The sequence below is a fragment of the Pezoporus wallicus genome, unplaced genomic scaffold (genome assembly GCF_028554395.1).
Source record: "Pezoporus wallicus isolate ANWC-B61680 ecotype Strahan unplaced genomic scaffold, APGP_CSIRO_Pwel_v1 scaffold_13428, whole genome shotgun sequence".
In the NCBI taxonomy this organism is placed as follows: domain Eukaryota; kingdom Metazoa; phylum Chordata; class Aves; order Psittaciformes; family Psittacidae; genus Pezoporus; species Pezoporus wallicus.
Window position 1 is genome coordinate 2,216,969 of NW_026637482.1, and position 144,179 is coordinate 2,361,147.

Below are 144,179 nucleotides of genomic sequence, written 5' to 3' on the forward strand. Positions count from 1 at the left end.
AAAAAAAAAAAAAAAAAAAAAAAAAAAAAAAAAAAAAAAAAAAAAAAAAAAAAAAGATAGAAAATCGCCCAGAAGCAAAGCTGGGTGGAAAAGGGGATTTTTACTTATTTTGGTTCTTTGTCCATTTCAAAACTTCGGAAGGAGAACCAAAGCCTGTTTTGAGTACTTTGACTGCAGTTGCTTGAAAAGGTGAAGGAAAACTTTCGGAAGGATCAGAAATTTTTTGATTCTGAGCTTTTATTAAAACCTTGCTTTGGGAAAATAAACCATGGGGGAATTTTGAAATGAAAACGTCATTTCAAACCAAAGAGTCAGAATTCACCGCCGCTGACCATTCTGAAAGGTATAGGGTTTTGTCCTTAATTCCCCCTAATTCCTATACAGATTTTGATGATGAAATTCACAAAACACTGGAGTGTCCCTGAATCTGCAATGCCGATGGGAAAAAAATTGGATGTGCAAATATCCCTGCTGTTTGTCTCAAGGGATCTTTGTGGAAAAAAAGTTCCACTAAAGGTGTCTTGCAGATGAGATTGAGATTGTCTACTTGCAAGAAGGAGAAGTACTATTTCTTCACCATTTGTTGGTTCAAAACATGAGGCGGTAACATACAATGGGGTGCTCCAAGCTGAAGCTCACCCATGGTGGCCAACAGGTCAGGAGTCCTCTCCAGCATCCCTGCAGACCCTTGCTTGGCCACCCCTACCTGATATTACTTCTGAGGATGGAAAAGTGGCTGCAATTGCCTCATCAGCCTCCTTCAGCTCTTAAAACCATGAGCTACTTTCAAGCATAAAGGCTTTTGATGGCCATCTGCCTCCAATTGCTCCTCTTAGATGTGGTGGGACCCTAGTTTCACCACTGGCTGAGACAGCTTGAGGTGGGACCCCAGTTTCACCACTGGCTGAGACAGCTTGAGGTGGGTGCCCCAGGAAGCTGGTTTTACATGGAGCCAGCACCTGATAATGTAAATGTTACAAGTTAGGGATTTTTCTTTCTCTTTTTACTGTTACCTTTCACCATCAGCAGAATCAAAGGGGATGAAAGGACCATGGGTTCGTTAACTTCTTGGCCTGCCCATCAATGGTGTCGCTCTGAAGCGGTGGCTGGATGATGGTGTCCCCACCAGAGAATGGGAGGGGGCACAGGGGATCCACAGCCCACCATGAGGGTATGAAGGACTTCTGCTCTGAGACCATCCTTAGCAGGAACGATCCCAAGGAGCTGCCCAATGCTTGCTTCCTCCTCCAATCAGAAATCAGCAAAGACTCAGTCTGCAACAAGTCAATTGAGAGAGTTCAAAAAAAAAAAAGAAGAAAACGTCTTAAAACTGCATCAAACCTTTTTTTTTTAATCCATACCAACTTCTCACACGAGCGACGTTTTGCAAATGGACGGTTACTTCAGGTGTTTTTTTGTCTACGATTTGGAGTCATTGTAAAGTATCCAAAGATGCTGAGTACTGTATAATCTATGAGGACTTGAAGCAAGGTGTTTTTTCTGTCTCGATTTGTTTGTTGGGTTGGTTGGGTTGGTTTTTTTGTTTGTTTTCTCCTTCCTATTTGTCTAGCGGGGAAAAGCCTTTGCAATTTTTCTATTTATAACTATTTTTATGTGACTGCTTTATGTACAAAACAGTAGGGGAAAAAAAATCAAAACAAAAAAAGGAGAGAGGAACACACACACAAACAGATTTGCCTTACTTACTCACGGGACAATCACCCTTAACTTGGATTGATGCTAGAAAGTGGATGGAAAAAAAAGATACCAGATCCTTTTATGTATTTATTAAACTACATTAATTGATGATCTTAAATTATTAGCAGGACTTGGTTCTGTTGCCTGTAGTGCAAAGCCACTGCAGATACAGAGCTGCCTTCCTGCTCGGGTCGGCATGGCCATCCCTATGGCCTCAGGTCTTTGGATGTTCCCTGGTCTCATAAATCTGGTGCTTTCCAAAGGAACTTTTTGGGAAGCCAAAATAAGAACACATTAAGTAACCATCCAGCTGGTAACAGCTCCAACCCAAGGGGCTGTCGGCATTGTGATGAGTGAGTTAAGGTTGATTTTCCCATGTTGTGCTGGGTTGGGTAGGGATGGATGGAGCCAGATTCTGGCAGCCATCATGTTTTGGGGTGGAGAGGGAGAACTAGAGAGAACCCTAATTCTTCCCATTTTTGATGTTGTGTGGTGACTCCAGGCCACAGGTATCCATGTGGGAGCACAATTAAGCAGGGAGGTCCCTTCCCAGGATTCTGCTTCCCTTCCCCATCCAGGATGGGCATGATGAGCACCAAGCCTGGGGATGGAAGCATGTGGGGCTCTTCCCCAGCTCACGATGCCGTGGTTTCTTGTTCTCACCATGGCTCCTGGGGCCAGCTGCGGAAGGTACTGATGAGCACTGGACTGCATTAGCAGCAGCGTGAGCAGCAGCTCAGGGAGGGGATCCTGCCCCTCTGCTGCGCTATGGGGAGACCCCCCTGCAGTCCTGATCCAGCTCTGGGGCAGCAGCACAAGAGGGACGTGGAGCTGTTGGAGCGAGGCCAGAGGAGGCCATGGAGATGCTGCGAGGGCTGGAGCAGCTCTGCTCTGGAGCCAGGCTGAGAGAGCTGGGCTGGGGCAGCCTGGAGAAGAGAAGGCTCCTGAAGGGGAGACCTGAGAGCAGCTCCAGTGCCTGAAGGGGCTGCAGGAAAGCTGGAGAGGGGCTTGGGACAAGGGATGTAGGGACAGGCCAAGGGGAATGGCTTTAACCTGCCCGAGGGGAGACTGAGATGAGCCCTTAGGCAGAAGCTCTTCCCTGTGAGGGTGCTGAGGCGCTGGCACAGGGTGCCCAGAGAAGCTGTGGCTGCCCCATCCCTGGCAGTGTTCAAGGCCAGGTTGGACACAGGGGCTTGGAGCAAGCTGCTCTAGTGGAAGGGGTCCCTGCCCATGGCAGGGGGTTAGCACTGGATGGCCTTTAAAGGTCATTCCAACACAGACCGTTTCCTGATTCCATGATTCTGTGAACACAGCTGACACAAATGTGAGCCTTGTAATTCACGTTGCTGCTCCTTGTTAATTTTTGAAAGTGGTGTGAAACCTTGGAAAACAGGTTCCAGGTGGGAACACTGGGACTCATCCCACGTTCTTCAGCCTTCAAACTTCCAAACTTCACGTTTGGAAGTGAAGTAACAGACGCTGTGAACATTGAGACACCTGCATGTTGACACTTCAGTTCTGGGTGTCCTAACCTGCAATGTGATTTCCTCTGCAGCCATCCTGGCTCTGAGGGAGGCAGGTACTGCGGGAGGGTGATTCACCCCACCTACACTGGACCTCCCAAGGGTGGGATGAATCACCTTCCACGGCACTTGTCATCTCCTACCTACCAGCGTGGTTTGGAAGAGCTAGCTTGGACTAAACTTTCGTTTCCCATAGATGCAGTGAGATAAGCTTAACCATGGGGAGGGATGTTCCCATCACTGCAGCTCCCTACTCTCTGCTCAGCTGATGGGGCAGTACCTGGCAAAACCCTTCCAAGGAGGATGGGATGCTGGCACAGCCCAGTGATCATTCCCAGCTCAGTCGGCTTGATTTCTTCCCAGTCTGTTTTCACTGGGAATACAATGGGAAATAAGGGTCCAAGTCCATCCTCCCAACCTTGGGGGCCAGGGATTTAGGCTAATGGGGTCATACACCCCTCTTCAATCCCAGCAAAGCATCCCAAGCTTTCACAGCAACCACTTATTTTCCTCCCCTCATGCTCACAAGAAGCACTCTGCAGCATTAGGTGCTCAGGATGGGGTCTGGACCTGTGGACACTGTCCAAAAATGTGGCTTGAAAAGATGGAAATACCAATCCCCCTCCCAGGGCAGACAGTCAGTGGCTGAGCATTTCATCTGCGCTCACAGCCTGCAGGACCACAGCGTATAAACAGTGTGTTTCTGAGCAGTAAACATATACAAAAGCAAAATTAAGTGGATTGCTTTTTAGCTATTTAAACTATTTTAATTCTTTTAAAATCTTTGGGTTTATGACCCCATTTTATGCTCATCTTATGGTTTGCTTATAATGCAATAAAAAAAAAGGAAAAAAAAAGAAGAAAAAAAGAATATTGCGAGGGGAGGGTGAAAAATCTGGAAACTGCTCAGGGGAGCTGTGCGCTAATCAGACACATGGGAATCACAGAGCAAAACCAGCTTCAGTAAATGCTTGTTAGCAGCAACATATGGCTGCATTCCTGCTCCTGAGCAGCTGCTGTTATCTGCTGGATCATCCAGACCATGGTGGGGGAAACGGTGCTGGGGTGATGCTGTACACACACCATTTGCTTGCTCCCAGTGTTGCTGCACGAGTAGCATGGAGCTGGATGGGCAACTCTTTGCCCCTGGCTCGAAACCCTTTGGTGAGTGGTGCAAGAGCATCTTCCTCTAGTTGTGTAGGAGAAATGGAACATCCAAAAAGGTATTAAAACCAGGACAGAAAGTACCTGCACTTTGGGAAGCAAAACGGCTCTTCTATTCGGCAGTTACCTGCAGAAAACAAGAAATGAGTAATTTCTTTAAATGGCCCCTAAAATGCTCTACAACTAACTTGTGGTCCTCTGCGGGACTCCCAGTGACACCAGTGGGGCTGTAGACACTGTCCCATCTTGGCCCGTAGCTCCACGGGACCTGCTGTGCCCCCAGTCCTGTGCATTTTCACGCCCATTTTGTAGGGGATTAGTGCTTTATTTACAGTACCCTGAAGCTGGAAGGTTGTGTGGTTGCAGAGGAAAGTTTTAACGTCCAAGAGTAAATGAAGCAAAGACCCCAACCACCTCATTTGAAGAAAGTGTTGTGTTTTGCATCAAGTCTCCTATGGCATTTATTAGGGTCTGCCATTGCTTTTTTGGTACCTCTGACAGCCTGCACTTCCTTGCTCCACGTGTGACTTTCTTTCCAAGCCAAAAAGAAAGGGAAGAAAAGGGAAAACACCCTTCTTGTAGAATACTGTCTCCCTGCATAGCTCAAGAGAAAACAGCCCCATCCCACCTCCCAGCCCCATCCCGATGTCAGGAGACAAAATACCTGTGGCTTGGAAATGCCTTCTTTTTGCCTTGTTTTCCTGTGTGAACTGATGTCTTACATGACTTGCACTAATCTCTGTAGGGCAGAATACTGTTAGGTTTCTTTGTTTCTGTCTCTTGTGTGGTTGCGACTCCTCTTGGCTAAGAAAACAGCAGTCCTGTAGATGTACCTGCTGCACATTTTACACCCCTAGAGAAAATAAACTGTTATCTGAAGCAGTGAGTGGCTCGTGTATCTTTAATGCTGCTGTGGGGCTGGGGGCTGGAGAAGTTATGGCATCAAGTGGTGGCAGTGGTCCTCTAGGGTGACCCTTCATGTGGCATCTGGTCTGTCCCCATAAGGGTGATTAGGCTCCGGAGCAACCCCTGGTGATGTCTGATCCCGCCCAGCATGAAATCTGTACTCAGAAAAAGAAACAGTAAATGAATAAACAAAAGAAAACCCACAAAATATTCTATTATTCTAAAAAACATAAGGAAATTTGGGACTTTTCTGCCCGTTTCTACTCATCTCCTTTCTGCAGCTCCCTGCTGCGTACTCAAACTTGCACTGCCCTCGTGTGGTGGCCCGGTGGCAGCTCTGCCACCAGAACGATGCTGGGGACATCGGCGGTGCAGTAACTGCATCTGCAGGCGTCTGCGGCTCTCGGTTGCATCAGTGTGGGCACGATCTTCCACTGCCTCCCCTCACACCCTGCAGCATCCACCTGCCAAGCACAGGAAATACAAACCTGAGCCACACCGAGATCACAGAATACAGACTGGTTTGTGTTGGAAGGGACCTTAAAGCTCCTCCAGCTCCAACCCCTGCTACAGGCAAGGACCCCTTCCACTAGAGCAGCTTGCTCCAAGCCTCTGTGTCCAACCTGGCCTTGAACACTGCCAGGGATGGGGCAGCCACAGCTTCTCTGGGCACCCTGTGCCAGCGCCTCAGCACCCTCCCAGGGAAGAGCTTCTGCCTAAGAGCTCATCTCAGTCTCCCCTCGGGCAGGTTAAAGCCGTTCCCCTTGGCCTGTCCCTACATCCCTTGTCCCAAGCCCCTCTCCAGCTTTCCTGCAGCCCCTTCAGGCACTGGAGCTGCTCTAAGGTCTCCCAGAGCCTTCTCTAAGATGGAGTATAACAGCTGGACTCTATGAAACTAAGGGTCTTTTCTAACAGAAATGATTCTGTTATTCTAATAGTTTCCTACCCCCATTAACCATAACCAAACAATTAGGCCATGAGGTTGGGAACATCCCACACACAACCATCAGTGACCTCATGGCACTAATTTTGAGACAGTTGCTCCCTGCAGCCCAAGGGTGAGCTACCACAGGACTTTCCAATGCGCAACAAGGCTCTAGCTGATATTTCCCTCTTCCCCTCATGGTCCAACTAATAATATTACCCAGTTCATGTGAGTATAGAGGACACATACAAATCTTATGCAATTGTATAAAGCTAGCTTCTTTATTAACTGAGGCAAAAACCAACCCATGAAAGGAAGAAGCCAAACAGCAGTGCCATCACACAACCCCCCTTCATAATTGGAAGTTTTGTTTTATTTCTTTCTTCCCGTGGAGATGACACTGACCGAGATGTCACAAATCTGATCGGGCTTCCTATTAGCTCATGCAGCGCCTCGAGCCTCAGGGGTCATCTTAAATTCAGGCAGCCAATTTGCAGGCAGGCAATGCAAAGCATACAAGGAGCTGGCTTACTCAGACCAGGCATGGTCTGAGGCTTTAAGGACAGACCCTGGCTTTCAGCTAAAACCATCCTCTGCTCTTGGGTAGCCTCCAGCAAATCCTTACACCAATGGCTGTAAACCTGCCTGCCTTTCAAGTGTAGCTGTTAACTCAGCTTCCATAGTAAACAGGACGGGTTTTTCTCAGTGGGACCAACTTTTGCCACATTAGCTGGAGTTTTGCATCATCTGGGAAATATTTAAGGCTTTGCCCTTGAGTCCTCAGGACCTGGGTTCTCATTTATGCAGCTTTCAGGAGTTATTTCTGGCCCTCGCTGTTGCCAGGAGTTTTTGATAATAATCACTAAAAAATCAGTTCGAAATACAAAGTTCTCCCAGGCACTTTGCCACCCATCAGTACTCACAACCATTCTGAGATGTGGTCCTTGGACCTGAAGTGGAGGTGAGCGGAGATTTGCTCTGAATGTTGCTGCAGGGATGAACAGCTGGACTGTGACCCTCTGAAACTGGAAGGGGAAAGTGAAGAGCGGGCAGAAGCTCCACAGGACGTGGAAGTTCATCTCCCATAGGGAAAAGGCAGAGCTGCTGGAGAAGCAGCCACGTATAGATGTGCTCCTCATGCTTCTGCCTGGCATCCTCCTCTTTTGTGTTTGATAGCTCAGCCCATGACAAAGATCATTGTAGCTCCAAGCACTTGGAGCAGAAATAGCCAAGTTTCAATGACCCTGATGTACGTATAAATATATAAGCACACCCACATATGTATATTTGTTTGGCTGTCATCCTCGCAGATAGAATTCAATCTTTTTGTGGGGAAACTGAGGCACGGGGAGGCAGAGAGACTTATTCATGTCTCTCTTGCAGCACACAGGTATCTCAGTGTGTGCTGCCAGCCTACCCTTTATAAAAGGCCCTTGCATGACTGCAAATCACCACTTGGGAGTGGTGAACCTTGGCAATGGCTTCATCAGGCTGTTTAATTTGACACTAGGAAGGAGCATCCCTATGCAACCCTCTCTCACTGTCTTCAGCATCCCCATCTGATACCAGCCAGTCAGTGAGAAAGAGGGAAAGAGAAAGTAACCAAGAGAGGACTTTTTTTAGCAGGGACCATGCCAAGATGAGCCAGTGAGATCAGCAGGAGCCATCAGAGACCCACTTGGCTGTGGCTGGTTCAGGGTACTGTACTCTGCATTAGCAGACATTTGTGGTAAAGTTTTGTCTCCAAGGAAGGCTGCCACCCTCCACCCCAAAATAACAGAGAGAGCAACACCAGAGATACACCAGAGCAGCTCTGCTATGAAGACACCAGGGCAAGTGGGAGCGCTGATCAGCTGAAGGATAGGAAGGTTCTTCAGAGGGATGTGGACAGGCTGGATCCATGGGCTGTGGACAATGGGATGAGGTTCAACAAGGCAAAATGTCCGGCATCTGGGACACAACAACTCCCTGTAACGTTCCAGGCTTGGGGAAGAGCGGCTGGAAACTGCTCATGGGAAAGGCCCTGGGGGTGCTGATTGATGGAGCTGAACATGAGCAGCTTGTGCTCAGGCAGCCAGGAAGCCACCAGCATCCTGGCCTGGATCAGCACCAGTGCGGCAGCAGGGCCAGGGCAGTGGTGGTGCCCCTGCACTGAGCACTGCTGAGGCCGCACCTCGAATCCTGGGTTCACCTCTGGGCCCCTCACTACAAGAGAGACATTGAGGTGCTGGAGAGGGGACAGAGAAGGGCAACAGAGCTGGTGCAGGGCCTGGAGCACAAGTGTGATGGGGAACGGCTGAGGGACCTGGGGGGTTCAGTGGGGAGAAGAGAAGGCTCAGGGGGGACCTGATGGCTGCCTACAACTGCCTGAGAGGAGGATGGAGCCAGGAGGGGCTGGGCTCTGCTCCCAAGAAACAAGGGATGGGACAAGAGGAAACGGCCTCGAGCTGCACCAGGGCAGGTTTAGATGGAGCTGAGGAACAATTCCTGCCCCAGAGGGTGCTCAGGCATTGGACCAGGCTGCCCAGGGCAGGGCTGCAGTCACCATCCCTGCAAGTGTTCACACAGCGTGGAGACGAGGCCTCAGTGCCATGGGTTAGGGGTGGCCTTGGCAGTGCTGGGTAATGGTTGGACTGGATGAGTTTAAGGGTCTTTTCCAACCTGGTTGATTCTATGATCCAGTGGAATGTGTTCCTGCCTGTGGCAAGGGGTTGGACCTGGGTGAGGTTTAAGGTCCCTTCCAACACAAACCATGTCCCACGCAGTGATGCTCTGAAGCAACCTAATGGGCAGGGATGCCCAAAACACAGAACACAGCCACATCACACACATGTGAGTTTCCTGTTTGCAGCAAACATGTGTGTCCACTGCGGTGAAGCCCACACTGCTCCACATCAACTGCTGCAGTAACACCCCAAAATGCCAGGCCATATGCCCAATCCATGCCGGAGGGATGCTTGCATGGACCTGGAAGGAAGGAAGAGGGACATGTGAGCATGCTGGAGGAGGTATGGTTTGGAGAGGCCTTGGGGACCAGAGAAGGATGCTCGGTGAGTACAAGAGCCCATGCAGGAAGGACCAGGGCAAGCAGCTCCATGGCCAACAGCAGCAATGGGCCCTTGATGCGAAGCAGCTAAAATGGAGCTGGAAGATGCTGAGGGGTTTTGGAGGACACCAGTTACCCTTTGTGATGTTTTTCTCTAACCTAGTTCAGCAAAAATACACCATGAACAGGGATTTTCAAGACATCAACAAGATATGAAAAATACGACCCTGGTAATCTGAAGGTTCTGGATGTTTCTGTACATTGGGAGCATCTCCTACAATGGGCTGGGTGAAGGAAAGGCCATCTTATCTAGGTCAGACACCCACAGCAGAGATGCTGCTGTCTGCACTTTTCCAGTAGTCAAGGAGAGAACAATCTCTCTCAAGGTAAACATCTGAAATGGGTCAGATAAACCTCACTTTTGACATGCAAGTTGCCCTCCAAATGTGGGGAAAGAAGTATGTGCATCTTGAGTGTTCCCTTCTGTGCACTGATCCTTAGGTTACCAGACCATCCACTCTCTCCAGTCAAAGCTTTCACTAGTCAACCCTGAAGAACCAGACACATTTAAATGCTCTGGATGGGATTCAGTGTGGTACTAAAGGCAAAATTCCAGGTGTGCCTCAGCAGAGCAGAGGCAGAAGGCTATGTGTGTGCCCTCAGCTTGTTATGTGCAAGATGAAGGGCTAACGAGGGCCATCACCTGCTGAGGTGATGCCCAAAGCACTGAAAAGGGGCTTTAGGCTGTGCTGGGTTAATCCTAGATCTCCAGGGAAGGGAAGGTGGGATCTGCACCTCCTTCATGCCTTGCTGGGGTGGATGGGCTTTCCTCTCCATCCTCAGCCAGCTGCGGGTGAGAGAGGATACATGCGTTGTGCAAAAGGTTTAAACGCTCAAAAAGCCACTTTTTTACTTGAAAAATCAATTTATCTGGACAAACAGGGGCCTTGGCCTCACACAAAGCAGGGGTCCTAAGACAGGTGGAGAGCCCTCCCATTACATGCAATAAACTAAGTACCTTGTGTCCTCTCCTACCAGCCTGCACCAGGCACACTGTGATTTCTAGCCCAGAGCTGTATCTTGCCCCATCTCGCTGCTTAGAGAGAACCTCATTTCATTTGAGTTCAGGACTGAACTGGGGCTCCTTAGAGGAAGGCAGCACCTTTCTGCCTCAGCTCCTCTATTTGTAAAACAGAAATGATGACTTTATCCATCTTTGTGGGCTGCAGTGAGGATTACTGCTTAATCTGAGACTGCTGTGCTCTGATGAGGGAGCCTGGTGTGACAGTGTGTATTAGCTGTATTGATTGGGATGCTGCTTCCCTGCTATGGCTGTAATCGCCCCAAGGATGAGATGGGATTTGCGAATAGAGAAGGGAAGAGAGGGATTTGGGAGCTAATTTCAGTGTCAGGGTGAACAGGTACATGCTCATCGCTGTTGGCAAACAGAGAGGTGCTTGCTCAGGCAGAGATGGGAAACATTAACTGCAAGGACTGATGAGTCTTGCTGTGCCCTTAACCTCTGTGCAGGTACTGATGCTCTTATGTGTGGGTCCACTCTCAGCCAAGTCACAGGAAGTGTCTCCAAGCATTGAAAAGCATGAAAAGTGCAAAAGCTGAAATAAAGAGGTGACAAAGGAGCCATAAACAAGGAATTGGAGCTTTTGGGGCAGCAGGAGTTATAGGAGCCTGGAAAGGAGAAAATATCTGATCACCAGGTAGAAAAATGCCCCTGATCCCTCTAGAAAGCATAAGCTAAAGTATCTAGAGTCCTTCTCTCTGCCTCTCTGCCAAATGCTGGTCAGCAAGTTTAAGTGGACAGGGATGTGCTTTGGTGTCAGAAGAGGTTTTGAGCTGAGAGTTAACCTGATAGTGTAAGAAACCCCATAAATTCAGCCTTCTTCACCGTACACACCTGAGCTTAATGCTTAAGTCAATATAAAATCTTGTCTCCTGATGTCCTGGAGAAGCTATAAGGGCACCTCCTGGACAGATGTCAGATTCTGAATGAGCAGAAAGCCCTTTCTGGTTTGCTCATTTCTCCCCAGCAGATGCATCCATCTAGCAGATGCAGCACTAGCACAGGAGGACCGAGTGAGCTGGGATGATGAGTGCAGGACAGAAGCTAGCAGGGGATGAGGCCCAGAAGGGGGAGCATAAATACCACTGAACATGCCAGACCGACATCTAATCTTTTCTTTCTATTACTGACAATATTTCCAGCTAAATGATGAAGCTTAAAAAATGATGTCTTTTCCAACACAGTTATCATAGGTAACATGGTTGATAATATCCAGAATGCAACCAGTTTAGATGCACCACATCAGTACCTTGACCAAAGACTTTTCAGTATTTCAGCTGTTCAGCACTCTTCTTCCAACATCTGCCCTTGCTCCTGTTGCTGTTGCATCCAAGGGAAAAAGCCCAGCCTGCTTCAGGATTGTTAATTGCAAAGAGACATTTAAAATCCCAGCAATGCCACTGCGTGCCACTAAGTGAAGCTGTGGCTGTTGACTGTGCTTTGGGACTTGGGCAGTTTGCAGAGAGTGACCCTAGAATGGGTTTCTTTGGGTTTGGAAACGTGATCAGAAAGCAGAAGCTGTTTTTCTGGTAACGTGTTAACCCAAGAGTGTAAAATGTGTGCTCAGTTCTCTGCCCTGCCCAGACTTTCAGTGTGAGCTGAGCTGTGTTGTGTCCACCTACAGCGAACAAGGACAGTGCAGTCTGGCCATGCGGTGTTGGATTGTGTTGACAGTGGGGCTGGACCACCTCAGATCGTTGCTGTGGCATCTCCAGATCGTCACTGCAGATAAACAGGCACTTTAGGGCATGAACCCTCTCATCGTTCTTCAGATGTCACAAATGGATCATGCCTGAACATGCCTGTGGCTCCCCACTGATTCTAACAGGAGCCCAGAGTCTTAACTGCAGGTCTCCTTACTAAGATACTTGAAGCTAAAGGAGATGAACACTGTAGACAACAAAACCAACCCTGATTTCAGGTTGACCATCTGCAATTGCAAAATGCACAGTCCTCAGTAAAAGAACTTTAGTCCAACCTCAACCTTGTCCTCTGCTTCAGCTCAGGACCCCTCTGAAGGTGTAGAAAGTGCCTGGGGGACTGCCATGGGGGCCATGTAGGTCACATTTTGAGCTCGTCTCCTGTAAACTAAAGGATCCAGATGATTGGTTTTGCCTTGCATTTGCAGGTATGGAGGGAAGCAGCATCCCTGTGGCACCATGAACACATAAGCACCAGCCCTGCCCACATGAGAGACACAATCCAGCCATTCAAGACCTGACCTCAGTCAAGGCACCAGGACAGAGCTATGGTTGTCTCTGCTGGTGCAGGACCAAAGCCTAACAGGATCTGTATGTGCACAAGCTCCTGGCAGTGTGTTTTGGTTACTGCCCTTAAAATAGGAAGCAGAAGGAAAGGTTTATGGGAGATAATTAATTTTATTGGCTCTTCTGTACCATAATTAATTGCAGCCATATTTATAGCTTAGGCAAGTAGAGATGAGGTAGATAAGGGAATGTCTTTGTTTACGGCAATGAATAATTTATGTCGTAAATTCACCAGAACCTTGAAATTTGAAGGACTGATTTCGCTTCCTCCCATACCCAGGGAGTGAGATGGAGCTTTAACCCCTGTGTGCAACTGATGTTTTATGACCTTCCTATCACTGTGATCATCTGCTCAACCTTACGTAATACAAAACATAGAATTTGCCCTTGCAGGTTGGCTTGGGCTACCTATAGGTTTGGCATCCAGGCTACTTCTGTGTGCAGTGGTGAGAGGTGCATCCGTGTAATAATTCATCCTGTCCTATGACAGACATCTGAAGCAGAATAAAGCATATATCTGATTACAGAGAGAGTCTTGACAAACGGTTTTGATGGTTAATTTCCCATCTGCCAAGGCAGGGCTATGTATCAAACCTGCAACTTCTAGTTGAGCCGGAGGGGAGGGTTTTGGAGACAGACCCTAAACATCATGAACTAGAAACCTCTCAAATCTTACTAGAAAATGGTGGTTTGTTTCCCAAAGTGACTTTCCTCCAGGCTGAGGCTCCTAATGAATATTAGGATTTGTGTCCCAGGAAATCCACGACATCTCTAATATCTATTTCTTTCCAAAGAGGACAGATCTGTTGCTGAGATCAATAGTGCACCTGGGGTAGGCACCACTCCCTGCTCACCTCCCCAGTATCCCACACCACTGTGTAGATAGCACATGTCCTGCTTCCCAGGCTGGGAATCAGGTGGTTTTGTGAGATTTTGCCTTGAAAACAGTGGAGGAATATTGGTTTATTTGTCTTGCCTGCTTCTGCTCTGGAGCAGAGCTGGAGGGCTCTGGAGCATGTACACGCTGGTGTCCCTTGGATGATCTCTTCCTTCAAAACAAGGAGGGTGGGAAGGAAAGACAGTGGAAACCAGAAACTGTAACTTCAAAGACAAGCTGGGACAGGAGCATGTGCCAGCTTATGAGAGGGAAAAACAAGGATGGTTTTGATTAGCGAGAAGGTAAAACACATGCTTACACTGAACAGTGATGTCCTTTCCAAGCTATCTTCTCATCAAAGAAAGGACAGTTGTGGGGGATACTGTCATTCTCAGTAGAAACTATTAAATCTTGGGAGAAAAAAAACACCTATTTGTTTACTTTAATCAACCAAGAAATAGATCTATAAATTCTGCCATGGAGAGGGCCTGACAGACAAATGCTAGCTGAACCTTTTATGTGTTGCCATCTCTGCAGAGGAGAGGGCTCTGGTATCAAAGTGAGATTACATAGGGGGACTGGGATAAGGACAACATCTGTGCAGCCTAACCCTGTCTCCACAGAAGCTAACATTGCTCTTAAAGTCCCAGTTGCAAGGTTGTTGTCCAGATGTTCCAGTCTGAAGGGAGGCCACCAGCAGATAGCTGGTCACTGTACCATTCAACATAGGCAGAAGTCCTTTAGGAGAATGAAAGATACTTGGACAGTCATTTGCAGGGAATCTTTATGTATTTCAGGGTAGCTGAATGCAAAAAGCACCAGAGGCTCACAGTGTAGAGTGAGCAAGCCACAGGATGGCAGAGAAAACTTAGGCTTGATGAACAGCAAGTGCTGAACATGCTGTGGGGAAATGATGCCACTGCAGTGACTTTCTGGTTTGGATGGAGTCAGACAGAGAATGGCAAACTTTGCCAGTGGCTGAAACCTGATATTCAGGGCTTGGATTATGGATGTGAACACCTAAAATGGGATTTGGCTGCCTGATTTGGCAGTGATTTGTCAAAAGCTACCTGAAGTGTGTCCCCTGCGATCCTGCGATGTTAGTTCAGTAATTCAGGCTTGTGTCTGGTGCATGTTGTCCTTGATGTGGTCAAGCTTGAAATATGTCCTGAAGCCCTCAAAGGCACTTGCTTCTAATACCCATCTTCACACCCAAGATACAGCTAAAGCAAAATGTGAATAATGGGGAGAAAAATAATCTTGTTTTCTATCCTTTTGTTTTAGAGTACAAGCTTGCTGTTCTTGCTTTCCTCCCTTGGAAGATCAAGGAAGGCACATGCGTGTTCTCCCTCCTTGCCATGCACTCCCTCCAATTTGCAGGTCAGCATTCCTGCATCAGTTGAATTTTCAGGTGTCACAGACGCAGAGAGAAGGAAAAAAAAGTCTGATAACTAAAAAGCCACCTGTGGATCAGTCACAAGCAGAAGACAGTGATGGAGGCTGCTGGGTGAGTCATTTTCAGTGTCAGAAGTGACCAAACAGCAGGCAGCTCTTCCCTTGCTCAATGTTGAGTTCTCAGACAGCTGGTGAGATGGTCTCTAGCTTCTGCTGGAAACTTCTGGGACAGGAGAGGTCCTTCATCAGCTGCTGAAATGCTGAAATGCTGAAAAGCTGCTCTTGGCTTCTCTGGCTTCCTTGGAGATGGATGTGGAACACATTTTCAGAGGGTGGGAAGCCTGAAACACCAGGGCACTGGCTCCTCCAGGATTTGATGTTATCCTCAGAAGTGGCTCTGAGGTCAAAGCTTAGCATGTCTCAGGATCTGTGAGGGTGCTGAGGCGCTGGCATCCCTGGCAGTGTTCAAGGACAGGTTGGACACAGGCTTGGAGCAAGCTGCTCTAGTGGAAGGTGTCCCTGACTGTGGCAGAGGGTTATAACTGGATGAGCTTTAAGGTCCCTTCCAACAGAAAACAGTCTGGGATTCTATGACCTGAACACCAAACTCTTTTAACTGTGTTTCTCCCAAATCTGCTAGCCTCATCCATGCTGTTTGCTCTCCCTTCTCCTCCCCTGCCTCAGTTTTTCCATCAGTATTTTTAACCCCCATTTACTCCAGTCTTCAAACCCTATAATTTCTCCCTGCCTTGGCTACTGGAACAGCCAAGAGAGGGTTACATTGGTTAGAAAACGATAGTTCACAGCTTTTTGAGCCAGCTGGAGGGAAGGTTTGACAAAACTGTGCTCCTATAGGCTCCAGGCTAGTGCTGGAGCTGGGCAGCCAGACCTGCACACTGCCTGCAGCAGGGGCAGGATCAGGTTGGAGAGCATGGGCAGGTATAGATCATCACAGGCAAAAGGGTGAAGATCTCTGTCTACCTTGTCTCGGCAGGTTCTGGTTTACACAGAGGCTTCAGGCTAGCAGGAGGGTGAGCGTGCCAGCTTACTGCAGGGTTAGATTTCCATGTTGGGGGCACATTCCCCGGCAGGCATTGGCCATAGGAGGCATCAGACCACAGGCACACCCCTTGAGTCACTGCTCCTCGGGGTTAGGATTTCTTTTTCCTTCCAAAGCCTGAAATCACTTGCAAGGCAAATCAGTGAATTCACTCCATTCTGGTACATGCTGACTCAGGCTCATGTGCTCCTTAGCAAGGCTTAGGCCTGTTTCTGCCCCATCATTGCCTCTCTCTGCCTGCAAAACCATGGAGTAGGTCCACAAAGGATTCCATTTGCTCACATCTATCTGAATCTCTTCAAGGTGATGTAGGGGAGAGGGCTGAGCCCATCTGTGCTGTACGACTGTACTGAGCGAGAGGCAGAGCTGCAGCCCCTGCCACCAATGGCCAACAAGGCAGCCACATCATGCTGCATGATATGTTGTCCGATGGACTGCAACAAACCCCTAAAGTTATTGCAGGCATTGAATAAGAATTGGGAGTTACAGTTATGTTGTAGGGCAACAAGAGCTTCATACTTATTCACAGAGAAGTGTGTAATTTTGGTCCAGCCAAACCACAGCTTGGACTCAGCCAAAAAAGTGATCCAAGCTTAGCTATGACATAAAAACTGTGGGTCTATCTTAAGATATACCCTGATTCCCTTCTTCTGATGACTCCAGAACATGGCCTATGTTTGCACCCAAGCATTAGCAAACTTGGCCTTGTGCTTAACTGCTAGTATAGAATCTCCTACCTTTTACTGTGTTGTACTGGTCCTCACCTGGGTTTGCCATGTGCTGTCTCCCTGGACTAAATGCTAGAAGAGACTTTGGGGTGTCCATCAGAAAGGTGTCTGCCTACAGCTTCTACCACAGCCCATCCATGTCCATCTGCCTCAATACTCAATACTTAGTGCCTACCTAGATCTCTCTGAAGTAGCCAAGATGGCAAATTCACAGATGCAGGTCTAGTAAGGAAGCAGTTGTGGTTATATTAGCACCAAGCTGTGCTGCTGGGGTTTTCAACACTGAAAACTAAAAATGGAGACCAATCTTAGTTTCCATCAGCCAACAGAACAGATATTTAAAATCCAATAGTTAAAATCATTGCAATTTAAAGTAATGGCCCAATGAAAGATAAATTTACTCTGAAAAAAAAAAAAGGGAATAATTACTTAGCTAAGCTACAATTTAATCCACTGTTATTAGGCAGATTTAGGCTGTTTGCTCACTCGAGATTAGATTTGAAGTACATACTGAAATCTTGTTATCTGTCCCAGATTGCTGAGTCCTTAGGTATTTCTTCATTATCATTCTTTTGTTTGTATTTGTACTCAGAACACAATTTCAGTTCTCCAGCAAAAGTTTGCTCCTTTCTGCTCCCCTAAACATAGTCCCAAGTTCTGCTGATACCACACACTGCAGACAAACAAGCAGCTTCAACCCAGACTCCTCAAGGCTACCAACACTTCATAGATCATCAGGGTGCTGTAATTACAAACTGCAAAGAAAATGATGATAGTTAATTTTACTGAAACAAAAGAAGCCAACGACATGAAACCACTCCAAAAAGTGATATTTAAAAAAACTCCAAACCTTTCACAAACATGTAAAGAGACTTGACAAACCTTCCTGTTTCGATTGCTGCTACCAGAAATGAAATCTAACCCCTGTGCTCCATTGCTCAGTCCTTTTGGCTTGGTCTGGCTGTGAGCTGCTGCTGGGTATGTGTTATGTGGCAAAGGAAGGGGGGAGAAAATGGAGCTGATGCCTTGAACACTGCCAGGGATGGGGCAGCCACAGCTTCTCTGGGCACCCTGTGCCAGCGCCTCAACACCCTCACAGCAAAGAGCTTCTGCCTAAGAGCTCATCTCAGTCTCCCCTCTGGCAGGTTAAAGCCATTCCCCTTGCCCTGTCACTACAGGCCCATCTAAATAGTCCCTGTCTTAGAGGGACTGTAGGAGCCTCAGCAGGTCAACTAGGGTAGCCCTGATGGCATCAACAGAGCTATTGTAATTTATGGCAGGGAAGGACTTGGTCCTTCTTACTGAAAGAGGGTTTCTAGACCCTGTTTCTACTGGTTCTCCTATTCACCCACTTTTCTTGGTGATGTAGGCACTTGGGGCACTTGATGTAGGCACCCTGAAGATGTTGCCTGTCTGTCTTCATCACTGTTAGGAGAAGACGTGTAAGAAGTGTATTACCTCCAGGCTCTTGCGTGAAGTGAATGCTAGATAAGATGGAGTAGCTGGTGATTTCAGTTTGCACAGTCAAGAGTAAAAGCATCATGTCCACTAATTCTGTTCAGTGATGTTCAGCTTGTGGACTGCTACTTCGGGGTAGTAAGACATCACCTCTTGTTCATTGCCACATCCTAGCAACTGAATCTTACATCAAGACGGGGAGCATGGAGTTAATGAAGTCTCGTGCAGTGCTCACTAACCTGGCCATTAGTGTTGCCAGAAAAGACATCCACATTTCCAAAGTAAAGTAAAATGAAAACAAGAATTGTACGGAGAAACCTCACACATTTTGTCTGCAAAAAAAAAAAAAAGCTTCAGTCTGGTGGAGATGTACCTCCAGCCCTTTTGGGTTTTCATGTATTTAAATTGTTGGGGTGCAAAGGGAGTGGTTGGGTGCTGCCCAGAGCTGTAACCACACGGGTTAGTGTCTCGGTGCTCAGTCACGTCTGGTTTCTAGCTGTTACCTGCTCTCACTCAACTGATTTTTAACTCACTTGGCATTTTCCATGCGTGCGAGATGTTTGATTAGATCCCTTATGCTGTGTGTGTGGAAATAAAAGGCCAGCTAAGAACAGACAAGCGATTAGGCATTAGGTGAGGTATAATCCTCCCTAATCACATTTCTAAACCTGGTAGTTGGAGGTAGGATTAGAGTTATTAACATGCGGACACTAAAGCATATAATTTATTTAACAATTACTGGCCCTTTGTGAAGGGGGGTATACACAAGGTGCAAACATACACTGGCTCCTCCATATCCAGCAGGATGAAGCTTTTGTTGGGGATAACGCTGGCAGATACAGCTTGCTGTCCACTGGCACAAAGGGCAGCAAAATAGGAGTTACCTTGGATAGAAGCAGAAATAAATCCAAAATCCCCCCACAGGACCCCTGTGCAGTCCTATAGAAGCATACCTAATATCTGGATATTAAGATGTGTTGATATAAACAAAATATCATCATAGGGTGAAAAGATTTACCCAGTGTTTCTTAGTCTTCTATTCCTGAGAAAAACTGTAAAACAAACGCGCAATAGATGGAAGAATTTGAAGGATGAAGAGTGGAAGACAAAGGTGACAACTGGCAAGTAGTCATGTTGTGCAAAAGCAGGGAAGGGAATGCCAGAGCTCCTGGATCAAACCCTGTCCTGAACTTATCATACAGATTTCCCATCTCAGCTGGGCACTACGGTGTTACGTCAGAGATCTACATGCCTCATAGATGTGTCAGTAGTCGGCAGATTCGTATTTTAATTCTTCAGTCTATCATGCTGATATACCTGCCTGCCTTTGGAGAATTGAGGCTTGACCCTGCAATCGTGCTGAGGAAGTCTGGAACAGTAAGGGTTATTTAACCAATTTGTGAAAGAAAGACAATGTTAATATAAAGCTCTGTGCCCCAGCCTGCTGCTGGTATGCATTAACCTACTGACGGATAGCTCTGAGTTCTTCTAAGCAGGATGTCAGGTCTGCTCTGCAGCAGAAGGACAGCATGCCAAAGCCTTGGGGCAGCTCACTCTGATCCCAGCACCATGCAGATGCAGCTGGGAAGTCCCAGGGAAATCCCAGCACACATAGCTCCCCTTGTCCGTGCTCCCTGGTTGCCACGGTTCCTAGCAAAGGCTTGGCCATGGTCCAGTTGCGCTCTTCCAGACAAGTCTCGGGCATGGTTTGGGATTTAGGTCAGGCCAGGGACCATTTGCAATAACAGTTTTCATGTGCCCGCCCTGTTTTGAAAGCCGAAAGTCTTGTACTCTGGGCGTTGCTCATTCCACGCCGGTTGGCGTCTCTGGCTGCGGCCAGTTGGCATGATGTGAGCACCATGCACTGCTCTGCACTGGGACACCAGATGTGCTCAGGATGCTGCATGAAAGAGAACATGATACTGCTGTGGTCAGTCATAAAGAGGTTCCAGGGCTAGATCTCACATGCTCTGTTGTGTGTCTGCGGCCAGGCTGGCAGATCTGAAGCAACTTGAGGTATCTAAAAATGAACGGGCTCCCTTTATAGTCAGTGCAGAGTAACAGGGGTCTTAGGGGGTCTTTCATCCCACCCTAAAGCAAGCTCTAAAATGCACCAGATTATCTTTCTTCTAAACGGGCTTCTTTTCCTTCCGGCTGTGGGAAGTTTAGGGTGACCAACTTAGAATCTGGAATCTAACATCTGGTGAAGTGCATCCAACCATCTGCTTTCAGGGATAAGGTGCTGATGTGGAGGTAGCCTGAAGGCACCCCTCAAAAGACACTACAGATTTAGTCTGTAAAACCCAAAAATGCCCTTTTTTTGTGTGTATATTACAGAGCAAAGCTACGTTCTAAATACTCTTTCCTGGAACCATAAGTACTGTGGCACAAGGAGGCTGGCCCTGTTTCTCTGATCTCCCTTCTGCAGGCTTTGTTCTTAATCCCCAGGCAGTGGCCATGCAATGCATCTCCTGGCTCAGAACACGGAGATCTTTAAAGTAATTCATTTTATGAGCGACCTGACCGTCTCGCCAATGTTTCCAGCTGAAACTGCAGTCAGGCCATGTTACAGATTTGAGTCATATCAGCCACTGTTCAGTCATCAAAAGGTGCTCAAAACAGGGAGAGGGAAATGGCAAAATCCCTTAATGGCAACAATCTTATCTAGAATTATAAACGGTGCTGGGATGATTCTCTTGCTCCTCTCCACTCCTTGTGCTTTTTCTGAGAACAAACCTAAGAAGAGAAACTGATATTCTGTTCCAAAATAGATGTTTTTTTCAAGCCACTAGCCTTCATTTTTAAATGTGTATCAAGTGTAAAATGCCACGGCTTTCCTTCTGGCTTTATCTAGCAGCAGGAGACCATTATGCTGATATTACCTTCTAAATAAGTGCGAACTACCTGTAACTGCAGCATTCCATGTGCCTGGGGAATTCATGTAAGCCTGAGCTGATGCCAGGGATGGACTCTAGAAAAACACCCAGAACAACTTAAGGAGGCAGAGCTGATTAATCAAATCATGTCTTCATCTGAAAATGTTGTACCTGCCACTAACACAAATAGCCTCCGAGATGATGATTGAAAGAGGATTCACCGGGAAAACATTCTCCCCTATCATACTCTTAACTTCGTGCTTTTGACAGCACATCACTGTGTCTAGACAGTTTCACGGGTAGCCTGACAATCAGCTGTCTGGCGCTGACACGTGGTAGGTGAGACGCTATATGTGCTTTTCCTCCGGATCAAGCGGAGGAGAAGTAACAGGAACATCAGCAGAAGGATGAGAAGGGAGCAGCCAGGAATGGATAATCAGAAAGAAGCCCAAGCATGCTGGCTGTCGCTTCCCTTAGCATTGCCAGGAGAGGGCAATTCACACACAGAGCATCGTAGCTGGCAGTGCCCATCAGCAGTCATAAGGGTTTATGCTGGGTGCTTTTCTTGGGCAGAATGACTCCTGGACTCAAAGCCCACCTGATGCATGTCCTCACCATGTTTCTGAAGAGTGACAGAGTTCAGACTGACATTCGCCAACTGTCTGCCTCCCCACACAGCATCGTCACCTGTAACACCGATTTTGGTGCAGTGCAAAATCCACCCAGGACCCACGTAAGCAGCCAGCCCTGAGCTCCGTGTTGCTCTGGTTACAGTGCTCACAAACCCTGAGCTATTGAGTTCAATCAAGATGACTTCAAGTCTGATTAAATTATAGGTACATCCTGGAAAGGGCTTTCCAGATGATTCTTCTCTTTCATTTGACTTCAGCAGGACTTTTTTCTCACTGATGGACCAGAGGCAAGCTGAGCTTCATAGGCAAAATTTAACAGCAATAACTGCACCCAGTTCAAGGTCCTTCAAGGCTTTGTATTGTGACAGTCATCCATCAGGACCACTCAGGGCTTCACAGAGCCATAATTGCCAGCCTCTGCCCTGCAAAAGCACAAACATCTATCACCTGTGTTAGCTAAGGAGAAGCCTGTGATTAAACTCCATGCAGGAGTGGAGTTAAGGTCAAAACTACACACAGAGTAGTTTTGTAGTAGCTGGGTCCTCAAGTCCAAAAATAACTGCCCAAAGTTGCCTTAAATCCTTACCATAAGACCTGGTTCTTGATTTTGTGCAAGACACTTGCATCTATTCTGCAAAGTCCAAAGTTTAAACAATATTCTTGAGCATCTCTAATGTCACATCTTGCCGTTGCTTCAGGTAGAAACTACATTAGCCTCTTTCATTTGCCTCTTGTTCTTTGCAGCTGCTCCTTCTGTTTATTTGTGCATAGCATTTTCTGTGTTTTCTGGGGCTCTCATCATTTGTAACTCTCTCCTGCCCTGCTCCTTTCTGTGGCATGTAGCAACAGGCTAATTAAGTTCTGAATTTGGCTTTTGCAGCCTATGTGCTGTGTTTTCCTTACCTTCGGTGCTTAAATCTGTATGATCTACTGTATGTTTGCCTGCAGTTGTGTCAAACTTGCATGAAGAAGCTAACCCAGCCAGGCTGCAGTTTTGAATTCTGTTTGGTCACATTGGTCAGGAGACATACCTCTCATTTCCATTTTCACTAGTGATGCTGCTCTAAATCATTTAAGATCTTGTTATTGCCTGACCTTCCTTCACCTGTAAATTCTAAGGTCTAAGAAATCAGCTGTCCCTGCCTGTGGCTGTAAACTGCGAGTCTTTCCTACTGCCATGTTCCATACGTATTGACAAGTTACTTTTGTAGACAGATCTGCACAGTGCAGTAAATGTAGTCACTCACATTGGAGATCTCAAGACAGCTGTCTCAAGGAATCAAGGATGCACATCTCAACTTTAAAGAGTGGGGACTGCAGTGAAAAGTTGGAAAGCAGTGACTTTAGAAAGGATTTAGAGGTCACTGTTGAAAACACTGTATCTACTCCCAGTTTTACATAGAAGCCAAGAGAGGAAATGGGGCTTCTGAACAGATAAACGGAAAACAACTCTATAAAAGCAGAGAAAAGTTCTAACACTGTAAATGTATTAAAGGGTTGTTCATGGTTTTAGTGTCTAAACTTCAAAAAGCAAGTTGTAGAGGTAAAGAGGGATAAACCTGGAAGTTTGGTAGCCCTCCTTGTGACAAAAGACCAAAGAAATTCAGTTTAGTTTGTTTATTTAAGAAAAACACTGAGGTGCGACTTGCTCTCAGTTGCCAAATACTTGTATGCCATAAAGATGTCTATGTAAAGACATCAGTCTAGCAAAACAAAACCAACGAAGAAGTATAATGAGATCTAACAGCATTAAGTTGAAGCTAAACAGAGCCCTTACAGATAAAAGAGAAAGGCTCTCTCATTTTCACCACACTGTCTTACCAGGCTGTTGATGGATCCCTCCCAACACAGGTTTGTAATCGGAGTTGAGCTTTTTCCATGGCAGATATTCAATAGCTCAGAGCTGCAAAGGTTACAGGCTCAAAAAGGATTGTGTGGGGGAAATTATTTGGCTTTTGATGAGACTAACATAAGAATAGATGGTAATAATTGTCCCTCTTAATCATAAATTTTAAGATTCTGGTAAAATGTGGATTTTTGCATTAAATCCTACAGTCAGAACATGGCATCAGGACACTATCTTCCCACATACTGGTAAGAAACTGGTCTGTATTGCCAGAAGGGCACTTCCAAAGTACAACAGGACAAAACCTGCTTTTGCAGAGTGGAGATTCTGCTGTGCTGACAGAGAACATGTGCCCAGCACCAGCTCCTCGCACCCACTCGATTCTGAACTGGGAGAGGACAAAACCAGCTGAGCCTTACACGGAAGAGCAGAGGCAGAGATAACTCCGTGAGTTCTGCCCAGTCTCCTCTGTAAACACGAGGCTGCCACAGTGCCACACCAGGGCTGTCCAGAGCCATGAAATCAGCCTGCCTCCCTGGTAATGCGGAGTGCCAGGGATGGAGGCTCTAACACAGGCTTCCCTGTGGATTACACAGAAAAAGCCATCAGTTGCTTACAAGTGCCATTAGAAGGACAGAGATTTTTTGCATCAGTTATTCTTCATGATAAATGCCAAGAGCTGAAATAAACAACATGATGGTTTTTATATGTTTCTATGTATCAGTTTTTAATGATAAAGTCCCAGTATATTTTTAAAGGCTAATTTTTCGTTATGGCAACATTTTTACTTGGTGATATCTTCACCTGCATAAACAGGAATGTATGTTTTATATCTCTAAATAAGACTAAGCAAGAAAGGACTTCTCAGGTTCTTTGAATTCTTGCTTGATCTATTCTGTCCATCAGAGTAACAATAACTTTTAAAGTGACATTGCCTTAAACTGCCAGTTTTTGAAAGCACAAAAAGAATGACCAAAATCTATAGCTAAAGCTTTACAAGACCAATAGTAACATAAATAGAACTTTTACCTCAAAGGATTCTAAACACTTCTTCAACTAATACAGACAATATACACAGAGATCACTTCCAACTCGGCTACCAATCTTGCACAGATGGTGTAGAAAACTGGGGTAAATCTCATTGAGACTAATCTATACAAACATATGCTTAATTAGCATAGTGCGCCTTACACAGTGTAAAACAGAAACAGACTGTATTGCAATAACTGATCACATCATAAATTGGTTTATTTTGATCCTTCCTAGGGAGGCACAAGCTATTTTTATTATTATTATTATTTTGCAGGTTCGCTGTAATGGATTAATGTCTGCTTGATGGAAAAAGCAAACAGAAAAAAAACGGAATAAGGATGATAAAAAATTAATCATACCAAGGTTTGCATTTATGCTGAATTTTGTTCCTAGGACTGATCCTGCTGCCTTCAGCTGGCTTATTCACTGCACAGATTTAAACATGTACACAAATCCTTGCTGGACCAGGGCCTGCCGTTAATTCAGAAACAAAGCTATTGTCCCCCAGGCCTACTTACAAATTACACTTGTTTGTTTAAGTCAATAAAGATAAACTTGCGTAAATCTCTTTGTAAACAAGGCTATTTCACATTAATGATGGCTTATTTGGGGTTAGCATAAATGTGTTTCTAATCAACTAATTCAAAATAAAGGATGTACGCAGATGAATGGTGCAGTATTTGGAATAACAAGAAAGGACAGAGAGAAAAGAAACAGAAATGCTGACAAGAAGAAATGTTTCTAATCTATAAAAATCAGGAAAACAGAGGGAAATAAGACAGTGACAACTGACAGCGGAGAGCGGACATCCCTTAGCTAGGAGTGGAGGGTATCTGTCCAAATGGACCCTTGGGAGCCCCTGCCTCTCTTCATCTGGTGGTGCTGGTCCTGATGCAGGTCCTGCAGAATCATCTCAGAGGCTCTGCAGCCTGCTGAACTGCAGCATCCTGTGCCAGCCAAGCCTAATTAAAATGCATTTTGAGTTCAAGCATGGTAAAACATCACCGTTTCTTTGTGTCGCTGACCACACCTAAAGTCAGGTGTAAAACCAAGGCTTTGAAGCCAGGAGACTAGCATGAAATTGAGTTCACTGAGCTTGTGTATAACATCCATGACTGCATCTGAGCCGTGAAGCTCCCTAGATGGATCCAGGCCTTCAGGATTTTCCTGTGGCAAGACCTTACTGCCCAGCTGTATGAAAGCTCTTGTTCCGTTTCAGTGCAAAGTGAAGCATGTTAATGCACCAAGAGTTCAAAATTCAAGTGTTTGCTTGATTATGCCAAAGTTGTCTCTCCCTGCTTGCTCTGCTTTTGGTTACTCAGGGCAACTAGGTTTATGTGCAAAGAGGCACTAGGAGTTAAGATAAGTTAAGGTAGTTAAATCATTTACTCATCAGAATTATGCAGTGTAAATGAGGAACTTGAGCAGATATATAGATCAGGAGAATCACAGAATCCCAGGCTGGAAGGGACCTCAAGGATCATCTGGTCCAATCTGTCTAGGCACAGCATGACCTACACTAGATAACCCAGCACCCTGTCCAGCCAAATCTTAACAGTGTTCAATGTTGGGGAACACACCACTTCCCTGGGGAGATTATTCCCATGGTTGGTTGTTCTCATTAGGAAAAATTTTCCACTTGTGTCCAACCAGGATCTCCCCAGGACTAACTTGTGCCCATTGCCTCATCTTTCCCATGGAACTCCATGTAAAAAGGGAAATGTCTTTGTAGCCACACTTTAAATACTGGAACATGTGACAGGGGCTCCCCTGAGCCTTCTTTTCTCTAGGCTGAACAAACATAGTTCTTTCACCCTTTCCACACATGCTGCCCCATCCTCTCATCATCCTCATGGCTGTTCTCTGGATGCTCTCCAGCCTGTCCATCTTCTCAGTGCACTATGAACTTCTTAGATGAGATATCACTTACAAGGATTACTGTCTAACTCCATTCCAGCTGATAAATATAACTACCTTATAAGACAAACAAGTGTGTACCATGATGGGCCAGAAAGACGTATCTTCATTTTTATCCCATTATTTTGAATACCAGTTATATCTTCAGTTCACTTTGACAAAGGTACAGGACAGACACTGCAGACTCCAAGGGCTGGCAATCTGGTTTTTGCACTGTGGTCTATTTCCCTTATATTTTTTCACTTTGCCTAGAACTCTCCTAACAGCCTAGTCTGAAACTACATATTGGAAACACACTTCTGCATTTCAGAAGAGGTAGTGAACAGATTTGAGTTTCAACATTTCAGTGCAATTTTATGACTGAAAAGATACATAGAAGAGCAGAAATATAAAACACCTTTTTATGCATTTTGCAATTAATCCCAGCCTGAAGTCGCAGTGTTTTTTAAAGTTCAAGGAGTACATGGCCCTTTGCGCATATTTCATCTACTATACGCCAGTATGACTGAGTAGTTCCCATTCATTTTGGAGACTTCTATGCCTCACGCAATGGCTTTCTTTTAATTTGTGATGTTAAAGCTCTTCTCTACTCACTTCAATGTAAATGCCTGTTTGGACAGTAGGCCAGCAGTTAGCTGTCTTGAAAACCAACTGCTGTGCCTCTCATTGTGTGATGGGAAAAGCATAGTGTGGTTTCCTCTTTAACCCTCTTCATGCTGCCACAAGAAGGGACATAATGTGAAGCTGCTTACAGACTTCATGGGATGTAAAGAGAAGTGGTTTTAGCTGGTATTTAACCCTCTGAGCCTGGGGGAGACACAGTCTCAATCCTAGAGGAGTTTTTTCATGCTGGGATGATTTTGCAACCATTGGACTTTTCGTCACTGTGGCTGGCAATCCTGCAATGACAAGGAAAGGCTTCTTTCATGCCATTTGGCCATGAAGTAATGTGGCATGAAAGGGAATCTGTCCCTTTCAGTTTCCAGACCCAGCTTCTCTGTGTGCCGTTCCCCCTTTCATAATCTTTCGCAGATTTGCGGAAGATGAAAGCTACCTTCATGTAAGTTCAGAGAGAAAATAACATGCTGAAATGGCATTTACAGTAAGCAGGGAAGCAGCACTGCAGTCGCTGATGCAAGAGACAAAGCACTTACTAAACTGTATGGTACTGCTTCAATGGAACGAGCTAAGAAATCTGGGAGCATTTAGTAGCGGTTCTCCATGGATTTATAGTCACTTTTGTCATACATTACTTCCTGCCTCCAATGTGCTGGCTGATCTATTTGTATCACTGCTCCGTTCAAAGCTCTTCTTTTTTTCTTTTTTTTTCAGTTTAACAGATAATTTTGACATATTGGCAATAATGCCCTTAACACAAAACCTATCTCTTCTGCCTCCAAGCCCTGCCTTCCTGGCCTTGTGTTTTACACTTGTCTCCAGCTTCACGCAGCAATATCTGATAGCCTCGGGTCATTTAGAAATCATAGGTGTCTTTTGAAGTTATCTGATATCAGCATTGTGTTTCTTTTACCTCTTTGGGGATTTGGTCACAGCCTTTGGGAAGTCAACGTGTACTCTCTATAGCACAGTGCAGCCAGCTGCTCTTTCAACATGTTTCCTTCAGATTTCAGATGATTTCCCTTGTTCTTTCCTGCAGACAGGTGACTGTGAAAGACCACTGTGTTGCTCGTGTGAGGATGCCGATTCCCCTGACACATTAGCAAACCTTGCAAGAGATGCTGATGCTTTTCCACTCAGGTTTGAATACTAATGGACCTGCCACCCACCAATACCTAACCAGTTGTGCTCAAAACATGCCCAGCTATGTGGTTCAGTTATCATGACCTGTCATTATCCTGCTTTGGTAAGAGGGAGTGAGTTTCACTGCTTTGTTTTCACCAAATTAAGTGCTATTTCTGCAGTTGCATGGCTGGGAGCCCTTTCTCTAGTGGTGTTCATGTTGTACGAGCACATCTCTGCCTGGCTTCTCCACGGCAACCATGCTTCTCAGGTAGCTTCTGGGCTCTGTGATTTGCAGCCCTGACACCACCTTCTTCCTTTTGCTTTACTTCTCCTACTGCTTGCAATTTCCTTCCCTAAAGAAAGGATTTTTACACAAATTTGATGGGTTTCTTTTGTCTGCATCCCCCAATATAAGCTAGTCAACCTTTTGTTCTATTTCAACCAAACCTAACATCGGCACAGGGCTTTTGGAAACGCAATGTTGGCCAAGATTCATTGGCATTAGAAGAGAAAAACCTTGTTAGTGCTCTGCCCTGGAGGAAAGCAGAGAAAGCTCAGCCCTTATCAGCACTGTTTGGCTTCCTTGGCAGCAGAGAATCGAAGGGCGTCTGGCCAGCCAGAGAACACATAGCCCTGAACCAGCACGTGCTAGTCCATGGCCAAGTTACAAACCAGTAAAATTAGTTTTGGGACATGGAAGTCAGCCTTGGATATATCAGAAGCCAGCCTTTGGGATACTAGAGTGGGGCTGTGGATTTAATGGAGTGGAAAGGTGAAGGGAATGGGAGACGTAAATCCATAGGAAAACTGAGCTTAATTAACTTGGTGTTCATAGAAAAATAAAATATCTCTGCACACAGTGAACCCTTCACAAAAGCGAGCGCTGCGCTAGCTGGGCAGCCGGTCTCTGTTTTCAGGTACAGTATGACTGGAACGCGTCCTTATCTTTCAAAACCACAATGATAATCTGTTAGCAGCTCCTCATTGTCTGCAGTGGGTATCTTAGAATGATAGAATCACAAAATGGTTTGGGTTGGAAGAGACCTTAAAGCATACCAGTCCTAACCCCCTGCTGCGGGCAGGGATGCCTCAGACTAAACCATGTCTCTCAAAGCGCATTCAAACTGGCCTTGGAAAATGCCATTTGCATTCGGGCAAAATCTCCTCCATTTTACTTTTATATTAATTTTATGACAAGTTTGAAACTCAAGCTTTGAAACTCAAACTGGTGAAAAAAATGCAACAAAAACATGGAATAAAGCTGCATGCGTGCTTCAGGCTGTGAAATTCCAAGCATAGAAAAGGAAAAAGGGAGATTTATGCGAGTTGACATCTATCATTCTGTCAGCAGGGATAGATGATGGGAGAGGTGCCTCACCTGGCACCTGACAGCACCAAACCCGTTGAGATGGGACATGTGCCCAGGACACTGAATCACAGCACCTACACAGAGTCATAGAATAGTTAAGGTTGGAAAGGACTTTCAGATCATCCAGTTCCAACCCAGAAAGTTTTTCAGGCTGGGAGACGAGCACGGCTGCGAAAGCAACCTCTTGTGTTGTGAGATGGGACCTAAGAGGCTTAGATGGGATTTTAGGCAGAAGCTCTTCCCTGTGAGGGTGCTGAGGCGCTGGCACAGGGTGCCCAGAGAAGCTGTGGCTGCCCCATCCCTGGCAGTGCTCAAGACCGGGCTTGGAGCAAGCTGCTCTAGTGGAAGGGGTCCCTGCCCGTGGCTGGAACTGGATGAGCTTTAAGGTCCCTTCCAACACAAAACCCTCTGTGACTCTGTGTAAGACAAATGGTCTGCGGCTGGCACGTATGGAAGGTGGTGGGATAAGGACAAGCAACGGCTTTTCGGTGCTGATGGGTGCTGGTCACGTTGTTGTGGGGCAACAGGCTGTTAATTTACCTGCGGTGAGCCTGGCCCCTCAGGGTTAGGAATTCGATTGCGTTACACCGTGACCGCACCACGGGTGGTCGGCACTGTGAGCTCCACTGAAGGCAGTGGCTGGAATCAAGGCAAGACAATGACATGAGGGGAAAACCACACTGAGGAGCCACTTAGGACGAGGGGCAGCCTTTCCTCAGCGTTGTGTCAGCATCACAGTGCCCGTTCCAGCCTGTGCTGTGCGCGGATGAAGCCTCGGGCAGTTTAAATCCATTTGGAGATGAGATGAGGGAAGCAGGGAAGGGTGGGGAGCGGGTCCGTGCCTGAGGGAAGAGATTTTGCCCTCCCCTGTGCAAGGTGCATTTAAACTTCGATTTAATTACGGTTTTGAGGGCAGCAGGGTGACCGTTCCCTCCGGCGTGGCGCGCACTACTTTTTCTCAGCTCCCACCCCCGCCCTATCGCGGCAGGTTACGGGACGCATACAGAAGTACGCGTGGTATCACTCCGCCAGCGCGGCTGCGCGCCCGCGCGGAGGAACCAGTGCTCCGCCTCCCCGCCCAGCGCCGGGGCGGGGCGCCGAGAGAGGTAAAGGGAAGCGGCGAGGCGGCGAACGGGGCAGTCGGCGCTGAGGCACCGGGCGAGCCCAAGCCTCTTCAGGGAAGAGGTCGGTCCCCGGGGTGCTCCCGCAGCCCGACTCGACCTCGCCGCGGGACGGGGAGCACCGCTCTGCCGCGGCTCGGGAAGCGGGGTCCCGCCGCCTGCCTGCGGATTTGGGTGAGAGCCGGGCCGGGCCTGGTGGCGGCGGGGGCCGGGGGCGCCTCTCCACGCCCTCCTCCCCCTTTGTTGTGGTGGGACGAGGCGGGCGGCTGCGGAGGGCAACGGCGGGGGCGGGACGGGGCTGGGGGAGCTGCCGGTACCGCGGGGAGCTGCTCACTGGTGGTGTGCGAGGGGGAGCGGGGCGGGGGGCGCGGGGGTCGCTGTCACCGCAGCAGCGGCCGCACGCCGAGGTGTGCCCACGGTGAGGGGTGGGAAGGAGCGGTCCATGCCCCTCTCGCTGTGTGTACGGGGGTCGAGGGGAGGAGGGGGATATCAGTGCTTCTCCTTCCTCTCCTTCTCTGTCCGGTGTTTTTTCTCTTGCAGAGATTAGGTGTGCAGTACTCCGCGCCGGGGTGGTGGAGAAAGTTAAGCGCAAGTTGCAAAAGAAGTGTTCAGGCTCCGCTTCAGCCAATGCCCTTTTGTCTGTTCCCCTCCTAGGTGCAGAGCCACGGACGTGAAATAAGCGCTACCTACACGAGACGTGTACACGAGCGAGTTAAGATTAGTGGTTTTCTTCATGGCACTAGTTTTAATGCTGTAGTTATCTGTGTGCTGCGAGATGTAAACAAACGTAGTCTGTTGAGTGCTTCATCTAGCTAGATAAGCGCATGGGAGAGGCTGTGCATGAAAAATGCAAGTAGCTGGGGGTACTGCAGAGCTGTAGAGCTCCTGTGTGTAGTTTGCTCATGTGGAGTGGAAGGGAAGAGAAAAAGTGTGACTTTAGTTTTTATTCTTTACTCTGGGGAAGTAAAAAAGGACGGGAAGAAACCCCCCCCACACGTGGGTGAGTGAAGAGCTAGTGTGATAGTCCTGGAGAGCTGTTAATTGAACAGCTGGGATTCAGACTGCCCCCTTGTCCCGTGGTTTGCTTGTCTGTCACAGTTTTTGACCAGACAGCCCCAAGATTCCAACACATGTGTGCTGTAGTCTTTACAAACGCAAAGCTGTAAGAAAAAGTGAATTTACCAAAGGAGTATTGCTGAAAGCGCTGTTAGTAAATGCTGCAACCTGTGAATGTTGTGTGCAGAGCTCATGTTATCACAGTTATAAAAGAGCCAGATTCCATCTGTAGCATGGAGCTTATAATGACAGCTTATTAGGAGATCTGCACATAACAGTAGGTTAGTCTGTTCTTAAGTGTTCCTCTCCTAGCCTGGAGAACTGTACTTTCAAGACTGATTCATGACATTATTTCTGTGGGGGTTGAACTCTGTAGTGAGAGACTGATCAGTCTTTGCTCTGTTCTTCAGGCTGAAAAAAAAACAGCTTTTCACCTCTTGTTAAGGTGAGAAGCTTCTTTTAGCAGAACCAGGTTGCTATTTAAGACTTTTGCAGTGTTGTTGCAGGTTATTTGTCTAAGTTGTAGCTTTAAAATGCTAGTGTTTACAATCTCTAGTGAATTAGAGGGGAGTGGGAATGTAGGTAAAGGGGAGGTTTTTGAAGTCCCTTCCCCCGTTTGCTTAGCACTATCATGATGAAAGATAACGTTGGTTACAAATGCCGTTAGAAAGAGGAAGGGGAGGATCCTGTGTAAGGTGGTTTAAACTTATCTCAAAGCGGAGTCTAAGTGCATATTTAACAATATGTTGGGATGTTTAACAGAGTAACCTGGTAGTTGATTTTGTTCTGCAGTTGTGTGGGTCAGACCCTGACTACACTGGCTGTCACCAAAGAGAACAAGTGTTTGAAGATCCAGTTTTCTTTCTGGAAGAAGCTGGGTGTGAGTAATACATCTTGAAGAATATGTCAACTTCCCTGAGGTTCTGTTTGATGGTAAAAAGAACGACACAATTGTAAAAAAATGAGGTTAAAATTTGTCTTGTAACTAATCTCCTGTTTCACCTAGAGGGTAGATTCACAAACAAAATCAAATAGGCTTGAATTGCTCAGTAAATCTCCAAATGAAAGGCCCTCCTGGGTCCTCCTCCATCTTCCTGTTCCACTTGATCTCTCAGAAGTGTTGAGCACCAGTTGATATAATTGAGTTTATTGGAGCTCAGCAAAATCTGTGCTACTAAAAGCAACTTTAAAAAACAAAACTTGTTTCCACCTCTCTAATCCCTTTCCCACAAAAGCACTGGGAGAACAGGCTTTGTAGTAGGTTCTGTATAACAATGAATCTGAGCTCTGCTTGAGACTGAAGAGAATTCCTAAGTTTTGTTTATATAAAGAATAGTACGCAAAGTTTTAATTATTATAAAAAGTATTCTACAGTTTCCAAATGTACTCAGCACTGCCATAATGATTGTGCACGTAAATGCCCTGTAATTGAAAGCATCCATTTATGGGCCTGACTTGCTAAGTGAGCTGTAAATTCTGCTTTTCAGATTGGATTTAATGACTTTTATCATAAAGCCATAAACTGGTTGTGAACTGTGCTGAGAGGCAAACAATACCTAAGCTTACTTTGCCAAAATATTTGTAATTGTTGATTTGTTAAACTGAATTGCTGCAGGTCATGCGATGGGATTAGTTTTTTTTGTAATAGAATAGTACAGGCAGCCCTGTGTTCAATACTCTCTGGGCTAGAAGAAATTGGCTACTGCAGAAAACTTTCCTAAAATGTTGCTCTCCACTCTCAGCAGAGAATCTGTTCTACAAACAGTAAGGCTTCATTCCAGATGACATTTTATAATGATTATGTGTGTTTGACAGCCATTGTGTGAAGTAAGGCTGAGAGGAGACTGTGAGAGAGCAGTTCCTGAGTCTCCTGTCAGGTTAGTCTAGCTCAGGCTAGATTTACCTACACTGGAGGTATAGAGGTTAACCTTAGACATTGCAGAGAGAGCTCTTGCATATCAGGGGCCTGTGTGGGACTGGCCTGTTGAACATTTAGGTTAGGCCTATCTTGAAAGTGAATTTGCATTAACTAATTGTTAAATGCAATTGTTTATGGTTTAAGGAAGTGGAGAAGCTGCTAAGCTATGCAGATCAAAACTAGGTACCTGATAATCAGTTCTATGAATGTTCCTGTCAAATTTAGCCCAGGAGTATTTATTTTCTAAAATAATGAAACTGATACTTGCCTTCTACACATGGGAATTTTAGTCAAAGCAAAGGAGGTAAAAGGGGCTTAAACTGCTGTGGTTTGGAGTGTTTATTCTGTGCTTTTGTAGGCCTAAAAAAGGTCTTTCAGTTTTAAGGATCAATGCTGCAAAGTTCATAATGCTAAGTGGAAGAATTCTGCTGCTTTGCAGAGGCAGGTGGATTGGCTGACTGCAGTTGTGGTTATTTTCCTCTTTTGCAGTTCTAGAAAAGTTGCTAAAATAGTCCCATTAGTAGCTTAATCCAATGTCAGTAAAATGAACGTTTCTTCTTTCTCTTCAGTTGCATGCAATTTTAGTGTACCAGGAATGAATGTGTTACATACAGTGTGCAAATTTTGTAGTAGCAATATAGCTTTTCATTACTACATTTGTCTGTAATTTGTAGTAATTGGAGAAAACCCCAGCTTATGAAGCTTTCATAACATTATGATCCTCCTTAGTTTAGCTCCTTGTAGAGAAATTAGTTTTCTCATTTGACTCATAATCAAACTTCATGAAGTGAGCAAGAGCAAAAAAAAAAAAGGAAGACTACTTTCGGAGTGGGTAATTCTGTTTTCACTGAGCCATGTAAAGTTAGTACAGTTATTCAGAGTTTCAAAATGCATGGCAATACTCAAGAGTAATAAAAATTAATGTGTACATTGAGTCTCTATATAGGCATGTCTCAAATTCCTATTCCAGAGCTGACCCAGAGGAGGAATTTTCTTTGCTCTTGTCCCCTCAGATCACAAGCAGCCTGCCTTGAACTTCATTGGCTGGTGTCAAAGCTGAACCAGGACCTTGGCTTCATATCTTTGAGCTTTGGCCTGTGAGCTGGCCAGATGGAACTGTGGGACAGATGGAGCCCCTTGGGAGGGAGCTCTTCAGAGCCTCTCCCCACTACTGGCCTAATTGGCTAAAAAGCTGAACTGAGGTGGATCTGAGGGCATTGCTCAGTAGGGCAGAATTCCCCTTCCCCCAGCTCTAAACCCCATCTTCCCCAAACAAAAACCTGCTAACACCTCAAATCCAGTAAGGGAATACCTAAAGCTGACCTACCTTGACCTGAATATGAGTGGAGAAGAATGGGCACCATCTTTAAATCTCATGGTGGTGCGTTCTTCAGAAAAGTCTTGTACATTGCAGTAGGTTTGAGCTCCTGCAATGTGGCAGAACCAGGTGTCTCTAAGATGCATTTGTAGGGGAAGGAGTTAGCCTTTCTGAAATCTCCAAAGGCAGTTTTTTGGAGTGGTTGTGGGTGCAATAGAAGTGAAGTGTCTTCTCTTGTCTGTTTCACCAAGTGCTTTAGAGTGTATTCTGCCTGAAAGGGGAAAGACTGGCTCAATGCAACATGAAATACTTGTTTTATTGTTTCTTAAAGTATTAATGATTTTGGCTTAATATAGGAGACATGCAGTACTGCACAAGCTATGCCTTTTAAAACTTCAAATCCCACTACTGTCTAGACTAATGTAAGGTCTTCTAAAATAATTTATTATGCTGCCTTAAATAGATTAGGCTTCAATTAATGTTACCTTATCTTGAAGCCAGTAATGTCACAGGGCTGCATCTGAAGGGAAAGGGTGGATATTCCCCCATCTTCTAAAATATCCTGAAACATTGTGCGCTTGGTGAAATTGATAAAGAATGTTGTCAGAATTCCAGGATTAATGAAAAAAACATTGCCTTTAAAAAAAAATAAGTATGAAAACAGGGCTAAAATAGGGAGGAAATGAACTCGTAGACTCTCTCAAATACCACAAATTATTTTCCTCGATCTTCTTTCCTCAGAAGCTTAACTTCTGTCCTCTTTATTCGAGAAGAGCTCTCGCAAATGAAATTCCTCTAAGCCAGAATACTTGTAGTAAAACCAGGAAAGATCAGATTTCTTTATTTCAAGTTTAAGATGAATAGTCAGACTGATATAAAATATGCTGCATAAGGCTTTAGAATAAATTAGCCAGAAATCACTTGATATTTTTGGTAGCACCAATGTGTTTATAGCATGTTCCAGACACTCTGGAAAGAAAAATTTCCCTTGAAGATTTTACTCTGCTAGCATGCTGCCCTTAAGGTTTTCTTCATCTTTTATGCTTAGTTATTGCTGGGATCATGGGCTTAATATTTAATACTTGTTCCAGAGAACCACAGTAGAATTGAATAATAGCAGACATGACTCAAACTGTGACTTTAGAAGTTGCCAACTATGACACTGTTTGACCAACTATAGAAACATGTGTGCATCAGGAAGCAGAGAGATACTACGGGGGCAGAGATGAAACAAATACTACCAAAGTTAGGCAATTTGTTAGTCTTCCAGTATTAATCTGTTGGGAGTAACAGCACGTGCTCCATGTGTTCCAGCTATCTAAAGAAGCAGTCGTATTTCTCTGAGCAGCAGTAAGTACTCCTTGAGCATTCAGAGCTCCAGTTTTAAGGCACAATACAGAGAACATGGAAGGGGATAAAAAAGAGTGGAAGCTTTCTGCTTTGTATTGCACTGCTGCCTTGATACTAACAGTTCAGCTATAGTTGAGCTCAGAAGGGGGTTCTCCCTGCAATTACTCAAGAGTCCCAGTGTGTTGGAGTGTTAGAGTGGAAACTGGGATTTGCTGGTCAAAAATGAGCTGCAGCAGTGACTCCTAAACCCACTAGTGTAAAACATTATATCTGAGTCTGTCTAGGTGGATATAGTCGGGATCCAATGCAGGTGTAGGACTCCTCATTTTTGTTTGAGCTCCAGCCAGGTGTTCAAACGTGGTGTCTGCCTCCCATCTCCAAATACCTTGTGAGGTGTAGGTTTCCGTTTTTATTTTAATTACAATGTGGAGAATGTTTTGGTACTGTGACCAAAAAGAAAAATGGAAAGATGACCATAGGCTGATAAGAGTTTTCCTGTAGTCTTTGGGTCAGTCCTTATGCAGTACTCGGAGTATTTGTAATTTAACTGAAATAGTAAAGCTTTCAGGCATGGCATCTGCCCAGAAGACCTTCTCAAACTGTATGAGCTATGTTCATTCAGATACTTCTTTGTGATAAAAGGCCGATGGCCCTCTTTTTGAGGGGGGGATGCGATTCAAATGTACAGAATTATGAAGCTTGCAGACAAGATGAGTAGAAACAGTTCTTCAGCAAAACTTGCAGTGCTAGATTAAGAGGCACTTTCTGAAACTAGGAAGAGAATAAAATAGCTGAAAGTACTTTCTTACAACATTGGGCAGTTAAATTGTGGTGCTGTCTGCCACAAGAGATTGTGGGAGGCAGGTTCAGAAAGTGATTAGATGAATTTGTGAACAACAGGTCCATAAATAGCTGTTGAAGGGAATAGGTAGGAATGTGGCCTTCAGTTTCATGCTGTAACAGTTTAAGATGCTGAATAATTATGGGGAGAGTGGGCCACATAAATTAGCCAGGTTTGTGATGGCCTTGAGTAGCATGTCCATTTGCCACCTGAGGTGATGGAGCACCAGGCTATATGCAGTACTCTTCTGACCTAGTAGGGTATTTCAAGGCTTTCTCCTTGCATACTTTGCATTTATCCAAATTGCTCATAATTCAACCTAACCATGCCTTGCTTTTTGTAGATGCCTCCTCTAGGCTTGGAGCAGAGTGCTGTTTCTCCATAAATCAGGGTACTCCAATGAGTACTCGCCACAATTGGCTGAAGTATTAAGCTGAATGAATTTCTGTCCTACTTGTGTCACAATCTCTGCTCTTTTGTTAAAAGATATGGGGCCACTACAGAAATAACTGGTGAAATTCTTATTGATACTTCTGGCAAATCCCTGATGTGGCAAAACAGTAGCTAGAAGGAAGAGGGTAGTTTAAGCCTCCCAGACTCTTAAACTGCAGCTGTGGTGTGTGTTGTATTTTTCCTTTAAATAGCTCCCAAGCTGCAATAATTGTCATAAAGGCCTCTTTAAATGTGTGCCTTTAAGTTTTGGTTTGTGCTTTGGAAAAAGCTAATCTTCATGGGGATAGGGGATCAAACTGTGATTTTTACAGGTACAGATGAGCACGTGTCTGTAAAGGAACTGGTCAAAACTAAGGATAATACCTGGAAATTTCTGATTAACTAGGTCTGAGCTCATAATATTTTGGAAATGAGAAAAAGATTATTTTTGTTGTTGTAGTTTTTGCCTCTGTCAGAATTGTATGAGAGTTCAAATGTAAATGAAACTGAAATGTATGGGGTTTCTTTCCTGCTGCCAGACTTAAATCACTCAGCGTGCATGTGAAACAGAAAAGCAAATCATAGTTAAAAATAAGGAAAAAAAGCACCAAAGAATACAGAAAATGATACATAGATCAGTGTTATGTCTTAAGGGAGAGAATACTGCAAAATTGGACACCTCATCACGAGGAGTATTGTAAAGCTGAAGAATTAGATAAAAGCATTGCGGGCCTGGAAGAATAAGCAATTTACCTTTGTGGTAAATGAAACCCTGCTGAAGTGTGTGTTTTATAAGGCTGACAATCAAAGGAGAATTCTGGGGCATTGAAAGTTAATCAAATTTGAAGCTGAAGAACAGTTAATACGTGCTGGTGAGCTCTGTAAATGGGAGAATAGGTGTAGATAAGCAATGATGGTGGTAGCTGGTTGCCTCCATCTGTTAGCATTGAATTTAATGTTTAGATACTACATCGTCAACTGCTAGCATTTGAAATGTGGTCTTCGAATCAAAAGAGGCTGTACATTTTTGGTTTAGTATTTTTTAATTTCTTTTGTATGCCTCTAAAACATCTTAACGACCTTGCTCAAAAGTTGAAGTCTTTTTTTTTTTTTTTTTGAGCTCAGAGTGGCTGTCCCCATTTTGGACACCTTAAAACAGCAGAGGGAGTGCAAGCCTCCTGTTTTATCCCTGGAGCCACTCAGTGGACTGTAGTGGAGGTCTAATGTGTTTCACTCCTAGGCCTGCACAGTTCAGAACATGTCCAGAACAGTTCAGTCCCTGTTTATTGGAACCCCTGACTCCTTGACCCCCAAACCTACCATTCTTGCTTCAGTCCTGTTTTTAGGTGCTTTCAGAAGCTGGTGTATGGAGGTATAATTTAGTTGAAATTGAAATGTCATTCCTACTGAATATTTTGTTCTGTCGAAGTTGAAAACTTATGATCTAAAGTTACCCATAGAATATAGTGTTTATTGACTTGTTGGTCCTCTCTGAGACTGCAGAGACATGACAAAGCATAAATTAGCCGTGATTACTGTAGCCTGAAGTATCCCAACTGTGTTGTTTTGCAGATTGGAAATTTCAGTAAGATGAAGTTGGTGTATTTTGGGTAGAAGCAAGGGATGTGCTTCTGCAGCATGGGGAGGCAGACAGGCTGCCTTGAAAGCTAAAACTGAGTAGCCTCATGATAGTCTTAGCTAAAACAAGGTATTTTCAGCCGACTGAACTAACTTGAACAGCTTGGAAATAAGGTAATTTCCTGGAGTTCAAATACCTATTTGCTGCTTGGAAATATGGCACTGTAGTGGAAAAAAAGAAAAAAGAAAAACAAAAAAAAAAACAAAACAACAAAAAACACCCGAAAAAAGAACCAAGAAAAGCCCCCCCCAAAACCAAAGCCGCAACCTTATTTCTATCTGTAGGAGTATTATGTTCTCAGGCTATTTCTAACAGCTGTCTGCCTGAAATGATATGGTTGATTTGTGTCTTATGTTTTAATACTTAAAACTAGCCTCATAGAACCTGCAAAACCAAAACTTTTTTTTTAAATGGCTATCATTTCCTCTTTAAACTGATTTTTAAGTGCAAATTACAGTGAATGCTAAACATAGCCCAAATTTCAGCATCCATTCTAATCTTTCATTTTGTATAAACATCCTCATTCAGGTAATTGATACTGAATGAAAGCTATTAAGATTGAAAACAGACAGTTCTACTACTTAGGTAACTGCAAACTAAGGCTTTAAATATCCTTTAATGAATTTTGAAAGATTTAATGATTTTAAGTACTGTCAGTTGATAAGATTCATTATCTGTAGGACACTGAAAGATGGGAATAACCTTATTACCAGACTTTAGTGAATTTCAAATCACTGTCCTCCATGGAACAAAAATTGGTAGCTGTTGAAAACATGACAAACAAAATGAGAAAAAGCTTGTGAAATGGCTGGCTGCTGGAAGACTTCTGTCAAACTGTAATGACATTCCAAACACAATTTTGCCTGCTAAATTAATTTGGAGATAGGCAGAATGTGTACATATGTGTATGTGATTTGTCAGTCACTTGTGGAAAATTTTAGTGATGAAAACCAGCCAGCCTAGATGCCAAATTAGATTCTAGTTAACTTTGTATTTTCTGGAGTTGACTTTAGCCAGGGAAGTCTTGAGGACAAATTCAGTGTTTAATTCAACCTTAGTTTCTTCTAACTATTGAAGAGTCTGCAGCAAACTTGTGTTTGAACCTTCTAGAAGGAGTACCTAGCCATGATTCAGACTACTTCTGAACTGTTATCTGACTTGTGCTCAGTCCTATCCAATTAAAGGTCCTAAGCAAGGTATTTGTTTCTTATGAAACCTCAGTGCTAATGTCTGTTTTGGTTTGTGTTTTTAGGGATCATACAGGAGTATCTTGCTTGCTGAGTGTCCTGTCTGGTGAAAGTCATGTCCATTTTGCCGTTCACTCCACCAGTTGTGAAGAGACTTCTGGGATGGAAAAAATCTGGTAGCTCTGGAGGGGCTGGTGGTGGTGAGCAGAATGGTCAGGAGGAAAAGTGGTGTGAAAAAGCAGTGAAAAGCTTGGTCAAGAAGCTCAAGAAAACAGGACAGCTGGATGAGCTGGAGAAGGCCATTACCACCCAGAATTGCAATACAAAATGTGTGACAATACCAAGGTAAGTGCTGTTGTGTTCAAAATTGTTGCAACCCCTTCAGAGATGATAAAATGGATGTTTAGGCTTTCCTTTAAACAAATGGCTAAAAAAAAATCAATTCCATGTGTTTGATTTGTTAGATTCTTTTGGTTTTATATAATGCTTGCTTACAACTGACTCAATGCTTTGTGAAGTCACAATTTCTAATAACATCTTTACATTTAAATTTTCATTACTAAGTAGATTGCAGATTGTATGTGCTCTGGTGGTGCCTAGCACTGCCTTATGCTCTACTTAATAACCCTGTCTATGATCGGAGGGGCATAATGGAACCTACGCTTCCATGGAAAAAAACACAAAAGACTTGTTTTTCCTTGGTCAACACTTCAGTCATCTAATTATTTTCAGTTATGTCTGGTAGTTTCATTTAAGTTGTACGAGCTGCATCCGTTCTCCCTTTTGAAGGGGAATTTTATCTTTGGAGGCAGGTTTGCTGAAGACCAGTTTATTTACTGTAATATGTTATTGGTTAATGAAAGTGCTTTTTATTTAATAACTTGGAAAATTTCTAGTGCTGCGATTCTACTCCTGATACATATTTACATGGAGGTGAATGACTTGCATTCTACCCCTTTGACTTTCTCAGCTTAATTCATAGCAACTGCTGTGCGAGAGGCAAGGGTTACGTTTGTAAGTATAATGAAGACTGCTCTCAATTCATGTACGGAAGTCCCACAGAGGTGCCTGTATAAGCACGTTACATGACATACAAGTATCAAATCACTTCACAGGTGTGCTTTTCTTTGCAAAAGTAGAAGATCTGGTGGCACAGGAGTATTCTGGGCATTTTGCCCCTGGAAACTTAATCTCTAGGGAAGTGGACCTACATCTGGTTTACAACCTTAATATCTGAATTAGCACATTGATCCAGCTACTTTTAGACTTTGTATTAATCATAGCACAAACTAGATTGGACTGGTGTTGGTAATGATTTCCATATATTAAATGTGTTATGGCTGTTATCTGGTAATGGTTTTAGCATTCTCTTTCAGATTTGACACTGCTTTCTGGGAAAATTATGAGTATGCTGTGAATGAATGACTACCTTAATTCTGTTCCTTATCATTTCTGTTCGCCTTTTGTTTCTAATGCTGCCCTCTGCTTATATTTTCTTCCCTAGAGCAGTCCCCAAATTCTGAGTTTTCCTTCTGCTTTCTTCCTTTGCCAGCTGGAATACAATCAGAAATAAAACATTAGAGCATTCTTGTCTTAATGTGTATCAGTAGACTGAAGATTAGGGATAATATTTGACTTGACATGAGATGACTCTACATATTTAGCAAGGCTTTACCATGACAAAGACCAAATGCTTAACTGGAAAGTACTTTGTAAAGCAGAAGCTGAATATGCCATATGGAGATTCACTTTGTGCATCGAACTTTTAGAGCTCAAGCTCTTAAAAGAATTCCAAGAGCTCCCTTTTAGGGCTACTGGGACAGTAAATACTGCTAGTTCAGAAAAATAGTTTTCTAATTGCAATGATGTTAGAAGATAGAAACAGTATTATAATATTCCAGTGTCTGAAGGGGGCCTATAAGGATTCTGGGGAGGGACTCTTCATTAGGGACTGTAGTGGTAGGACAAGGGGTAACAGGTTAAAACTTAAACATGGGAAATTTAGATTGGATATAAGGAAGAAGGTCTTTACTGTGAAGGTGGTGAGGCACTGGAATGGGTTGCCCAAGGAAGCTGTGAAAGCTCCATCTCTGGGAGTATTCAGGGCCAGGTTGGATGCAGTCTTGGGTGCCATGGTTTAGTGCAACGTGACCCTGCCCATGGCATGGGGGTTGGAACTGGATGATCTTGAGGTCCTTTCCAACCTTAACTATTTTATGATTATCTTTGTTTTCCTGGTCTGTTTTGTCCTTCTGTTTGCATGACCTCTTGTCATGTAGAAAATGTCATGTCAAGTAGAAAATAATTCTTTAAACAATACGAAGTTAAATATACAAATACTTTGTTATGCTCTGTGTAGCCTTTGTTACACTCTGTAGAACTCTTGTGACCTGCAGTTCTTGATATACTGTTCTCATTTGTTTGAATTCAGTTCTTGACCTGTCATTACAAGAGAGGTATTTTATTACCGGAGGGCTCCAGAGAAGGAGCTGGTGCAGGGCCTGGAGCACAAGTGTGATGAGAAATGGCTGAGGGACCTGGGGAGTTCAGTCTGGAGATGAGAGATCTTGGGGGGACCTGATGGCTCCCTACAACTGCCTGACAGGAGGATGGAGTCAGGAGGGTCTGGGCTCTGCTCCCAAGGAACAAGGGATGGGACAAGAGGAAACGGCCTCGAGCTGCACCAGGGCAGGTTTAGATGGAGCTGAGGAACAATTCCTTCCCCAGAGGGTGCTCGGGCATTGGAACAGGCTGCCCAGGGCAGGGCTGCAGTCACCGTCCCTGCAAGTGTTCACACCCCGTGGAGACGAGGCCTCAGTGCCATGGGTTAGGGGTGGCCTTGGCAGTGTTGGGTAATGGTTGGACTGGATGTTCAGAGTCTTTTCCAACCTGGTTGATTCTATGATTCTGTCTTCCTGTCAGCTATAAAAAGGACTGGACCTTGGTTTTACGTTTCTTGACTACCTTAGGAGTAAGTAGGTAGCTAGATAGCTCTTTGAGTAATGCTGGCTGTTATACAAAGTTTAATTTTAAAATAAGTGGCTTTAAGGGATGAGATGATATCAGGATTGCCAGCAGCACTGTACAGAATTCTTGAGCTTCCTAGTTGGCTCTTGGACTGTTGATATTATTTCACTTTGACAGCAGTAGTCTGGATTCCCAAGAAAGAACAAATGTCAGCTCAGTACTGTAATGACTTTTGGAGATTCTTGTTCTTGGATTTAGTAAGTTAGTGAAACTGCTGCTTGAGACCCACTTGAATGAATGTCATGAAGATCTGCTGATCAGCAGGGATAAATAATAAAATGCTGAATTTGACTCTCCTAGTCAGCAGGAAGTTTGAGGTGCTAAGCTGCAGACTGAGATGCAGTTCTGATGTGGCAGCTGGGCTTTTTGTTTGGTTGTGTTTGGTTTTATTTAACTAGCTTTAGATTTACTTACTAATACTGTTTAACTCGGCACAGATACTGACAAGTGTTATTGGATGCTTCTGTTTGCCACTGTTGCCTCAACAGAAGTTTCAGTTATGGTTCCACAAGTTTCTAGTCCCCTTGGAGATTTCCAGAGAGCGTGCTACAGTACTTAACTCTAGTGTACTCTTTCATCATTGAAATGCAAAGCAGCTAGACACCTACAAGCTTTTCTCAAAACTGAGAGCAGCTTGGACAAAAGTTAAGTTACAATGCCCCTTCAGAAATATGCATATATTTACTGTATGTCCTTGACAACTGGGCTGAGATTAGCATTGCTGTGTTTCTGTGCTGTCTGTCAAGGTGACTTACATATGAAGTGAGGCTGATGCTGTGTAGTATGCAAAAGCTGCTCATGCGGTAATTAACATGACTTCTTACACAGACTAACAGAGGTTCTGAGAAAGCAGAAGCAAACAGATGGAGTGGGTTGGTGTTGGCATTGCACAGCAGGGGTGCTTAGCTCTTCATAAGTGGGTCAGTAATCTAGAGCAGGGGCTAAATAAGTACAGAGGTCCTTTTGACACTAGCCCTCTGAGTAATTTGTAGTTATCTTGCTGAATCCTCCCGGCCAGCCAGTAGGATTCTAATCACATAATCCCTGTGTATCCTGAAACGTAATGTTGGCACGTGAGTTCACTTTTCTAAAATACATAATGAACTGGGTAGAATTTAAGATCCTGTCTTTATGCTCTCCCTTGCAGTTTTGACACAACTGGGGGACAAGAAGCAGTCAGCGACGAAATAAAGCATAAGCATCCATTTACACAATTTATGTTCCACTGGAGCAGTTTATTCCTTATGAGTATGAATTGCTCTGTTGAAACAAATACTTTACAACTAGTGATAGCTAAAATCCAAGCAAACTTTAACAAAACCATGCCACATAGTGAGTAGTCAAATGGCATGTTCACAGTCTTTGTCATTTAAAAAGTCATTTCAGTGGTGGCAGTGAGGTGTTGGAATTGGAAGCAGGGAAACAAAAATCAGTAGTTTCAGTGTCCCAGTATTTTGGTGTGATCAGTTGGGTAGTGTTTCTGGCTTAAAAAGAGTATAGCTATACTTCATGGTTTCGTCTTGCTTCTTAAGCAAGACATAGCAAAATGGAGTTGCTTTTGTAAAACGCCTGATAATGAACAATTAATAAGAGTTACATGGGGGCAGGTTTGGGATAATGTTGACCTAGGTTGTTGTAGCTCCTATTTTATTTTATTTTTTCTTAAAGTTTTTGGGGAAAAAAAAGCTGTCAAGGGCTGGAGCAGCTCTGCTCTGGAGCCAGGCTGAGAGAGCTGGGCTGGGTCAGCCTGGAGAAGAGAAGGCTCCAGAAGAGGAGACCTTACAGCAGCTCCAGTGCCTAAAGGGGCTGCAGGAAAGCTGGAGAGGGGCTCTTCGTCAGGGACTGTAGTGGCAGGACAAGGGGTGATGGGTTCAGACTGGAACAGGTGAAGTTCAGGTTGCACGTAAGGAAGAAGCTCTTCCCTGTGAAGGTGCTGAGGCGCTGGCACAGGGTGCCCAGAGAAACTGTGGCTGCCTCATCCCTGGCAGTGTTCAAGGCCAGGTTGGACAGAGGGGCTTGGAGCAAGCTGCTCTAGTGGAAGGGGGTCCCTGCCTGTGGCAGGGGGTTGGAACTGGATGAGCTGTAAGCTCTCTCCAACCCAAACCAGTCTGACATTCTGTGATAGCTGAAAGCTAATGCAAAGCTGTTCTTCCTGAACTGTAACTGTGTGCATCCATTTCTCATGCTGAATTCAGATTATATGCTGACATTTGAGTAGTGTGACTACTGTATTAGGGCTTTATCTTATCCAAAGGATGAGTACTAATGGATATAATCTGCCTATATGGGAGTAATCCCCAGGTACAACTGTAGTCCTCATTTGTTGCATGTGGTAATCCATTCTCTCTTCCCCAGAAGATTCCGTCTTGCACTGTGCTTTCGCTTAGCTGTTGCTGAAGCCATAGAGCACTGCTGTACTTCATTTCCTTGCTGGCAGTTTCCTTGTTCTGCTGCCGACGTGGTCGGCATGATGCAGTGCTGAACTGAGCCATATGAGACCACTGTTTTGTTTTCTTTCCCTTTTAGTATATACAAGAGGATTAAGGAGATACAGGTGCCTCCCATCAGTCTCAGCATCTCTAGCTTTTTTTCATTTTAGCATTTTTTTCCAAGATGTTCATGTGCTCATTTCAGTGCTGTAGAAGGGTTTAATACAGCATCAGCTAACTTCCTGATTATACCTAGCGAACTTTCTTCTTTAACAGATGTTCTTTTTCATTGATGTTAATAGTAGCATGTTACAGTTATCATGTAAACTGGCTTTTGATACCATATGTGGAACTCTATGAAATCATTAAATCTTAGCTTTAATGGGAAGTCCTGAGTTTCTGCAGAGGAGTTAAATTTTATCACTACTCAAGTATTAGAGGAAACAACAGTGCAAAAGCAAAGCGATGTTAAATGCTGATAAAAAGTGACCTAGGAGATTACTGGCTGGAGTAAGGTTTTAGTACCAACTTCCTTAAATGCCAATTCAGAGATGCTTTGCTGTGGTGCTAGTACCATGCAAGTGCTTTAGAGTCTTAGGTGAAATGCAGCATCTGCTTCCCGTGCGGAGAGAAGACTAATACTCCTGTCAAACCCTTGCTTCCTAGCTTGCTGTACCATTGGAGTTTTAGAAGGTATTATCTGAAAAAGGTTTTTCCTTGCTTAACAGTTCAGTATGTATGCAAAAAATGTGCCCTCTGTCCTTCTTGCTTAACATGAGAATAGCATACTTGTGCTATATCCCCTGGTTTTTAGAAGCTTATTTTTGCTTTTTTTTTTTTTTCCTGCAGCCTCCCAGTTCTGGCTTAAGTGAGATAGAGAGGTTTTTGCAGAATGTAGCTGATTTGCAGTCAGCAATTAGACTGCTTAAGCACCTTGCTTCTGCTTCAGATAACGAGGTTCATTCTGAATTTCTGTAACATCCAGAGGCAAAGAAGAAACCCTGCAATGGGTTCTGTGGTTTTGGGTATATGGAAGGCTGCCATTTCTGAGCTTAAAAGGCTTCTCTGGGTGTTAAAGTGACTAATGATATTGACACTTTTCTTGCATTTGCTCATAGTGTCCAGGAAGTCCAGTACACCATAATTTTGTCTTATGTATTCTGCGAGGATTCAGATACTTAAAAACTGCAGAATCTGGTGAAAGTTCATCGAGCATGTGAAGGGTTAGGGTTATTTGATGGGGTCAGAATTCTCTAAACTCTGCAGTGACTTAGCACTATGGATAGCTAAGTAGCATAGCTTACAGCAGATGATCAAATTATTTTCTGATAACTGAAGTTTATTTTCTTGAGCCTTGGTTCTCTTTCAAGGCTGTGTGGAGACTTCATAGCATCCTTCCGGTATCTGAAGGGGACCTAAAGGATGCTGGAGAGTGACTCTTAGGTGTAAAGGACACAGCTTTTCTTGACTATAACGTATGCCTCCAGTTATCTTTGTTTGTTTGTTTTTTCATTCCTTGGGAATCTTTGTCAGGTAAGTGATTGCATAGCTGTATGCAGTAACCTAGTTTTAAGGATGCTTTTGATCACAAGTAAAGATGTCAAGTTAATGTGGCTTCTGGAATAGACTGTTTTCAAGCTTTAAGAACTTTCCTTAAAATAAGTGATTTCAGAGGATAACAATACAGAAATTCCTTTGTTCCTTCTCAGGTTAAAGCTCTAGGATATGTGTGATTTCAACAGTCACCCACTGAGGTGCACATTGAGGGCAGGGAGGTTCCTCTGGAAACTGGTGTAGGAGAGTTCCCAATATCTGCTGCTAAGCTATGAGTTGGTTAGCAAAGAGGACAACAGCAGACAGTTGGGTTCGCATAGTAGATCCTAAAATAACTTTGCAATCCAGACAAAGGTGAAGCCTGTTTTCCCAGAAACAGGACTTGGCACTGTTAGTTTGTAGCATAGCTGCAATAATTGAGTATTCAAGTTAGGGATGAACATTGATTCTTAATCATACCTCGCAAGTTGAGAACTATTATGTACAAAGAATGTTTTCAAACCATACACTGTATTTCAGTCTTGATGCATTCATTTAGATCTAAATTGGTTCTGTAAATGTTTGAAGACAACAGTGGAACACTGTAAGGTTTCTAAAATAAGTATAGATATTTAAGACAGTACATCTGAATACACTAAAGCACCATTTTTATTGCTGAGGTTACAGGAAGAGCATGCTTGTAAATTGTTTGTTGATAAGCTGACTCCTTTTTCTCAATATAGGATTACTGAGGATAAAGTAGAGCCCCCTCTGCTTCCCTCTTGCTGTAATTTCACAAAAAATACTGCTTTAGAACAAATCTAAAGAGTTTTCTTCCTGAAAGTATGGCAAGATTGCTGAGATTTCAGAGACTGTTGGCCAAGATTAGCTTTGAAATCCTCTGCTGCTCCTTGTGATAGCTGGTGCTCTGAAGGCTTTGGATGTGTTAACTGGAGAGGTTTAGTAGAACGATCGAATTTCCCTTGCTCTTTGCAGTCCCCTAATTGTGGTGGGACCGGAATGTTGTCTCTGCATTCTCTCAAAGACTAGAGGAAGTTCTTGGTCCTTTCTGCATGTGAGAGGCTACATACCACAGGGTGGTATGGGCAAAGCAATGGTGTGTTTTGCAGTAACTTCCTGTTGTGTATGGCATCTCTTTACCTCAGTGCTGTGTGTACATAATCCTCTGGCAGCTTTGCAGTGTAGCTTCCTCTTCATAAATGGTGTTTTGCAGCCTGATTATTAACAGCCAACAGCTGCTTGCTAGGTGAATAGAAGTCTACCTGCACTGCCTGAACATCAGCAGCCAGGCAGCTGCTTACCTGGTGAATAAAGTCTACTGCATTGCTTGAACATTAACAGCCAAACAGCTGCTTGCCAGGTGAATAGACTCAACCTGCATTGCCTGAATATAAATTATGAAAAGGTGATCCTACAAGAGAAACTGTTGTTGCTGAAAGTGGCAAGTGCAAAACAGTTGGCTTTAGGGGTGTTTTTCTGACCTTTTGCAGTGTTTTTAACCTGTATTCAGAGTTACTCAACTGTTACAATGACAGCTTTCACCTGGTATGTGTTCTGTAGTGCTGTATTGCGCAATCAGAATTAGCGTGTGCAGGGAGAACAAGAGAGCTCTGAGAGACTGCACTAATTTCCTTAGAGCCTTTATTACAGCTGATGTGGCAGAAGCTGGCACCTGGTTTTCCAAGACCATATCCTGCCCCAAGACAAATGGGTCCAGCTCTTCTTTGTTTCTGAAAGTTTAGGATAATGTGGTTATAGACAAAAGGATACTGGCCCTAGTTCTCTGTGTGTAAAGTACAGTGTTCAGACTCTAGGTTGCAAAGTTTGATGCTCTTGAGGCTTACACAGCCTTTAGGTGCTGCATGGACATATAATGGGAGATAAAAATTCATGCCAAATTTGACTTCAGGTCTCAAACTTAAAATTCTGAACTTGAGGTTAGCAATCAGTAAGACAGTGCTAGTGACATTACCGACATCTGAAAACTACTGTTAGGTATTTTCTTTAACTACAAAGCTCTCATAAAAATAGTTCTAACTGGTGTTTTATCGCAAAACTAAAGGTAGTGATGAGGTAACTGGTGGTCTCAACCTTCTCAATTTCTTTTAAGCTGATTAAAGAAAAATAAGTCTGTTTAGGCAAACTAACCATGTGGAGATACCAGCCTGTCTGGTGTTAATATTACTGAATTACATATAAGGAAGGAGCTGGACAGCTGTGCAGCTTCTGTTGTACTTGTCTTAGGAAACTGACTTTAAACAAATGCCTTTTGACCTTTGGTTGTGAAAACAGTATTTGAAGCATTTCTTACTAAAGTTTTGTGAACTGGTCAATACTGTTGTGAGGTCCTGTTCACTGGGATGAACTGTTGTGGATGGGGGTGTGACAGAGTATGGTGAATGGTCAAAGCAGAGTAAGCCAAAAAGTTAAATGCTGTCATTCCCTCTTTCCTTACCCTTCCTACATAATTTCCACAGTAAAGCCTAAGAGTAGATTTATTTTGTTTTGCTTTCTCCTATTTGATTCATAGCATTAGTGTATGTTGTAGGTAGAGTAGGATGAAGGATTAGTATGAGTGTAAGATAATGCCTCCCCCCGCAGTAGCATATTTTACTTCTACCAACGCTTCCTACTTGAATGGCCACTAAGCAGCAAGACCCTATTCCTGATATTTACAGAACAATACATGTGCATCAATGAGAAGGCATTGCCCAGATGCTGCATATAACAGCAGCTGAGGCCTTTCTTTAGTTGGATTTAAAAATTAATTTGAAGACTAGCCTTCTAATGCAGTGCCAACTGAAATTAAGAGTAGTGATTGTGTTCAAGTGTAATTGAGTGGAGTTTTATTAAAAGTACTAAATCATAACTGTTAGCTTGGTTTGTTGCATAGCTGTGGCTGATGTGGAGGGCTGCATTGCTGTTACTAAGGTTAAGCTTTAGTGTAGACATAGTTCAGGTTATAGCATCTTATAATATTGATGTCATCCTGAAAAAGGAAGTCTTAGAATATTAAACAAAGGGCTGCCAGATTTAAGCTCGTGCAATTCAGGAAGCCATGTGACTTATCCACATAATTTGTTACAGAAACGGTGTGCCAAGCAGAGCGTATTGGCATGTCATTTCAGGCAGGCCAGCATGTGAAAACAGAAATTGAGCAAGATACTTAGCCAATACCAAAATGCTGCATAGTTCAAAGGAGCTTTCCTCTCGAGTCACAAGGCAAACCTGTTGAATTCTGGGGACTGTATCGTATACTAACTGGAGCACTGGGTAGAGGCTTGGGGGATATGGATTCTGGCTTTGCCTCTGCTGCTTTCTCACAGGTAACCTTACAAGTTTTTAATTTGCTGTCATTTTTCAGTCTATAAACTGAGATTAATTTTTGTAAAGTGTATGTGATGCTGCTTCTTCACCTCACTGGTATAAGCTGTATTATTTGGTTAGGGAATGTAAGTTTAAGGCATCATTCCCATTGGAGTGATGTGGAAGGCAAATTTGGGGGTGATGAGTTGTTGGAATTTATGAAAGTTCTTTATCTTCAAGTTGCTGTTACTCCTCATTAGGATTGCCTTAGGTAAGAAGCAGGAAGAGTCAGAACAAGAAGTCTTAAAGCTTGCTTCTTACGTGCCATTAATTGTTTGTCAGGTTACAACTGATGCGGGGGCTGTTGAATTTTAAGCAAATTAAAAAACAGCTACTTGTGATTGCTGTAGTGACTTAACGTGCTTGGTGAATCCTGGTAAAAAGCTGTAACCAGGAAGAATAATGCCTGTATCTGGCACATTAAGAAGTCATGTTGGTCACTCAAGAAAAACACTGACTGTGCTTTATTGTTAATATTGAGCCCCAAATTACCTTGTAAATACTTACTTTTCTTCTAATAAAGAATTGGAGCTTTAGTCCGCCCGTGTCAATGCTAAACTGTTCCCTGGCTTACTGTTGTAATTAGCATCTTTGTATCAGGCCAGCTATTCAGTGTGATGAAGATTTCTCTCCTTATTATATTCTTTTTGTAGAAGTCAGCTAATTTAGTTTTCTTGGTTCTATAATAAAACACCTGAGAGCTCTTCTTACTAGGGTGAATGTTTTATGACAACTCGGAGCAATTTTACAGGAGAAACTTCCCAGTTGTGTAGCTCAGGCTGTTAGTCTAAGAAGAATTTATAGGATAAACAACATGCTGCAGTTCTTTTACAGCTGCAGCTTTGAACACAAATAGCTAGTTAATGGGCTCCCTACTGATTTAATCCTGCTTGTAATCTACACCTGCTAATTTAATAAAAGCAATTTCCCGTGTCTTGTTTACTACTTGTTTCTGTTCATTTACTCTGACTTGGTTGCAGTGCTGATTGGTGGAAAACTTCTAAAATTTACAGTATACAATGCTGTAGTCATCATGAACAGCTTTCGTTGGCTTCTGTCATGCTGCATTGTTTGAAGCAGACCAGCAGGATACAAGAGAACAATCGGCAGCTGGAGTGAGTTCACATCTCACTGCATATGCTTCAAAATTGGCAAAAGAACAATGAGATTGGGAAAATCCCCTTGAACAAGTGCTACCCAGTGATCTGACTTCAGCGTTTGTTCAGAAGAGATTCCCCAAATTGTACATTCTGAAATGTACAAGCAGGTTTCAGTAGGTCAAGAATTTAAAGCTTACTTTCAGAGTTTTTGCCTGAAATTGTAGGTAAACTGACTACTTCTTTGGGTGCTTGAGTTGTCTTTTCTTGGGTACTGGATAGAGAAAAGCCTGATGCCAAGGCAGCAAACTGATTTTTGCTTTAATGCAGAATTTTAAAGTTGCTGTTAGATGAATTGGTGACTTAAATTCTAGAACTGGTCTCCACTTCCTCTTTCATGGGAGGCTTCAAGTCAAGTTCCTCTAATATTTAAAATTAGTTCATGATGTAGCTTTGGTATTTTGAACATGAAGAAAGGCTGATACCAACTGATGTGGACTGTTGCAGCTTTGTAGCATGGAAAGATGTAGACAGATAGGAATAGCCTCATGTTCGCAGGTCCTTGTCCTCATGGGGGACTTCAGCCACACTCTCGTGAGACCTCACATGGCATATTGTGTACAGTTCTGGTGTCTTCAACATAAGGACATGGAACTGTTGGAAGAAGTCCAGAGGAGGACCATGAGGATAATCTGAGGGCTGGAGCACCTCCTGTATAGAGGCAGGCTGAGAAAACTGGGGCTGTTCAGCCTGAAAAAGAGAAGGCTGCGGGGAGACCTCAGAGCAGCCTTCCAGTATCTGAAGGGGGCCTATGGGGATGCTGGGGAGGGACTCTTCATTAGGGACTGTAGTGATAGGACAAGGGGTAACGGGTTCAGACTTAAACAGGGGAAGTTTAGATTGGATATAAGGAGGAAATCCTTTCCTGTAAGGGTGGTGAGGCACTGGAATGGGTTGCCCAAGGAAGTTGTGAGTGTGCCATCCCTGGTGATGTTCAGGGCCAGGCTGGACAGAACCTTGAGTGCTATGGTTTAGTGTGAGGTGTCCCTGCCCATGGCACAGGGGTTGGAACTGGATGATCTTAAGGTCCTTTCCAACCCTAACTATTCTATGATTCTACAAAGACTGATGCCTTTTCTAAGCACAGTTAGTAACCAAAAAAATCAATGTTTTGCTGTCGCCTTTGTCTCTCAATTAGATGTAATATAGTAGGACAAAAAGCTCACTTAAGTGGCTGTGTGTGTTGCAAGCTGCATTGCTGGCAGCCATGTTAAACTTAATTTTTTTAATCTTTTTTTAATTTTAAATGGCTGTAATAGTCTGTTCTCTGATAGGAAGATGTTTTTACAAGAACACAGTGTCAGTGTGTTTGTCCATTACATGGGAACACTTCAACATCTTGGCCAGTAACGACAGACATTCAAAGAAGGATTTAAGCAGCTCTCTTTGCAGCAAGAAGCCATGTAGCTCTTTACTTGAATGGTAATGTTCCTCAAGCCTTTGAAACTCTCATCTTTCTGGCTACAGTGGAATCACAGACTGGTTTGTGTTGGAAGGGACCTTACAGCTCATCCAGTTTCAACCCCTTGTCATGGGCAGGGACACCTTCCACTAGAGCAAGTTGCTCCAAGGCCCATCCAACCTTGCCTTGACAAAGGATGAAGGATATCCATGAATAGGACAGAGAGCAGAGCAGCTGCCACCTTAGCAGCAGGCAGATGGTAGTAGATCAGGGTTGACTTGTGTTAGGTGGAGTGAGGAAAAGGAACTATTGGATGTCCTGGGAAGGTGCTTTAACTGTTAAGCAACTGCATGTGAGGCAAGAGCATTTATGGGCATTGTCTTCAGATGTGTGTTCTGGGTGTGGATCATGAGCAAGATGCTGAAGACTTTAGGACTTGCATGTGATGTTAACACATCCTTTCTGTCTCCCTCTAGGCAGCAAGGAATAGATTTTAATTCTTGTTCAGTTGTCCCCTGCATACACATTTTCTGGCAACAGTGTCTAATATGGGGTCCTGTATTTTGTTCTGAGCCTGAGGAGAGCAGAGGCACAGCAGGACACACCTTATTATTAAGTTGCTTTCTTGATTGTTGCCTTTTTAAAGCACATAAGGCAGTATATCTCAGCAAACCCAATAAGTTAATTCTGAAAATAAGATACTGTGTTCTTGTGTCAGAACAATTAAACTATTCATGCCTCTATGGCTGCCTTTCTAATTGTGAACTTGCTTTAATAGTTCTCATAAAATATGGACATTGCTGTGAATGATGATAATGTCATTGTCTTATTTAATTTTTGTATTTGAATGTTGGAGAGGGACTCTTCATCGGGGACCTCAGTGATAGGACAGGGGGTTTAAACTGGAACAGGGGAAGTTCAGGTTGGATATAAGGAAGAAGCAGCTCTTTACAGTGAAGGTGGTGAGGCCCTGGAACAGGTTGCCCAGAGAAGTGATAAATGCTTCATCCCTGGCAGTGTTAGTGCCAGGTTGGAGAGAGCCTTGGGTGGCATGGTCTACTGTAAAGTGTCCCTGCCTGTGATCTTAAGATCCTTTCCCACGCAAACCATTCTGTGATTCTGTTATTTAGAAAAATAATACAACAGTCATGGCACAAGGTACCATCCAGTTCTCTTCTCTAGTGTGTTGTTTGGGAAGCTTCCTCTATGGCTCAACCTTAACTTCATTTGAAATGCCTTACAAGAAACACTGCACATCTTTGTAATATAATACCTGCTGTTTCTTTGAATTTTTGTATCTGTCCTCTTTAGAGATAGTCTGTTTTTTGGGCTGTGGATCAAGTTTAATGTATTCTAATTCACCAATTTTCTGCTGGGTATGAATGGCTTAGGCTGCAGTAGGGGTCATTCTGGGTGTAGAGGATTCCATACATTGAGTACTTTGTATATCCTGTGTTCGTCTTCCTGGGATTCCTGGGATGGGTGTATAGGGGAAGCTGTCCGCAGCCAGCTTCAGTTTGAAATGAGGTGTTAAAAGATCCTGTAACTGTTGTTCTTTTGCCATGTCAGTGTATTTTGGAGGAACATGGATAAGATGAATGTCTTGCAGTGCTAATCCTTTACCCTCACTAAATCGAATACCCAGTAGCTTGAGAAGGTTAATCAAAAAAATCACAAGTTTTCTCAGCTGTCCATCAGTTGCAAAACAGCCCACTCATGCATTAGCATCAGCCACTCACCCACTTGGAGAATGACGGACTGCTTAAAACAAATTATTTGACTTAGCCCTTGGTAGCTGTACATGTGAGCTTGTGGGAAGAGCTTTCACCGCACCTACTATGACTAATAGTGGTCAGAGAACTTGAGGTAGTTTTTTTTTCTCATGTCTGTCTTGTGCTCATCCTGAAATGTGTGTGCTGAGCCGTGTTTATGTCTTTTTGAAAGTATGATCTTCTAGGAGATTGCTATCTCCTCTTAACAAACAAATTTGTAGTGGATAGATCAGTCAGCATTTTGATAGGTATGCCTTCCTATAAACATAGGATACTTCTGATTCTGTTGAGGTGCATTAAGGATGATACAGAGCATTAATCTGTGAAATTGCATTGGGTGTCATCTGAACCCATCACATAGTATTGCTTACTAATGCAAAACAAAAATAGAAAAAGTAACCACATATGGTGTGAAATGAAATTGAGATGAATCTGAGTTCTTCATTTCTTATATAATTTGTAAGTAAAAGAAAGGTATTTAACAGCTTGACATTGCTCCCAGTCTGAAAGACCATGCTTGTCATCTGTCTCTTTAGTGGGAGCATTTCAGTGGTAATTTAAGCATTAGAAAGGAATTGCTTGATCTACTGTTTTCATAGGCTCTCATACAATGAGAGCAGAGGACAGATGGCGATTTCTCAGCTCGAGTGAGTTACCGAACATCGTTGCTTCATAGCTGCCTTGTACCTGAAGTGGTGCAACATCTCACTAGCTATGTGGAGCTCTGATTCTTTTCCTACATGGATGCTTTTTGGAGCATGTGTTCTGATTATGCTTCCTTTACTCTGATAATAAGCTTTGATCCTTTTATCTCTAATAAGAGGTATTGGTTTTGTCTTCTCTGGAAAGCTTTTGTCAGAAAGTACAAAGACATTTTCCAGTGTGGTGCTCTCAGGTGAAATAGAGATAACATGTCTGAGCTAACTAATGTTGAAGATAGGTAATGAACATGGTACTTCCAGCTATGGGAGTTTCAAATTGGCAAACTTGAATGCCATTTGAAGTGTTTACATTTCTAAAGGTACTAGGAGAAACTAAAATACATCAATCAGACAACCTTTATTGAATATAATAGCATAACCAATGAAAGCAGTTTAGGGATTCCAAGTTATCATTTCAAGAGTGTCATCTTAAATATGAGAATCCATGTCCTCAGAGCTTGTGGGTCCACATGATCATATTTTGTTTTCTCCGTATTTTTTTGTTTGGGGTTTCCCTTACCACCACCTGGTTTGTGTCTGGGGAGCTGCCATTGTGAATCCTATTGTACACTTGTCATCCTCACTAGATGCAGGGTATATAGAAGCCACTGGTTTTGATGGCTTTGTTTTTGAACATGCGATTGGGGAGAGTAAATCTGTATTGTGGTTCATCTTGTCTCCAGTAAGGCTGCTTCAGAGATTGAGATGTACAGGTTGTAGCTGCTGAAGGCTGTGGTGTTACCTTGAGAGTAGGGAATTGTAGGGCACATTTCCCAGGGAAGCTGTTAGCTCATCATTTCCATAGGCTTTTTTTGCATGCTCCCTGCCTTCCGTCTCTGAGCATGAGACTCGTGGCCAGCTCCCTGCCAACTCCTGAGTGAGGTTGAGCTGTACTGCATACCTGTTATTTCTCAGTCGCCATCTCTGTGCTGCTTGACCCTTGCAATTTAGAAACCTACAAGTTTGCAGGCTCTCCACCTGACTTTGAACAGGGAGTAAAGGCTCTTTGATAGAATCTACATCTGAACAGACCATACGGACAACAAGAAAAGAAATATTTTACTTCTGCTTGGTTTCTGTGGCATCCTGGAAAAATTGCTCTTGAACTTTGAAGTGCTATCCTTCCAGCACCTCCTAGCATCGAGAGAAGAGTAAAGGTAACACACTGTTGTTGTCTGTTTTATTTTGTCTGACAGCATGGGGCTAGCACATCAGGATATATAGGGGAAAAGAGGAGGATAAAGTGCTTTGAAGGGGCCTGCCTTGTATCTGTATTTCTGCTTTTGCAGGCAGCTTGTCGCACGTGCAGCCAGGAAGAAGTGTGTCTTTAGAAAGGGCAACAGAAGCTTATAATGTTCATTAGGATGACTTGTTGGCCTGGCACTCTTCAAAACTGGAAGAAACTAGCTACTGTCCCTGAAATGAGCTATGGGCAGCTAAGATGTTAGGCTGTGACAGAGTGTCTTTTGTACCTCAGGTTCCACTTTTGCATCCCCTGTGGACATTCTTAAAGTTTAAGCTGAAGTAAATGGGAGTTGTTCAATGACTTTTTTTCTTTCCCACAGTGTTAGAGAGGTTAATTGTATCCTGTGCCTCCTGCTTTTCTGGCTATTTTGATGTGTTAATTTTTTAGCATACCTTCATTTATAAGGAAGGTTATTAAGTCATTTTCCTTGGTTCAGATGCTATATTTTGTGTTTGATGTAATGATACTGAATATACTGTACAAAATTCTATGTAAACTTTATTCCTGAAAGGGTTCTAATGATAAGTTGTGACATGGCTCCTGATTTATACTCCACTAAATACACACATACATAAACATTTCTTTCTTGGATGTAGTGTGTTCTGAGTATCTGTGTGGGGAAGAGGCGGGGAGATAAGGTACGATTACTGTTTTCAGCAGTAATCTTTGTATTGCATATGCTCAAAGAAGAAAAGGTCTGCTTTTGGATTTGGGGAAAGAGGGAAAACCAAGCTTTTGCTTAGATAAGCCTAAATCTAGGGTTGGAGACAACTGGGGGAGCACTCAACTGTGGGATCCAAATGCCCTGGCTGCCAGGTTTACTATTGTTCTTGTTCTGAAAGAGAAACCTGTGCTTTCAGTTCTGTAAGATTCTTGGAGTTTAGAGCTCTTTCAGATGTTACTTATTTTCCTAGACTTAATAGGATCTGTTTCTCCTTTGAAGAAACAAAGAATCTGTTAACAGGCTAACTGCCCGCCTGTACTTTCAACATGTGTAAATACCCATTTACTCTGGTTGCTAATACTACCTTTTAGCAGAAATTCCCCAAGGAGGAATCTTGTCCAACTCCTCTTAAGGGTGAGTGACCCAGCAGATCTTTGTAAGTCATTCTTAAGAAGAATTCACACTTGTGCTTTTATATTTGGCATTGGGTAAGATATTAGCTCATTCCTCTAGCAGTACTCAGGAAAAGAACAATTATTTCTTATTGAATTACAGAATGTTTACGTTTTTCTAATGCAAGGAAACAAGATCAGGACCTTTGTGTTACTTCCCATCATTCACAAGCAGGGATGAACTGCTGTAGCTTTGAGTCACAGCATGTGATAAAATGTGTATTCCTGGTTACGGGTATAAGTGACTAGGCAACATTTTGCCACTGTAATATAATACCAGATGTAAGTAAAAAGGTTGGTCAATTCTGCAGGGGTACAAAGTGATTTAAGAGTCAAAAAGTAGTATGGCAGATATGGGAGTAATTTAACATTTGCATTGTTATTGCAGATCTCTTTAATGTTTTCTAAGTAAGCTCAGTGCAAATGACCTTTCCCCTGCCACCCCCAGCACAGGGAAAAGAAACCACGAACAACGTACATTTCAGTAACTGAGCCAAACTACATTTTACAGTAAGATTTTGTTCAGACAACCTGCTGTACAGCTAGATGAGGTACTGTTTGCAAAGGCAGGTAATATAATTAGCATTGCTGCTAGCTGGTATATAGACATTTTAGGCTGTATTAGGGAGAAATGTTAACTGCTGGCATATAGAAAGAACTGTCAAATTAGAATAGAAAAGCAGCCAACATATTTTCATTTGAAACCCAGACTTGAGGAAACCATGGTCAGGCAGATTAGGTAGGAGCTGTTGTCTGTACTGAATACAATACTGTGTAAAAAAAGTTAGTATGCAAGGTTCAGATCTTCAATGTGTAGACTTTAACCTGTTTTCTCAGGCAAATGTAACAGAAGCAGCTATGAGCAATGTTAAAGCAATGGCATTTGCCCAAAATAGAAAATCAGATTGCAGAAATGTAGTGGCCATTTCTTACTACTCTTAACTGCATTTTGGACAGCATGGTGTAGCTCTTGAAGCGAATTCTGCACCTTTTTTCCACCCTCTTGACAGAATGTCAGTCAAGGTAGTAAATCCTGTAAATGTTAGGCTGCTATAAAGGTGTTTGTGTGCCTGTGATAAATAATTTCTCCAGTTCAAGTGAAAACCCAATCATTTCTTCTGTTGTTTTTTTTTTCTTGTTTAATCTTTTGAGTGAAATGTGAGTGAAAACAAATAGCAAAGGGAGGGCTTTGCATGAGAATTCTAGATTTTGAAAATTCCATTTGCATCTCCCACTTTAAAACAGATAAATGGGGTACTGTCAGTTTACTGAAATTACTTTCCGTTTCAGTCCCAGCTCCAGCACTGTAAATGTAGGGGCAGACAAACTAGATTTGGTGGATGAAAGGCTCATGATTTTAAGATGCAGGAGAAAGACAAATGGAGAAGATTGCCTTGAACATGGACTTGCAAATGTGTTAGTGGCTGTAGATTCTCAAAGATGTGAAAGGTTCGGGAAAGACGGTAGGAGTTCAGTGTAATACTTCACAAATAAGGAAGTTAAATGTCCAGGACCATTCCATAATGATTCCTGTATAATAGAGGCTTTGAATAGCATGATGCTATTTGCATTTCAGGTTTTGTTACCTTTCTAGTGCTACCACTTCAGTTGAGGAGGCTGTCAACTAAACCCTGTGCCTTTTAGCTCCTTTAAAAGCTGTTCCACTTTGCAAGACTTTGAAGAAGAAAGTGGAATTGCAGATATGCATGAATTGTGACAATATTAACACCTTCTGTATAGAGTTTCTGGCACTTCATATGTAAATATCTTTGAAGTGGTTCTGCCTACTTTCATCTGATGTTGTACTTGTTGCAAGCACTTCATTTAGTACAAAAAGTACCTAGAACAATGAGCGCTGCCAGTACTGTAAATAGTGTTAGTGGTAGGATAGTTGCTTTGTTCATTCTGTGTCTCAGTAAAAACTGGTAATATATTAATAGTAACAACAACCAGTAATATACCAGGCCAACAGATACCAGCCGAAGTGTGTGTGTGACAGTTCTAGTGCGCATAGGGTGCAGTTTTAAACTCTGCTGGCTTCAGATTCTTTCAACTGTTGGGGCAATCCCAGGCACAGGTTAGGCAGAGAAGGGATTCAGAACAGCCCTGCGGAGAAGGACTTGGGGGTGCTGGTCAATGAGAAAATGAACATGAGCTGGCTTCAGTGTGCGCTCACAGCCCAGAAAGCAACCGTATCCTGGGCCGCATCAAAAGGAGCGTGACCAGCAGGTCGAAGGAGGTGATCCTGCCCCTCTACTCTGCTCTTGTGAGACCTCACTCGGAGCACTGTGTGCAGTTCTGGTGTCCTCAACATAAAAAGGACATGGAACTGTTGTTGGAACAAGTCCAGAGGAGGCCACGAGGATGATCAGGGGACTGGAGCACCTCCTGTATGAAGATAGGCTGAGAAAGTTGGGGCTGTTCAGCCTGGAGAAGAGAAGGCTGCATGGAGACCTCAGAGCAGCCTTCCAGTATCTGAAGGGGGCCTATAGGGATGCTGGGGAGGGACCCTTAATTAGGGACTGTAGTGATAGGACAAGAGATAATGGGTTCAAACTTAAACAGGGGAAGTTTAGATTGGACATAAGGAGGAAATTCTTTCCTGTTAGGGTGGTGAGGCACTGGAATAGGTTGCCCAGGGAAGTTGTGAATGCTCCATCCCTGGCAGTGTTCAAGGCCAGGTTGGACGAAGCCTTGGGTGAGATGGTTTAGTGTGAGGTGTCCCTGCCCATGGTTTAGTGTGAAGTGTCTGTCCCCCCCCCCCCCAACCCATGGCAGGGGGTTGGAACTAGGTGATCTTAAGGTCCTTTCCAACCCTAACTATTCTATGATTCTATAACTATAGTCCCAAATAAAAAACTATAAAACTGGGCATTACTGATGAGACCTACCACTTTTATCTCTGGTTATATCTTCTGTTTTGCAAATACACTTGAAGAAATTGCAGGGATATCTTGGATGTCTTGGAATATGTGCAAGTAGGTACCATCTTATTTGATACTGTGGTTATGACTATTTGGACGGTACTTGCACATGCTTGCTTGATCTGCAGATTGTACATTTATTTGGCTTTTAACCATGCTGAGAAACTGAACCTGATTAAGCACTCTAGGTTGAGTACCACCCTGAGCTGGCTTTATTAGTTGGCATCTGGACATCAGTGTGGGGATTATGGTTTGTTCTGTGTAGCTGCATCTCCAACTACTGAAGTTTCTAATTCAGAATTGCTACCACTGCAAGCCAGGATGCAAGTGGCTTTCTATATTCAGTAAGATGAGGTCATGCTGTCACAGACTAACATTAATTAATATGCTGGTTAGCAATGGTCATCTTACCCTGTTCCTTTTTTCATCTAGCTGGTCAGTCAGTCTCCTTTACCACCTAATCATATTGCAAATACAGGAATCTATTTTTGGGCAGTGTGTTCCAGTTGAAATGATGTCCATCTGTATTTTTTGACTCTTGAACGTGACTATAGCGTGTTACTTGAGACTCTATCATCCCATGTAGTTTATATCTGGTTATTACAGATTTTGATACAGACTTTGATTCCTTCAAGAGGGATATGATACATTAAAGCAAATGAAATTGTTCACTTAGGAGTGTGGCGCAAACCATGTTTATCCATGTTTATTCTTCATGTGCAGATCAAGAATTCATCTGTATTTGAATAGGGACTTGATAGTCCGGTTTTATCATAGAATGGTTTCTGCTGGAAAGGACCTCAAGATCATGTACTTCCAACCCCCCACCTGCCATGGGCAGGGACACCTTATACTAGACCATGTTGCCCAAGGCCCTGTCCAACCTTGCCCTGAATGCTGCCATTCAAGGGGTTTTTTAGGAGCTCAGGTTTTCCTGTTAAAGGAAATGATGGAATGGAAGAAGTGAAGGCATACTGTGTGCTGCTGCATAATGGTAGCCACATTAGAGATTATTCTTGCCAGAACTGTACAGCATCATCTGAGATGCTGCTCCTTAGAAGAAGATGAAAATTCAGGTTGATACACTAGCCTTTGTAACCCTCTCCACTTAGAGAAGGGCTCCAACAGAAGCATCTTTGGTTCGACCGAGTAATAACTTGTATGACTCTTTCTAGGAGATTCTCAGATGGGAAAAGCAGGACTGAGTTGCCCCAGGTTTAGTGTGTGTAGCAGGTTAACCAGATATCTGCTAGACTTCAACTTCTCCCTGGGTCTCAAAGAGCAGCTGTTATTCCTTGCAAGTATCCTTTGAGCATCTCTTCTTTCTTCAGGAAATAGTTTTCCCTTGTTAGAACTTCAGAACACCTGGGAAGCTGAGCCAGTGTGATGCTTTGTGTCCCTGGTGCCTGGTAATAAACTTACTAATTTTGTGGGGTCTGCAAAAGCAGCAATCTGATACTCAAGAAGGCTTGCTCTCGGCCTGCTAGAGGCCACAGAACATGGTGATTTGCTAATCTGAGCTAGTGTTGAAAGGTTGAAAATATTAGCTTTTGTATAATTAACTTTGTTTCTGTCAACAGACAAATTGTTTTGAGAACAACACTGATAATGCTCCTTGGAATGAAAGTGTCTGGTGAGAGGGAAGTATATTTGCTTTAAACTTGTATTTTGGAGTACATTTAAATGCTGTCTACACAGGAAAGATTTAAGTACAGCTTGGATGCAGGAGGCAAATTGTATTCTGGAAACAATGGTGGCTTACCACTGCTGTGATATACTGAGAGTTCAAAACCAATCACCCCTGTTTAGTAAAATAAGCAGCCTGAAAGGTACTTCTGGACTTCAGTTTGAGGGCAGTCTGCTTAGTAAAGGTGAAATGGTGATGTGTCTTGGGTGCCTCCCTCCTAATAAATTAAACGTGCCTGGAAATGTTCCCAGGCACTGTAGCCAACTGGCTCAGGACTGCCATGTCCATATCTTTAAACTCTTAGGTGCCAGGGCAGGGTAGCTTCATCTGAGCTGCCCTGTGTGAATCCCGATGGAGTGCGACTCACAAACCTGGGAATTGTGTGGGAGAACAGGACTTGGCACAGCCCAGTGTTGGGGGAATGTCCTAGCTGCTTTCTAGCATACATGATCACATTCCCAGGGCCTGGGAACGTTTCCAGGCAAGACTTAAGTTATGAGTGCAGATGTTAGTCCTTGAATCTTCTGAATTCTTTATGGACTAAGGCATAGAAGGACTCTTCATATCACAAGGGGTTTAGTGTGCTTCAGAAAGGGACATTTAGGAGAGAATGCCTCCTAGTTATTTTGGGGCAGTAATTCCATGCTACTGAAAAGTGTGTACCTCCCTTTTAGATGGTTTGAACATCATTCAGAATGCAGTCACCTTTGTAGCTGCCAGGGATGAGTAGGGAGTTTGCCCTCTATCAGCCTTTTGCTTGTGTATGAATAAGCATACTGTGGCCTTTCATGGGAGTGCTGTGTATGAAATACGCTTTTCACAGTTGTGAGGCATTTTGTTTTGATTTGGTGTGCGTGTGAATATTCAGAGCCCTACTTTACGGTCTGGGTGACGTGGGGGGAATGGTCTTGCATCTTTTAGGCAGTGAGTCTTTTATGTGAGCAGGGAAGTGGGGAGCCCGCTTTATTTCCTTCAGTGTTTTTTCCAGTGAACAGTAAAAGCTGTGTTCAGCTGACTTTATTGATCATGTTGGATGATTTTGTGCACACTTTTCAGTATTTGATTGCAGATTATTGGAGGTTTGAGTGTAGTCCTGGAGTAGATGAGCTAGTAAAACACTGGTATTTATCCGAGCTCAGAGGAGACAGACATCCCGGAAGACAGCGTGTCATATAAGCTGCTGATTGTAAGAGCAGTTTTGCTCTAACTGGTATCTTTTTCTGTACCTCCTGGCCTGCCCTCCCTCCATGATGTCCTAGTTCAGTTGCAAGCTGCAGCTTCATCACACAGCCACTTCAGTATGGTTTTCTTTCCATAGGATGTAGAATCTGCTGTCAGCGTTGGTACTTTGAATATTTATAGAGAGAAGAAGTTAGCAATATAAAATACTGTTCCTGTTCATTATGCTTTCTCAGGGGCTGTGAAATTTTACTTTTGCACGTGCTGTCTTAAAAGTCTTGTGAAGCAAATGTATGGCATGTCATGCTTGCACCAGTGATGCACCCCACAATTTGGGGAACGTGTAATCTGAGTGACAGCATCAGCTTCGGAGTGTTGCTTTGTATAAAGGATCTGTTGCTCAAAGGTAGTATGCTGCCAGAGCTGACTGTATCAATTAATATGCAGCAGGCTTTGTGTCTCCTGATTGTTCTTCTTATTTAATGTACATGATGATCTGACTTACCAGCAGTAGTGGTGCATATATAAAGACACAATACAGTGCAGGGATGCTTCCCTGTGTCCCACAGGCTGTCTGCATGCCTTCAGGGCAACTATTCCAGCCCTTCATGCAACCCACTGTCATGGAAGCATTTTGGGAATATAAAAAAGAGGTTACAGGCTTCGGTAGTACAGTGATGGTCAGTATCCTTCTTTATCCCACTCTTTCTGGAGAGCTGTGGTGGTGCCTGTGTCTGAGATAAGATGTAGCTTGTTTGGGAGAGTTGGCTTTTTGAAGAGCTGAATGTATGTTAGCGAATGGGCCTGCTTGTGGCTCTCTACAGCTCTCTAGGCAAAAATCCATCTAGTATGAAATTTTGCTTGTGTACATAATCAGTAAAATGTCAAAGGCCATTATTATATGAAATACTTGTGTTTGTGATAAATGCAAGCTGCTGCTCAGAATTACACTCTCGCTCCACCTTTGTAGTGCTTATGTAGTTCCACTGTTCACAGAAGACCTGATGAACAGAGGAACTGATGTGGCTGAAAACTAGCTCTCAAAATGTAAATTTTCCTCAGGTATATTCTGTGGTCAGCTAGCCAATTTACTGATTTGGGTTGCTGCTCGATTGTATGGACACTTCATCCTCCCTGGGATGGTATTAGAAATGAGGTCTGTCATGGACAGGTGAGAAGGGAACGAGAACCATTGATTCTCTTCATCAATAGCCTACACTTCTGTTTTGTTAAAGTCACTGTGGAATTGAGATGTGTGTCAGCCCTGAATGTAGTTTTAAGTACAGTGCTGTGCTTTCTGGTCTTTTCTTTCATAACACTAATAAATCCTCCCTGTGTGGGGAGGAGAAATAAGAAGACCTACCTCACCCCTCGTCTCTTAAGGACTCAACCCAAACTTGTAAGTGTATCTGCCAAGCTTAGGAGTATAAATTTAAATCACAATGCCTATATTTAAAACTAGGAGTTTGGTGAACTTGGAGTCTTTTCTTTCTGTTGCCTCCTCTTTAAAGAGGTTATTTATTTTGAAGGCAGCGTAGCATCCAGTCAAACTTCAGGCTTTGTAACAACAAAGTGGAGATGGAAATCGCTTGCGAGCCAGCTTCTCTTTGAGATGCAAAGTCTAGTTGTGTATTACTTATATAAACTGTCAGTTTTCAATAGTTGCAGAGCTAGTATACTTTAGAGCTGAGCTTGATTTATGCTTCTGAAAGTCTGCTGCCCATTTATAAGCCCCTGCTGTTTTCCTGCTTTGCTTAAATCTGCTGTTGCTTTTATTTTGTGCCTGTGACTGAAGGCTCCTTTTTTTGTTTCCTGTTGTGATCTTGTCATTGAATCAGTTCGGGAAAGAATTAGTCTTCTTTCCTTTCCTCCTGTTTGATTTAGCAATTAAAGCTTTATTATTCTTCAGTTGAGTCTTAAAATACTATGCTGTAAACTTGTGTTAAACACTGTGGTTTTTATACTGTGGAAGAGACTATGTAGTTATTCAACTAAGCAGAGTACAGAAAATGGTGAGAAGTATCAGCTATAATGTGCTTTTCTTCAGAGTCCCAAGTTTTCCTGTTTTGGGAAAAGCAGCAAATTTGAGTATGTGCATGGAGAAGGAGAGTAATTCTTAAGTTGGTGGTACCTGAGAGTTAGATTGTGACACTCGGTTTTGAATGGCCTTTCTTTGAAGTCTTAGGGAGACTTATGTTTAAAACCAAACAAAAACAAAAAAAAAACCCACACACAAAAAAAAAGCCCAGAAACTACCCTTTAAAATTTAATTTTGTTAAGACCTGGGCTGAGGAAGTTTTGCCTGTTTTAAGGAACATTACAACTGTATTAACTACTTAAAAACAGAGAACTTGTTCACCTCTTAAAAACATTATCATTTACCTTGAATCACGTGTTCCATTTTGATAGCCTCCTTCATATAGAAAATATAGCATGAGATGTCAGTTTAAATGCAAGCCTAACAATGCTCTATCTTCTATGTGAAAGGAAGTGTTCTGTACATTTTTCCATGTTTGACATCATGGTGTTTTGAATAACCATGTTCCATATTCATATCAATTTTTTGTTTTTGTTTTCAATTTATGCACAGCACTTGCTCTGAAATTTGGGGACTGAGTACACCAAACACGATAGATCAGTGGGATACAGCAGGCCTTTACAGCTTCTGTGAACAAACCAGGTGAATATTCTGCCCTCTCTCGCATCATAGAAATCTTGTGGGAGGGATTCGCTTTGGAGGGTCTGTAATGGGATGATTTAGTTGTAAAATAAGACAAAAATGCTTCCTAGGGCCTCTCATGGTACAGCATTTTAAAATACTTGCTTGCCAGTATAGAAATCCAAGTGTTCTCAGCTGATGTTTTGACCAATGAAACTCTAATTCTGCATTATTCCTGTTTCACACCAGTGCTATTGAAAGAATGGGAAGACTTGTTAAAATGCAAGCCCTAATGTGATCTGGTATTTATATTAACAAAATTGGGAAACTTAATTCTTTAGGTCTAATCTTACAAAGTGTTTAAACTGCTTTGTATGCCACAAGCTTTCAGTTAAATCTTGCTAATTGGCTCAGATACAAGCTACTAAAACATTGTTTGTAAGTTCTTCAGTAGTTAATGGTGGGCAAATTCTAAACAGGGTCTTTATTTTTTCATGTCACATTACTTGATTTGTGTATTGAGGTTTGTCTCCCATCCCATAACAATCATAAACATCTGCATTTGTGTAAGCATATGCAGTCTGTCTTAAAACTAGCAAAACATTTTCAGCTGGTAGCAAGGCAGATGAAGTCAAGAAGATAAACTGTACAGCCCTTACAAGATGTGCATTCATGCTTTTTGTGTTATACTGTCATGTGGATCACTTGGACAGCTGACTGCTTATAGGCTTATTTGCAATACTGTGGGAATTCTTATGCTTAAAGACGTAAAACATCCATGCCACAGCAAAGCCTTGAGGTTTAGCAGCGGAAGGGACTGTTAAAGTGTGTGATTATTCTTTTTAACAACTGTCTTCTGAATTAAAAAAAAAAGTATATGAAGTAATCATCCTAAATACTTGGTTGGAGGTAGAGTGGCTTTTAATGAAGTCTAAATTCACTGGCAGTAATTTGAGCAGCTCAAAAATAAGTTAAAACACTGCTTGATACCATCATTTCTATCCCATTTGAAGCCTTTTAATACAAGTATAAATGTCACTAGCAGTGTCAACCCGCTGAATTCTCTGAATAACTAAACAACCTATGCCATGTGTGTACACTGTTGCTTAAGCAATCAAGAGACAGCATGCAGTCTGTAAATACTTCTCAACATTTTTGCCCTATAGATCCCTCGATGGCCGTCTGCAGGTATCTCATCGTAAAGGATTACCGCATGTTATTTACTGTCGTTTGTGGCGCTGGCCAGATCTTCACAGCCACCATGAACTTAAAGCAATTGAAAACTGTGAATATGCTTTTAATCTTAAAAAGGATGAAGTATGTGTAAACCCTTATCACTACCAGAGAGTGGAGACACCAGGTAGGAACACTCCTTCTGACTTGCTATAGCAGCACCTATACTCGTTCAGCATGATGTTTTAAATGAAAAATAAAGGAAGATGATGCTTTCTCTTGCCAAAGGTACAAGATTCTTAAAGATGCAACTTTTGAGAATATTATCCACCTGAAAGTTTTTAATAGCAAGGTTACTGAAAAATCTCTACAAATATGTTGTATACTCCAGATAAACCCTTCCAATACTGCTAGCAGTTTCCAGCTGGCTAAGTATTAAAAAGGAGAATAGAGGCAACTTTGTGGAATTGGTCTTACTCAAGATGCACCTCAGAAACTTGTTTCTTCCAGTCACCAGTAACAGCAGAACTGAGATTTAGAAAATCTAAAAATATTTGAAGAAATTTTTAGAAGTTTTAGTTGGTTGTTGGGATTTTTTTCCCTTTTAGCTCACAGAAGTGTGTATTTTGAGGGTCTCATGCATGCTTTGAAATTTGCTTTTCCAGTTTTGCCTCCCGTGCTAGTGCCACGGCACACTGAGATTCTGACGGAGCTTCCACCTCTTGACGACTATACCCATTCCATTCCTGAAAACACTAACTTTCCAGCTGGAATTGAGCCACAGAGCAATTACATACCAGGTATGTTTTTTAGCTCCCACTGTACACAGTATGTTTAACATTGTATCACTGGTACAAAGATAATTTCATCCTTCTAAGTGATCAAATAACTTGAAAGATGCACCAGTAAATTAAATCAACTAGATTGTATGTATTAATTCCAATGGAAATACCTGAACAGTGTTGCTTGCAGAACACAGTCCTGTGTGAAACCATATTGCTGTGGTTTCACAATAGCTTAATTGGTTTCAATAGGTTAATTAAGATTCAGAATTCTAATGAGTGCAAAGTAGACTTTCACATTATTCTGTAAGCCTGTTTTACAACCATATAGGGGTTGCCAAATGCTGTCTATTGGAGATTGAGTGGCAAAGTGCTGCTCGATGTTGTCACAGTATGTGGAGAAAACCTTAAGTTGCAAAACAGTGACTTAGAAGTGTTTTTATCTGTAATTCACAATCAATCAAGGTCTGCTTTGTGTATTTGTTTCTATTGTGTGGAGTCTTGTCCTTTCAGTATGAAAGGACAACCAAGAATTCCCTGTTTTCCACCCCAAAACAAATAGCCAGGCTAATCTGTTACAGTGCACTCGAAAGTCTGTACCCTTATTGAAACATAAAAACAGTGACCTTTGTTTCCTGCCCAGCTTCCTGTTTCCTGTCTCTACAGGAAGTTGTCTGAAGTGTAAAACCAAGCAAATGTGAAGTTTACTCATAAATGTTTATTGCTGCTGTGTTATGAACAAGCTCAGAATTCAAATCTCTAAGGATAGGATGGCTGCCTTGAAATTCAGATACATGCAGTGTGCACGTTTGGGATGTGTCTAAACATCTTGGGATGTTGCTTATGTTTTCTTTAAATGTATCCAAGAATTGAAATGGCACCAAAACAAATCAGTTAATTTGATCTTATCTGTTTAGTTTGTGCCACGTTTGTTGCCACCCGGGGACACCAAATCTTCAACGAACAGGTTAAGGTGCTAGAAGCTGGTGTTACTTTCTTAACTTACATACACTTTTTTGAATCAGTGTGAGAGCTTTTGCTGGCATTTGCAAACAACCTGTGGGAAAGCCACCATTTGAAAATCAATTGCAGTGGAAATGAGCTAAAGCAACTGGGTATTTATTTGCAGGAAGTCTGTTCAAGGTGATTGCAGGTATTCGTGTGATCTTGCAATGTTTATGCAGCTAACCACACCTTGCCTCCTCTTTGTCACCGACACCCTCCTGTTGTATGGCATCTTTATTTGACCTCCCTAACTTAATCTTGAGTACTTAGCTGAGTATTGGTAACTCTTGTGTGTCTCGACAGCCTGCTTCAGAGAACTGTTTTCTGTAGCTGTAGGTTGCCACAACTGTGGTAGTTTCTCACCCCAGCACTCTCTCAGAACTTGGTCTACAGTGAGGCTGATTTTACCTACAGCTGGTAAGATGGTGGTCATGAAGATGCAGGATGGCCTTTGGGGCTGTATGTTCCCTTTCAGGTTATGGATGCCCTGAGTAGTCCCCAGTTCTGGCAGCATTCAAGCTGTGCTAAGAGTTGCTAATGTTGCACTTGAGCATTTATTTGCAGCTGTGGTGGTGCTCAACCCCTGACCCTGAAACAGTATTAATAATACTAGGTGGAGGAAATTTTCTCTGTTCAGACAGAAACTACATGTGGAAAATAATCTGTGCCAGAGTGCCTATATTAGCAACTGGAAACAGGAGGCATGGGTTGGATTGGAAATGGTTATTAACCTTTTACCATGGCTGTGAGCTTAATTATAACAAATGATTTGGAGATGTGTGGAGTCCACTTTATCACAACAAATTCTATAAGAGTAATTCAAAACAAATATGATTTTTGTCAAACTTTTTTGTAGCAAAAATTCCCCTTAATCATCCTTTTAAATGCTCACTTGAATTTTGTCACATCTATACTTAGCACACTAGTTTTACAGAATGAGTCAAAGATATTGTCCTTCTGGTTCATTTTTATTTAACTGACTTAATCTGGCTTCCTCTCGCTGACTTCCTTCTGATCTTACTATATTTCTGTAAATCTCAGGCACAGTATTTGATATAATTTGATTTTAATTCTTAAGCAAAAGGCTTCATCTTTAAAGTTCTGCTGTTTGGTAATAGTATAATTAGATGTGTTTACTCCCTCAGATGTCTTGGAGACAATTTTGAGGTGATAGTAGAGATAGCTCAAACACTTTCACTAAAGAAATGCAGATTTTGCGTTTAATGTATAGGAAAAGATACTGCTCAGTTCAAAGAAAATTATTTCCTGGAAGGCAGTTGGTTAATGCATTATCTGGATTACAAAGTACATTTCGAATAAAGAGGAACATCCATTCTCTCCTGGATTTTGAAGGCATTTCTGTGGAATTAGACGCAGTTTCTAGTATCAGAATGCTTCAAACTTATTACTGAGCTTACTTTGGTCTATGAAACTCCATCTTAAATCTAGTTAAGACTAGGCTGTAGTTTTCATAGAGCTTGGAGGTAATAATAATGATGATAGAGCCTTTGTAGTGTGACCAGTTAGATAACACAGTGGAATCAGCTGTGCTGTAGTGAAGGTAAAATGGATTGGGCACTGAACTAAGAAATAACACTTAAATCTAGAAACTTATATAAGGTGTGGGAGGGCATCTGATCTGATGGTTATACTACAAAAAGACAGCTCAGGTAGTTGTTTGGATTTTTTTTCTAGAAGTCACCAGGTAGGTGTTTATTTCATTTGTAATTCTACTAAATCTGAAATCTGATTGTTACCATTGCAAAATTGTTACTAGCTGTAGTGAAAGTAATGGAACAAGCAAGGATTATCTGCTAATGATATAACACATTTGAACAGTTGACTGGCAACACAAGAGATGGTACATTTTAGATAGGCAAGTAATACATTTAACCCAGTGGGAGAGAGACAACAAAATGAAATTCTAGTTCAGTATTCAGGTATGATATGGAACTCCTGAAGGCTTGAGGACTGCAGTGCTGAATTCTACATCTCTCAGATTTCCCCAGTCATTCACCAAATAGGTAGATTTGTGTTTGGTTGTTCTTTGTTTTTTTTGGTCCGTTTGTTTTTTTTTTCCAACAGAAACACCACCTCCAGGGTATATTAGTGAAGATGGAGAAACAAGTGACCAGCAGTTGAACCAAAGCATGGATACAGGTAATATTTAATTTTTTGCTACTTTCAAGACATAGTATTAATAGTTGTGAACCCTGTGCAGGGCAGACTGAATGCAGCCTGAATGCTGATGGCAATAGCCCTCTGTATAACCAGGTGTTTTCTGTTTAAAATACCACTTCCAGTCTTTTGTGAACAAAGTAATTTTTGCAAAGAGAATGCTTTTAAAATATTCTGTGCCATATTAAGTGCATTTCATTTGTTTTGTAAAAACATACAGGTCTAATTAGGTCTTCATCAGAAAGGCTTAAAATAGATTTTAATACCTAATTGGTTTCAACCTACCCCTAATTTTACTGTCTGGACAGAGGCTCATTGAAGCAAAAGGTCTGTTGGCCTAAACAAGTTACCAAAATGCTGCATTTTGAGAACCTGTCTCCTGACAACCTTACCACTTCTGCCATATTTTAAATAAGTTCTTGTATGGAAGGCTCCATTGGAAGAGGAGTAGAAACATTAAGTGTTTCTGTCTTTGTATGGAAGGATTTCTGTGTAATTTGGTTGGCCTTAGACTTGGATAAAGCACAGTTAATGTGCTGGGTAAGAATGTCCTGCTGTGTTCTGGCAGACTTGTGTGTGTTTGGTTAGCTGATGCTATCAACCTTTTTCAGTTAATTGAAATCAACTGCACTAGTTTCTGGAAGAGCTACAGTGTTTTCTTACTATTTGACAATAGGTACCTTAATTAACAAAGCCTCACATCAGCAGCTGTTGTAGGTATGTTTCTGTGCAAAGCTTCTCTTTATTTTACCCGCTAGTGTGGAAGCTGCATTTGAGAGTGCATGGTTTTCTGTTTGTTTTCATTCCTCATCCCAAGAAAGAATAATTTCCTCAAAAGAGAAAATCCAGCTTGTTGTTTTGCAGAGATAAACCCTCTCCTTTGAGAACGGAGAGGCAGTATCCCACTTGCTTTACCCACTTAATCTTACCTTTTTTTTTTTTTCCACTGAATTTTGGAAGAAATCACTGCATTCTCACTGGAGAAGTGCATCAATAAAGCCGTGGTCACAGAGTGCACATGAAGTGAGACCTCTGCCAAATACAACAAATACTAAGATGTTAATTAAATCTTTATGAGGAGGTATAGGTTCCCAAGAGCCTGGAAAATAAAATGTGATCTTAATTCAGACATGCCAGAAAATTGGTTGTAGGATTTCTGAGGCTTCTAATTCCAAAGAATTTCAGTACAAAACTGTATCTAGATAATGGTTATACCTACCCATCTGAAATAACAAGAATCATTTGCACTGAAATCATGTGCTCTGTATTGCTTCAACAGGATCTCCAGCGGAGCTGTCTCCTAGTACTCTTTCTCCAGTTAATCATAGCCTGGGTAAGCTGGAAATGCATCTAATTGTTTCTCCGTGTGTGGTAACGCTTTATATGTGTGTGTATATATATATACACATATATATAATTACATTAAAAATGAGAATGTACTTTAAAAATTAGAGCTGTATAGTGAGGAGACTGGGTTGGCTTCCTGATGATAAACATGGTAGGGCTGGGTTAACAACTTGTTAACAAATACTCTCTTTCTGTAACTGTTGAGATTCTAACAAAGAGAAAGAATAATAATTGTGTGTGGAATAGCATTTATAAAAGAAATAAGTTTGAAGGACGTTAGCCTATCCATAGTGCTGCCTAGACTTGCTGTCTTCCTTGTATCTGTGTTCTGCTCCTCTTATATACTGTTTCACCTGTAACAGCAACACAGTTGTTTTCCCCACATTAGTTGCCCACCTGCTTTGATCAGGTGTCATTGCTGTGTGTCTGTATAAATGCATCAGGAAGATCAGATTCCCTTGAGTTTGTTTGAGGAATAGTGATGGGATATATGATAGGAAAATGCTGTTTGGAGAGTTGTGTATGTAATTAGGGTTGGTGAAAAGAAGCAGCACAGGAAAAGCTGAGGATGCCCAGGGAAGGTACTGAGCTCTAGTAGGGGAGAGTAAAAGGAGATTAGAACTGCCTTTAGATAAAGAGACAATACAAGATCTAGTGTAATAAAAGGGAACATCATTTTAATATTAATATTTTTTCCTTTGTGTTGTTCAGTGTCTGATAGTTTGATCTTTTAACATTGCCAAAATGTTTGCAAGTTATAGAAAGCCAACAGAAATGTCTCAATGTCTGGCACTCACAGCAACATTAGCTTAATAATTTTGCCGAGCAAGATGCAAGTACTAAACTAAATGAGCTGTGGTCAGATTAGATCATCTGTTCTTCCTCCTTTCCTTCATGGAATATTGAATTTCATTCTGTTTACTAGGGTAGGTGAAAATGACAGCAAGCAGAACATAATATGAGTAGTTTGAGGAGACTACTGCTGTCATTTCTAGAAGAGACTAACAGCAGATTGGATAAACTTTTCAGCCTCAAATTCTATGTTAAGCTTGTCTCTTAATTTTCTTTTGTTTTTTCTTTTTTAGACTTGCAGCCAGTTACTTACTCGGAGCCTGCGTTTTGGTGTTCAATAGCATATTACGAATTGAATCAAAGAGTGGGAGAAACTTTCCATGCATCACAGCCTTCCCTGACTGTAGATGGCTTTACAGATCCATCAAATTCAGAGCGATTTTGTCTAGGTCTGCTTTCCAATGTGAACCGAAACGCTACGGTGGAAATGACAAGGCGACATATAGGTAAAAATCTCTGATCTTTTAACTGTTTAGTTTCATTTTAGCGTCGAGTTATCAGGAATGATCCACATAGGGTGGGCAGACCTTTGCGGTGGGATCCTTTCACCCTTGTGCAGCCAGCCATTGAACTTCTCTCTCAGGGCTTTCCAAGGAGAACTTGGTCTCTCTTGCTAAGGACAGTAGTGGAAAGACACAGAGGTCACAGTTTCTGAAACTGGGGGGAAACGTAGCATCCTCTGCTACCATATAGCCAGTCATAAATGGGAAGAGTTACAGCGATGGCTGAAGCTGAAAGGAGTTGCCTTTCCTCAGTCAGTAGCCAGTTAAGGCAGCACCAGTCACACACCTCTCAGGCTGAGAGCAGCACCAGATGAAGCCACTCAGCTCTATGGGATTTCTGTTGCTCATGCTGCTGTTCTGCAAAAAGGTGCACCAAAGCATCCTGAGGGGTAGGTTTTTGGATTTCAGGCTCCTTGTTAGACCACTGCCCTAGGTATTATTTATATTCAGAGCTGCTTATAATTGAAATTTAAGCTTTAATTACAAAAGTTAACATGTTGTTTATTCTAATTTATGAAATGTAGAATGGGCATTTTACTTTTTGAATTCTTTCCTGAAATGGGAAAAGCTGCCATTGAGATGATGTGCTGTTTTAACATCACAAAGGTTTTCTTTGTAGTGGCTAGTAAAGAATATTGTTTTCCACAATGCAGCAATTTAGCTTTAAGCTCTTCAATGAACTACGTTATATTTTCATGGGTTCTTTTATTTAACATCATTCATGAGATCTTTTTTGATTTTGCTTTTAGTAAAAAAGTTTAACCACTGAAGTAGAACCACAAACTGGTTTGTGTTGGAGGGGACCTCAAAGTTCATCCAGGTCCAAGCCCCAGCCACGGGCAGGGTCACCTTCCACTAGAGCAGGTTGCTCCAAGCCCCTCTGTCCAACCTGGTCTTGAACACTGCCAGGGATGGGGCAGCCACAGCTTCTCTGGGCACCCTGTGCCAGCACCTCAGCACCCTCGCAAGGAAGAGCTGCCTGAGATCTAACCTAAATCATCTGCTGTCAGCTTAATGACAGCCACATTCACAAGATTTTTGTTTTTTGCTTTGTTTTTATTTTTACTAAAAAAATTAAAAATCTTTTCAGTAGAATCTTCTGACTCCCTTGATACCAAATGTAAATGCTTGTCTGGTAAAATCTTAGATGTGCAGAAGTTCAAGCTATGACTGCGCTGACTGAGCAAAGAGGTCAACGATGAGGAAAAGCAAAAATGAAAGGAGAGCTCTCTCTTTATAGAGCAGCTAATACTTTGTTTTGAAAATAGAGAAATAGAGAAAAAGGGGAAGAGAAACTGTGGCCTTCAAAAGACCTGATAATTATAAACAGTGTGCCTTATCAAAAGATCAGTTGTACATTGCTTATTTATGCTAGAAATGACCCATATGTTTTTTTTCCACTCAGAGATAACAAGATCACAATTTAAATGTGAGCAATAGGGTATCTTAGGTATATTTTTTTTGTAGTAGGGTTAAATAAAGTCATGTTGGTTTTGTCAAAGTAGCACAGAGAAAAGGGGTATGCAGTGGGTTGTGAAATAGTGTGGGTGCATGTAAGCTGAGACTGTTGAAGTGGTATACTTATTTTCCTTTTTTTTCTATAGTGGCCTGTGGCACTTCACATATAACACTTCTTAATATTAGCGCAGGTTTTAATTCTGAATCTAACCTTTTAACTTCAATTCTGGCACTTCTTTAAATGAAAAGGTTGTTTAGGAACAAATGCTTCCTAACTTGGATTTGGTTACAAGCCATTATGTGGCTAGGAAATTCTGTCTCACTGTTGACCAAAAATAATTCTGCTTCTCCTTCAAACTTTGTGTTGGAGGAAAGTGCCAGTTAATTGTGCTTTGGTCCTGCTGCAGCTGTGATGCTACAGCAGTGTGGTCCTGTAGATAATACATTTCTGCTTCTGCTGTAAAGAAAAGTTTTGGCCTTCTCTGAAAAAAAACACTCCCTTGTTTGTTAATCTGCTTGGGTCATATCATAACTAGAGTTCCTTTAAATTCTTCTCCAGGCCGGGGAGTGCGTCTCTATTACATCGGTGGAGAAGTTTTTGCTGAGTGCCTAAGTGATAGCGCGATTTTTGTTCAGAGCCCCAACTGTAATCAAAGATATGGCTGGCATCCTGCAACTGTGTGCAAAATTCCTCCAGGTCAGTAGCCTACCACAGGTCTCATGTAAAAGTATCGAGTGAATACATTCAACTGGATGACTTTTGATTTCCTGTTGATAGCTTCTTCACAGTTTTGGGGTTCTCTGTAGCAAACACAAATATTCATTGATTGTACTCTGACTTTTTTCTTTATAGGATGCAATCTGAAGATCTTCAATAACCAGGAATTTGCTGCTCTTCTGGCTCAATCTGTGAATCAGGGTTTTGAAGCAGTTTATCAGCTTACTAGAATGTGTACTATTAGAATGAGTTTTGTTAAAGGATGGGGAGCTGAATACCGGTAAGAGGAAAAAAACACAGAAAAAAACCTTTTCTTTTAGAGTTGTTAATTTTTCTTTTTTTCACTAATACACTATTTCTTTCTGGCTTGAAACCTATACATACAGAGTGCTCACTGCTACTGTAGGTATGCTTACTGTAAGTTGAACCTGTTGCTCCTAAGTCATAAAGAGCGGTAAACTGATTTAAGTATTGCATCGAAGTGGGCTGTTGATCAAGGAATGTCATCAAAGTTCTGTTTCCTCACTTGGTTGTGCTTGCTTGCTTATTGTGGGGAAATTCCTGACAACATCTGGGAGTTTCACAGTTTGTGCTATGAGATTATTTGCTGTCTGTTGGTTGTGCAGTCTTTTTGGCCGCTGTCCTGTTATGTGTATATATATATATATATGGACTATAAAAAAGTTCATTAGGTTTTGGTGTGGGAAGTAGTTGATAGAACCCAATAGAAATGGAGTCACTTGGAGTGCATTCTGCAGAATAAAACAGCTGGAGAACATAAATTTAAGAGATGGGAAATATTTTGAGACTCGTAGTGGAAAAAAGACTTTGCAGGAGTAAAATGACTGTTTGTGCAATAAAACTGCTAAAAACAGGTTTTTGAGTGGAAAAATTAGGTCTTTTATCTGCTTTGGAATACATTCAAATTTCATTCTCTATTAGTGCAAACTTAAGAGCTGTAGTTGAGGACAGGGCCTGTTTTTAATCTAGTTTGGGAATTTGAGAAGGGAAGGAATTGACTTCTGACTGAGTGGTATTAAAGATCTCTTTATTTTGGAGAGCTGGCAATGTGGTTTTCAGCAGATCCCTTAAACCTCCCTAGAAACTGTCCACTGAAAGAATGAAGTCTGATATATCAATACCCTATTGCAATATATAATTTTTTTTTTAATCTGTAGCATTTCTGAGGTTGAATAATGGCATGTAGGCTCCATTGTGAATCCTGGGGGTTTGATTCTTGTATCTGCTCTTGAAATAAAACATGTAAATAGCAGTGTCAGTATGTGGGGAGGCTTCTTGGCTACATGAAGCCAATTTTGTAAAAGCCTAATTAGATGAAATCAGAAATTTGAGTAATGGAATAAATTGGTACTTCTCTGTTAGCAAGAGGTACACAAGAAAGAATCTGGCTCAAGTTTAAAGAACTATTAGATTTGGCTTAAAAGAGTGTGTATGCACTTAGGCATAATTAAATACAACATTCAAATCAAACAGAAGAAAGGCTTAATCAGTTAGATTATATGGAGACAACTTGAAGTGAATGGAGTGTAAGTGCTGGGTTAAAACAGTGAGGAGGCTTTTGGTAAAGTTATTTTTAAGGAGAGAGAATGGTGGTTCTTAGTAGTCTCTAAACCATTCAGAGGTCATAAGATTGGAAAAGCTGCAGTGGCAACACTGCTGGAACAGCACAGAAACTGATTACTGACATAATGCTGAACTAGTTTCTTTGCATCTCTGTTTAAGATGATGCTAATAAATTATTGATGCAGTATATTTGTGAGTTATGCTGCAGTTGGATTAAAACAAGAAGAGGTTGCTCCTGCAAACACAACCTTGAATTGTAATGAATGTAGTCTGAGTTGTCAAAAAGACCAGAAAGCACTGTAGTAATCCATCATTCTTATTACAGCTTCCATGCCTCATGTTTCTTATTGAGCAGGCCTTGGCAAAGTCAAAGCATTACTGGCATTTTAGTCATATGGTGTATGTGCATAAACGAGCAGGTATGGCAAGATGTTGCATCGTATAAGCTTGTAGACAAAATAGCTTGTGTTGCTTGATACATGTTTACTTGAATTGAGGATGGTGGTAGAAGTTCAGTTTAGCTGCCAAGTGTTCACATTGGCACAGGAGCTATCCAGGTCTAGGATCATCTTCTGAAGAAAGTTAGGTAGAAGGTGATTACAGCAAAGAGACTTGCTGGTAGATGAACTGGAAGTCTGTGGGGTAGAAGAGGCTTAGTTTTACCTTTGAGTTGACTGCTAAGTGACTGTCATTATTCTATCAGCCTTTGTCAGCATAGTGCAAAGCCAGGGTTGTTGAACAGAACCAGTAATAAAATTTGGAGGAAGTGTGTTATGGAACACATTGTATGGGAGTTGACAGCAGTGGAATAATGAACTTCCTTCTTTGGGAGAGGATTCGAGACTAAATGGAATTATATTTCCTGTGGTTTAGATTGTTCTTCTGTTGGATCACTTTTCTTTTTGTCATAGGCATTTGGGGCTGAGATAACAATGTTTTTTAGAGTGCTGAGAGCACAGACCCCAGCTCTTCTCCTAGAAAATGTGAAACCACAACTTTTGAAACCCATCCTTTTGCTGCCTTAATCTTTCTGCCTTTTCAGTTTCTCTGTTTATACAAACAGATTTCCTTAAAGCAAAGGGTTACAGTGCCAACAGTAAAAATGTAGGGGCTGGGTTTGTGTCTGACTAATCTGCTGCCTTTGAATCTTAATGCCTTGCTTTGACTTTGGGGTGGCTAGAATTACTAGGAAAAACTGGCCTAGCAACAGTAGTCTTGCCAGTCTACGTTGGGAAAACTCCCATGCCTGGAGTGGGTACAGTGAAATAACAGGATTTTTCAGCAGAGTATGTCCAATACAGATTTCTTTACTTTGGAGATGAGAAGGAAGATTTTTGAATAACAGATCCCTGAAACAAGTTTATATGGCAGAGTGAGTGAAGTTTTTATGGTTGTCAGCTCTTCATCTTTGCTAAGGCTTGATATATGGTGTTTAATTAGGGGAAAATTATGGGCAAGTTTATATAGGAGAAGAAGGGAGCAGTTTTCACTGAAGTTTTTTGTGTTATGATGTTGCCCAGAACACATGTAGAAGTGTGAGATCACAGGAAATCAGAGATAAAGTTTAGTGTTCCTTTGAGATAGCATCAGCTAGCACAGTATAACCACAGAGTCTGTTTTGACATAGGGTTTCTGACAACATCTAGCACTACGTTTATCTTGTTGATTGCTCCAGAAAGCCAGACCTTTATGATCAGCATGGAGTTGTGGCAGCCAACACTTCCTGACTTCCCTATTCTTTATTTTGTAGGCGGCAGACAGTAACAAGCACTCCCTGCTGGATTGAACTTCATCTGAATGGACCTCTGCAATGGTTGGACAAAGTGTTGACTCAGATGGGCTCCCCTTCAGTACGCTGCTCCAGCATGTCATAAAACTCCTTCCTCCTTTATCAGTGGGCTAAATACTGAGTCCAATCAACAGACTTAATATAACTGCTCTTCTGTCATAGTAGTTGTGTGTGGTCCCTATGAACTCTTTACTATCCATAAAAAAAGGTTTCTAAAAAAAAAAGAAAAAAAAAAAACAAAAACCAAAAAAAAAAAGGAAAAAAACCCTACAAACAAAAAAAAAGCCAAAAAAAAAAACCAAACAAAAACAGCACTTGAGGTCTCATCAGTTAAAGCACCTTGTGGATTCTGTTTCCTATACTCTGATACTAGATGAAAACTTAGTGTATAGAAATGCCTTCAGAAAGAAGGGACAGTTATAAAGACTCTTAATGGTGTTTTTATTGGGTATATAATTGAGTGTCCTAATGGTTTATCAATAACATGAATAGCTAAGTATACGTACATGATCTCAAATATCACACTATTGTGCTGTTCTACATTTTAGTTCTCATAAATAGTAGTTTGGGTTTTTTGTCTGGGGGGGGCAAATCTCTCATGAAATTCCAAGACTCTATTCCTTTATTCTTTTGTATTTTTTATATAAGCAAGTTTTCAAGTTGTCCTAAGCTTAAAAATCAGACTTTCCTTGTAGAAAAGCTTAACTTTTTGCTGCCTTCTTAAAAAAAAAAAAAAATAAAAAAAATAAAATCCCTCTATTGGAAGGGAAAGAGAAATGTCTTGAGATCCATCTGCAAAATCTTAAGACACTTTATATACTTAATGGGGCCTAAAATGAATTCATACTATAAATTCTGACTGTCCATCTCAGTAAGTCTACTTCTCTCTACTCATCTGCATTGATGCATCTATTGCCAACAGTATTGTTGTACTGATGTAATTTGGAACTTTTTTTCTACTTTGAATCATAGAGTCATAGAATCATAGAATCAATAGAATCATAGAATGGTTTGGGTTGGAAAGGACCTTAAGATCATGTTGTTCAGATCCCCTGCTGTGGGCAGGGACGCCTCACACTAGACCATGTTGCCCAAGGCTCTGCCTAACCTGGCCTTGAGCACTGCCAGGGATGGTGCATTTACCACCTCTTTGGGCAAACTGTGCCAGTGCCTCACCACCCTCACAGTAAAGTTTCATTATAATCAGTGTGTGTTTTCCTCATAGAATAAGAATTTTACTATAGCGTTGGACACTGGATTAAGTACACAAGGTGGTTGGCTTACTCCTTATATCTGTATTTTTTTCATTAAACATTTTTAGTTTTTGAAGCCAAATACCTTTTAAAAATCCTTTCCCAGAGTAAACTAAACTCTTTCGTATAAGTTTTAAATAGATGCAGCTTCTTAACATATTTCAGTAATAGAATTTAAATTTTTGAACCGTGTGGCTTTGTTTAGCTTACTTGCATACCAGATCATACGCATTCATTATGTCATAATGGGCCTTGTTATTAAAAGTAGTTGCTTCTGCAAAACCTCTAGGATAGTGGTTGCTGAGGTATGAGCAGCGAAGGAGGACTTCCAGGTTCCTCATGACAGTGCATGTTATTGTCAACCCTTGGACACTACAGCTGCACCATACTAAAAATGTTCTGAAATATATTCTACAAATAAGTCTTTTGGGGAAGGGTTGGGAAACTGTATAGAAGGGTTATTCTGACTTGAAAAATACACATTTTACTAACAATCTTGTGATCTAGCTGTCTGTCATTCTTTTGTTATTGTGGCAGTAGCGGGATTGCCTTTGTCTGTTTTTCCCATTGTTTCATCCATTGCACTAGCACTGTACTCTGCAAGTACATCTAGTCATAACTTCAGCTTTGAGAACAAAATGTGGCCAGTGTTACAGCTTTTAATCAGTTGACCGAATTGATGATAGCGGTGGATATGTTTATGCCATAAAGATGAGGACATTGAAGCAATACCAAAAATCAGACCTTGAAAATATGGGCCAGATACCTTTAAAAGAAAAATAACGGCAAAGCAGTTACCAGTTTGTGCTAGTTTTACCAGTAGACTAATGTATTGGTAGAACTTGTGAACCTAAGAAATAAGCTTCATGCGTGTTGCGTTTGCCTAATATGTGAACACACTAATAAAAGTTTTAATTCTCACAATGATAGTTGTGGGGTTTTATTAGCTTTTATATTATTGCTGTATATATTTTCTGTTGAAGGATAGGAATCACCCTAATCCACCTAAATAAATGGCACGAGTGTCCTGCATGTTGTGGCTGGAAAAGTGTAGTTTAGATGTTAAAACCACTTCTTTGTAAAGCTGTAGTGGAGGTTCTGGATCTTTGTGTGTTTAGTGATGCAAACTTCTACTCCAGTCATAGAATCGCAGATTGGTTTGTGTTGGAAGGGACCTTTAAAGCTCGTCCAGCTCCAGCCTCTGCCATGGGCAGGGACACCTTCCACTAGAGCAGCTTGCTCCAAGCCCCATCCAACTTAGTTGTGAACATGGCCATTTACCACTTTTTTGGGCAGCCTGTTCCAGTGCCTTATGACCCTCACAGTAAAAAACTTGTGTATCTAACCTGAACTTCCCCTGTTTCAATTTGACCTCATCACCCCATGTCCCATCTCTACAGTCCCTAATGATGAGTCCCTCTCCAGCATCCTTGTAGGCCCCCTTCAGATACTGGAAGGCTGCTCTGAGGTCTCCAGCAGCTTCTCTTTTCCAGGCTGAATAGCCCCAGTGTTCTCAGCCTGTCTTCAGGCTTGGTCCAGCACCTCCTTGTCCTCCTTATGTTAAGGCTGCCTGAACTGTATGTAGTGCTGCAAGTGGGGTCCCACAAGAGTGCAGCAGAGGGGCAGGATCCCCTACCTGAGCTGCTGCTCATGCTTTGGAGGCGCAGCCCAGTGCACAGGGGGGTTCTGGGCTCAAGTGCTCACTGAAGCTGGGTCATGGGGAGCTTCTCACTCAACACCACTCAGGGCTGCTCTTAATCTTTGCCCAGCGTGTATCTGTGCCTGGAATCCTGGAATTGCCCTGACATATGTGCAGGACCTTCCCCTTATCGGGGTTGAACTTCATGACGTTGACATTGGCCACTTCTCAAGCATGTCAAGGTCCCTGTGAATCCCATCCTTTCCCTCCAGCATAGCAAATGAACCATGCAGCTTAGTATCAGTGGCAGACTTGCTAAGGTTCGCTAAAGCAGTTACTTTTTTCTACCACAATCAAAATTGCATCCTGCTACCTCAAGTGTTTACTTTCACCTGTGGAACAGATTAAGAACCCCTTGTCTCTTAGGAGCCATGGTGAAAGACTCAATTGCATTTATTATTCATTTGTGTGTTCTTTAATCAGTTGGGTGACCAAATTCTATAGCCTCCTTGTACGAATTTCTGTGTGGGTTCTTTCAGTTACAGCAGTATTACTTGCTTTGCCTTGAACATGGTGATAACCTTGACTGTACCCCTCTTTTTGATGCATGCTTCCAGATAGCATACAAGGATGCTGCAGACGTTATCTGTGGCCCTGTGGTGCTTCCTGCCTGCAAGGCCATCTCAGTCTGTGAAAGTCACCTTGGTTTGGCTCCTGTTGGAACCACTGAATTATCCTCTCCTGTTGTTACTGTTTGTTATGGTTTAAGCCTAGCCAGTAACTCAGAACCACGCAGCTGCTCCTCTTCCTCCCTCCACTCCTGTAGGGATGGGGAGGAGAATCGAAAGAAAGTAACTCCCACAGGTTGAGATAAGAACAGTCCAGGAGTTAAGGTATAACACAAACCACTGCTGCTACCACCAATAATAGTAATGATAAGGGAAATAACGAGGGAAGAGAATATAACTGCTCACCACTCTCTGACTGATACTCAGCCAGACCTGAGCAGTGATCTAGCCCTTCTGGGTGACTCCCCCCAGTTTATATATTGGGCATGATGTGCTGTGGTATGGAATACCTCTTTGGCTAGTTTGGGTCAGGTGTCCTATCTCTGCTTCCTCCCAGCTTTTCCTCCTCCCTGGCTAAGCATGAGGCTGAGAAAGTCCTTGGTCAGAGTAAACATTACTGAGCAACAACTAAAAACATCGATGTTATCAGCGCTGTTCCCAGGCTGCAAATCAAAAACACAGCGCTGCACCAGCTACTGAGAAGGAGAAAAATGTCTGCTACTGCTGAACCCAGGACACTGTTTCAGCCACAGCTTAGTGGAACAAGGAGCTTACCTGCATTCAGAATATTTGCTTGCCTGTATTTTATATAGATGCCTTTTGGCAGCTTTTGAGTAATTTTAACCTACTTCTGTTTCTTCAAGTTCCTTTCTGACTTAACCTCATTGCTGTTCTCCCTCAAAATCTGACCCCTGCCTGCTCAAACATCTTAATGTGTAATGCCTGTGGTACATAAGGAGAATGACTTCATCCTTCTTCTCTGCCAGTCAAAGTACTGATGTCTGAAGTACAAATGAAAAGTGGATTATTTTGGGGGTTTTATGAGGTGATTTTTTTAAATAAAGCACCAGACAGGGAGTGTTCAACTGGAAACACTTTAAGTATGGGTAGCCAGTTGCTTGCCTGTATTGTGAAGCTGGAAGAGCTCTGTATGTAACTGTTGCCTTGAGTTTGGCCTGAGATTCCATGCACTTGGGTTCTCATCTCTCTCTTGTCACCACCAGCCCTGTCTGAGCTTGATTTTCCTAGTCAAGTAGTCAAAAATTAGTAAACAGCTGAGCCCCAAAATTACTTTTGAGTTGCCTTTTAGCAGCTTGGATAAACTGAGCTAACATTTCGGAATCCTTCCCCCTCCACAGAAGAAGTCAGCTTAATGTGGACGTTGTTTTAGGGCTGAGGCTTTGAGAGCAACATCATACGTCTGGACTGTTTCACCTTTACTGTGAGAATTGATAGTTAAGCATCATCTCTGTGTATTTCCCCCTTCCTTTTCATGTATGTTTCCTACCTGGGTGATAAGCTCTGTGCAATGAGAACTCTCTGCTGTTACTTCAGCATCTTGCATGGAGTCCTTTGGCTTCCAGATGCTGTTACACAAATCTAGAACATGGGGAGAGCTGTGGTGTTTTCTGGTTCTTCCTAAGGACATTGTGCTTCATCAGAACTGAACCACCTTGCAGACAAGCAGTGCTAGCTAGCTTTGATTCCCTGTAGAATCAACAGGGAGAGGTTAAGTCTGAATATGGGGCTCCGCATTGCTCTCTGCTAGAGAGGCTGTTGTCTTAAACTGGTTTACACAAAATCACAACTACCGTATTTCACCAAGGTTTTTATTTTCATCTGTCCAGCTTGGCTTTTCCTGTTGAAGTGGGAGAGTGTGAAATTTTGGGGGTTTGATAATCATCTGCAGCTCTAAATTGTTGGCACAGAGAACTGTGTTTTGTTTCAACCTTCAAACTTGTCATACTGCGTTGTGGTTACGGCTTTTTTTAGCATTGCAAACTGAAATTTTACTGCAGCTGGGTTTTGACTTTAAATATTGTGAAATACAGGATTTCACTATACTCCACCCACACAGTGTTTTACTTGAGTACAAAGCAGTGCTGCTCTTACCAAAACAAGTTTGACTATAACCTGATTTTGGGGACACTGAAGCATCAATGCTCGCTCTGAAGAGTCAATGGGGTGCTGTCGTCATTAGAAGAATAACACGTGTAGCAAGTAACGTGACAGCTGTCTTAGAAAGTGTTTCTAAAAGGGTCTGCTAATGGAATTCTATTGCAACTGGTCTGGAAGTTGGTTGCTGTTACAAAGCTATTAATGAAATGTCTTTTTTCCCAACCGCTTAAGCTTGGCTAGTAGAGGACCATAATAAACCTTATTAAAAGAAGCAACTTAAAAATAACCCTCAGTCACCTTGGCCCCTTTTCCATCCTCTCTTGGGTATAAATTTTTCTAAGTAAGGTTGTTGTTCCTTCTCTTGGGAAAGCAGAGTTTGTGGAGTAAGTTCCTAGTACTAGATTGTCACAGCTACGAATACGGGAATCCAGGCTTCAAAGCTGAGAGCAGTCTTTGATGTTACATTAGCTGTTGTTTCATTAACTGTAATCAGGATTAAATCTAGTTAGTTGGCAAAAGAAAAATGAATGACAAGTAGTGGATATGTAAAGATGTCAGACCTCAGTGCTCTTGATTCTTTTCCCCCATGTAGAAGATCTAGTTGGGATGGATTCAGTGAAACCAAGTTGCTTGTCCTGTTCCTTTTGGAATAGGATCCTCAGTGGCAATGGACATAGGTGCTCCAGCTCTGCTGTTGTTCTGTTAATTTGCAACAGGAAAGGTTGAAGCAAAGCTGCTGTCACTTGATTTTTCTGTTAACAGCATCTAGCCATTTGCTCATCCAAACCTGTAGTAAGGTATTGTAAAACAATTACGTATGCCTCATGAATTAATTGAGCTCATGAGCAATGTGCACCTGAGGCTGCAAATTCCATTTGATTTTTAAAATGTACCTTTACTTTAAAGTCTGGCCTACCTGGCTTTTCATTTTGAACTAAGATTCCAAGAACAGTTGTCGTGTAAGCAAGTGTAAAAGGTGATTAAACTTGGGTTGTCAGCAGTTGGAGTTTGTCTTTGGATAAAGAAGTGGGTGCTGTCCCTCAGCTCTTAACCTTTGAGAGGGGATGTTTAGGCAGTTGGTCACCTTTGATCAAAGACTAGCTACTAAGGGAGGCTACTTAGGAGTGTGCCGCCAACCCCCTGCCATGGGCAGGGACACCTCACACTAGACCATGTCAGCTAAGGCTCTGTCCAACCTGGCACTGAACATTGCCAGGGATGGAGCATTTACCACTCCTTTGGGCAGCCTGTTCCATGCCTCACCTCAGTCGATAGAGGCAGGCTTTTCAGGAGAGGAGCCAGATTTGATCCTGCTGAAGCTCTGAGAAGAGCAGAATTTATCTTGCCCCAAAACAGTGTCAGGTATTTGTGAGCTGGGGGAAATCCGAGTGACACCACACAGAGAAGGAGTGTGCACTGTCAGAGGGGATGTTAGCTCAGGTATAGGTCCTACTGAAATGTCTTACGGACCTGAGCCAAGGTGCGTACAGGTGGAGGTAGTTGTGCTTTGCATCTGTGCTGTGCTTCCTCACATGCTTGCTTCCAAAGCTTGCCAAGGAATGCAGAGCTTGGTTTTGGCTTTTGGCAACTGGGCTTGTGTCTACTCCAAGCGTAGATGGGTAAAAGCTCAACAAGGCCCACCTGAGGGTAGGATGGATGCTCACTACCCAGACTGCGGTCCAGTAGTGGAGGAAAGAGTTCAGAATTAGCTGCCGTGTGTTTTTGTAAGTGCTGAATAGCGAAGAGCATTGACTTCGGTAGAGAAGGATTCGGAATAACCTAGATCTGTTATGGGGAGCAAATGAAATCCTCTTTCGGGTGAAGGACTGTCAAGCATCCGAGGAGCAAAGTTGTCGTGGAAGTATGGGAAGACTGTTGAGCAGTGAGGAATGTGGTGGGGTGCGAAAGAGTGTGGTTGCTCTGGAGAGCATCTACCTCCAGATGGGACATACCAATAGGATCCTGCTTTGCAGAAGACTCACAGAGACAGCACTGTGGTGGGCATTCATATGCTGACATGAACCACTCCTTTTTCTGTAGTTAAGCCTTGGAAATGATAACGTTAATTTAGGAACAATAATCCCCTTTAGACAAGTACATTATCTTTTACATCTTCAGAAGTCTGAGTCCAACAGGAAGAAAAACCACAGCTATTAGCAACCGTGATGTTAGTACTGATGTGAGGCAAAATATCTTCATAATGTACTCAGACTTTGATGCTTGTGCAGCATATGAAATTAAAATGGGCAAAGAGCCAGGGCTGAGAAATGCTGAGGTTTAATAGAACGGGAAAAGTGGTGGAGCTAAAAAAGAATGAGTGAGTTGCTGATGCTTGGCTTCAGCGGCAATATACATTCACAAAAGCAACCTTACTAGTTACCCGAACACTCTTGATATGTATCTGCTAGTTCAAGATCATCAAACTTAATTTTCCTTTGTTAGAGCACCAAAAGAGTTGTTGGAGCACAGGAGGAAGCTTAATGGAAATTGGGCTGAGGGGAGCACGAATCTAGTTTTGCATCTCTTATTGTCAAAGCTCAGGCTCAATCTAGTCCCTTCAGAAGCAACTTGAGTTCAAGGCTGAAGAACTGATGCAACGTGTCCTGCAGCCTGGCACTGGGTGAAAAAGACTGCAACCTGACTATGAGAAGAAGTACTCTTACAAGTAAATAGTGATAAACCCCACAAAACCTCTGTGGAAGGAGGTTTGCAGTAGCATTTCCATTGATTTTGATTTTGAAGAAGGCAATTTTGCTTTTTCTTTAATCAGAATGCTTGGACAATCCTTGGCGTGTTCCAAGTGCTGCCCAGCAGGTGTGCTGTGCATCATCCTGTGGAGTGAAGATGTTCTGTTGTGGGGTTTGATTCTGGGCTTTTTTCCCCTGAAGAGAAGGCTCCTGAAGGGGAGACCTGAGAGCAGCTCCAGTGCCTGAAGGGGCTGCAGGAAAGCTGGAGAGGGGCTTGGGACAAGGGCCTGTAGGGACAGGCCAAGGGGAATGGCTTTAACCTGCCCGAGGGGAGACTGAGATGAGCTCTTAGGCAGAAGCTCTTCCCTGTGAGGGTGCTGAGGCGCTGGCACAGGGTGCCCAGAGAAGCTGTGGCTGCTCCATCCCTGGCAGTGTTCGAGGCCAGGTTGGACACAGGGGCTTGGAGCAAGCTGCTCTAGTGGAAGGGGTCCCTGCCTGTGGCAGGGGTTGGAGCTGGAGGAGCTTTAAGGTCCCTTCTGACACAAACCAGTCTGGGATTCTGGGATTTGTGAGGGGAGAGAGATTTACTTTTTTTCTAGAGACTCAGCACAGTCTGGTCTGCTGAAACTCTTCAAGACTAATTTGTCTCCTGATTGCATTAGAAAAACACTGAAATTCCAAGTTAGTGGAGTTTTGCATCACAATCAGCAGCCATGCCTATCAAACATGGAGAAAACACTCTGCTCTTTTTGGCCTGGAGGAAGAATATGAAAGAGGATTTTTCCCCCAAAATGCTCATTTGCCAATAACAGAAGTCATGTTAGAAAAGGGGAGGAAGAAACAGTGTCAAAGTTATCTACTGAAAGAAAGGGGGGAAGGTAGGAAGTGAATTAGTGTGCAGGTAACAGTCTAAATATTTTAGCTCTGTTTGGACTGAGAGCACTGGGTTGAAACTTGCCTGGCTGATGGACCAAAGCCTAGTTGAACTTGAGCTCAATGAGGCTTCATTTCAAGTGTAAGACACTTGGTCACAAATGCCTACTATATTTTTAGTTTGCTGTGTCAGCAGACACCGTTATGTGTAGTTTCACTCAGCAGACAAACAGTATGGCAATGCTGTCCTGTCTCAGTGAAGACCCTGGGAAACAAGTCAGCCACCAGTTGAACTGATTATGTGTGGTATAAGACATGAACTTGGTGCACTGGGAAGGCAGTTCTGATCTTGGTACCATCCTAAGGGTACAAATTACAACTCAGAATTCCTATTTCGTGTGTGTGTGTTCAAATGTACTCTCTTGGACCTCATTTCTGATCAAGGTGGACTAACGAGTCTTACCTGCAGCTGTAGTAATACCGTAATGACATGGTAATGACCATAATTTGTGTGTTCTTCCTGAGCTGTGGCCTTTTTTTTTGTGGCCTAAAGTTTACACATGGGTGTACACTTGGGTCAAACCTCTTGAGCATCATCATTATTAGGGAACCAAAAGGTGACTTTAAAGCTGTGGGACCTGTCTGTAGCCAGGAGTGCTCTGAGAGCTGATACACTTAAGTGAACAGAAAGAAACATAGAACCACAGAATGGTTTGAGTTGGAAGGGACCTTACAGCTCATCCAGTTCCAACCCCGTGCCATAGGCACGGACACCTTCCACGGGAGCAGGTTGCTCAAATGAATGATTTATCGTAACACTGGGAGGTTGAGCATAATTTTGGGAAGCAAAAGATGCTTCTCCCCCTGCCTTCAACCAATCCCCTGTGTCTGGTACTGTCAAAAGATAGGGGTATGTTTAGAAGAACTTGTGTGCTGTTAATTAGTGCTGCAGCAGGTAGCACTGGCCACACTAATTGCTATCAATGGGACTGTTGCATCCAACTGGATGGCTAACAAAATAAAGACAGATGGCAATGGATTAACTGACTTTTTTTTTGACACTGATTCAGATGCTGGCTTGAGGAGCTCCAGTCTGCTTGCAGAGGCTGCTGGTAGGCTAAATTTGCTAGGACCCTGCCAAAACCCATCTTAATGAGTTAGCCAAGTGTCGAAATACATTTGTATTCCTAATCATTAGGCCAAAAAATTGAAAGACATCCAGTTAAGAAAAATGTGTCAGTGGATTAGAACAACATGGGAGCAATGAGGAATTCATAGAACCACAGACTGGTTTGTGCTGGAAGGGACCTTAAAGCTTCTCCAACTCCAACCCCTGCCACAGGCAGGGACCCCTTCCACTAGAGCAGCTTGCTCCAAGCCCCTGTGTCCAACCTGGCCTTGAACACTGCCAGGGATGGGGCAGCCACAACTTCTCTGGGCACCCTGTGCCAGCGCCTCAGCACCCTCACAGGGAAGAACCTCTGCCCAAGGTCTAACTAAATGGATGAACTTCTTCCCATGGTGTGGAATGTTTAAGTGTTGGTTGCAGTTCAACCCCAAGTTCACCTATCAGATGCTAATACTCCTGTGTCTGCAGCCATGGAGCTCTGGCTGTGAGATTTTTCCCCAGCCATGACTGAGCTAATTCTAAAGCTAGTGATATCTAAGATGTGCCTTTGGAGGTGTACAGGAGCTATTCCTTCTCTTTTGATATTCTTAAACGCCCTGTGCTCTAGCTGGCACTGATGAAACCTGGCCTTTCATTGAGCAGTGTGGGATTGTACTTTGTGTTCTTGTTATCCATGTGGTCAAGGCAATGCCAACTATATCACAAGCCAAGTCCCTTAGAGTCTCTTTCCCACCGAAAAGAGCTAATTAAGTGCGAAGATTAAAAGGGGTTGAAATGCTGATATTGAATGTGATGGAGGTAACATGATCATAAATTGAGAAGTTAAAATAAAATCTCTTTTCTCAGCCTCGCTCCCTTAAAAGGTTCTTGCACGGGTTGTTTTATTCAGCAGAGGCATCAGATTCTCTCACTGCGGGCGTCAAACCTCCACAGCTGTGGAGGAGTAGAGGGAAAATGATCTGTTAGAAGTCTGTGTGGAGGAGTGCCAAGGGTTAGAGTATGATGAACGGTATCTATGTACAGATGGAAAGCAGATAAGCGCAGTCAGTGGGTAGTGTTTTATGGCCCTGTTTTGCTGGAGTCCTCAGGTACTTCTCGTTTGTGTCAACCCTATGTACTTTCAAATGAGTTTAAGATCCCGGGGAATTTCGTGGTTGCTGTTACCCGAAGGTGCGTCTGCAGAACCAGCACTAAACCCACTTCTTCCTGCCTCCCAGCCTCAGGCTTGTTTCACTAAGCCACAGTATTTGTTTTGACAGGGTACCACCATTGGCAGCCCATATGTCTGAGTCATGGAAACTTTGAAGTGGCACGTATATGGCTACAAAGATGTGTTTTGCTTTGTGTCCTCCTTCCTTTGGCTTGTGGAGTTGGTCTGGTTTCAGCCCAATGAGGTTCATCACGGTGGATCTCTTGTCCTTACTTAATGAGATGGTGGTGGAGGTACTGTGACCAGCCTGTAACTCAAGATGGGGTGGCCTTCTGAGCAGCTGAAATAGGAAAGTATCTTCTTCAAAGAGGCAAAATAATGAGAAACAGGTGTTGATATTTATGAAACTAGTTGTACATCAGTCGACCGACTATTTTTGTTCTCAGTAGTCTTGGAATTTGCAGATGTGACACTACTACCAGCCACGCTTGCTTGCTATAAGGGTAAAGCTGCTTTGCACAAGGCCTAAGGACCCCCACTGACCTTGATTCCTTATGTAAGTCAGGCTTGTTTGACCTTAGGCACCAACCCGGTGCATATTTCTAAAGCAATGTGATAAACCATCTGTGCAGTTCTCACCTCACAGAGAAGGTGGGTGAGAATGACCAGTGACACATGCTGTTTCACTGATAGCAGGGTTTTAAATATGACCTGGTGCTTGAGTGAAGAAGTTTGAACAAAACCCCCAAAAACAGATTAACACCTTGGCTTTAGTGTTGTATTGAGAATAATTCAATCCTATGAAAATTACTGCTTTAAAAAAAGAGAGGTTTCTCCAGTTACGGTGATTTAAGGAACTTAAAGTATCAAGAAAGCCTTTGTTAAACAGTGCTGGGTGATAGTTTTCAATCTATACAAGAGAAACAACTAAATTTTGTTAGCTTTGCGTTAAAGGAAAAGCCAGGCACTTCTGAGAGAGAGTTTCTGACAGGTAAGACCTTAGGCAGGAGCTCTTCCCTGTGAGGGTGCTGAGGCGCTGGCACAGGGTGCCCAGAGAAGCTGTGGCTGCCCCATCCCTGGCAGTGTTCAAGGCCAGGTTGGACACAGGGGCTTGGAGCAAGCTGCTCCGGTGGAAGGGGTCCCTGCCCGTGGCAGGGGTTGGAACTGGATGAGCTTTAAGGTCCCTCACAACATGAATCGTTCTATGGTTCTCTGGAAATGATCTGACTCTCTCCACATAGGACGGACATCCAGTTCTAATGTTCCTCCTGCTTTTGTTACAGAGAGCATAATAACTTCTCTTTCCATGTGAGCATTTCTCAAAGTTTTTGTATGAATTCAGGCCACTCCTAACCGCCTTCATGGTTTTTGTTTCCCTCCCTGACTCTTAGCAACAGGAATATCTTGCCTTCCAACAACTGTCTGTGCTATGCTATTGTTTAATTCTCCAGCCTCATTATCTTACAACCTGGGGAAGCAATCTCTTGATCTGTGTCATTGAAAGGAGTCATTTTCCCCTCTCAAGACAGTTTGTGCTGAACTGTATGTCTCACAAAGCCTAGGACAGCTAGAATCTGGGGAAAAAAAAGCCACAAATCTTGTTTCAAAGGCATTCTACAGTGGTTGCAGGTAAGATTTTGTGGTCTGGGGTAGGTGTGAATCTTGATTGAAGTCATGTATTATTGTGAGAATGGAGTTTGTTAGAGCATCTCGTGGCTCCCCAGAAAGAAACCTCGGCTTCCTGTGGGCAAGGTTTCCACTATGTTAAACCTCATTCTATTCTATGAAACTTGATTCTGCAGTTGGCATCCCAGCCAACCACCATGGTCAGACCGTGTCTATTGCTCTTGGGCACATGGTCTTTGTTCTTCACATGACGTTTCATATATAAGCTTTGCTTCAGGTGTTCCCAGATGGAGCTGCCTCCCTTTACTCGACTGCCAAACTTTCCCACAACAACCTGGTCACCATTCATGCTGTGGGAAGACTTGTTCCGTGGTTGGGAACAAAGGCCTGTCTCTCCCCAGGTTAGTGTTAGCAAACGCCATCATTTTCTGGTTGGAGTAGCTCATACAGGCAACTTCAGTAGCCTTGGTTTAGTGCTGGTAGACACAGAAATTTCACATTCATGCCCTAAAGCTCTGGGCTGTTCTAAAGGCATTCATGCAAAGCTTTCTGCTCTGTCAACCACGTTTTGCTATATCAAAAAGATTACCTTTTCCTCTGTCTGGCGGTCCCAATTTCCCTGTGGGTTTGGTGTAAAGACAACAGGATTTGCTTGTCTCAGCAGCTCCCCTCCTGCTTGCCCTTGAACGCTCCAGAGATGAATTCAGTTTTACATCTCCCCACCCCCAGGTAGGAGATCTATTCTGAAATGGTTTCAAAGGCGTATGATGGGGGCTAGCCCAATGTACATAAATTCCTATGTGAGTGGGAAACATTGATGCGTCTGCTTTTGAGCAGGTTTGTGCCCAGGGTCTTTCAGAGATGTTCCAGATTGCATGGCTTGAACTCTCCTAGAGCTTCGCTATTTCTTTGTGATGAAGACAGGATGGTGAAGACCACTTTGATGTCTGTGGTCAGAGAAGCAGTTTGGAGGTGGTCTTTATATCACAGTCCAGCAAAGAGGTTGAGGTACCTGAAATCCATATGGGACAATCTATAACCTGAGACAGAGATTTGTCCACTTGATTCATCCCAAATCTAAAACGCTGTTCCTCACAGCTGACATGTCCTCAAGGTCTTTCTTGCTAACTCCAATTCCCCTGAAGAGAGGTCTTGTAGGAGCAGCTTTGCCCCTCTTTCTGTTACAGCTTCTGACTATTTTGGGACACCTGGGCTTCCCCTTTGGCTCTTCTAAGATCCATTTTGTCCCCATGCCTCGTTGCTGGTTGGACATCTGTTTCCTTCCTCTGATTCCTTAGCCTGTGGTGGGAGGATGGAGGAAGCCTGACTCTTCATGGCTGACACAGCTGAGCTCTCTTCCTTCACAGCTTACACACATTTTTCTCTACGGCTGTGTCTGATTCAGCCAAGAGACTAATCTTGTTCCCTTCCCCAAGCCTCAACACCTCTAAGGCGCTCTCTTTCACACCTTCCATGCCAGGGAAGTTCTCCCATTTTAAGGTCTTTCTGGTTGATCATTGCCAACTGTTGCTGCAAGGTGAGAACTCAGCAATTCCAAGCAAAGACGAGGGGGATGCGTTGAGTCTTGCTGCCATACTGCTGTGATGCCTGCTCCCCTAGGCTCTCGTTCAAGTTGAAAGAGCCAAGGTGCTTCCTTCTCTGGCACACATCATGGGTCCTTTTCCAAATCTCCTCTAAGCAGCATCCTGTCTCTCAAGTCCTGAGGGCAGCCTCAACATTGAGCTGAGCAGCTTCACAGTTGCTTTTGGCACAGAGGACAGCCCCTCTGCCCTTTGCATTAATGATATAGGGGAATTACTGGGATGACATGAGGGTTATCACTTGAAGGTAAGACCCAGCATGGGTAGAAAGCAACTGTACACAAAGAGCAAGCTGGTTATTCCATTCCCACCAGCTTGTGTGGAGTCTGCTGGAGCTGTGTTTCTGTATCTGAGAGGAAAAGGATCTGATGGACCTTCACCCACCCGTGCTCTGAGCTGTGGGTAGCCCTGGTGCTGGCTCATGCTCTGCAGAGGTCACTGTACCATTTCCATGCCTCCAGAGCCGCTGCAGGGAGGCACAGAACTTGTGGTGCAAACCCTCTGCGCAGCCCATGAATAAATGTGTAGTGATTTACAAGGAGCATCATTTTTCTTGTGCAATGACACAAGGTCCTTCTGATAAGCAGTAACAGAGTGGGGAAAAAAAAAACCAACAGGAAATAGTTTGTGAAAACACTTTCAAATCACAAAGTACTAAAGGCCACCACACACACCCCAGGAATTTATGGAAATGGTGCACACCAAAAAACCCTCTATCAAAGGGATCTGAGTCATGTTTGGTTATTTTACTATGATTATGGCCAACTGGTATTTAAATCATATTTAATGGGGGAGAAAGATTTGTGGTAACCCCAAGGCATGAAAATTCAAATTTTATTATATTCATTTTTTTTGTTAAAAAAAAAAAAAAAAGAAAGCAGGCATCAACATGTCAACTAAAATGCTACAAAACACATATCCTGCAGAGCACTTGCACTGAAACTTTATAAATGTGAAAGAAAATATTCCTAAACTCATTGAATGTGAAGGATCTCCCATCTTCCGCACGGGCAGTGTTTTGAACCACACTGTATTTCAGGCAGTCTGGAAGATAAGGAGATTTTTATGTAAAATTGTATTTTTCATATGTATTACTTAAAGCAGTTAATTCCAGACATCGAAAGACCAGCTTCTTAGTTGCTGTATCAATTCATACTATGCATCGGGTTTATACTATGTGTAATGATCTGATCTCCAAAATTTTTAGGGGTTTGGGGTGGTTCTTTTTTTGTGCAGACGAGTGTTAATTTAAGAGACAAGGCTTTCATTTCAAGTGGAAGGGTAAATATGTGAGGGTTTCCCATGGAATTTACTACACTGCAAGGAAAAAAATCTGAAACCTTGAGATGCACGAGCATTATCATCATAATGTTACAGATAGCAGAAAATACCAAACCTTGGCTAAATGCTACTTAGGAGAAGTAATGTTTAAAGTTTTCAGCTGGACCAAAGTTATGTCCAAGCTCCCTGTGGCCTTGACAAGCTATAACATCCCAAAGAGACATGTACGTGTGGCAGAGTGCATTGAAGCACTCTGGCTCCAATGGCAGGGAAGTAAATTAAAGGAACAGGTTTGATCATAAACCTCCTGGAAAAGATGAGGGTATTAAAGCAGGCTGGATAATTAGCATAATTACATCATAGCGCATGCAAAGGAGATCATCTTAAGGGATGTTGTATTGTGGGAGTTCGGCTTCGACTGGTATTGTATGTTGAATGACAGACTAATAGACTGCTGCAGGGAACAGAGCAGTAAAATCTTGTTACGAATTTGTTTATCAAGAATGCAGAGATAGGAAGAACAGCGATGGCAGTTAACTGGCTGAATTATTGCGTTTTTAACCTTGCTTTTTGCTGATGGTCTTTTGTCAATGCCCAAGAATCCCATTTTCTTTAGGACAGAGGTAAAACAGGAGCTGACAGAGGACTTCCAGGCCACAGGTGCTTTGTATACCTGGAAAAAGGAGCCAGTTTCAGTGGCTGCTTCTCTCTCTCTTGTATTGCCTTTGCCATGCTTTGCTTGTGGTTCAGCAGAGGTGCTGCTGGTGTTCCAAGAAGTGGTTTTGCACTGTGGTTGCTTTGTTTCCCAGCCCCTTTTCCCTACAACATGGGAAGAAAAGAGCTTGATGACTCACACAGATGACAAAAATCTGTTGGGAAAAATGAAGACGCCTTCTTCAGCATCCTGATTGTCTCGATTTGCATCTTTGTGCTTTTTCTGCCTAACTTGAAAATACCTCCTGTAGTTTTTCAGTTTGTGAAACTGTTCTTGTGACGTTGTCAGTCTGGGGTCTCCCCTCCCATGACCTTTTTGAACCTGCTCATCACTGTAGGTCGTGTTTACCAGAAAATACTCAGTCTTGTTGGATCTCCTAAGGCCATCTAGAAGGAAGATCGCAGAATCCTATGGTTTGTGTTGGAAGGGACCTTAAAGCTCATCCAGTCCCAACCCCTGCCATGGGCAGGGACACCTTCCATAGAGCAGCTTGCTCCAAGCCCCTGTGTCCAACCTGGCCTTGAACACTGCCAGGGATGGGGCAGCCACAGCTTCTCTGGGCACCCTGTGCCAGCGCCTCAGCACCCTCACAGCAAAGAGCTTCTGCCTAAGAGCTCATCTCAGTCTCCCCTCTGGCAGGTTAAAGCCATTCCCCTTGGCCTGTCCCTGCAGACCCTTGTCACAAACATGTGAAGGAGACCTCCTGGCCCTGGGGTCATGCCAAGGCTAGCGCTAAATTCCTGCCACTGCTTAAAGGTCTTTCCTCTCATGTGGTGGAATTTGCAAGGGAGATGCTGGCTAAGGGGAGCAATGAATAGTTCTGGTCTCCCAGGTGAGGCTGCATTCAGAGCACTGACCTAGAGACGACACCAAAACCCAACAGTGCTGCCTGTTGAGTCTATGCCAGCTCTCTGTGGCATCCCAAATCAGTTTGTTCTTGGGAAGGCAGCAAAAATACCAGGGCTCTTTTCATGTTTTCAGGCTGCGAGGACTTTGCCTGCGTGACCAAAGGCCAGGGAATCTACTGCTCGCGGCCAAGAGGGTTAAACCCAGGGAAAACACGCTGGGATTTTCAGGTTTAACCCGAATAAAACCAAACATCCACCTGATGGCAGCAGAGAACAGGGAATGGACAATTAATTCCACTTCGGAGGGGAGGCTGAGGGAGCAGGGCCAGTTTAGCCTGAAGATGAGACGACTGAGTGGGGATCTTATCAATGCATATAAATATCTTGAGGGTGGGAGTCCAGAGGATGAAGCCAGACTCTTTCCAGTGGTGCCCAACAGCAGGATAAGGGGCAACGGGTACAATCTGGGGCACAAGGAAGTTCCATTGGAAAATGAAGAAAAACTTCTTTACTTTTGGGGTGACAGAGCACTGGAACAGGCTGCCCAGAGAGGTTGTGGAGCCTCCTTCTTTGGAGACATTACGAACTCACCTGCATGTGATCTGGTCCAACCTGCTGTAGGTGACCCTGCTTTAGCAGGGGGTTTGAACTAGATGGTCTCCAGAGGTCCCTTCCACCCATAAGCATGCTGTGAGGGCCCAAGCTGGGTGAGCAGTAGCCAAGCTGGCTGCCCAGTGCTCAACACGCACTGGGTACTTCTGAAATGTGGAACGTAGTTTGGTGATGTGGCTTTACCATGGCAAAAGCTGACACCCCCTCTCTTGGGGTGAGCGCACCACCAGCATCTCTGTGCCCTCCTGCAGAGGAAGGGGCCATGCAGTGTTTGGGTACCACAATGAGATAAGCAGCATGAAGTGCCCAGTGTGCTGGAATGATGACTTCTGCCAAGCATCAGCGTCTCCAAACCCACATGTTGAGGGCTGTGATGGTGTGGCTGCAGAGTGGATGTCCATGGTTACCCTTGTGAATGGTGCTGGGTAGAACTGCAGTCCAGCCACTGCTTCTGGTGGTGGCTGTCAGGAGAAGAAGGAGAATGGGACATGGATGGATGCAATGGAGAATCTGAGAGCTTACCAAGGGGTGTTCAAGTGTGAGAACTCCATAAGCAAAACTGGGGGCCTGTTTTGCAAGAGACAGAAGTACTCAGCAGCAGGAGGAGTCTTGGTGCCAAAGGGAATGGAGTGGGACCTACCAGTGACCACGATTTGGAGCAAGCACCTTTTTGCATAGCACAAATGGCATTTTGTCACCATCAGCATCATTCCTGGGCTGGCTGGAACAGGCAAGGACATGGGTCTTCCCGTGTGCCGTAGTGTCATGGCTATCCATAGCATGTTGCATTGAAGGAAACCAGAGGTAACCCCAATTATATGATTTTTAGCATCTGTTCTGCCAGACTGCTTGGGTCACAGGAGGGGGTTTAAGAAGGGCTTTAAGGAATATTTCAAAGGGACACTCCTGAAGCAAAATAACTTTCTATTAAAAAAAATTAAGAAATTAAATTTAAAAAATTCTATTATAAAGTGCACCAGGTAGAAAAAGACTTACCCTCATATTATGTCTTAAACTTATACTTTTTGCTATTATATCCCAACTTATGTTATGTCTCTTTATTGCTAGAGAATGGAAAAATCTGCTGTAAATCTGCAGTGATCAGTGTTGTCTGTAGGACCTTGTGGCATACCCGGCACTACACAAACAGATATTGTGGCAAGAAGGGAGGTGAATTTATGTGAAAAAAAAGACAACGGTTGGAGCACAGAAAAAGTTTTTTTAAATTTTTTTCTTTTTTTTTTTTTTAGAACAATTTTTCTCTCCTACCCTGTGCAGGTCCCACGTGCAGAAATGGCATCAAGGCAGCAATGAGGATGTCAGAGCTTTTTCTAGCATAGGAAAGGGCTCTGGGGCAGGGGCTGCCCTACAAGCAGCCCCCCAGTCCCTTCCCACACTACTTCTCACACAACATACTGTAGCTGTGGCAGGAGGACTCACATAGGAATCAGCATCATCTCCACCAACCCATTATATACAACACTCATCTATAAGTGCCTTAAACTCTTAAATGACTGTGCAGAGAAATAAGGAAGGTAAAAGCACCCAAGTGGGTGCTGCACTGCTCAGTGCAAAGCCCATCCTGCCCTTGCCCTCCTTAAGTCCATTTAGGATATCCCCAGTGTTGCTGTCAGATCAGATCACCAAGCAGGAGAGAGGATGCCCTGAACTCTGTGAAGAGGGTGCTCCTGTGAGCCAAAGCCCCTTCTCATCTCAAAGGCAGATGCTATGTCCACACCCTGATGACTTGGGCTCTCCTTTTGGTGTCTTTCAAAACACCAAAATTAAAAACCAATTGGGAAAAGATCCCCAACATAGCATTTTGAAAACTGCTGCACAGTGACAGAGTAGCAGAGTTGTTGAAGGAACTTGAAAGACTAAATTTGGATGGTAATCGTTGCTGCTGTTAGCTTTAAAGAGGTGGCTGGTCTTTGCATTATTTCTGGCCCATTTATGGCAATAATTGGAAAATAGTATTTATATCCATATGACCCTTCAGTGACCAAGTGATCAGAACAGCAGGACGTCAATGATTTGGTGTCAGGTGAAAAGCTGCTGGCCCCAGTAGTGCTGCCCAGGGAGCCAGCAGCAAAGGGCAGCCTTGTTTGAAGAGCAAGGAGATCCAAACAAGTAGATTTCAAAGATAACCTCATTCTGCATTCAAAGCAAACCTTTAGCTAATAATTCTAAATGCTAACAAAAGAGAGTATGGTCAGTTAACGGGTAATAAACAATTAATTAGAGCTTTGTCATAAATGACTCTCGACCTTTGGGCCAAGACAATAAGCAATTTGGGATCCTTTGTTTCCTTGCCCTTGACTCCAGCAGTGTCAAATGTTGGATACAGGTGAGTTGTGTTCTCCCCCTTCGGGAAAGGTGATGCCCGGTAATCTGAGGATATTCAGCATCTTAGAAACTAATTAGTTTAAAATTAAATTTTCCATTCTGCCAGACCAAGCACAATAACACAGGTCTTAATGCACAAGAGACCGCTTCAGAAGGGAGTGAATGGTGAATGGGCACATGAAAGAGCTGGCACACATTTCGGGCACATCCAGCCACCTTAATTAGGTGGAACACAAAACTGTGTACCTGCTCCTGCTGTACTGTGTACCTGAGCTGCTGCCAGGACCATGGTGTCTTACAGGCCTGAATGCTGCCAGCATCAGGGAAGGCCCCTGTGGTCCCCCTGATGTCCCCAGATCCCCTCTGTCCACCTCCTTGCATCTTCTTTGTCCTCCCTTCTGCCTCCTTTTCACCCTCCTCCCTTGTGCTGGGGCTCACCTAATGTGTGCAGCAAACTGGAAGGGTAAAATAAGCTCAACTGCACAACAGAAGAATACTTAAAAAATTTTAAGAATTAGTTAAATTAATAATGGGCTGAAGCAATGGTTTTGCAAAGCATCACCATGCCTGTTACTTCATTGCTGATCCAGCTGAAATCTGCCTTTGCAAGGTGGTGGCCCAAACCCCACCTTTTCTCTTGCACTGGGATTTCCTTCACTGTGCCTCTTGCGTGTCAAGACTGTCTTTGGGTAAACCTGCTGGCCTACATTCCCAAGGTCCCAGTTCGGCTCCACTTTTCTGGGAGGGCATCTGTAGGCTCCTTTCCACCCCATGGACAAACCAGGGCTGAGGACAGCTGAGAACCAGGCTGCTCACCGCAGGGGCCAGGGCCATACCTTGCCTTCTTGACCAAACACATCTTCACAATGGGATGTGCTTCCATGGGCATGGCTGGATGTGCAGCGTCTGCAATGGGGAAGGTGAGGTCAGCTCATGGAATGTGCTTCTGTGCCTGGACCCTACCCACAGCACCAGACTCTGGAAGTATTTGCAGTATTGGGCTCCAGTTGAGTAAATCCTTATCAGGTAGGAACCTGCTCAAGTGCAATCAGGTTGCAATTGGGTTGCTGCAAAAAGTTCTTTTTAAAATAAACAAAGAAAAAAACCTTCAAGATGTCCTCAAAATACTTTTTTAAATACACTAAACCAGAAAATGCTACCTTAATTTTGCTAAAAGCCCTTCCCCACATCCCTGAAAACCCCAAACCCCTAGTCCGAGCCAGCTCTTCACCATAATCCTCTTCCTTGTGCTTAGCACCACTGAACCCTGGAGGAACTGTAATTGTTCATAAGCAAAGTAGCACTTTCCAAAGTACAGTATTTGTTTAATGGATCATTTAACCAATATAAATAACACTAAAGCACGCATGGAAGCAACAAGGATTTGAATGTAATTGCACAGGGAAAATTGGAGTGTGACTGTCTACTTCTAAGGCTGCTGTGATGAGGAACTTCACCAAAGTAAGGGGATGAAACTGAGCCCAGGAGGGGTTTGACTTTCCAAGGCACTGCTTTAGGTTTCTGCATTTCTTTTATGCTTAAATGAAATATCTGATTACAGGCTCTGACCATTTTACTTTGTTCCTAGAATCATTTCCTCTGTAAGGATTCCATCAAGACAGGCTATCCTTTCTACATCTGTGGGAGCTGCTGGAAGTGAAGTGAATCAAGATATCATGCCATTTTGGGCCAGTTTTGGGAAACATTTCACACTTGCCCTTGTGCTGCAGATTCAAGAATTTGGCATTGGACTGGTTTTGGCTAACATTACCTAGAAGCTGTGCCATTGCCACCAGGGGACAGGGTATCCTGATCTTACAGTCACCAACCCAGTACTGAGAAAGACAAACCTCCCAGGTGAAGGTCACAGAAGGCTCAAAGAGATGAATATTTCTGTTTTATGAGATAATAGTTGCATGTCACAACACTAAGTATTGCTGAATTAAGTTAACCTGTGATACTAAAGCAGATGAGACCAGGGAGGGGGCACCATAGGATGCTGATGGGATTATTTGTCTTCAAAGCAGCAAGTCAAGGATGGTTTTGACTTGTACAAGTTTGTAGATCGGTTGCTGACTGCAGGGCTTCTCCACCTGCGACTCATTTAGGAGTTTTTGCAGGAGTTATAGCTCAGCATTGCAGCTGAAGGAAGGCAGTGAGGCTCGTCTAAGGCCCCCACTGTACGCTGGATGTCTCCAGTCGTGCTAAGCTTAACTTCCAACTTCTCTTCACTGCACGGGGAGGTAATTTACTGCTCTGAAGAGGCCAGTTATCAACCGTAGTGCAACCTCACTGACTGGTACAGGCACACAATCAATGAAGTTTATTTTGATCATTATTACTTAAGTTAACATAGACAAATTTGCCAATAATAAAAAATACTGCACAAGAGAGCATCATTGTGCCATAATTTCAATGCTCTGCAGAGTGGGGCAGCGTTTGGAGGATCTTAATGTCGAAAATATAACCAGAACTGTGAAAAACAGAGCACCTTCAGTGTCCTCAACTTCCTAACCATGAGTGTTTAAATAAACACTGAGAATCCCTTGCACATGATGGGAAAATTCAAAGTGGACTGACAAGAACCATATGAAGCTCAACAAGGACAAGTATCAGGTCTTGCATGTGGATAAATTCAATCCAGGAGCGCAGAACATGGTGGGATGGGCCCAGCTGTGGAGCAGCTCCGTAGGAAGGGATTTGGGGGTGTTGGTGGACACAAGCTCAATGAGAGTAAACAGTGGGTGGCTGCAGCAAAGAAAGCCAACAGGATGCTGGGGAACATCAACAAGGGCAACGCCAGCAAAGATAGAGATGTCATTGTCCCTCTCTATTCAGTGCATCTGGAATACTGTGCTCAGTTTTGGTCCCCTCTGCACAAAAAAGATGTGGATGGGCTGGAGAGGGTCAATACAAAGGCCACAAAGATGACCCGAGGGCTTGGAAGCCATGTGAGGAAAGGCTGAGAGAGCTGGGACTGTTCAGCTGAAGAAAAGAAGGCTGACGGGAGACCTTGTCACCATGTTCTAGTATTTAAAGGGTGGCTACAACGAAGCCTTTTGACAAGGGGTCCCATGGAAAAGATGAGGGGTGATGGGCACAAGTTACTCCTGGGGAGATTTGATGGGACACAAGAGGATTGAGGACAATCAGCCACTGGAATAATATCCCCAGGAGGTGGTGGATTTCCCAACACAGGACACTGTTATATTCAGGTGGATAGGGTGCAGGGACATCTAGTTTAGATCATACTTTGCTAAGAAACACTGGACCAGATGATCCTTGAGGTCCCTTCCAACCTGGTTTTCAATGATTCTGTGACTTGCCACTTGCCTGGAACACACCATGGGGACATGAATTGTTCATGCGCTTCTCCTCCAGGCACCACGTGCATTGGAGAAGAGTTAATATTCCTGTTTTCACATCGATATCTCTGGGCTTTCCTCTGTGTTTTCCTATCTGAGCTGTGAGTTCCACCCCTTCTTTACTTCTGCATGTCCGTGGCTCCCCTTGTTGAGGTGACACAGGGAGGCGGTGACCCCAAGGAGCAATGCTGCTCTCCAGCTCCTGCTCCAAGCCCCTGGCCACATTTCAGCATGTAGCCCTACAACACTATAAGCAGTATCTATGAAGCCCTGACCTGTCCAATGTGTGTAAACCACTGATCTCTGTTATTTCTCCTCGAGCAGATAAAAAAGCAGCTGGATGTCCAGAGGGACCTCAGCCACCCCAATCTCAGCTCCGGAGCCCAGCGCTGTGTTTTGGGGAGTTAGTGACATCCAGTGATGCTACCAGGGATCCCAGGCCAGCTGGGACACCCAAGGGTGCCCAGGGTGTTCCCCATCATTCCCTGGGATGTGAGCAGTAACAGCTCTTCCATCTTACTGGACCTGGAGAGGGCAGCAGAGAAAAAGCGGAGCGTCCTTGGCTGCCAATGCGTGGATGGAGCAGGAGCAGCTGCGTTTCAGTACCCAAACACACTTCTCTGTGAGGAGGGTAATTTAGAGCAATTACACCGATTATTATTGCTTTTCTAATTAGTGCTTTTCCTACAGAATTAGCTGAGTGTTTATTAGGAGCCGCTTGTTGCCAATAGCTTAACTGCTTCAGTACCAGTTTTTATCAAACATTAGAGTGGCTTAATTTTATTTCTTTTTCCCTGTGTGTAACCGGTTTCGTTATCTGGTTTCACATAAAAGCCCCAATTAAATATTCATTTTGCTTTGTTACATATGGCATTAAATTTTCATGAGCTGTATGTTCTCCTTGAAATTTGGGGTGGGGGGAAGGAGAGGGGTGAAGTAACCAGCACTCTCTTAGGGGCAGGGGCGTATGTATGTGTGTTTGCTTTAGTGATGGGGGGGGGGGAGAAAAACGGAATAAAACAGAAGAAAAAGCCTTTTCTCATATACTATAGAGATGCAACCTTAAACCAACCAGCTTAAGGAAGAAAATAGTGAGGCAGGTCAAGTTTTGGTCCCTGCCCTCTTGTGCTGCGGCACAAGGCTGACCCCTGAGAAAAAGGGTTTTCCTGGGGGCTGAGGTGGTGATTTTCACTCTCAGCCCCTTTTTCACCTTCCTAAGTGCCTTTCAGCAAGTTTCCTAGGCCCGTAGCCCATGCAACACTTCCTCTGCGCAGCCGTGGGGCAAACTTGCGCTCTGGAAAGGGGTTACCTTTTAGTGATGCTGATGGAAAGCTTTGGGGTCAACGGCGGCTTAATCAGGAGATTAAATAAAAATAGCAACAAATAAAGTAAAACAAATACTGACAAAATTAGCAGCAAGGAAAGGATTTAAAGAGCTTGCATTTACCTTCCCGGGTGCATGGAGCTTTACCTGGGGTTGATCCCTGGCTCACCTGCTGCTGCCCCTGAGTGCGAGGGGTTTTATCTGGGGTTAGCTGACCTGCAGTGAGAGCATAGCTTTGGGGTTTGTACCCAAAACAAGACCCAGCAAAGCAGTGGTTGTTTCTCCTTGGGGTTCCACGGCATCCCAGGGGCAGGCAGCTGACAGACAGGCTCAAGGTGATAGCCCATTCTTTCCACTCATCTTCAGCCTGGGGACACTTGGGACATATTTCATGGAGCAGTCACAAAAAAAGTTTACATTGAATGCACAAGTTGATAGAAATTACATTGTACTGCAAAGTGAAAACGGGGGAAAAATGCAAAGTTCTGACCTCTTTTATTATCTAAGCCAGGAAATTTAAATGGTAACAGCAAAGACAAAACTGCATTTGAAACGAATGTCTTTCAATATATACCATAAAAACCCAATTAAATACTTTCTCTGAAAATACGGCGTGTTCTTAAGACACCTCAGAGGTTCAGGGTTGTTTTTTGTTGGTTTGTTTGATTTTTAATTTTTGTCAAAGGGAAATTTGATTTTTTTCATCAATTATTTTGGGTCAGTTCTCAAGTAGTGTCATGACTTTGACAGAAATCAAGCGCCCTCCTCTTTACCCATAGAAAACAGCAACACTTCCCACCTCTACTTGGAATTAAAATGGGAAAGATAAAATGAAAAATGGGAGAAAAGTTATGATTTTCAGTTTTTCTTCCCCTTCTCTTGCTTTCAGAGGGCAGATACAGGTGGTGGGAACATGCAAAGCCAGGAAAGAGCTGACACCTTTTTCCTTCTCCTACCCTCAAAATCAGAGAAAACAATTTAGTTGTTTTCAAAATCTTGTAGTAAGAATATTCCTGAAGACTTTTAAGAGTATTATCTTAGATTTTAACACAGGATACAGAGGAATCTGCATGTCCCATCAGCTGCCGCAGGAACAGGATGCACATGTAGACTCTAGCTCTCCAATAGAGGGATGTAAATTATTATCCATAATCAAAAAGTTTTTAGCTGCAGCATTTCTGCCAGCTCTGGATGGCAAAGTGCTGCCTGGTTGCCTGTCGTGAGCTGGAAGAGCTGCCTTGAATAAGAGAACACTTTTATGCCTTTTTTAGGGTAAAAAAAAGGCTCAAAATGCTTGTCTGGCATAGATAGACAAGCCAAATGTCCTGTGTGTTACTGGGTGTTTGTATTTTGTACGACTTTGGTTTTATATATATATATATATATATATATATATGAGTTAAATTATACATATGTTTTTAAGGACATTTTTCTCCACAATATCAGGGCTTGCAGAATAAATACTTGACAAAACATTGACCAGAACACCAGATCCTCTGAATTATGTCCTACTTATGGGTTTCCAAAAGCGAGCTTTAGAATAAATTCCCGGGGATAAGTAGGATGGGAAATACACGGGCTAATAAGTGTACACACATCGCGAGCGACACAGTTGCAGCTGCTCAGACCGAGGAAGGTGGTAAGATAAATGAAATTCATAGTCAATAGATCATTTCTTATCCCCCTCCTGGGGCAAGGGGTTCAGGTTTTGTTTGGTTTGGATTTTTTTATTGTTTTGCCTGTATTCAGCAGTGACTTCTCTGTAGCTCCCCCTGAATATGAGAGAAGGAGCAAGGAAACCTCCAGTGGGAGCATCCCGACCTTCCTGAGATCTCCCAGCACATCCATACCACTTGGGGATGGGCCCCTCTGGGGCACAAGAAGTCCTAATTTTGGATAATAGTAATAAATATCTTTTTGTTGTTGTTGTTAGTTTCTTTGGTTTTTTTTTTTGTTGCTAATTCCTCTCCTTGTTTTAAATAGCAAATTTTAAAGCAAGCATAACTGTAAAGAAGTTTGGTGCATATTAGGGGTGAATGAAAGGTAGAGGAGGGAGAAGGCAAATCATTCCCATGTCAAAAGGTGGACTTGTGGATGAACAAAACCGTTCACTAAATAACATCAAATGAAACACGTTTTGTTTAGAAAAAGGATGTCTTGCAAATTTAGAGGTAAAGCATCATTTTAAGTTAATCTAAAAGGGAAATTTAGATTTCTAAATAGTGTTTTGAGACTATTCAGCATTAATTTTAAATGTGAAGCCCCTGCCTCCACTACTGCCTTAGAAAAAAAAAAAAAGAAGTAAACCAATTAGGATCAAATTAAATACTCCTTTAGTATAAAATAAAATTCATACCTTTAGGAGAAAGCAAAAAATTCTTTGCTTATATGTTGAACAATTAGTGTTCTCCAAAATTTTGCAAGGGCTAGCAGGTAAGGGAGGACTTCAACTTGATCCATGGGGCAGTGGATGGTCAGTGGGGAGGGCTTTGGGTGCTCTGGATGGGATGGTTTGAGTCAGCATCTGTAGAAAAGGGGTTTTGCTGCCCCAATTTTCTCTCCTTGTTGGTTTAAATAGTTTAAATATTTTGGGTTTACCGTATGTTGGTTTAAAAAGTTTAAATAAAAATTTTTCTAGGGTACAAGCACACGTGTCACACTCAAGAGGGTTCGTTGAGGTTTGCCATTTGAATTTGTCTCTCACATCATACGCATCCACTTTGAGATTAATTCTTGCTACTGTCATCCTCACCCTTCCAAGCCCATTTCCATTAAAAGATAAGAGGTCTTTTCTGGATGAGCCATTTTCCAGGGCCATATGTGCAGCCCTGCCAGGTTTATCATGGGAAGGTGAGACAAATGGGACCATAGCACCACAAAAAGGCTTGGGTTCCCTGAAACAAAGGGGTTTTCATTGGTAACTGGCTACCTGCTGATTTTCTGCCTTTTTTAAACATTTCAGAGGTCTCTTCAGAGTTTTGTTTCGGATGGGGAAAACACAAACTCTGTGTAGGGATGAGTTCATTACTCTGCAAAAAAGCTGTTCATAGCCATTTACTGTAATGGTTTGGGTTCAATTGTGTGAGTAACAGTTTAAAAAGTAATTCTGGATGCTTTGTCATGTCCACTCTGTTGCAATGGGAGGACTGGGGGCAGCTCTGCCCAAAGGTGCTGCTCAGCCTGCTTCACCCCTGGCAGCTTTTGGAGCTGCCCACAGAGTAAAGGATTTGAATTTAGTGTTTTCCCCATTTTTTGTTCCCCTGAAATCCTTTATCTCACATTTTATGTTCCTGAGAGTCTAAAGGTGGTTGTGTGGAGAAAAGAGGTGAAAATTACATTTAGCTTGGGAAAATCAAATAACCCACAGCTCCATTTCATTTCATTAGAAAGAGTCCAGGGTTAAACTTAAAAATTGAAAATCTAATTTATTAAATGGGAAAAATCACTTGGAATCCACCGAATTTTGCATATCTAACCCAATTTTCTTAAAAATTCAAGGAAAGGCTTCTGGTTTAGACCAAGGCCTCCTTTATCATCATGTTTCTGAAGTAGTACCGTGAGCAGGCACTTACTGCTCCACAGTACCGTGCAGGAGCCGGTACCACCGAAGCTGCAGAGCTGCATCGTACGTAGGGGTCTCCAGAAGCCAGCTTTTAGAGTAAATTCCCAGGGATAAGTGGGAAAATAAAAGGAAAATAATACACAGTCTGATATGTGTGCACACATGGTGAGCAAAGCTGTTCTCCCAACAGTTTAAATAGTGCAAGGCAGCCAGGGATGAATTTTGATCTTTGCAGTTTATCTTCATCCGTGATGCTCTGCCGCCACCATGGCTCGGTGCTGCCAGGAGGACCTGGTCCATAGTGCTTTTGGTAGCCAAACAACTGACTGAGGAGGGGTTTGGTGCTTGCTTGGTGGGGTAAATCAGCCAGCAAGGCAGTGTAGGGGCAGGAGAGGGAACTGTTAACGACGATTGGGCCTCGTTTGGAAAATGAACTTGTGAGAACTGTGGCTTTTTGGAGTAAGTGGCTGATTTGGGATGGATGTCACAGATTTCACAGCCACAAGCCAGGTTATGGTAGTGAAATAACAACTAGTAAATAGTAACTTGCATGTAAGACTCTAAACTTCCCAGTCCAAATTTATCTGGGGGGCAGTTAACTATAAGTCCAGGCCAACCCTATCTTTACCCCAGAGCCCATGAGAGCTGTCTGCTAAACCTCCTTTTCTTGCTTTCCCCAACATGGCTTTCCCACATGGAAATGCATCCCCCACTTGGGAGCCATGACATCTTCTTTCCCTCTGCTTCCAGCCACCCTACAGGGCTGCCAAGTGTGAGAAGCGCCTTGTCCCCTGGAAAACCCCACTTTCAGAGGCTGGTGTGCAATTACCCAAGCTAGAAAGCAGCCAGGGATGGTGAGGGATCCATAAAAACCATCATGGGCCACCTCTTAACCATATCGGCCCTGCTGCAGAGAGACAACCCCAGCAAGACAAGGGCACAGGACCCTGATCCTCTGGCATGAAGATCAGACTGGGTCCCCATAGGGTTTGGGTTGGAGGTTGGAAATGGAGCCGAGTTTCCTCACCCAAGACTTGATAGCATGGAAACAGAAAGGCCCCAGCAGGTTAAGAGCAGGCTCTTCCACCTAAAGGATGAAAAGAAGGAAGGAAAAAAAAAAGACAGAGAAAGAGAAAGAGCTGCTGCCATTGAATAATTGATGAGTTTCAGACCAATCAATGCGACAGCAGAGCAGGGCTAATTAAAGGTTTCTAAGGAATCCCTGTAGTAATTTACTTGAATGTAAGAAGTTCATTCTCTCTCTCCTTTTTTTTCCCCTCCCTGTTCCCAGGAATTCCAGTTTTAGGCTTCGGCGGTCTCTAACCACCGCTCACTTTTCCCCTCCAGGGGGGTGTTTGCTATGGAAATATGCAATTAATATTGCAGCGATCATAATTGCTAATTATTAAAACAATGCTACCCCCTTTTTCATGGCCTACTTTCTTGCTCAAAATCATTTAAATAACAGGGAAGAGAAAAAAAAAAAGAAGAAGAAAGAAAAAAAAATGAAAGCAGAGACGAGGTGGCTGGGGCTCAGCTGAGCCAGGGTTAAACACTGAGCACGGATGGGCTTGGCTGTAATTCGGTGCATTCCCACTATGTCTGCCTGAAGACATAAGGGGAAGGGGCTGCTGCCAGGAGGTGCCCCTTGCTGTAACCTTGAACCATGCCAAAGAAATGCCCTGCAATGCCTGAGTAATCATAACCCATTTAGTGACACGGTGATCTGGATGGTCTGCCTGTGTTTCTGAAGCAGCCGTCGTAGTGGCGTCCTGGTGCTGACTGCTGCTATGAAATATTAATAGTCGGTGATGAGGAATTAACTGTCAGAGGTGTAGGCTGTCAAGGAAAAGGTGATTCAGGCAGGGAGAGGTGTTCAGTGCCAGGGACCTGATCTGTGGATGGGGTGCAATTCCCTTCCATGCCTGACCAAGAACAGCCATTACACCAAGGAAGTGTGAGGCTTTTGGATAGTCCAGATGTTGGTATCCTGGGGCAGTGGAGGAGAGCACAGATATTTCATGGTGCTTCCCACAGGACTTAAAGCCCCAAGGTCATACTCCTATGGGCAAAAGGTGAAATGTTGTGGGGCTGATCTGGGAGAGGAATGCTCTAGCTGCTTTCCATGCATCCCAGCCCTTTCCTGAGCCATCATTGAGTTTCATAGCAGGGGAACTGGATGAGGTTGGGGGTAGTGAGGGATGGAGGTAGTGAACACATGGTGTCGTATGAGGTTACATGGATTTGGGCTTGGATTTGGGCATGAGCAAGAGGCCATGGAAAGAGCTGCTGGTGCAGGGATCTCCTGTGGAGATCCTTGAAAGATCTCCTCCATGCATTAGTAGCTGCTGCAATCACAAAGTTAGTTAGGGGACTTAAATAATAGACCATACTTAACCAGCACAACCAACACGTGAAGAGCACTGGTGTGGTTTCGTTGCCCATGTGAATGTGGAGCAAGAAAAGGTGGATAACCTGCTCCCGAGGATGCTGGTGTGTGTCTCATGCGGCCATTTGTGCACTGAGCATCAGACTGCAGGAATCCGGAGGGGATCTGCTGGGGGTATCTGGAAGCAATGTATGTGGAAATAAGGTTTAAAAAAGTCCCCTTGTGTGAGGAGGCTAGCAAAAGCAAAGCAGCCATTTTCTCCTGCACATAAATGAAAGCAAAAATCAGCAGGGTTATAATAAAACATGAAAGGCTTATGTGTAAGCTAAGAAGCAAGGCTTTGAATGGGTTCCTGGTGGTCTCAGGTGGTTGAAGGTGTAGCTATAATACAGCAAGCAATTAGAAACAGGTTTGCTATTAACTGGCTTACTATGCTGGCTGCTTTGGTGGAGCTGACCTTTCCCTGCCAGCCAGTCCTGGAGCAGGCGACAGGTTGGAGATTGCCTAGCCCTCACCCCTCCCTGTTAAGCACAGGTTTTAGTCCCACATATCGTATCTTTTCCTGCCAGAGGGGAAAGATTTGGTGTCTGTAGAGCTGACGGTGTGATGGCTGAGTCCCGGCTCTATTCACAGCATGTAGGCAGCTCCAACCTGTGATTGGAAAGGCAGGCGGAATGGGCTGAGCTTCCCTTCATTCCTACAACAGGAAATCTTCCTCGTGGGTCTGGGGCGCTTTTAGGAACTGTTTTTTTTTTATTTCCCTCTCTACAGTGGATGCTTCACCTCTTTTATTTCATTTTGCTGTCACAGGTTCATTACAGATGTTGATTTGCCTGGAATTTCTCCCATTTGTTTTAGGAATGAATGGGGGATCCTATTTAAGAGACAGAAATTTTCCTGATTTGCTGAGTTTTTACTTTTAAGGGACTTGAACTGAGCAATCTTTTCCTGCAGCTCACTGAGCTGCCAGGAACACACCTGATCTAGTTTCAAATCCACCACTGATCCTGCTGGGATTTGAACCAGTAATTTGAAGAAAAGCTCTCTGCTGCTTTTCTTAGGTGTGCTCTGCTTTGCCCTACCAGCTGCCTTGTTGGGTCACCCAGGATGAACCAGCAGTGGTTGACTTCTGCAGGGGGAGAAAGGGAGTTGCTGCAGGCTCCGGTTTGTAGGGACAAATTGGTTTTGGACGGGGCATGGCAGAGGTGGAAGAGCTGCCTCTGTTACGGCTCCAGGCAGAGCCTCCTGCCTCTGTGCTGGTGCTCACCACACATGAAGCTTCACCTTTTTGGTCTGAATAAAAGCAAAATACAGATGCAGAAGCAGCTGCCACTAGTCAGTCATGACTGCTGAACAGCCAGATAACCAACTCTGCTTCAGGTCTTTTCTTAACCTCATGCCGGTCAGAGTTTTGACCAACACATCTTCCAGATCTGTTCCACTTACTTAGAATCCTTCTTGTCCTCATTACACCAACACCACCACAGCTGCAGCTCTATTTGCAGCTTTGGAGAAGCTCCATAGTCAATTATTTAAAATAATTCCCACTGTTAGTGTTTGCAGGCTGGAGCATCCTTCTGAAATGCTGTCAGGAAGATCCACAGCAGGCTCCCAGTGCTGTGTCTAACTTACCTCCTTCCCAAGCCAAACCATTACGTCTTCCCTCACAGTGAAGTCCAGAGGATGAGTTTCCATAACTACTGGGAGTCTTGGAGCCCACTGCTGGGTTTTGGAAGGAAATCAAAGCCCGGACAAGGCCATCCCCACCTCAGTGTGGCCAGTGGCCTGACAGAGCCATGTGTGACAGGAACCAACTCTGCTGTTGGAGAGCAGCAGATGGTTGAACAAACTAGACTGCTAGTCCAGCCAAATTATGGCAACAAGATGTCTGATAGAGGGGAGACTGAGATGAGCTCTTAGGCAGAAGCTCTTCCCTGGGAGGGTGCTGAGGCGCTGGCACAGGGTGCCCAGAGAAGCTGTGGCTGCCCCATCCCTGGCAGTGTTCAAGGCCAGGTTGGACACAGGGGCTTGGAGCAAGCTGCTCTAGTGGAAGGGGTCCCTGCCCGTGGCAGGGGTTGGAGTTGGATGAGCTTTAAGGTCCCTTCCAACCCAAATCAGTCTGGGATTCTGCGATGTCGGGGTTCACATTCGATCTGTCCACCCTCTTGAATGAACTGGAAGAGATGAGGGTCTTTCTTAATTAAAGGGTGGGGGAAAGGAAAAACAAAACAAAACTAAAAATAAGTGGTCGTGCCAAAATGCTGGAAGGTTTTTCACCACCTGTAATCAGGTGTAGAGGGCTGGAGAGATGGACCTTACATGATAAAAGAGCAGCTCCTGTGCTCTTCCTGCAACCCTTCTGAGGTGGAAGGAGCATCCCCGAAGGAGAGGAACTGGTTAAAACCACGGCTCCTGTGTAGCAGCAGGATCCGCTGCGCGAGTGGTGAAAGATTGGTGGGCTGTAATGATGCGCGCGGGCTGTATGGAAATGCCCACCAGCCCTCGGCAGCGGCCGCGGCGCAGACGGGGGGACGCGGCACCGAGAGGCAGAGGGAGCGTTATTGATGCGCTCGCCTCGGGGAGGGAAGCGGATAATGGATGTGGGATGTTGGCCGTGCTTTGTCATCAAACGAGGGGCCTGAAAGATGGTGCGCTGGAATATTATCAGTCATCGCTTGATCAAGATGTAATGCTCTCGGGGTCCTTCTCTTTTTCTCTTTCTCACCCACCGCACCAGTGAATGCTTTTATTTCTCACTCTTTGACCTTTTTTGCTCTGACATTCAGCATGCTCAGATCCGTTCCCTTTTTAACCAAGAGCATGCTGCCCTCCCCTCTCCTCTTCCCTCCCTTCTTTCAAGCCTGAAGATACTGGTGTGAACTCGAGGAAATTACATTTCCAGGTCTGTGTGGCCTCATCTTGGAAGTTCTCTTGCTTTTTATCCCCCCTACCCAAACCGCACTGTTAATAGGTTGTGTGTATGCATACACATATTTAAGTTTTATTTCTAGAGTACTATAGGTAAGAATAATGCTTCATAGACAAATAAAAAGGTCAGTCCCTGCTTTGAGATTGCCATAACACAGCAAGGGATGGCAAATAAGGGGTTTTATTGCATCTCACCTGTATTTAGGCAAATCAAACAATTGCATTTTTTACAGCCCTGTGTAATGGCCTGATACAACCAAATGAGACCTCTCTCCCGGGGAGTTTAAGCAGCATATTAGCTTTATCACTTGATGACCCATAAAATGGTTGTGCACCCCTTAGTGATTACCTGACTTACTCAGCACAGCTCTGCGGGGAGGATATTTAAACATTTTTTTGCATTATCAATTTCATGTCACAGTTCTAGTCGTCAGCATTTTAAAGGCAGTGGCTTTCTTTTCATCTTTATACAGGGTAGTAAACCAAGGAAGATGGGAATGAGAAGATAAACGTAAGGTTTTTCTATATCTTGGAGGTGGAACGAGAATTTGGAGCATCTTTTCCATCCTGTCTCCTCTGATGGTGTTTCTTTGCATGAGAACTTGGTAGCCATGAACATAGTGGTGATGATGGACAGGGCAAATGGAGAAATCTTCCCCAAGGATAAGCGGCAGAGCATCGGCGCATGTTGCAGTGTGGTGTTAAGATGTAGAACAGAAAAGCAGTGAGAATAAATCCTGCACATCATCTCTGCAGGCTGCAAATGGCAGGACAGCCCCGGGCTGTGGAGCACTTTATCCACCTTCACGCTCCACAGCGAATTTTTGTGCCTTTATCATCATTTGTTCACTAATTATCTGCAAGCACAAGGTGCCACACTACCATGTTCATGTGTCTTGGTATTTGCCTGGGGTTCATTTGCAGAAATGCCAGCTTAGGGGGTGTTCCCAAGTAATGGCTGTCCACAGTTGGAGCAAATGATGAGCATCCCCTTATCAACATCCTGTTAATTCACCTCTCATGAATGGGAAGTGTCACTTTTCTGTGGCTGACAGAGAAATTTGTCACTAGAGAAACTCACTGGGTTGGCATTGGAAGGAGCATTTCAAAACACTTATGGCCAAACATCTCCATTTGGGGTCATTTTTCCTTTCTTGTGAATAGCTCTGAATGCTCCCAAATAACGTGTATAAGTGATGACAGCACCAGAGATTGTCTGTATTTGGGTTCCCCTAACTACAGCTGGAGCCGCAGGGAAAAGTGATGCAAAAGGAATGGCTTCAGAGTAGTTTTTGAGGCAATAATGACAAACAGGGAGGAATGAGATACAAAAACATGGCCTTGGGACAAAAACTTCTAATGACAAGTTTTTTAGCATCTGTTTTAGGGAGCTGCTTTTTGTGCAAAGCAAGTCAGAGATATTTTTTTTCATTTTGTTAAAAACTTCAAGGGGTCAAAATTCACATTGTGCCAAATTTGGATGAAAAGCCCATATTTCTGTATATTTTTAAAATCAGGTTTGGGGAAAAATCAGACTGACAACTACTTCATTGGACAAAACCACTGAATTTTATTTAGGTTTTACCTACAGAAAAGATGGTGTGAAATAAAGTATGTCTCAAGATGAAATGAACATAACGGAAATCGTGATTTTCCCCCTCTGCTGCACTCTGGGGAGACCCCCCCTGCAGTCCTGATCCAGCTCTGGGGCAGCAGCACAAGAGGGACGTGGAGCTGTTGGAGCGAGGCCAGAGGAGGCCATGGAGATGCTGCGAGGGCTGGAGCAGCTCTGCTCTGGAGCCAGGCTGAGAGAGCTGGGCTGGGGCAGCCTGGAGAAGAGAAGGCTCCTGAAGGGGAGACCTGAGAGCAGCTCCAGTGCCTGAAGGGGCTGCAGGAAAGCTGGAGAGGGGCTTGGGACAAGGGATGTAGGGACAGGCCAAGGGGAATGGCTTTAACCTGCCCGAGGGGAGACTGAGATGAGCTCTTAGGCAGAAGCTCTTTGCTGTGAGGGTGCTGAGGCGCTGGCACAGGGTGCCCAGAGAAGCTGTGGCTGCCCCATCCCTGGCAGTGTTCGAGGCCAGGTTGGACACAGGGGCTTGGAGCAAGCTGCTCTAGTGGAAGGTGTCCCTGCCCGTGGCAGGGGCTTGGAACTGGATGAGCTTTAAGGTCCCTTCCAACTCAAATCAGTCTGGGATTCTGTGAAATGAGACACTTCAGTATTCTAAACATTTTTTTCCATTTCCTCATAAAAAACCTTGTTGTGTTTGGCACGTGACATGACATGAGAAACTCCTCAGGACTGTCAGAACAGCATTGCTTCTGCAAACTGTCTTCTAATTATAAATTTATAGACCACTGCTTTTCAGGTAGGCACCATAGAGCCTTCTGCTCCCAGGGAGTTATCTCCTCTGGCAGAGGCTTCTCAAAGGTAAACCCCACCAATCCTGTGCCTCAGGAGTGCCCCCAGTTTGTCCCAGTCACACACTTGTATGGGCCATAGACGGATTACAGTCTGCAGGGCCTGGAGTTGAATTCAGGTGAAATCATAGGCGTTCACTCACATCTGAGATGTCTCAGTGCACACAACATCATCACCAGCTGCTCTGCATCATGTGCCTCCTGGAGGTCATAACTTCAATCTGCCATTCCCTTTGAAATGTTTTGGACAGTCTTAGGGTATCTGGCACTGGATACCTGTGTTTGAGGACTTTATTCCTGCTTCCTTTGCAGTTTGGTTGAAGGATGCATTTGAAATTCATTGAGACACTACCCAGCTCACCTACATCATAGTAGGGTAGGTGAGATGTCCAAACACTGAGCCTACCTAAAGCTTCTGCGCCATGTTGCTAATGGGCCCAACTCTCATCAAACTTGAAGTTGAGTCTGAAGTCACACCAACTTTGGGCTACAAAGGAGATTAATAGTGGAGGCTTTCTCGTTGGCCTCTCAGCACAGCATCTCCCTTTGCCCTTGGTTTGAGAGGCACCAAACGCAAGGTATGAAGGGTAACCTTCTACTCTTTGTGGAAAGTTTTTAGGAGATGTGTTTAGCTATCTTTTCTTAAAAAGTTCTGAAACTGTACAGAACAACCTATTTTTTTACTGAATCTCTTTCATCAATCATGTTGAAACTTCATCAGTCTCTATGGGAATGATGAAACTTCATCATCATGGGAATTCAGTAAGTAAATATTGCAAAGGGTTTGCATGATGCAGTGGTGTATCATCTGTCCTGAAGTACGCACCCTGAGCATATCAGTAGTAAGATCTACTCCCAAGAGCAGCCCCCAGAGGTAGATCTCAGGCCTTAGTGAAAGACCACTGTCTCTGTCACTGGTCCCAGTATTGGTTTGATCAATAGATGGTTGTGTAAGGAGCAGATCTCAGTAACTGGAGAAGGAGAGCACTTTGGGGTTCTGCCACTGACTAGGTGTAGTCACCTTCGGCAAGTCACTTGCTCCTAGCTCACCAAAATGACACTAGCACTTCAAACTTGTTGATGAGGATGTGAGATTGCTTTTTTTTTTTGAGGATGTGGACCCTTTGCTTGTGTTGCAGTAGTCAGTGAGTCCCTTCTCAGCTCCTGAGGTTCAGTCCTCTGGAGATAGAGGAAGTGGAAAGGCTGCAGGGTCTCACACAGTAGCTTTAAGACAGGACATCACTTACAGAATCATGGAATGGTTTGTGTTGGAAAGGACCGCAAGATCGTTCAGTTCCAACCCCCCTGCAATGGGCAGGGACACCTCACTCCAGACCATGTCGCCCAAGGCTCTGTTTAACCTGTCCTTGAACACTGCCAGGGATAGAGCATTTACCATTTCTCTGGGCAACCTGTGGCAGGGCTTCATCAACTCACGGTAAAGAACTTATTCCTTATATCTAACCTGAACTTCTCCTGTTTAAGTCTGAACCCATCACCCTTGCCCTATTGCTACTTGGTGGTATCTAGAGCAACACTTGGGATGCTGGTGTCTATTGGAGCAATGTGACTTGGGGAGGTGTGGGGAAGAGATTCGCAAAGAAAGGGTGCTTGTCAAATACGTGCTAGGAGTCCCATTTTACTTGGAGATTCCCTGCAGGTGAGAAGGAGAGGAGATGTTAGCTAGTACTTCCATTTTTAATGATGCTTTTATCAAAATCATCTCTAATGCACAAGGCAGTCATCTTTGCAGTTCCAACTCTGTTTGGCAGACAGCTGGACTGGTTGATCATTGTAGGTCCTTCCAGTTGAACCATTCTATTAATTTTAGGTTTGACCCTATGTATCATTTTCGTATCTGTTAAATTAACAGTAAAAAAAAACAACAAACCAGCCCATCCAGCCATCACAGTTTTTCCTTCCCTGGAAATTCAAAGGGCTGAAGAGTGTTATCTGTAAGTCACAAGATGGAAAATACTCAGGTGGGTAAGAGGTAAACAGAGGGAGGTGGCATTGAACCATTTCCAATTCTCTCACAATAGCACATATTCTCTTTTCCTATGTACCAAAGGCTGAAGCTCCTTGCCTTTTTCCATTTATTGCTGCTCTACCAAAAGTGCCTATTACCTTAGAAATTACTCACATAATTTTTCAGCTTGCGTTTGGATGTCAAACCAAACAATAATCCATACATCTGAGTTAAATGTGTTTTCTTAGGCAATTTTTTTGTTAGTCTTTATAATTCAACTTCACTCAAATGCTTCCTAAATTAGGACTCTGCTTTGGCTTTCACAATTCTTTGGTGATTTCTGAGACTTATAGTGAAAAAAGCAGCTGGCTTTCGGGGGCTCTGTTGTGGGTGTTAGTTTGTGCAAACAAATTCCTCACTGTTCTGGTCTGTAAATCCTGAGCCTAGTGCCATGAGACTTTCATAAGTGAGTTCACTCCCAGCATATTGGCTTTTTAAGTTTTGACAATCCCATTTAAACAACTGTATCAATTGCAGGTTTGGATACACATATAGGAACCTTTTCAGGGACAATTTGAATTATATTGGAGTAGAAGGGAAGCACCAGATCACTTCAACATACTTTGATATTTAACTGGCAATTCTGGGATAGTATAACTTCAATTAAAGTGAAGTCATCTCACATAGCTGTCCACTGACCCAAGTTCCTACATGAACATGACAATGTTTAACAATGAGCATGAAGAGCACACAGTAAAACAAACACAATATATCAAGTCTCAAGGTACCACTTCCTTTCAAGGTTTTGGGAAGGCTTTTTGTTTGGTTTGTTTTTTCCATCATTGTATTATTATTATTATTACTACTGCTACTACTACTACTACTACTACTACTACTACTACTATGACTACTATTACTTTTCCCCCTGTAGTGGCTTTACCCACCTGTAATTGTAATAGAAAGAGGGAGCCAGGAGATATTTCTTTGCAGACAAGACAGTGGTTGTGTTATTATGGTGTATTATGTTACTTTCCATTAGACCAAAAACTTTTCATCTCTAACCCTAGGAGGTGACCTACAGTAAATACAGTGTCGTATTTAGCTTTTGTAAATAGCTTAGCTCTCATGAATGTTTCATGGTGGGGTAAATATCACGTTCTCTCCACTTATTTACATCCGCACAGCATCACAGAAGACTTGTTGGTATTAAATATTAATTGTAAGCTTCAGTGAATCTATGCTTTTGTCAAGAGTGCACTGGGCCACACATCTTCTTTGGGCTCGCACATTGAGAAACCGCATGATCTTCCAAAGAAAGAACTGGAAGTGCATTATCAGTGTTTCTAACCAAACTGCCCCTCAGCTTGATGGCTACAGCTTCCATTGCTTTTGCTTAGCTGGGTGGAAGGAGAGAAGTCATGGGCAAAGGTGTACGTGGCTCACCCAGCACTTCGACCCTAGTCTAAGTATGTTTTTCATCCCAGGGCAAGTCTCCATGAAAGGATTTCAGAGCTGAATGAAGGCCAGACTGGATCAGCCAGTCTGTATCTTGTTCCAGTGACCCTTTGATTGAGCCAAGAATTCGTGTGCACCTAAAGTATATCTTCCAGGGAAGCAACCACGTTTTTGGCTGGAAGACATCAATCAATAGGGAATCATATCCCTTGGTACACTGCTATTACTTGATGCATGGTTAATTAATTTTAGAATTACCAATGATTTCTGATGCCATGCTATGATTTTGCTGGCTTCTGCTTAGAGAATGGAATTCTTTTGTGCCTTTCCTGGTAGCTTCACAGATCTTGCCAAGTACCTTGTACTTTCTCCCTTGGAAGGGAGGTTCTTGAGCTCATGATGGAAGGTAATAATTTGCCTCTTTCTTTTGATGTGCTGAATGCATGGAGCTCCTACTCTTTGTCAGAAGGTTTCTCTTGTTACATATTGTCCATGGCACTTTTCTGTATCTCAGTCAATTTTTGCACCTCATCTTTTTCAGAGCTCGGGGATGTACTCAGTATTCCAGGATCAGTCTGTTCTTGGTGCATGGAAGACATTCCTCTTGAGACTGTCTTTTTTCAATATTGAGTCTTCCTCCAGAGTGATCACGACTCAACACAAGTTTTGTTAGCAAAGGATTATCTTTTTTAAAACATAAAATCTGCAGTTTTTCATAGATAAAATTTTGAGGAACTGCTCCAAAGTAAGACCCAGCCTTGGGCATGAATGACTCTGAGAGGTGCTGTTGTCGATGTTGTCTAAAAGCTTATGTTTCCCTCTCAAATTTCAGAATAACTTCTCCCAGATAATGAGCATGGATTTCTGATGATCCACGTGCTCTATATACCCAAATAAATTTGCATCAAAGCATCATTTCAGACATCTAAGCGGGGACGCACAGTGAAGTGAACACCTGTTGGTTGACTTCAGTAGCTTCTCACTGGCCTAGTGTTCAGTGATTTCACATTCACCCATGCTGGTGCATCTCTGTTGCCTTCCCTCAGGTCTCTGCTGAATTACACAAATGGGAGAGTAGAAAAGAGGCAAATTGGGCAGAGGAGGTAAAAGAGCAGCTCTCCTTGGAGGGAGTAAAAGACCTTATGTCTTTGAGGTATTCGTTTTTAAATAATCCTCCTGAATGCTTCATCTGAAAGATGACTTCTCTCTTCCTGCCTGTTGCTGGTGCCAGTTGGGGTCACTGTTGATGCTCTGGCTGGTGTCAGAAAGGTGGTTACTTAGGCATGGAGGAAAGCTAGTTTAATGGAGTTTAACAGCATTGATTTTACACGGAAGGCTCATTCTGCACTTAAACCCCTCCTTTCCCCATGAAAACCTTATTTAAATGGTTGGTATATAATTTTTTAATGAGATGTTCCCTAATCCATCCGACCAAAGACTAGGAAGACTATGACTAAACAAGAGGGACAAAAAGCTTCTGCTTTTGTTAACTGTCTGATTTTCTGATTCATTGACTTTGATGGCCTTTATTTGTCAAGAAATGCCTTTTCTGCCCCACCTGACCCCAACCCATTAAAATGATTGCAGAAACTAGATCAGTTACTGGTACATGCTGGAGTTTGTCAAGTGCCCAGGGTAGCAGCCTGGTTATTTTTAATCAATGCAAATCAAGTTTTGAAGCATCCATTATGTCCTGGTCCAGGGGTAACCTAAACTACATTACAAAACACTTAAGCCCTGTAAAATTTCCTGACCTCTGAAATCTCTTACGACCTAGTTGCAGCCACACAATGTCTAGCGCTAATCTCCCCATTAAAGCCTTTTCACCTATTTCCTAAACTGCTGCACAACGTATGTATTTAGACAAAAGCAGCAGCTTTCAGAGCCATTAAAGGCTCAAGCCAAAAGTAAAGATGATTTTCTTATGGCTGAGGATGTCTGACAACCCAGGGGGTTTGGACATCACTATGTTCTTCAGCTGACCCTTATTTAAGATAACCTGTGAGTGTCAGGATTATGATGCTAAGATTACTGAGGTATTTAAATATTATGTTATTAGTCAAATACTGTCATGTATAAACCCAAGATAATTTGAGGGGAGAGGGAAGGGATGGTGCAAAGGGGGAATTCAATGTCAAGGCTCAGATTTAAGCTGTTAAGATTCAGCTCACAACTGAGTCTCTAGAAATAGGCACTTCCCCTTTTATAAACTATTTATATTTACAGCACCAAATTAAATCTTTCGTCTCAAGTTTTCTGACCCTGACATGCTTTTGTTTCATTTACTAATCAACAAATGACCTTTCTAATTAACTCAAGTGTGTTTCATTTGCAGAAGGGTGTGTTAAATCAGCCTCTTCACTTGAAGAGAAGGACCATCTAAAATCTGTTATTCTCCCCAAGTTTTTTTTAATTCTGGAAATTCCCAGTACTCTTACAAAGTCAATAAAGCCCAGAGGGTTTTCACTCCCAAGGCAAAGCCCAGCTGCCAGCTGAGCAGAGTGTTTGCTTTGTTGAGGAGAGGTAAGAAGAAGATCACTAAATGGTCAAGGTCCCTTCCAAACCCAAACCATTCTGTGATTCTATGAAAAAGCAAATTAAGGGGCTTTTCCAGACTCACTGTTCTTTCAGCCTTTTCACAGTAAGAGCAAGGACACGTATGTGCCCCTATGAATCTGTTTTCTCCAACAAATGGACAGGGTGATCAGCCCAGCTCTCAATAGCACAGTCACTGATGTGTGAAGGCGAAGATGGGATGATTTCCACCTCGGTACATGCACAGATCATCTGCTTTGCAAAACATCTTTGCAAGAAAACACAATCCCAATGGTCCTATATTTTCATTAAATAACGAGCCTATGGTAGGGCTGCTCTGTCCAGACCACCTTCCCCTGTGGACAAGTAGGACCTGCCCAAGCCCCTGTGACTCTTGCAAACTTCAGTGCATCTCTTCTTTTAGCTTTGTTACCATCCTTTTGGGATGGCCCTAGTTTAGATGGATCATCTGTAGGAGCCTTGGGTTCCTCCTCTGTAAAAACAGGATGGCTGCAAAGCCCCTCAAGACCTACTGGAGCAAAATGCAAGGACCAGAGCAAGTTATCTGGGAGCAGCAAAATCAGGGAGGCACGGCGAGCAGAAGGGAATTTCCCATGGGAAGTCACTGCCACTGTCTGCCTGAGGTTGTGTCATTCGCCTTCCCTTAATCTCCTGCTTTTTATTGAAGTTTTTTTAGTTGCCATTCTTCACAGAGCTGTGGTCTCGGGATCCAGTTAAGCAAACCCTGCATTATCCACACTACCTAACAGTGTGACATCTGTGAATGGCTTTCTAATTACTCAAATAAATCAGCATGATTGGAAATTCTTGAGATTTTATTGGGAAGGAAATTTATAGTAATTAAACCCAATTAATTTTGGATTTCTGTTAATCCAAAGAAGGTTTCGGAAGCTTTGGGTTAGACCTGCATTGTCTTCAGGAAGTGGTGTGGGTGAAAGGATGAGAAATTAATTGATTTTGGACAATATGATGATAATAGGAGATTTTTTCAAATGAGCTTATTATGCATCTCGCATCAATTGTAGAGTCTCTTTTCTGGCATCTAAAAATATTGTTCAGGGCTTTTACTAAAGATTCAAACAGACTGAAAGGAACCTTTTTTAATCAAAATAAAGAACCCTTTTTAATTACTCAGACTCCTTCACAGTTGGAGGTAATAATTGTCTTAAGTTCTTAAGTAGTGCTGTTATTAGCCTGCCCTGGGGCTTTTCTATTTTCCAGAAGCTAGCATCACTCTCTGTTGAATGCCAGGATAGAGTGTGTGTCAGCTTAAATATTTCTCTGTCTTCGATGCTGGGAATGACACATTTTGAACCCAGCCTGTTCTTTAGGAGCTGCCATTCCCAAAACATCGGCACACAACACAAGGACCTCAAGAGTAGTGGTAAACACTAAGGGATCGTAAGCCCATGTCCTGCAGAGACACTTTTCCAGGTTCTCCTATTAGACCGTTGTCTTACATTTTTTCATAGGCTCATAGAATGGGTTAGGTAGGAAGGGACCTTGAAGATCAGCTAAAGATCATAAGGTTGGAACTATCACCTAAGACAGTTCCAACCCCAGCCACAGGCAGGGACCACTAGAGCAGCTTGCTCCAAGCCCCTGTGTCCAACCTGGCCTTGAACACTGCCAGGGATGGGGCAGCCACAGCTTCTCTGGGCACCCTGTGCCAGCGCCTCAGCACCCTCAGAGGGAAGAGCTTCTGCCTAAGAGCTCGTCTCAATCTACCCTTTCTTACGAACTTTTGTTGTTAGGTTAGGGGACTTAGGGGTAAATAAGCACCAGTCATGTGAGCAAGTATTTTCCCTTTATGTTTTTTGCTAATCGTTTTAAAGCTTCTTCCAATGGTGAGCAGTATGAAGGTGCTCTTGATTGCAGTTGAAGTCAGGGAGAGCAGATTTAGTCAGCATGCCTTTATACCTTCCATGCGTTGCAAAACATAAAATAGGTATCATATCTATGGATTGGGATTCTCCACTTCAACAGCTGTAATCTTTCTATTCACCAATATTCATAACTATGCAGTCTTGCCCTTTCCTTTCTAGATGAAAAAATGAGGTGAAATAAAATGAGGCTCACCCCAAACTGCTTAGAGAAGAGGTTGGAAGCTGAACCAAGGCGTCTTGACACCCATGTTACTACTCTGAACCAATCTGACACCTTCTGGCTCATACAGTCTGCCTCTTATGGACTGCTTTAAAATTACAAAATAATTTTGATTGGAAGAAACCAAATCTGTTTCATTGCCATTAGAAATTAAGCACCCAAGGCTCTCAAGGAAAATAAGTAATCCACCATGTACAGCAAGACCCATAGATTGTATGAAGCTCTCCTGAGAGAAGGAAGGAAAGAAAGAAGGAAGAAAACAAGTGAACTGACCATGCAGATTCTCCCTCTTTGATTGCTGAAGTGATGTGACGACGGTCAGTTGCTCAGCAAGCGGGTGTACTACAGTTTAACTTATCAGCTACATCAGAGCATCTTCTTGAGGCAGTGGCACCCATCACCTCAGAGGCGGTTTAGGTGGAGGGCCAATGTCTTTGAGTTAACATTTGCCAGCTGTCTTTGTTCAGGAGCTGGTTGCTCTGCCCAACTGCAGTGACAAGCTGAAATGGCAATGTTTCAACAGTTCCCATCCAAAGCCAAGAAAAGCTTTGTGCCATATTAGTGCAAAGAAAAAAGTGGCTTGGAAGACATCCCAAAATTCACATGCACCAGCAACTGGTGTAACTGCTGCAATGCAAACCTCAGTATGGCCAAGCGAAGACTTTCCACTGAGGCAACTTCACAGGGCTTGTAATACTGGATTTTCAGAATCTCTGGCTATAACCAAGACAAGGTCTGGGTGAAGAGCCAAGAAGCAAAGGGTTAAGCTGCTTTCATGTTCCAGGTACTTTCCACTAAAGAAGCCCCATGTCAGAGGACTGTATCTTTCTGAATGTGAGTTTAGACTGGTTTTATGCTAATGCATTTATAGCGTGATTGTGAAAAGCTTTTTTTAAAGAGGAAGATAAATCTTAACCAAATCTGATAATCATTTTTAAAAATCTCTGTTCTGAGATTTATGTTGCTTTTCCCCACCTCCCTCCCCTGGTAAAAAAAAAAAAAAAAAGGAAAAGGAAAAACAGCCACCCTACTACATCAAAGACAGAAATAATGGCTTGTAAGTACTTAAAAGCTTATGGATAGGAAACTTAAAAAACTGGTCGCATTCAAACCAAATCCTGTCAGATTTTCTTGGTTCTCATAAACCTTTAATCAGCTCCCATGGGGCATTTTTTTCTACCCATAAAACATGTGATTAGAAGACACATGAACTACTGGAATTATGACAGTGAGATGGGCTTTGACTATAGTCCGACTTAAGAATGGGAATTTAAGAAGCCGTTGCAGTGATTACAATAGGCAGCCACGAAGGGAAGGAGCACAGCACACCACACCACCGATTCTGTTGTGAGAAGCCAAACTGGTGGAAAGACCCTCATTCATTGTTTTTGGTCCCTACAAGGGGCTTTCAGAGTCCAGGCATCCTCCTTCCTGAAATCCCACTTCATTCAGTGTGGGAAGCTCATTGCAAGGCACTGTCTGTAGTAACCTACTGCTATTAATGGGGTATGGGAAGGGGACAACCCAGAAGGGAAAAGAGCACAGTGTTTTCAGCAGAGGGCTGGGATGATCCTAATTGCAGAGGCAATGTGGCACTTTTCACCTACCCTCTCTACAGAATGATGTCTGGCTGACAAGGGTAGGGTATAGCCAAGTGTGACTGACAGCATCCTGCCCCATCCAGGTCCTGGCACTTGCTCTAATGCCAGCCTATGGCCCAGCTTCCTTCCATCTCAGGGCTTTGTTGGTTTAAAATATCAGTTTTCTAGAGCATGAATTCCCTCTTACGAGACAGGGCTTTGGAGTCAAATTCAATTCAGTCAGGATCACTGTGTGCTTTTGTCGTATAAATATTTGCTGGGGCACAGTCACCGATACAAGAAGAGATTTTGAATTAGGCTGGAAATGGCTTCTTGGCCATCATGAGAGAAGATGCATGTTTTATAATCTACATGTATAGGTCCCAGGTGTCAGCAGGATAGAAATACATGTAAGTAGCATAGAAATTACTGGTATGATAGACATAAGCTGGTATTTCTCTGTGTTAGATGTAACTGACAAATGTGTGATTGATGTGAGAATTTGTAGTTCTGTCATTCAAAAGATGCTTTATTTGGAAAAAACAGTGGCTAGATAGAGATGAATGTGTACATGTAGGACACTGCAGGTTTGACATGCGATGGCATGAGTCTTTACACTTTGACAACTAGTTGTGAAGTCTCCTTGAGGTGTCCAGAGCTGGAGCAGAAGCAGTTTTGAGTTATAATAGGCCAAGTCCCACAGGGGTGTCTCCAAGCTGCTCATTGAGCCTGTTCTAGAAGGTTCTGTTTTAGAAGATGCTTTTTTCACTCTTGAAGGCTGTTGTGTTCCTAGTTTTTCAGCTGGGAAAATGCTATTGGGGTCCCACCTAACAAGCTGTGATGATGCCATGGGGATACTTGGCCACAAGGAAATGTGTGTTCCTTGCAGGCATCAAGAGGCTGCAATTTTGGGCACAAGCAGCATCTTTTGGACATCCCTCAGTGCTTCCCACTGTTGTCCCTTGGAAGCCACTGTAGGCAGCTGTACTACTTGAAAGGAAAAATTGGGCTTTATCTTGGGTCCTGCTTCTTCAGAGCCCTCAGATGCCTGAATGGCCATCAGAAAGCATGAAGCAATGCTTCAGCCCCTGATGTAAGGTGGCAACCAGCCTGAACTGATCATACAGGGCAAATGCTAGAAAAGGAGCTACTGGCAGACTTTTCCCATGAAGGATATTTTATTTTGTAGTTCACCTTGCTTCTGAAATGATATAATTTGTCTCAGTGTTTAGGAGATGTTGCATTTCCTGTCTTTGTAGGTGGGTGAATACTCAAGGCTGGTATTTTAAAGGACAAATGGGTTTAGTATGTAGAGACCTGTACATCTGGTTAGGTAATTTCAGATTAGGGAAAACTGCTGATCTTTTAACTGATACCATTGCAATTTTGAAATTACCTCACAAAACACGTTTGTTCTTTGTACGTGGCTATGATAAAAATTCCACTTAAACAAAAAGAGCCAACATAATATCTCTGCTATGACCTCAGCAAACAACTGGAGTCTGTTACCAAAACCTAACGTAACATAATCGTTTTAGCACACTGTGATAATTAATTTTGAACATATGACACTATTTTATGCAGCTGTTAGGACACTGCGCAAATAACCTGGTTCATGAGCTCTGGTCTCTTCCAAATCCTGCAGGAAATTTCCTGAGCATATCTGGGAGGATTATATAGGTTTATGTTACACAAGCTACTGCAACACTCTCTACTATAACATAAATTTGTAATTCCTAATGCTGTAATGTCTGCAGGAGGATTATTGTGTGTTAATGTGATTGGACTGCATACCAGCTGGAACAGTACAGAAATGATAGAAGTGCCTGATACTGTGAGTTAGAAAATAAGGAATTACTGGTACCAGCAAACTCCTGAAAAAATACCAAACTCTATAAGCATCACTTAGCCCAAAGTTAAAACTGAAAGTACAAGGTTTATATCCAGAAACAAAGTCCAGCTTAAATGCTTCCCTGTATCTATTTATTCCTAGCAATTTGGTTTGGCTGGGAAGAAGAGGAATTACGCCCATCATCTGGGTTGAGTTGCTCAAAGAGGTGGTAGGTGCCCCATCCATGGAAACATTCAAGGCCAGGTTGGATGGGGCTGTGAATAACCTGATCTAGTTGAAGATGTCCCTGCTCATTGCAGGGGGGGTGGACTAGATGGCCTTTAAATGTCCCTTAGAACACAAACCGTTCTATGACTCTGGGGGATGGACAAAGTTTGGGAGCTGCTGAGACTCTTCCCATGACGGAACCCTTTGAGATGCCAGAACGCAGTCTTGAGTCAAAAGTGCAAGTTAAAGAAGACTGCAATTTAAAGAAGAGCCCTCTGCATGTGCCACCCGTTTTACACGCAAAAAGACAGAGCGTTGCTCCTCATCAGCCCTTTGCATGACATGGCACATTGAAGGGCATCACAATGAGCTGGTCTGTAAGACCTGGTGTCAATTCTCAGCCTCCCAGGTTCATTTTCCCCACATTTGTTTGATTTAAGAAGCAGTGCTGATCTCTTACTATAGGATAGCGACCAGCTAAGGACATGCAGTGGTGACCACCAGTTCACCATGCAGGTCACTGGAGCACTCCTTTCAGAGTGAGTGGTTGGCTTCCAGCCTGTCATTGTTTTGGAGAGACACAGTCAGTGGCCTGAGCAAGACTAGCTGCTTGGACATGGTCCTGGTCCAAGAGGGTGGGTAGGAGCTGAAGGCCACTGCTAGCATCCTCTGTGAAGGTTCTGTGGTCCAGCTGGAACATCGTCATCCAGGCACACTCCATGGAGCTTCAGGGAAGGTGCCGTGTCAGTGTGCCCTGTTCTTCCCAATGCAGGCAAAATTTAAGGGCTGCTCAGAAAATGCAGTCCCGTTGTGTAGGTAAGAAACAGGTCCTCCACCAGGACACCAAAAGAAGATGCACATATATTTTCTAGGAAATCAGAGGGAAAAGCAAAACCCACATCGTATTTTCATGCAGCCACGCAGCAATTTCTTACATAGAAATACTTAGGTCACTTGGACTAGAGTCTTCAACTCGCAATGACTTTTAACAGGCAACATCTGACAGTTACCAAAGCCCTTTGCAGCCCTGGGTGAAATTATGATAACAAGAGAAAAAAGCTATTACTGCCACCATGCTTTCATTATGCAAATGATATTAAGATAGGCTGTGCAGATCGCCTGTGGCTATGCTATAATCTCCATGCAGTGATTATAATGTGTCAAACTTAGTCATTTTGATTATGACATGTTAATTACATGCCATCCTCATGCAGACATGAATATTACTCGCAGTCAAACAAAACACAAATTGGGGGTATTGTGGTTTTTTTTGTTATTGTTGTTGTTTCATCTTTTTGTTTGTTTGTTTGTTTGTTAGAAATTGTGTTGATTAAATGGATTAAAAGATAAAGAGACACGTAACATTGTAAACTCACTAAACATTGTCCAAGTCATCCCTGGCTGCCTGGCTGGAGAGGGGCTTTCTGTCAGAAAATCAGTTTGCAGCTTTATTGGTTTTTTGGGTTTTTTTGTCCCAGCAGGGATGGCATTTTAAAAAGCATATATTTTATAAACTGGAGAGCTGTGTGGTGTTGAAGAGCATTTGATCTCTTAACTCTTTCTGGTGTTTATTAGAAGATGGTGCCAACGGATGGGGTGTCCCCATCTCCATTGTGGTGAAGTGCCCATGGATCACCCTGCTGTGAATGTTCCCCATCATCATCATCCCCATCCTCAGGTACCTCAATTTCAGAGATTTTAATTTTTTTTTAGATTAACTAATGTTCCAAAGTTTTCTGAGGACAACTCCATTTTCCTGCTGTCTCTTCCTCTTCCTGTGGCAGATCCTGCTTAATCCTCTCAGTAAGAAGAGCAGAAATCTTTTTTCTTATGTGTTCCAGCAAAAACATTTTAAAATATTGCTATTTTGAATAGTATTTTACAGTAGCTCACTGTAAAAAAAAAAAAGAAAAAGAAAAAATACAGTTTCAGGGGAGATGGTTCAATAAATATTCCCCCCGATGAAATATGCCATTAAATATAGAAGCAGATCAGATATCAGCTCTTCCCACTGAGATTCCTCTGGATGAGATAGCTAGGTAAGAGGCTGAATTGCTGAGACACCTCAGCAAGTATGGGAGGGGAGTTAAAAAGAAAAGGCACCTCGCAAGGGAGCAACACTTAACTAGACTTATAAATAGCTGAGACTGCAACTTGCCTGATTAATTTGGGGAAATCAGCCTCACTGAAATGGTTTTGCAGATTCATCAGATTCCCTTACTTCTTTAACCCTCACTTAAGTTTAAAAATAAAGTATTAGCATTGAAGCTAAGACTTTGGTTTAGGTAATTAAATACTTCAAGTTACTGGTTCATTAACAGGGATCTCTCCTCGCATTGCCTCTTTTGAGTTAAAAAAAAAGAAAAAAATAAAAAAGAGATGATGTCAACCAACTAAAAATGTGCATTATAGACCATCTGCAGCTAAAATTTGCATGGTGCCAGGTGGGACAGGACTGAGACAAGGGAAGGAGACGAAGGCTCTAAACATCAAGGGAGAAGCTTAAAATTTGTAATCACTTCACCCCAAAAGCAAACTCCATCTGATTTCATTGGAGAAAAGTCCTCCTGCTGCCACTACGCAGGGGTAGCATGGAGGTAGATGGAGGTAGCATCACTGGAAAGACCTCTTATTGGTGCGATGAGCAGATTAAAGCTGAGCTTGATTTTGGGTGGATTTGGGGGCATTTGGGGTGCAGACTGACCCTTCCCACAATCACTGATGCTCAGCTCCATACCACAGTCACCATTTCGGCAGCTTATAGGCAAGTTGGTTGTTTGCTCTTTAATGTGCAAAATTAATTTTAAATAAAATAAAAGGCATCCCCCTAAACATCATGTTTTTACAGAGGGACATTTCAAGGCAAGTTTTACACAGGTTCAGCCCAGAGGGAAATTAAACTCTACATGTAAATGGAGATTACACACAAAGGAATCCATTACTTTCAATATTTCTCAGCAGGAGGGTTCAGAGTTATTTAAATAAGTTTAGATATTAAACCTACCTATTAAAGTAGCCATTAAAGGAATGTGGATTTGTTTGCCTAGTTTTTATAGAAATCTTTTCTTTGTTTTTTTTTCCAGCTGACTGAAAAATCCATTGCTTGCATGATGGTGAATATTTTTAATGCATAAAAAAATCAAACAACTTTCAATATAACACTTCCTTTGATTTTTTAAGCACCAAATTACAGAATACTTATTATAGCAAAATGTCTTCTTTAGGAGAGATTAAACTGCAAACATTTTCCTTACTTTTTTTCCATTTTCCATCTATTCTGTAGAAGAGAGCTAATATAAACACTGACATTAAACCATATTGGCTATGTAAGGCACTTTGATTGTCATTGAGATTATTTTAAAAGTTATTTAGGTCCCCGTGTTACATCTTTGCAACTGCATGGAAAATGTTTCACCATGTTTCTCTTCGCAATATTTCTTTGGGGATTCATAAATATTGATTGTACCGTAAAAAATTGATGGAATCTTGAAACAGACTGCAGTCTTGGTAGCTGGGGAATTTACTCAATTTTTCTCAATAGCTGCAGTCTATAAAAAGAGGAGATTTTGCAAATTGTTTCTCACCTTGTCTTTTTAGTATTTAATAGCTCTCAATTCTGTAGCCTTCTGAACCATGCACTGGGTGCGTTTTCCATCAAAACTGTATCAGGCCTATTCAAAGGGAATTAAAAGGCGAGGTGTGACCAAGGGGTTAAACTGCCTTCCTGGCTGGCTGGCAAGCCTGACTTTCATTACTGGTGGCAGTGTAGAGCCATCCTACCGCTTGCTGTGTTAAAACTTTTGCTAAAAAAAAAGTAAGAATGAAATGTCCTTATATGTTAATGGGTGTATGAGAGAGAAAAACAAACAGCCTCCCAACAAACAACACGGATTTATCTCTCTTGGTTTAAAAATAAAACAAAAAGTAGGCGTTTTGCTGGATGCCAAGGAATCCCTCAGCATCTTGGTATTAAGCACAGGATGCTCTCCTTTTGACATGGAGTTTTAACCCCATTCAGCCAGGATTAGCTGCAGAGTGGATGTCCTTGGCAAAGCCCCAGCGTGGAGCCTGCAGCTGAACCCCTACTTCACTTGTCCCATTCCACTGCACCAGATCCAGGACATCCTTGCTGGAGCCCCTTTGGCTGACACTTGGGATAAATACTGGGGTGATCTGGTAAATGCTATAAAATGAATTTATTTCCTTCTTAAACCTTTGGTGGGGCATTGTGTTCCTCTGACCCATGAGCATTGTTGAGCTTGGAGGCCAGTGGCAACTTTTTTATCAGCTCAGTCCTGGCTGTGCTGAGTGGTCATAGGCAATGTCAGTGATTCTTTCTTCCACTGTAAATATAGGTTTCCCTTTGGATTATTCATGTCTCCCTAGGAAAACACAGATGTACACCACCAGGCAGGTAGGGCTGTGCAAAGCAGCGGTACCTTTGATTCAATTCAATTAATGAGCATCCCATGAATAAATGAAAATGAATCACATGAAAATGAATGAATGACAGATCTCTGTGATGCTGATGGGCTTTGCTTTTGCTCATTCAGGGTGAGGACAACCCTTTAGATAGAAAGGTGCTCTGATCTTCTGTTTTTTTGTGAGGTGATGCCTGGCTGTGCTGTGGAGCCACGTTTTGCTGGAAAGCTGCTCTGAAGCTCTGCCCAGGAGTCAGTTTTTTGGAAAGGTATGAGGGAAGGGGCTTAGCTGTGGTGTCCAGGAGCCATTCTGCCTCTCTTTATAACTCCATTAGCTCAAACCTAAAATCAGTGTGAAGATCTGGGCAGCAGAACACCCAAGCAGAGCAACAAACACTGGACAGTGGGCGAGAATGGAGTAAAAATAGCCAGCCCTTTGTGTAGGGTGAAATAACGTTGAAAATCATTTTATATGCTGCCACATCCATAGAGCACTGGGTCTGTTATGTATTTAATCTGGCTCCCATGAATCAGCTAACAACAAGCAACTGTGCTGCTGCTGGAAGAAAACACTCTAGTTATTCAAGAAGCTCATAAAAGTAGGCATCTTTCTAAGCTTCTTAAGCAGCCATCAAGGTGTTCAGAAGAAAAGTCCATGAGAAGCCCATCAGGGGTTCCATCCAGGTATCCACAAGAAACAACCTTTTCAATGTCTGACAGATTTTCCTGTGCCGGGATTCCACTTCACTACCTGTTACATACTGCAATGTGGATCAGACTTTGAGTAATATGAACATTGCCCATCTGACAACGGATGCTTTTCCTGTTAGCTTTGAAACCCATTCACTGCAATTAGAAAAGCCTGAAGAGTTTTTGATAACCTTAAGCCAGGACATGCTCTGTAAAGAAAGCAGCAGTGCTATAAAGGTTGCCATTCCTCAGGGCTTTTGTTGCTTCTCTTCACGTGTAACACCCATTAACATTAACGTTAATGGCATTCAGTATGTATACAAGAAAAAGCCTACATAAAAGGTGGGCATCTTTCAGTAATGGCTTGTGAGGCCTCTTTCATGTACTCAATACCTTAAGGTTTTATTCTTACAAATTGAAGCAGGAAACCCAATGTCTGGAACCAAACAGCAGAGGTGAGCTGTGGCTGGCTTCAGCGTGAGCCGGGGTGACAATGTAATTACAGGGTTAGGAGGGGCTCATGGTGGACCATCATAGGCATGTGGCCAGTACATGCATACTTGCACTAGGACTCGCCATATAGAACTGCACTGCATGTGATTGCAGTGGCTTTCTCATTTACAGGTCACCTCTTGCTGGGCACAGTATCCTCAGCAAGAGGAGAGATAAAATGCAGCCCTCAGACCTGCAAGGCCACCCATAAGACATGGGGAAAATGAACCAGTCCTGACAGCCAAGAGCAGTCACAGTGACACTGCCTTGTACTTTGGGGACAATGCTTTTCAAGTGAAGATATTCATTCATCCTTGAGTCTTGGGTTTGGTCATGGGAAGAGGCATCAGTGAGGGACAGGCACAGTCATAAGTTCCAGCTAGCCCAGGCAGGCAGGAGATAACCCGTTTCCATGAGCTAACAGACCAAAGAGTACCCAAGAGCAGTGTATTAGCACCAGTACCTCCTTGGCTCCAAACCTGACAGCATCCAACTTCTCAGGAGTAGGTGTTTTGGCAGCAAAGAGCAGCAGCTGTAGTGAGACCAAATCTGGCCCAAAAGACATTCACATCTAGTAAGAAATAGAGAAGACAATACCCAAATAAGATGCAGAGCAGGGGCACACAGGGTATCAGTTACCTTAAAGAACAAACACAAGCTCTGGGGGAAATTGCTAAAATGTTTTGTTATGGTTCTAACTCCTGTTTTTCCTGCAGATATATTTCTCTCCTACACTATCAGGGTGGAGGCTTGAGCATGGGCATCCCTAAACCCTCCATCCCCTTAGCCTGTATGTGAGTATAAGCTTTCATGTCTTTCTTGGGGAGTGGCATCTGTGAACAACAAACATTTTTGCTGCTGTAGCCAGGGAGCTGCATCCCTTCGCAGTCTGTAATCCAGGCCAGGACTGATGCTTTGAAAGGCTGTGGGTGATAACAACCAAGGCTAATTTTGCACAGATCTAGCTCTCATTCCCAGCTTTTCCTTTCATTGCTACCAAAACAGGGTAACCTGATGGAATAATTTAGCAGAGTTTATAGAGAGGGCTTGAATTTGGCTGATTCAAAGTTCCTTGTTTGGCTCCCGTAGTGCAAACTGTTTTTTTTTTTATTTCCTTCAGACCCAAAGCTCTGTTAGGGACAGAAATGCATCCTGATTTAACTTTTTTTTTCCTAGAGACAGCAGAAATGTGCTCCTCAAACAAATGCTTGTATTTGTTTTGTCCAATCTGTCAATCACTACTGAAGTTACATGATTTTGTCAGCTTTCCTTAGCCTGATATACCCAAGTAAAGCAGTTCCAATCTTTATATATTTTTTTCTGCTGAGACCTAGATTGAGATTTCCCATCACTTAGTCTCCTCTCACTGTACTTCCTTGAAAGAGAAAGGGAGAAAGAAGATTGGAGAAACAAGTTGTTTGAGCTCGGAGAGATGGTGGCCACCCCATGGAACTCATTGGGAAAACTGATTTACGCAGTCAGCTTCTTCCTGATAGACCTAGGTAATGCTGAAGTTCCACAGGTTGTCTAAGGAACTGGTAGGTAGGCTGATAGAAGAAAAGCATAAAGGTAAGAAATATTTGGCTCCTACCTAGCCTGCATTTCTGTGGATTTAAAATTATTCTGATGGTCCAGATTTTCTGGATTGTTTTGGATTTGCTCCATGGAAAACCATGCTCTCAAATCCCAAACACTGTAATCCCCCTCAAATATCATTTAAACAATGGCGAATGGGACCATTCCTGCAATTCATAAAGGCACAAATGCAACATGAATCATGAAAAACAAAGTGCAGTATTGACGGTCCCTGGAGCAGATCCCAAACTCTATGCTCCAGCCTTCCCAACCAAACATTAATCTCCTCCCAAGCTCCAGTCAAAGCCCTGGTCTTTCCTTCGTCTCTCCCTTCTCTTCCATTGGGATTGAAGCAGAGACTGGTCTTTTTGCATGGCAAATCGCAGTGCTGTGATTTCTCAGTGCATGACGACAGGCACATGGATGGTCTCTCCCCCCATTGGACTCCCCCCTCTCCAGCCTCAGTGATGAGGACAATCTTCAACACTTAACATTATGCTAATCCCTGTCTCACTTGGAACAAGGCCAGTTCATTTTCATGCTACATTGCTCATTTCCAGCTTCTAACATAGTTTTAAAGTTGCATTAAATAAAGAATGGATGTAAAAACCAAATTAATTACCGGACACTCCATGCTACTTAATTTTAAAGCTCCCATTCCACCAGTATTTCTTGTAAGCACAACAAGCTGTGGAGTGCCAGGATAGCCGTATTGCTCTTAAATATGTTGATTAGAGACAAATATAAAATGGGGATAAGTGTTGGAACATTGATTTGCAATATTGTTTGGGCTGTAATTTGCATTTTGCCATTTGCTTCCCTAAGTTGCATAAACGTTTAGATAGCACCCAGAATCTGAGCCCCTTCATTTGTTATCCCAGCAAGGGGACCCCATATTGCTCTACAGGTTGGATTTGCCAGCACAGCAAAGTCTGTACTGCAGCTCCAGCCCCTCTACCCTACTTTTTGTCTCATCCAGTAATGAGAAGGAAAGACCCACATTAACAGAGAAAAATGGTTTCTGTGGTACTTTTCATCTACAGACTTTCAGGCAGATCCCAATAAATCCTTTTCTGGGGGGGATATAGTTCAAAGCATGGAAGATGGCGTGCTAAAGAGATGCATCTCTGCATATGCTTGTTGGGAGGCAAGACAAAAACATCTTGGGTGACAGGTGATGTGCTTCAAATCACACTTTATATTTAACCTAGGGGCTTCTCTGACTGCTAAATTGGGATGAACTGTAAGGTTCAAGCTCCTTTAGACTAAAAGATGCTCTGATCTTCTAATTTTTTCAAGAACTTGTGGCACTTCATTTTTTTTCTTTGTCACATGTTTAGTCATTACAAAATCCCAGTATGTTTTTTTTTATAGGTAGGCTGATGTTCAGAATTTTCCTAAAAGGTGAGTTTGTTTCACTATATGTAAAATTTGCAAGGATGGATGTATAATTTTGGAGGGAAGCATGTCATAGATAGCACTGCATGCCAAGTCATAGTCTTTTTTTTTCCCATTCAGCTCAGATCTGTAGCTAAAACCAGTTCTGCTGGACAATGGGGACAGTGGGGACAGCCTCTCTTCTCCCACAGAACACCTTGCTCTTTGCATTTTCTATTTGAGCTAATTTAATCCGTGAACTGCTACATATGAATTATTTCCTTTTTTTTTAACATTGCTGGGTTTGTGGCACTGCTGAGGGTCTTTCTGCAGACCCTGCTGCCCATGGAGGACAGCCACAGAAGCTCCACCTTTTATATATGGGTATTTTTCTGTTTGCCTGGGATTTTCTTGCTTTACCAGGGTGTGGAGGGACTGACCTACATCATTACAGTCCTGTAAATAAGAAAGAGTTGGGTAATCCCAATACATCCTCTCTTATAAACACCAAACATCATTAAGATGCTTCAAATGAATCTAAGAGCAGCGCGGTCATCAGAGCCTTTGAAACCAATGCAAGTTTATTTTTCTTGTTATGCTATCGTTTTATTCTTTTTTAAAATGCATTATTTATTTTATTATTCTTGCAAGAAGGGGAAGGATGGAGACATTAAATTCTGATAGTAAACACAAAGCAGTGGCACAGAAGGGGTTACACCTGCACAGCCATTCTTCATGGTGCAACTTCTTCGAGGACCCACACAAAAACTTATTAAGCAGCTGCCTGTCACCTCTCCTTAATAAATAAGAATCTCTTTTCAGCCTCTTTGTCTCCTTCACCTCTGGGGCCGGCATCCTGTAAACACACTGCCAATTAAACCTCGCGTCTAGCAAGGCCACAACTAATGAAAAGCAATAGAGAATTCACTGCCTTTTAATGAGGAAAACATCGCTTTTTACAGGGAACAATTTATTGGGCCAATTCCCCCCGTCCATCACCCTGGGGAACTGCTGCCTTTTTTACCCCCTGTTTGTTACTTTGTCAACCGCGTGTAAAATTGCACGCTGAACACAGAGGTGAAGGCTCTGACTCAATTTATGGTGTGACATCTCTGATCTTGCTCCCCGGATCAGTAAGTGATCCTGGCAATGATATGCATGGAAATTAATTACTGTGCCCGCCAGCGGTACAGCAGGCCCCTGCCGTTGATAATAGATCAGTTTGCAGGAGTTTGTTAGAGGGGCGGTCGTGTCGGCTTCTGTTTGCTCACATGCAGACAATGTCAGTTAAGTGCGATCCAGCAGCATCATCGCGAGGAACAGATGCAGGAGGGGACAGGGCTCCTGCAAGAGCACCCCTGGAAAAGGCAGAACGAGAAAACAAGAGGAACGTGGTGATGCTTGATTTACCGCTTTAGGAGCGGAAAGGCAATGTTGTGTGTTAAGAGGAGTGTAATATTTAAGAAAGAGAAACCTCACCAAGTCTAGGGCATTAAAGTGGTACATATTTACATGAAAACTGGGTGGAGAGGTCAAATGGCAGGCAAAAGAAATTTGGGAATAAATTCTGGATAAATACCTCCAGGATCGTGTCATCCACGAGTATAACAGAGGTTAGCTCTACAGCCCTTTGATCCCAGACTGTGCAGTTCAAAATGCATTCCTTAGATCTTGGCTGTGATATTTTGCCTGCTCCTCCTAAGCAGAATATTTTTTGCTGGTGGATGCAGCAGGTTTCACTTGGTTTAAATCACCCATGGTTCAGGATATGAAGGGACACTTGGCACATCTGAGGGTTGGGTAAGGCATGTCAACCTTCTGAGTTATTTGGGGAGAAATGGGAGGCTTGCTCTAAAGCAGTTGTAGATGACCCCCTCCTCACTGAGCTGTTGGGAAGTGTGGTCCATGAGCATCCTTGCATCCCTTCCCAGGTCACCACTCCATATGGGGAGTGGTGAAATGAGCCCCTCATGTGAGATGGTAGAGGGATGGTGGGCAGCATCATGGTTCCCCAGCCTTGTCCCATCACACCACTGCTGCCCCTGGAACTGCCAGCTTCTGCACCTCAGGGTTTTTTGGCTATGGAAAAAGGGTACCACTACTTTTCTGCCTTTCTGGGGTGAAGATGGGAGAAGCACGTGGAGACCCAATTGGTCAGCAGGACACCAGGAAAGCCACCTCTGCCAAGCACTGTCATTGAATACCATCCTTCAAGGTACTTTTGTTATTTGATCTATTTTATTATATTGTTTCTTACTCATTTAGAGATGCCTTTATTTTCTGTTTGTTTGTTTACAAATCTGTGGAGCTAATTTAAAATTACATTAATCTCAGGTATCCCTTTGGACAACCTCCTGGTTATCTCATCTCTTAGTGCTGTTTAGTCACGGCTTTCACCAGCCTTCAATATCACAGAATCACAGAATCCCAAGGGTTGGAAGGGACCTCAAAAGATCATCTAGTCCAATATTAGGATTTCCTCTATTTCTCACCACTCCCCTTGTGGTTTTGTACACTTTAAGGCTCAAAAGGGCTCTATATTATTTTGGGGACCAGACAAATAAGATGTGATGCCCAGCTCATAGCCAAGATTTAGAGTACCATGGTAAACAGGGATGATGCCACAGTTGGTTCAAATACGGCAGGATTCCCCCTGAAAGAGAATGGTCCCAAAAGGATGGTGGACCCCAACTCCAGCCAGATTTTGAGTCCTATACTCTTAACCCAGGCTATATACTATTCATAGTATTTATTTTTATTGTATTGAACACTTTCTATAGGCACTATTTTCCAGTTCACCCTCTTTGAAACAGCCATAGCAGTCTTTCATGGCAAGACAAGTGCTTTGAAAGGGTCTTTATAAAAAAGTGAGATATCAGCAGAAATGAGCAATACTGAATACCTTGGAAAACGAGGCAGATGGAGAAGAAACAGGGACACCTTTTTGCTGTTTTTTTGATGCCTTGAGCAATGGCAGCGCTTGTTGCTTCTGTATCCCCACGGCTCTCATGCTGTGGCCCTTCACCAGCTGCAGCTTTGCATTTGGTAGAGGAACATTTCAGAGAACAGTGGGTGAATGAAAGCATAAATAATACTTTTGGATTTACCTGGGTATCTTCTTTGACCCAGTTTGCATATGCATCAAGAGCAAAATTTCATTCTTCCTATTTACCCCCTGCCAGTGAAATGAAAAAACTGATTGATACATATAAAAAAGTCCAAGATTATTTCAAAGCCCTGGAAAAAAAAATAAAAAGAAAAAAAGAGGTGGTGAAGGGGAGGGAGAGCAATGAAAGATCATTTCTTTCCTAATGCAACTGTTAGATTCAGCTGCTTTAGCAATTAAACTTTTCCTTTATTTGTTACCCCTACAGACCCCTGGTTAGAATAGGATCCTGAAGTTGAGTCCGCCAGAGCATTGGGCTTACATGATTCAATTAACCTTTAAGGTAGCTCTGGAAGTTGGTACTCTAGGAGATCCTTTTGTTAATTGGCAGCCTGACACAGACAATTAAGTTTGATCAGATGAAGAGGGCATCAGGGACATCATTAGCATACTGTACTGAAGACTACGTGGTGTGTAAAAGTTGTTTAATTTCTGCCAAGGAAGAAAGCGGGGGGCTGGGGGAGCCAGCCTTGCACATACAGCGTTTTGCTTATTAAATATTTCATTTCCCTTGCCATAAGCTGTGAATGTTCCCATTTTTTACCCCTCCTTTTTGGTTTCTTCTCACTGCAGTGAAAGCCACTGAATGATCGTTCCTGTCTTATTAAAACTTCTGCATTCCACTTGAGGTATTGCACTGGAAAAAAAAAAAAGCAAAACCAAACCAAAGAACCAAAACAACAGCAAAACAGAGAGATCAGCAGAGAGATTTGCTCCAGAGATGGTCACAAACTCCACAGTGGATGAAGGATGAGTAGGGCATGGCTCAGTGACTAAAGCTGAAGCTGGTCTGGGTGAACTTTTCATATTTCCTTTTATCATCAGGGAGCTGCACTAAAATATATCTGTGGCTCTTATGCACAGCAGATCTGGTAACAGAGGTGGTTATAGGGCTCTGGGTTGCAGCGAAACTGTTTTTGCAGGCACCACTGCAGAGTAGAACAGAGGTGAACCAAGTTATAGCCAGCCACAAGGTTGACTGGCTACCGCCCTTTTGTTGAATAGGAGACATTCTGGATTCAAACTTCCTGGTAAGCAAGTAGCACTTTGCTTTTCTAGCTTTCCATGCCTAATGCTAAACAGAAGCCTGCCTGATACCACTTAGCTGTCTGCCAAAGACAAACATCTGCCCAGGCCAGACCAACCTGCTGCAGTGAGGATCTTCCCATCATCGACATGAATTGCCACAACTTCACTCCTCACCAAGGTCTGCAGCCATGGCATCTGGGTGAATTCAATACATAGTCACAAGCAGAAGTAGCTTTAGCAGCTAAAGTTGATGTGTGTGCTGGACATGAGCCCTGTCATTCATGGTTTTTGGATAGCCTCACGGGAGTTTTGTCCCCCCCCAGCAATTCCATGTCCACTCCAGATACTTCAGCTGGTTGCTGGAGTCAAAGACAGCTCAGGAAGATCTTTCCCAACCAAAGGCAGGGCTACAGGGCAACAAACTAAACTACAGGGAAACCAAACCATGCTTCCTCAAAGACAGAGAATCTTTTCCACCTCTACCCACTTTTGTAGGGAACATTTCAGGGAGAATGACCTGCAAACCAGCCCCATGCAGAAGCATACTTACAGTAGATGCACAACCCCTTACTCCCACCTATGCTCTTCTGCCTGTTTTCCTCACTTTCCTTCCTCCAGCCCTTTTTCTGGGTCAAGAAAGAAGGCATCTGGAAGGGAAACAAGGCAGGTAAAGACTAGTAGGCACATGGTATTAAGATTTTCTATCCTCATATCACATAGACAGGCTCTCCACTTTCTCATTATCCCTGCAGAGTTACTTCAGCAATTACGTTATATATTGCATATTCTTATAGCATTATCCTTGCTACATAAGTCATTAATGTGTTATGTTAGTGATAGCAGAGAATGTAGAGATTCTTGTGCTGTGTAATGCTAATAATATCTATGATATTTTAGTCCTACCCCAGTGAGACGTTTTTAGCCCTCTACTGCCATAGCTCCGTGTAATGGAAAATTAATGGGAAGTTGCAAGCGCAGGACGAGCAGGTTTTGGTGTCTTGCTGGCTAGCCGTGCTGCTTGTAAGGCTGCAGCACAAGAACAAAAGAGCACAGGTTACTCAAGACCACTGTCAAGCAGTGACCAACACTCAATGCCTTGGGGAAGGTATCGAACAGGATGAGCGTGAAGATATTCCACACCAGGATACTCTCACAGCCTCCAAAACCATTTGGCTCTGGGGCCTTCCTTGCCACAGGTCCAGTCTTCATATTCAGTAAGTCCCAAAGTATTTTTCTTCTGTAATTTTTTTCTGGGTTCTTTTAAACTCACATAAGCTTCTCTTTCAAAGCTCCAGCTGGTAGATAACAGAAAAAGGCAGTAAGTGTCCTCCTCTCTCCCATGGCAACTTGTAGGTGGCCTTGAGTTGGCAGTTAATTGTTAAATAAACGGGAATGCTGTGGTTTTTAGGGGCATCCATAAATCTGTGCTAGCAAATCCCATTGTTGTTAGACACCTGGTGAAAAACTCAGGGCGCCTGGTGGAAGACTGAGCATGGTGAGACCAAGTCACACTCTGCATGTCTCTGTCTGTCAAGGAAAGACGAAGATACGGCAGCAAGGCTCCAAAGCAAGATATCTCCTGTAAGCACCTCCTTTTAGGTGTGATAAATCTGTATACGTGTATTTCTTGTATAGGGCTAAGTCAGTCACATGCACATGGGCTCAATCTGCCCATGCTTTCTCCCTGGCAGTTAGGGATTCCCACTTGCACCATGCTACGTTTTCCACCTCCTCTTCCTATTGGGACCTCCCCTCAAAATGGGAAATCCAAGATTTCTTGCTGACCAAACTCTAGGCAGGGAAGCCTAGTGTGAAGGCCTACTGTGGTCTGACATGGCCCTTGCGTAAGGAGCAGCATCCAAGGACAACGAGGAGAATGCCAGAATGTTCAGCTCCCTCGTCCCAGGAATCCTGCATCTCACTGTCGTTGAGCTCTGCTTAGTCCTTCAGTGGAATGGTAGGAAACCTGGAATAGCAAGCCCCAATGGAGAAAGCAACACGATGCATTTGAAATATATATAGATAGTTTCATAAGACCACCGAGAATTCATCTGGATGTCATGGAAATGCTGAGAAAACAGCCTTTACCAATCGGCAGGGGTTTCTGCCAAGAGATGGAAGCAGTGCCCAGTTCCTCTTCAGGAGTCATCCATGGAGTGGGACTTTGGTTTGTTACCAGCAAGTCCTGATGCAAACTCAGGGACAAACAGACACTTTCATGCTTTGTCTCTCCCAACTTAAGAACATAAGAAAAGGGCAAAATGGGATTTGTAGAGGCAAAAAAGTTCATTGAAGGCAAATCACTGCAGTAGTGTGCCGTGATGACCATCACTTGTACGAGCATTAGCAGGTGTGCCACTTGCACCAAGGCTGAGGTCGTCCTCCTTCTGCAAAGCTGCAGCAAAGGATGCTTTTGAACCATAAAGGAATAATACTGGAGATGTATTGGCTGTACAGTTTCATTAAGATGATATAACATCTTGGATAGATTATAATTTTATAATACCTTTGCATGCCACTGCTATTACTACTATGTTGTTTTATGACGATGTTAATATACAGATGTTGCTTTAATCTGTTTTTTAATTTACTTTGTATATCCCCTATGTACATTTTGTTGTAAGGTAGTTTATTTTGTAGCAGCTCATTTATTTTAAAAGTTGGAGGTTTTTTATGTCACTGCTAGCACGCTAATGACATTTATACATGTGTTCTCTTTAATCTCTCCCCTAGTTGCCTGGTACAGAGCACAGAAATGATAATTTTTCTGATTTTTGTAAGTGCTGAAAACTGTTTTATTAGGGGCTTTATTTTAAGGTTTAATTTTTTATTTTTAGGCTAAGTACAGCTCTGCAGTATAGTAGTGTGGTGTGGTATGACTTCCTTGTGTTTTCACTGATACTTTCATCAGGTGGTAAGTGCTGTTACTGTAGAGGGTACATGTTATCCTCCGTTTGATGCTCGCTAGGAAGCTCTTCAGAAAACATATTTAAGTGGCCATGCATTCCTTCAAGTGAGGGGCATGACAAAGAGCAGAGCTGAACTATATTGAACCTCTACCAGCAATATCTAGTCAGGACCTGGGTTAAAAAACATCCCGCATTCCTCTAACAAGCCAAATCTAAGTCCAAAGACTTGGATGCTGCTATGCTTGGATAGACAATCTATTCACAGACTGAAGAGGAAATTGTCCCAGCTGGGTTCAGGTTAAACAAGTCAAACTGAGGAATGAGGATCCAGAGACTGGAGACTGTCACA

The 144,179-nt window shown here is 43.2% G+C and overlaps 1 protein-coding gene across 2 annotated transcripts; it reads left to right on the forward strand.

The window, feature by feature from the left end:
- The first annotated feature begins 30,614 nt into the window (after nt 1-30,614).
- On the forward strand, nt 30,615-80,882 carry SMAD2 (SMAD family member 2). Of its 2 annotated transcripts, XM_057405697.1 has the most exons (11): nt 30,616-30,838; nt 40,471-40,750; nt 66,556-66,645; nt 67,791-67,984; nt 68,463-68,597; nt 71,670-71,744; nt 73,042-73,095; nt 74,195-74,407; nt 76,482-76,619; nt 76,776-76,920; nt 79,975-80,882. In XM_057405697.1, exons 2-11 carry the CDS (start codon nt 40,521-40,523, stop codon nt 80,096-80,098), a joined length of 1,398 nt encoding a protein of 465 aa, XP_057261680.1. In that variant the 5' UTR covers nt 30,616-30,838; nt 40,471-40,520; the 3' UTR covers nt 80,099-80,882. The 2 variants fall into 2 exon arrangements, with proteins under 2 accessions (XP_057261681.1, XP_057261680.1); XM_057405698.1 differs by lacking the exon at nt 66,556-66,645 and having other exon boundaries at nt 30,615-30,838.
- Nucleotides 80,883-144,179: the final 63,297 nt, after the last annotated feature.

Coding starts and splice junctions, on each gene's coding strand:
- SMAD2 (XM_057405697.1), top strand. CDS start 40,521: ATGTCCATTTTGCCGTTCACTCCACCAGTTGTGAAGAGACTTCTGGGA. Junction 40,751..66,555: donor AAATGTGTGACAATACCAAG/GTAAGTGCTGTT, acceptor ATTTATGCACAG/CACTTGCTCTGAAATTTGGG. Junction 76,921..79,974: donor GGATGGGGAGCTGAATACCG/GTAAGAGGAAAA, acceptor TTTATTTTGTAG/GCGGCAGACAGTAACAAGCA.